The sequence below is a fragment of the Balaenoptera musculus genome, chromosome 8 (assembly GCF_009873245.2).
Source record: "Balaenoptera musculus isolate JJ_BM4_2016_0621 chromosome 8, mBalMus1.pri.v3, whole genome shotgun sequence".
Classification (NCBI taxonomy): domain Eukaryota; kingdom Metazoa; phylum Chordata; class Mammalia; order Artiodactyla; family Balaenopteridae; genus Balaenoptera; species Balaenoptera musculus.
The window spans coordinates 103,301,548-103,435,442 of NC_045792.1; the positions used below are offsets into that span (position 1 = coordinate 103,301,548).

Genomic DNA, 133,895 nt, shown 5'->3' on the forward strand with positions numbered 1-133,895 from the left:
GCAGAAGGGGGGTGAAGTCGTAGTGCTCCAGGCCTCCCCAGAGGCCAGACAAGCCCCGGAGGGGAGATGGGGGCAAGCCTCTGGGCTTGGATGCATGAGACTCTCAGCGGCGCCGACACCCGCATTCTGTGCCTGGCTTCCCCTCAACAGCACCTGGGACCTTCAGGGTTGTATGTAAAAGGCTTTCTCTTACAGAGGAAACGGAGAACCGCGATGCTGGGTCTAGGAGCTAAACCCGGTGTCAGGTTCCCTCCCGTCCCCCAAAGAAGCCTGAACATTTGCGAATGGTGGGTGCTAAGGCTTCCACACACACACACGATACCCCACAGCTTCCTGAAACGAAGAGAAGAGGAGAGGACCTCAAAGTTGCGCACTTAGGCTTACCGGCTGCTCATCCCCATGCCTCCTGGACACAACTCAGCTGACACTCCTGGCAGATCAGACGTCCTGTTCAAACCGAGTATTTATCAAGGACCAGGCTTCTGTCCATTCACAAACCTAGCAGAGCGTTCACACTGGCAGACGGAAGAGGCTGATGTGCTGCTCTATGGCAGTTCTCGTAACTCTGCGCCTGACACCTGCAGCGGCTCATTACCAAGCAGGCAGCCGGGCGGGCTGGCGATAAGGGCTCTAATCTAGGTGTGAACAGAGCGGTTAACGCCCCGGGGGCAGGCATCCCAGGGGAGGGAGAGTAAACACGCACTCTTTCCCGTCCATGATAACGGATTTCGTTTAATAAGACCGGCAAAATCAGCCAGGTTCTACACTAAATGCTTTCCAAGGTTTCATTCTTAATGATGTTGTAAAAGATGGAACTATAATTATCCCTATTTCACTGAGGTAAAAACTGAGGCTCAGAGCGTTAGTACTTTGCCCAAGGTCACACGCTTGTTGGAAGTCATCTGCTTGTGGGATGTTGGGACTACCTTCCCACTTGACAGCTGAAGAGTCAGGTTCTGAAACTGGCAAGTGGGTGCTGCCCACAGGTAGGGCCACCCGGGTTGGCCCCTGACGCTGCTCCTTCCTGCTCTGGTTAATATGTGGGTGGCGGCAGGAGTCTGCCTCTCCCCAGTGTTGAGGCCAGTTGGCTCTGGCTCAGCGCACTGTGATCCTTCACGTTTCTTCTCCTTTCTGGGTCTCTCTTTCCCCAGCCTGTGAAATGGGGCCACCAGTACGTACCTCCCAGGGCTGCGGTCAGGAAGGGAGGCGGCCGGGGCAGCGCTCGCGAGGGCGGCACCAGTTGCTGGTGGCTCCCTGCCCCGGCCCGCGCGCCCCCCACCCGGCCTGCGCCTCCACACCGCCTCGGCGCGCAACAAGCGGGCGCTGCGGTCCAGGCGTCCCCCTCGCCCCTCGCTCTCCCTCCCGCGCGAGGCCCCGGAAGCCGGGCCGCCCCGCCCCCGCGCTCTCGCCCCGGCCCCCGCCCCCCGCCGGAGCCCCGCCCGCCTTCCGACGGGGGTGCGGCTCCAGGAAACGGCGCGCTCGCCGCTCAGCGCTCCAGCGACACGACGCGCCCCAGACGACCCCGCCGACGCAGCCAGACCACCTAACGGGCCCCAGCGGCGGCGGCGGCAAGAGCGGCTCCGGGTCCCGCGCCTCGGACCCCTCCCCACGGACGGGGCGGGCGGCGCCGATAGGAGCCCGGAGGCCATGGGGACCTGGGCCAGGCCAGCGATCGCGGGCCAGCGGGAGCCCCGGGTCTGAGGAACGGGCGGCGGAGGCGGCAGGGCCATGACCTCGGTGTGGAAGCGCTTGCAGCGCGTGGGCAAGCGGGCCGCCAAGTTCCAGTTTGTGGCCTGTTACCACGAGCTGGTGGTGGAGTGCACCAAGAAATGGTGAGTGGGAGGGAGGCCTGGGGGACTCCCCAGACTGGCTGGGACCCCATCCGGCCTTGGGGGCCTGAGAACCCTGCCCCCAGTCCAGTGGCCAAAGAGGCCGCCTACGCCAGCTTAGGCCCTGGTGACCCAGGCACAGAGAAGTGCCATTGCAGCTTGTGGCATCCCCAGAGTTGAGGGTGTGGGCAGCCTTTGGGGAGTGGAGGTCAGGACTTGCAGGCCTGAGAATCTGTCTGGGCCCACACTTGCCTCAGCTGCACTCAGGGCTGGGGGAAGGGAGGCCTCCTGGTTTTGGCCAGAGGGATGGTTCAAGGTGGCATCAGAAAAGGGAGCAAGTTTTGCCGGTCTTCGGGTGGAGGGGCTGGGACAGCAAACACCAGGGCCCTAGTCCAGCTCAGAACAAGGATGCTGCCCCCTCCTCTGCTGCCTATTTGTTGAACCAGAGGAACCACCCGCCCCTTCAGCCAGAGTGGGCGCTGGGAGGCTGGATCCGTCTCCACAATATCCTTAAAAGGGGAAACTGAGCGCTGGGAGGGATGAGGAGGGAGGCGGGGAGCAGCTTAAAAGGGCCTGAGGACTTAGGAGGTTGTGGGTCGTGGAGGAGAGAGCCTCGGGAAGGCAAGGTGGTAGGGTCGGGGGAGATAGGTAAGGGGGTGCAGGACTCCCCAGCCCAGACTGCCAAAGGACCCGGGGCATCTCGTTCACATTCCCCCACCCGCAGCTGCCTGGGCCCCTGCGTCACACCCTAAATATACGTGCTTGCTAGTGTCAGCTTCCCTTGGCTGGATTAGGGCACAGCTGTGGGGGCCTCAGCCGCCAGGCGGGGCTAAATTTAGGCTCCCAAGTGAAAGCACAGGAAGGGACCAGGGGGTCCAAAGGGAGGGGAGTGAGCAGGAGGCCTGGGGTCCTTTGGGCAGCTGTCATATCCCTGATGTTGACTGGGCCAGCCAGAGGGTGGTTCACACCATTCAGCAAGGCCCAGAAAGGACGGGCTGGCTGGGGTAACACAGCACAGGGCTGGGACTTGAACTCTGGCCTATAGCTTCTGCCTTTTGCCCCAGCATCCTGGGTGAAGACGGGGGGGCGGGGGGGGACGCTGGGCACGGTCCCGGAGAGCTGGCTGAGGGTGTGGGCAGTGTCAACGTGTCTGAGTCACAGGCGGTGGGCAGGGCCTCCTGGGCTTTTTCGCCTGGAGCCCTGGCTAGGAAGCTGCCTCTGCCCAGGTCACAGCTCCCCAGGAGGGCGTGCCCAGCCTGAGTCAGGCTGCCTAGCCAGGCCCCGCCCTCCCTAGGCTCTCACTGTCTTCTTCCCCTTTCTGGGAAGTCCCCATGGCTGCCCTTAGCCATTGCCTGCAGTTTGGGGTCCAGGAGAGGCACTTGGTTCCAGGCTGGAGGGCTCTAGGCTCAGCTGTGTGCCCTTGCCTGGTCCCTAACCTCTCTGGGTCTCGGCATCCTCAGGGGCTGACAGGAGAGCCAGTTATCCTGGCTCAGCCTCCAGAGGGGCAGTGAGCTGGGTGAACCTGAGCGTCCTGGCAAGGGACAGGGTACAGGCAAGGAGGGCTCTTATGTTGCCATCTGCCTGATGATCCTCTAACCATCCCCACCCTCCTGGGCAGCAGTTGGCCCCTCCAACGCAAAGGGGCCCTCTCCCTTCCAGGCCCAGCCACGTGTCTAGGACTCGGCCCTGCGCAGCTGACACTCTCCTCTCGCTTTGTCTCTGTCTCCCCACATCTCTGCCTCTCCTCTGAGTCTGCCCTGGCATATGCTGTTTCGGCTTAGATGCCACCTTCTAGAAGTCTTCCCTGGTGCCCCTTGCGGGAATCGGGGGCCCTGCAAAGCAAAGGGCTGGGCATGGAAGGTCCTGGGAGGGTATCGAATGACAAGCTGACCCTATGCCTCTCTGCCTACTTCCCAACCTCTGCCCTCCCCTCCCGACCTTACACCTACCCCCATCCTGGGACCCTGGCACTTGCCATCCTCTCTGCCTGGAGCCTTCCTTCTCCAGATCATCCTCACATGACCCATTCCCTGCCCCAGAAGGGTCTTGCCTCCCCTTTGCTTGGCTCTGCCCCCAAATTGGGCTGGGGTAATAGTATGCACTCTACAAATATTTGTGAGTGAATGGACTTCTTTTACTCTGAGTCTGTCTCTCTGTGACTCTGAGTCTGTCTCTCTGTGTCTCTGAGTCTGTGTTTCTTGCAGGGTACTTGTCGTGTTTCTGTCTATCTCTGTGTGTGCCTGCCTCTCTGTATGACCTTCTTCATACTCCCTGCTGACCCACAGGCCTTTGCCCTCTGGCCCAGGCCTCATCCTGCCTCAGCAGCCCCACCCTGCTCCCTGTGGCCCCAGATAAGGGGCTGTCTGGGCCCTGTGCTGGGGGAGGGGGATGTGGGCAGAAGGAAGACTGGAGGAGATAGAAAGGCCGGGTGGGCCTGACTGAGTAGCCCCCTCTGCCCGCTCCGCCTCCCAGGCAACCGGATAAGCTGGTGGTAGTGTGGACCCGGCGGAACCGACGCATCTGCTCCAAGGTGAGGGAGGATGTCAACTGGGGGTCCAGGTTGGGGGTGGGGCCAATTGGGGGGGGGTGGGGTAAGTGGGTCAGGGCTGATGGGTGAGTGGAGTCAGGTTCAGGTTCAGATCAGAATCCACAGAAGGGAGAGAAAGATGGGGTAAAGGTTGGAGATAAGGGCAAGTGGTGAGGGGGAGAGTTCGGATTGGGGGGAGGACTCAGACTGCTCATTGTAGGCCCACAGCTGGCAGCCGGGCATCCAGAACCCATACCGGGGCACCGTGGTGTGGATGGTACCTGAGAATGTGGACATCTCTGTGACCCTATACAGGGTGAGTCTCTAGCCCTCCTGCACAGATGGGAATGAGCTGGTGATTGCAACCCTGGGCAGCCACAGGAGGCCCCTGGTGCGTTATCCATCCAAATAGAAAAGAACAGAGGGGTGAGACCAAGAATCATGGCAGGGGGCCTATTCAGCGTGAGTGGCCCAGGAGGTCTCCTTGGAGGAGGTGGCATTTAGCTGCCACATGAAGAGAGCTGGGATCAGGAGAAGCTGGGGAGCATACCTGCCAGGAGGGCTCAACATGTGTGAAGGCTCCACACAATCACCTCCTGAGCCAGCACAGGCCTTTCTCCCTGCCCTGTCCCCACCACAGCAGCCTCTGTACTCACCGGTGCCCCCTTTTCCCAGGACCCACACGTGGACCAGTACGAGGCCAAAGAGTGGACGTTTGTTATTGAGAATGTGAGTGGCTGGGGCGGGCTGGAGCCTGGGGTCTCGGGGACTCTGGGGCAGCACTGATGCTCCTTCTTCCGGCCCCCAGGAGTCCAAGGGGCAGCGGAAGGTGCTGGCCATGGCCGAAGTGGACCTGGCCCGCCATGCGGGGCCTGTGCCTGCCCAAGCCCCACTGCGGCTGCGGCTGAAGCCCAAGTCGGTGAAGGTGGTGCAGGCCGAGCTGAGCCTCACTCTCTCTGGGGTGCTGCTGCGGGAGGGCCGCGCCACGTGAGTGTCCAACTGCCCTCCTGGGCCCTAGTCTATAACCTCTGACCGTAGCCCTCACCCCTGATCTCTGACCCCCAGGGACGATGACATGCAGAGTCTTGCGAGCCTCATGAGCATGAAGCCTTGTGACGTGGGCAACTTGGAAGACTTTGCTGAGAGTGATGAGGAGGAGGCTAATGGTCCAGGGGGCCCGGAGGCGCGGGCTCGTGTCCTCCAGCCAGGTGGGCTCACAGCTGTGGATTGAGATCACTAAGACCCAGGGAGGGTGGAGGACGACCCGGGCCAAAATCCACTTGCTGTTTTGGGGCAGGGCCAGCTTGTGCACGCCCAGTGGTCGGAGCGCACTATTGCCAGGTGGTCCCAACCTGCCCAGCAGCCCTGATTGTCCTGCAGAATGGGTTTCCAGTACCTCCCTGTGCCCCTGGTCCTCTCCTCACCCCTGAGTACGTGCCTGCCCACGCACCTGCCCCGAGACAGCTGGGCCAAAAGCGCAGAGAGGGGCTGCAGTCCAGGCTCGCCACCCCTCACTACTCAACCTCGTCCCTCCCTTTTGCCTGTTAAGGCTTTTTTTTCCGTCTGTCCTGTCTCTCTTTTCCTCTGCACCTGTGGGCCTGTCTCTTCTCGTAGGCCCGGGCAGTTCCCTGAGGCTGGGGCGTTTCCCAGGTAGGCCCAGCATTCTAGTTGTGGGGAGGGGGTCAGACCTGCAGGGCCCTTCCCTGGGCTGACCCTGCCCCCCAACGCCCCACCCCCAGATACTTCTCGGGAGCTGAAGACACTCTGTGAGGAGGAGGAAGAGGGCCGATCTCGGCCCCGGCAGGCAGGTGAGGCCCAGGCTGGCGTTGGGACGGTGGGGACTGGACCTCCAGTCACAGGGCCCAGGCCTCAGCATCCCCCTTCCTTCCCCCCAGCTGCCAGCCCTTCTAGCGCCGAGGATACCAGCCCAGCCCCTGTGAGTGCCCCTGCGCCCCCAGCCAGGGCCTGCCGGGGCCAGGGGTCAGAACCAGCTCCTGTAGCAGGGGGCCAGGTGGGGCCCAAGGCCCCAAGGCCCCCCGGAACCCCACCAGAGACAAGGTGAGCTTTGGAGTCAGCCCCAGCCTCCCCTCCCCTGTCTACTCTTAAGAAGTTGCACACCCCTTGCCAACCTGCCTTTCCAGGGTCCCAGCAATCTGAGAGGTGGGGGGGCACTGAGAGAGGGGGGCCAAACGAGCCCCTGCAACGCACCCTCCTGCTCTCTCCTCAGGTCCTCAAGACAGCCAGGCCAGGACGCGGCCCCCAGCCTGGCCCCTCGGCTCCGGAAAGGCTCTGATGCCCCCTGGCCCCCACTCCCCCAAGGGGGAGATGAGGCCCCCAGCGCCTCAGGGGCTCCCCCAGCAGGCGTGAATTCTGCTGTGGAGACCCAGGCCTGGGCAAGCCCTCAGAAAGGGACAGCAGCCCAGGGAACCGGGCTGGGCCCAGGCATTGAGGACAGAGATGCCAGCAACTCTTTGGAAGGGCAGAAACCCAAGGTTGAGGAGGGGGACATTGGCGAGAGGCCAGAGGCTAGTGGGGTGGACACTGAACATGGGTCAGGAGTCAGAGAGGTGAACAGTAGGAGGTCAGAGGTCAGAGCTGGGGAGGCTGAAGAGAGTTTAGAAGTTGGTCAGGTGGATGCTGAGCAGAGATCAAAGGTGAGACATGTGGACACTAAGGGACCAGAGGCTACAGGGGTGACATCTGAGGCAAGATTCAAGGGAACTCCTGAGGCTCCTCCAAGGGGCTCTCAGGGGAGGACAGGGGTCAGGACCAGGGAAGAGGCTCCCGCCATCCTGAGCCCACCCCCAGCAGAGCCGGCAGGGCAATCCAGGCATCTCAGTGACCTCAAGGGGGCCAGGGCTGCTGCGGGCCAGGAGAGAGAGGGTGCAGAGGTGAGGGGTGGAGCCCCTGGTGTTGGGGGGACAGGCCTGGAGCAGGGCCCCTCTGCTGGAGCAGCAAGCGCCAGGCCCCAGGTGAGCCAGTACCAGGGGGCCCCACCAGCAGCTGACCAGGGGGTGATGTCCAGGGATATGAGGGTCTGGGAAGTAGAAACTGGGGATTTGAGGGTCCTGGGAACAGAAACTGGGGTGACAGAGTCAGAGTTATTGGGGACCTGGGAGACAGAAGTGGGTGGGTCAGAGTTCCCCGAGATAGAGACTGAGACAGCAGAAGTGCAGATACTGGGGACCCAGGAGACAGAGGCAGTGAGATCAGGGGTCCTGGAGTCAGAGGCTGCTGAGATGGCAGAGTCTGAGGAACTAGGGACCCAGAAAACAGAAGTAAGGGTTTTAGACGCCCCAGGGGCAGAGGCCGGGATGGCAGAGTGTGAGGTACTGGGGACCCAGAAAACAGAGGCTGTGGGTACAGGAGTTCTGGGGACGAAGACCAGGATGTCAGAGATTGAGATACTAGGCATCCAGGAGATATCTGGGGGTTCACGGGTACTGAAGATAGAAGCTGAGATAGCAGAATCTGAAATATTGGGGGCTCAGGAGACAGAGGTGGGATGTTCAGGGGTCTCAGAGATAAAATCTAAGATAACAGGGATGCAGGAGACAGAGTTAGGGGGTTCTGAGGTCCCAGGGATCGAGACTGAGACAGCAGAAGCTGAGATACTGGAGACCCAGGAGATGGCAGCTGGGGGTTCACGGGTCCCAGGGATGGAGACTGAGACACTGGGGACCCAGAGGACAGAGGTAGGGGGTTCAGGGGCCCCAGGGACAGAGACTGAGACATTGGGGACCCAGGAGACAGAGGTAGGGGGTTCAGGGGCCCCAGGGACAGAGACTGAGACACTGGGGACCCAGGAGACAGAGGTAGGGGGTTCAGGGGCCCCAGGGACAGAGACTGAGACATTGGGGACCCAGGAGACAGAGGTGGAAGATTCACAGTTCTCAGGGCCAGAGGCTAGAATGGCAAAGGCTCAGGGTCTGGGGACTCAACAGACAGAAACTACAGTTTTAGAGGCTGAGAAGGCAAAGGCTAAGACTTCTGGGGTCCAGAAGGCAGAGACTGGACTCTGGGAGACCCTCAAATATGAGGCTTTAGGGGCCCCAGTCATAAATCATGGAATTTTAGGGTCCCAGGGAACAGAGGCAGAAACTACAGTTTTGAGGGGCCAGGAGGTGGAGGCTGGGATTTCGGGGGTTTCAGAGGCCATGTCTTGGGTTTGGGGGGCCGAGGAAGCAGAGATGGAGGTTTCAGGGGCTTCAGAGAACCAATCTGGTATTTTTGAGGCCCAGGAAGCAGAGGCTGGGGTCTCAGGAACCGAGAAGGGAAAAGAAGCTGAGGGAAACCTCCCAGAGGCCAGCCTGATGGAGGCGCAGGTGGCCAGTGGGGCAGGGGCTGGGGTGCCCAGGCCCTCGGGGGCCTCTTCCCCAGAGGAGCCTGAAGAGGACAGGAGGCTGCCGGGCAGCCAGGTAGGGATGGGGGCCGCCGAGGGCCCAGTCTGCTGCTTCCCACTAACCTGGGCTGAGCTAATGGCGGCTCTGCATGGACCCACCTGGCCGACTGGGGTGGGGTGGGACAGGGGCTCAGCTTCAAGGAGCCCCTCACCCTCTCCTCTCTCAGGGTGCCCTGGCTCCCCCGCCCTGTCTTCCCTGGGTTGCATGGAGCGGGACACCCCTAAAGCTGATTTTCTGGGCTGACCTTGAGGTGTGGCTGCTGGTGACCTGTGATATTGCCTGGGGACCACTGACCTTTTAGGTGACCATGGTAGATAACACTGGAGCTGGAAACCCTTTTGCCTGACCCTAAGGCCCTGGCCAGTGGTCCGTGGTGACTCCTGCAAACCCAGAGCCGGAGCTGTTTTGTGCCCAAGGGGCAGAGGGCACAAGTCCCACGTCCACATTCTCTAAGCCCATCCCTGTGTCCCCAGGCACTACCCGCCCCGGTCAGCTTCAGTCAGTCCCTGCTGGAGTGGTGCCAGGAAGTCACCGCCGGCTACCGTGGCGTCCGCATCACCAACTTCACAACATCCTGGCGCAACGGCTTGGCCTTCTGTGCCATCCTGCACCGATTCTACCCGGACAAGATGTGAGCTGCCAGAGGGAGTGGGAATGAATGGAGGAGGCTGCCAGGAGGGGAGGGTGGTGTGAATCCAGCCTCTGATCAGCGCTCTCTCTGCAGCGACTTTGCCTCCCTGGACCCACTCAACATCAAACAGAACAACAAGCAGGTGAGACAGGGTGGGAGTGGTGCCTGGAGGGAAGGAGGATCCAGAGCCAGGCCTAAGCTAAGATTTGGGTTCCTTGTCCGCCAGTGTGTAGGAGAGGAATCTGTGGGCTTCATGGCCCCAGCTGTGGCTTTTGGAAGTTCTGCCACTTAGTACCCTTTTGGTCTTTATATTTTTCGTTTTCCTGAGTTTAGCTTTGTTTTTTTTAAGCATATTTCCACCAGATGGTTTTTCCCAAAACCACCCCATTTGGTGTGCAGTTGCTGGGTAACACAGGGGCGGGCCATGTTGCTAGATTTCCCCCAATAGGAAGGTGAAGGCTTGTTGGCAAACCCAGGCGTGCCAGTTGCAGGGACCCCCTCGTCGTTCCGGGGCGGGGCGGCAGCGTCGCTGGCTGACCCGCCGCAGCTGACCCGAACGAACATACCGTCCCTAGGCCTTTGATGGCTTCGCGGCCCTGGGCGTGTCGCGGCTTCTGGAGCCAGCGGACATGGTGCTGCTGTCGGTGCCCGACAAGCTCATCGTCATGACGTACCTGTGCCAGATCCGCGCCTTCTGCACGGGGCAGGAGCTGCAGCTGGTGCAGCTGGAGGGCGGTGGCGGCGCCGGCACGTACCGCGTGGCCAGCGCCCAGTCGAGCCCGCCCGACGAACTGGACGCCAGCGGCCTGGCGCAGCGGCTGCGCGAGCACCGGGCCGAGGCGTCCCAGGAGCCCCAGGAGGCCGCGACCCGCGCGGACGGGACGGCCCCCCAGGCGGCCTCCAAGGACCGCGGGGCCGAGGCCGTCCAGGAGGCGTGCTCCGCGGAGGCCCCGGCCGACGGCCCCGGAGCCCGGGCGTCCGTGCCCCCGACAGAGGGGCTGGTGAACGGGATGGAGGCGCCGGGCGCCGCGGGCGGCGTGAGGCTGCGGCGGCCGTCGGTCAACGCGGAGGCTGGGCCCGTGCCCCCGCCCCGAGCGCACGGCTCCTTCTCCCACGTGCGCGACGCTGACCTGCTGAAGAAGAGGCGCTCGCGGCTGCGGAACAGCAGCTCCTTCTCGGGGGACGACCCGGACGCGGGAGCTGCCGGAGCGGCGGCGGTGAGTGCCCTCCAGCGGCGCGGGGGTCGGGGGAGCAGGGCAGAGCAGGGGCGGGTCTTGAGGGGCCCCAAGGGCAGGGCTAGCGCGGGGCGGGAGGCGGTGGCTCTAGGGCGGTCGGCCTCTGCGAGATGCGGTAATGCGTCTGATTTGAGGCACTGGTGCTGCGGAAGTCCCTCTCGAGGACGAGGTAGCTCTGCCAACTCCTCAGCGGGGGCGCCGGTGCCCAGGCCGGCGGCCCGGCGCCGCTTTTTTTTTTTTTTTTAATATATTTATCTATTTATTATTTTTGGCTGCGTTGGGTCTTTGTTGCTGCGCGTGGGAACAGTGCGCGGGCTTCTCATTGCGGTGGCTTCTCTTGCTGAGGAGCACGGGCTTCAGTAGTTATGGTTCGCGGGCTCTAGAGCGCAAGCTCAGTAGTTGTGGCGCACGGGCTTAGTTGCTACGCCGCATGTGGGATCTTCCCGGACCTGGGCTCGAACCTGTGTGCCCTATGTTGACAGGCGGATTCTTAACCACTGCGCCACCAGGGAAGACCTGCCGCTGGCTTTTGCTGCCAGCCTTGGGATGCAGGCTAGTGCTTTTTAACACTCGGCAACCAGTTAGTGGAATCAGGCTGTAGCAGGAAGTTCCCAGAAGGCTCTGTGTAGTCAGCGCTCTTTATGGACTGTAAAGTGGGTTGGGGCGTTTCTTTCCCTGCTGGTGGTGCGGGGTCTACCGGCAGCCACCACTTTCCTGTAAGCTGGGAACAGGGTTTCTATACTCAAGGGAGCTCTCCAGGGCCTCCCAATCCCAAGATACTCTGACTTGGGTCCTTAACTCCAGACACTGGAAACCAGTTTCTTCTCTTCTCTGATAATGGCAAGTTGGAGATGGGAGACTCTGCTGGGTGCCCATGTTCCCCCATCCCTTGCAGGTCTCAGGTCAGCCTCCCAGGGTGTCTCATGGTCAATACACTAAAGAGGAGATGGTTCCAGAGAGGGCAGGGATTTGCTCAAGGACTCACAGCCACTGAAGTCCCGGCTATGGGCTTTCCAGCAGCACCGTCCTGGACAGCAGGGGCAGCTCTGTCAGGCTGCTTCAAGCCTTCAGCTGCCCAGGGATGACCCCTAAGTTCTAAAGAAAAGAGGGAATTAACTGGGAGAGGCTTTTTGGAAGAAGCAGCCACTTGAGCCAGGCTGATAAGATGGGCAGCTTTTCCCAGGTGAAGAATCGGAGGGCTGGTTCTCAAGAGGTGGGACCTCACAAGTAAAAATGTGGCAGCAGGAAAGCTCAGGTCTCATTTAGGGAACTGCCAGTCACCTCCCTTAAGGTCCGCAGGCGGTGATGAGGCTGGCCTGGAGAGCAGGCCCACTGAGTGCAGGGTCGGAGGTGCACCATTGAGCCTATGAATGAGAAACAGGAAGGGCATCAGAGGCACCCATAGGAACTGTGCTATCCTGGCCTGTGTTGGCCTCTGGCCAAAGCCGCCTTAACGTGTCTCAATGGCTCTTTATATCTTAAAACAGGAGGCTCCATCTTTCTGGGCCCAAGTCCCAGCGGCTGGTCCTTCCAAGCCAGGCCCCCCTCCAACCCGTGTCCCACAGGAGATGTATGACCCATGGGGCTGGAGGGGATGCTTCCTCATTGGCCACTCCCATCCCCCATCCCCCAAGCATACAGTAGGAGGAGGTAGGGCCTGCCCCTGGCTTTGCGAGCTCCCAGAGTCCTGGATGGGATGAAGTCAGGCACCTTGAAGCTGGGGCAGAGCTGAAGCAATGCCGTGAGGAGGGCAGGGTGCCTCTGATGTGGCCCAGCAAGGCTTCCTGGAGGAGGGGCCACACATGAGGGTGTAGAAAGGGGAATTTGGGTCAGACATGAGGAAGCGTTGGAATTCCCATCAAGGCTGCCATGAGTAAGCTTAGTTGCTGCTGAGGTTGGGGTTTCTCCACTCTCCTGCATCCGCCTGCCCTATTGGTTGAGCACTTGCTTTATGCCTGGTCTGCCCCCTCAACCCCTCAGCAACTGCTCCTTCTGGGAAGGAACAGTTACCCCATTTTGCAAGTGGGAATGTTGAGGCTCAGGGATCTGAAAAGAGAAAGGAGTTGATACTGGTGTGAACCCCGGTTCTGACACTGAACTCTAAAATGGCGCCCTCTACTGGGCCCAGCACTATGAACTGGCTGTGTGACCTTGGACAAGCCACTTAGTCTCTCTGTGCTCTTTTCCTGAGGGTGAGAAGTAAAGACATGAAAGTTTTTTGCAAAGTGGCATTGAGGTACTCCTGCAGGGTGTTGTCAAAAGAGGGGAACTGTGAGGGACTTCCCTGGCAGTCCAGTGGTTAAGAATCCGCACTTCCACTGCAGGGGGCCCGGGTTCGACCCCTGATCGGGGAACTAAGATCCCACATGCCACACGGTGCAGCCAAAACAAACAAACAGACAAACAAACAAGCAAACAACGAAAAAGAGGAGTACCCCAACCTGAGTGTACTCTATTAAAAATTTTTTTTTAAAAAGGGGGGGCTGTGTTTTTCCCCAGATGTCTTTCTGGAGCCCTGCAACCCCCAGGGGCTTGTATGTCCTTTACATACAAGGACACAGGCCCAGTGGGTGTGACTGGGCCAGAGGCAAACAGCAAATTGGTGGCCAAGCTTGGGAACAAACTTTTGGATTAGACAGCCCTAGGCCTGGACTGGGCCCTGTTTGAGTGTCATCTCTGACCCTCTGTTTCCTCATCTGTAAAGTGGGGATGGTAACCTTCCCCACCTCACAGTGTTCTTGGGAAAACTAAATGAGTCGATGCACATACAGCACCCAACACACAAATAGATGCTTAATGCATATCAGCCATTACTGTTAACCGGTGCGCCCTGAGTGCATTCTCTGCACCCCAACCTGTCTGCAGGGGCTGCTGCTTAGGGAGACAGGGGTAACCGACAGCTGTGACGGGAGAGGCCCTGGGGGCTAGAGTGGGAGTCGGGGAGGCTTCAGGAGGCCTCAAAGTTAGGGAGGGAGGAAGAAAGCCCTGTGAAGGGGCCCCTGGAGGAGGTGGGGCTGAGCTGGGTCAGGAAGGTCGAGTTGGCGTCCAGCTGCCCAAGACCGAGGCCACTCCAGGCTGAGGAAACAATTTGGGGAAGCGAAAGTCCACCACTGGGGCCGGACAGTGGCATCTGGGTGGGGCTCGGGGCAGTAGGAGTTGAGGCTGGAGCTGCCACCAGGCCGTGGCGACGAGGCTGGGGGCTGAGAGGGGGTGTGAAGAGAGTGACACCATCGGGGGCGAAGGTTTAGGGAGAGCCTTCAGTTGTGGCTTGAGGGTAAAGTCAGCAGGCAGGGCATGGGGGGCGGCTGGTGAAGAGGCCGCCACCTACCCAGGCCAGAGAGGAGGGCCCCTGAGCAGGGGACGTCCAGGGCTGCCTCTCAGAGTTGCAGGGTGGGGTGGACAGGCGGGTGGCTCAACACTTTCTCCCCACCTTGTGACCTGGAAAGGTGGCCAGAGCAGGAGCCATCAAGGGGGCCTGGCTATCAGCTGAGCTGAAGCTTGGGGGCCCCCAGGGCTGACAGTGCCAGCAAGTTGCCAGGGGCGGGGCACGTGAGGGGCCAGCGCTGCCCTTCCGGGCTGAAATTGGTAGGTCCAGCTGCCTGTTCTGTTCCAAGTGTTGTTCGGCGAGCACAGCATTCTCTAGTTGTGGGGGCTGAGAAGGTGGGAGGGTGCCCCGTTCGGCCAGGAGATGGAGGTACTGGTGGCCACATCAGCTCAGCTCAGTGTCACTGTGTGGGGCCCTGGCCATGATGGAGATGCTAGCTAGGTGACAGTCTGAGGTGGCCTGAGGGAGCTTTGTGGGGGAGGGGGCAGAAGGCGGAAGGAGAGACCCCAGCTGGGCCCCTCACAGCCTTTCACCCCTGACTCACGAAAGTCCTGTGAGGCCCCAGGAACGAGGACTGCGAGGCTCAGCCAGCGGGAGGGGACTGGCCCAGGACCACAGGGCCAGGGGCGGTGAAGGCCTTTGCTCTAGGAGGCGCTTCCCCAGAAGGGACGCGGGTGGAGTTCTGTGCATGCAGGACCGCGAAGCTGCAGGGCCTGGAACTGCGGTCCCCCCTCCCCTGTGTGAGTGGGGCTCCGGCTGGCCCCAGGGTGGGCTGTTGGGGAGCCCCTCCAAGCCCTTACTGGCCTCCTCCTCCACAGGAAGTCGTGAGCCCTGACCCCAGCCCTGCCCCACAGCAGGCCCCTGGTGAGTAGTTTTGAAGGGGTGGCGACTCAGCTGAACTCAGGCTGCTCACAGATCCTGAGCTGGGGACCTTCTGGGGACAGGTGTCAGTTGGGGGTGCCTTAGCCTGGTATCTATCCACAGGAGGGACTCCCCCATCGGAGGAGCTACCCCCAAGCCCAGCGGAGGAGGCCGGGCTGGTAAGGAGGGCTGAGGGGGGAGGAGCGGTGGGTGGGCTTCCTAGGCAGGGCCTGGGCTCAGCCCACCCTGTCCCTTGCCCCCGCTTTCCACCCCAGCAACGGTTCCAGGACACAAGTCAGTATGTGTGCGCAGAGCTACAGGCCCTGGAGCAGGAACAGAGGCAGATAGATGGGCGGGCGGCCGAGGTGGAGACGCAGCTGAGGAGCCTCATGGAATCAGGTGGGGCGGGCATCTGGAGTCCACACCCCAGCACGTGCCACCACGTCTACCCCACCCTGCAGCTCTTTCTGACCCTGGGAGGAGTGGGAGGAGACAAGGCTGGGGTCATCGTCCCCATTTACAGCCGGGCACCCTGAGGCCCCCAGCCGGGAAGCAGCGTGCTGGAGGCACACAGCTCAGGTTTCTGAGATGCCACAGGGAGCAGACACCATCCCCCTGCCCCCAGCCTCCCTGCTGCTGACACGGGGGTCAGTGGCAGGCCTGGTGACTGCCCTGGCCCGATTCAGGTGCCAACAGGCTGCAGGAGGAGGTACTGATCCAGGAGTGGTTCACACTGGTCAACAAGAAGAACGCTCTCATCCGGAGGCAGGACCAGCTGCAGCTGCTGTGAGTGCTGGTCCTTCCCTGCCCAGGCCCCACCCCTGCCCACCCAGGCCTGGCAGAGCACATGGAATCTTAACTACTTTAATTAGAACTGTTCACTGCTTTCTTCTTTCTCTGAATTTTTTTTCTTAAGAAATTGCTCAACCATCTTATTTTTTCCCCTAATTTCCTGTATAAAGTGTATACTTCTTAAATTGGTACTATTTTTATGAATGAGAAAATCGAGGCCCAAAGAAAAATGTGGCAGGTCAGTGCTGAGTGCCCCAATTTGACCCTGTTCCTTTACAGTAAGGAACACTGAGCCTTAGAGACAGCTGAGCTGGTTTCCTGAGTGGGGTCAGAAGCAATTCTCGGGCTTCATTGCCTTTATAGTCCTGCATGGTAGAGGTGGTTTTGCCACCTTTTTACATCTTGGGTCATTTTTCAGAATAATTTTAGTCTAATACTTGCTGTTTATGAATAATATCCATCTAAATAATCCTTCTGGGTTGTTTCTTATTTGTTAAAAAGGGGGTGGGATGAGGGGAGGAGACAATATAAACACCCAGCAGTTGGGGAACAGTTGAAACAAAAGAGGGACTTCCCTAGCGGTCCAGTGGTTAGGACTCCGTGCTTCCACTGCAGCGGGCCGGGGTTTGATCCCTGTTGAGGGAACTAAGATCCCACATGCCGTCCAAAAAACAGAAACAGAAGAGATGATTCCAAGCCGGGACTAGGGTATAGCTCTGACCTCGGTCCAGCCATTTATGGGAACTGGCGGTAAGGTGGGGCGGGGGGGGGGTGCCAGGGAGCGGTCAGAACCCTGGGCGCTCCCTGCCATTCCTCTCTCCCTGACCTGGCACCCCACCCCCAGCATCGAAGAGCAGGACTTGGAGCGGAGGTTCGAGCTGCTGAGCCGGGAGCTACGGGCCATGTTGGCCATTGAAGGTGGGAGATGGGGCCCGGAGGCCAGGGACCAGGACGGGGCAGGGGCTGGCGCCTCCTGACCCGCAGCCTCCTCTGCCCTCAGACTGGCTGAAAACGGCCGCGCAGCAGCACCGGGAGCAGCTCCTGCTGGAGGAGCTGGTGTCGCTGGTGAACCAGCGCGACGAGCTGGTCCGGAACCTGGACCAGAAGGAGCGGACGTGAGTGGGGCCGGGATGCGCTGGGAGGCTCCAGGGGGGCTCTCGGAGGCGTGCTCGGGGGCGGCCTGCCTGTGGGGCCCGACGCTGGGGCTGACTTGAACCCGTTGCCTCCCAGCGCCCTGGAGGAGGACGAGCGCCTGGAGCGCGGCCTGGAGCAGCGGCGCCGCAAGCTGAGCCGGCAGCTGAGCCGGCGCGAACGCTGTGTGCTGAGCTGAGGCCGCGAGGGCCCAGACGTCTTCGCCCCTCCCGGTCCGTCCAGACCGCAGCTTTTCTCCCCGTCGCGCCCGGTCGCCGCTTCGGGCCTGCGCTCCGGAGGACCGGACCCTCCCAGATGCCGCGCGTGGCCAGTAGGGGCCGTCGTCACCCTTTACCAGGAGGGGACGCGCGGCCCTTAAGGCCCCGACGGACAGGGGCGGCTGGGCGGCCGCGCCGCCCGGGCGTATTTATTAGTCCGTGTGAGTGTGTGTGCGTGTGTTCGTGGTGGGCTGGGGGGTCCCAGGCGCGCCCCCCAGAACCCCTCCCCGAGGGCAGGACCCGGCCGGCCAGCCCCGAGGGAGAGGGACGGCTCGTGAACTGCCGCGCCCGCGCCCTCCCCCCTCTTCCGGTTCCTCACGAGCAATAAAGTTAGAAAAGGCCAAGCCAGTGCTCCGGGGCTTTCTCAGGATGACTGGGGCTTTCAATAGAAGGAAGGGGGTGGGGTCTCGGCGGATAAGGTTGTCTGCGATCCTTGCTGGGGCTGTGTGGAGTTGAGGTTCTCAGATGCCGGCGGAGGCCAGACCAGAGGCTTGACCTCTGCCTTCGAAGGATGATGGGGTTTGGGTTGCTGATTGCTGTAGGGAAGTCCCATTTCGAAACGAGACGAAAACAGTCGGCGGTGTTGCCCGTTTTATTTTTTATTAACACATTATTCCCTGAGGTCCTCACATCCATCCCTTCCCCTCCCACCTCCAGAGGCTTCCCCAGCCACTCCCGATGGCTTCCTCCTCAGGCTTCTCCACCTGAAAGGAGCTCAACTGCATCACTGACACCTGTCAGCAAGCTGGGGCCCGTTCTGGGGCTGCTGCTGAGGGTGGCAGGGTGCTCAGAGCCAGTTCATCCTGGCCTAGGATGCCACCTTCGTCCTCAGCGTTCAGAGGGCCCCTGGACCTGAAGAACTTCACCATGGCACGGACCTGGGGCAGCTCCAAGAACATCTCCACGGTCAGCAGCATGGCCAGGAGCCCCAGGAGCAAGTAACCTGGGGAGGAGAGGTTACTGGGGCAGCTCTCAGGGTGCTGACAATGCTCCCCACTCACCTCCCAGCCAGTGACCCGCGCTCACAATTCTCTTAACACTTGGGAGTAAACCTCCCACACCCTGCCCTGGGGCAGGGTCCTTCCAACCTGTGAGGCTCAGCCTCCCCAGTGGCTTATGGGAGTTGTAGTCCAGGCTCCTCTTCCCTCCTCTCCTCCCTGTCACGCTCCTTGGCAGCTGGACTCACCCAGAAGTGCGAACTGGCCGAGGTAGTAAAGCACTGGATGCAGGCCATGGTCACGGCCAGGCAGCAGGTCCCCCAGGCCAATGGTGCTGAGTGAGCTGAAGCAGAAGTAGATGGCCTCCAGCAGGCTGCAGTCGCCCTGCAGACCCCACAGCACCAGTGCTGGCAGCAGCATGAAGATACCAGCCACTAGTAGGCCCTGTCCAGATGCCTGCAGTAGCGCAGCCGTGGCCGGCGTCAGCTGCCAGTGGATGGCTACCCAGGCACCCGGGTGTCTGAGCAGAGGCAGCAGGCAGTGGCACAGTGCAGCCACAAGTGCTAAGGAGGCTGGCAGCCCCAGGGCTGTGTAGACCACACAGAAGGCCTTTCCACCTGCCGATAGTGGGGCCATGTGGCCATAACCTGGAGAGGAGAGAGACATGGGTAATGAACACCTGAGTGGGATGCCTGCCGGGTACCCACTTCCTCCAGCCTCCCTCCGGTAGAAGGCTGCCCTCTGGTGGCCGAGATTGCCGGAACTGTTCAGGCCGGGGCGCGCTCTGGCTCTGCTCCTCATTCACTTGGGGTCTTACTCAAGTCCCTTAACCTCTCCGGGCCGCTCTTTTATTTTCTGGAACAAGAAAGGATTAAAAGAGACAGTCCGCTCAGGCCTCTTGTAGCTGGGACAGTTCTGAGAGCTGCTGTCCTACCCCAAGGCAGCCTGGCTTCCTGAGAGATTCCTCAGCTCTGCCCTTGACCCCCACTTCCAAACCCACCAGGTGAAATGTTACCCCTTCTTTCATTCCCCAAAGGTATATCAAGTTATCCTGGGTGCCAGGCCTTGTGCCGGAATCAGAGTCTGCCCAGGCTCCAGTGGGGAAGGCAGGCAGGAAAACCAGTCAGGACACCTGACACGAAGGGCTGCAAAAGAGGCAGCACACATGAGAGAAGGCATTCAAGGCTGGAAAAGCGTGTGCAAAGGCAGGGAGAGGTGAAAGAGTGGGGCATGCTGGGGGAACAGGGTTGGCTGGTCCAGGGTTGTAAACACAAATACCTAGAGGAGTCAGAAGTAAGACAAAAGGGAGTGGTGGGGACTGGGGTGGGCTGGAGAGCATGTACTCTGCCCCCAGGACAGGCCCTGTTTTACTCCAACAAGGATTCTGGCTCAGTGCAAATAGGTTTCCCAATTTTTCCAAAAGAAGATGGAAAATGGGGCTTCCCTGGTGGCTTAGTGGTCAAGAGTCCTCCTGCCAATGCAGGGGACACAGGTTTGAGCCCTGGTCTGGGAAGATCCCACGTGCTGTGGAGCAACTAAGCCCATGCACCACAACTACTGAGCCTGTGCTCTAGAGCCCGTGAGCCACAGCTACTGAGCCCACGTGCCACAACTACTGAAGCCCACACGCCTAGAGCCCATGCTCTGCAGCAAGAGAAGCCACCGCAATGAGAAGCCTGCGCACCACAATGAAGAGTAGCCCCCGTTTGCCACAGTTAGAGAAAGCCTGCACACAGCAACGAAGATCCAACGCAGCCAAAAATAAATAAATAAATAAAATTTAAAAAAAGAAGATGGAAAATGGCCTTTAAAAAATATTCAGACACTTTCCAGGACAAATCCCCCCAGGGCTGTGGGTCCCATTGCTTTATTTCTCTGGGCCTTCACACATGCTGTTCCCTCTGCCAGGAATTCCTTCGTGTCTATCTCTGTGCCCTCTTGCCTTGGCTAACATCTCATGGGGACTTCCTCCCCCAGGAGCCTTCCCTCACACTCCTTCTGGGATGGTGGTCCTGTACTCCCTGGGTTCACTCCATTTCCCTCCATCCAAGAATCCATCCCATAATTCATGTTCCCGGTCTCGCCTCAGGCCCGCGGGGTCTGGGCACCTCTCCTGGGTCTCAAAGGGTGCCTGGGGGTGGGACTGAGGAGCCCACAGCCCTCCTGGCAGTTGAAGTTGAGGCACTAGTTGGGGTGTGTTGGTGTGGGGAGCCCCAGCTGTGATGACAGGCCTAATAAGGCCTGGGCTCTGTCTAGCACTTTGGGGCTGGGGGGAGGGCTGCACCCCCAGGGACCCCAGGTAGCAATGGCCTCAAGAGCCCCTTCCTGCCCGGCCTTCTGGCGGCCTTACCCGTGGTGGTGAGGAGGCTGGCAGTGAAGAGTAGGGCTGAGGGCAGATCCCAGTTCCTGGTCTCGGAGCCATTGCCCAGGCTGGAAACCCCGTGGGCCTGGGCTGCCAGGGCGGTGCCCAGCAGCTCTTCCAGTGCCCTGGGTGGCAGGCAGGCCCCGTACTCCGCCTGGAAAGTGGCCAGCTCGGCCCTGAGGTTGGCCTGGAGCCGGAGTGCTGGAGGCCCCTCCAGGGCCTGGAGCACTGCAGCCCCAAGCCCCAGGGCTAGCAGGTGGGCCACAACCAGTAGCCCGTATCGGGCCCAGGGCCTCAGAGCCCCCATGGTGTGCCGCCCAGAGTCCATCAGAGGTGCCCTGGGAGCCGACTGCTCCACCACAGGCACCTGGGAGGGGCCGGGCAGGGTGGGGCTGGGAGGAGGTGCTGCGTGGGTGGCTGGAGAGGGAGGGAAGCCTGGGGCATCAGCTGGGGCCAGTGGGACTGGGAGGGGGAGGCGAGGAGGTGAGCTGGATAACTCCTCCCAGTTTCTGGGGCAAGAAGTTTTTTGCCCAGTTCGCCAAAGCTGGGTGGTCAGGTGGTGGGCGGTCCGGGGCGGGATGGAGGAAGGCGAGACCCCGAGAGGTAACTTGACTGGCTCCCAGTCACACTGTGGTGGTTTATTCAAGGATGATCTCACTCAGTCACAGACCCCATTCACCCGCTCAGCAGGTGCCCAGACCCAGAGGACGTTAGGGGAGAGGACAGACCGGGTCCCTGCCCTCCTGGTGTTCCCACAAGAAACCTGTTAGCAAGGACGCAGGACAAGTTCACATCACCATAAGCTCCCTGAAGGAAACGCCCTGGGTAATGGGGGAGAGTTCTGGGGGAGGGGAACATCACCTGGAAAGCTCCTCTGAGGAGCGACATTTCAGCTGGGGAAGAGAAGAGGCCAGGCCAGGTGGGAAAGAGCTAGGGTGGTGAGAAAAGCAGGGGCCTGCTGGGGTGGGGCGGGGATTGGGGGTCAGGACACAGGACCTTGAGGACATATGGCTCAGGGGACTTATGGAGGGGGCTAGTGCAAGCATCCCGGATGGAAAGGTGGCAGCCTGGGCTGTGGAGTGGGAGAGGGCTGGTGGGACCTGGGATGGGCCAGGTGGGGCAGGGTGGTGAGGTGAGGACAGGAGTGGAGGATGCCCGGAGCGCCCTGGACAGATGGTGCTTCCTCCACTCTGAGTGCTTCCTGAGAACCCTTCATGCCCAGCCCTCCTGAGTCCCCACCCTGGTGAACACTGGAGTCACAGTAGGTCTGGCTGCCACGGAATGCGCAGGGGACGGGGAGAGGGAGCCTGGAGCCCGACTCACATAAACCATGGAGGCGCTGAGCCCGGGGTCCCCTGCCCTAGGGCGTGGTGTGGGAGGGGTAGTCTGCAGAACCCCGTGGCATTAAGAGAGGCTTGAGTGGAGCCAGGTGTCAGGGTGGGGGACCCCCTCCTGTGTCCAGACCACGGGATAGAAACACACCCAGGACAAACCACCAAGATGCCACCCAGAGGGCTGTGGGCTCCTGAGTTCAGCGAGCTGCCTGGGGTGGGAGCAGCATGGCCGGGAGGGCATCCCAGGGGAGGTGATGTTGTTGCTGGGCCTTAAGGATAAGCCGGGACCACCCAGCAACAGGAAGAATCAGAGCAAACACAGTTGCTTGAAATGGTGGGAAAGGCTTGGTGAGGGTGGGAGAAGATGGGTGAGGCCCGAGCGTGTGGGTGCCAGGGAGGCTGAGAAGGGCCTTGAATGCCTGATGATCAAGCGGACTTGATCCCAGGAGAGGGATGTGGTGCAGAGCATCCCAGCCTAGGCCCAGGCCAACTGCCATTGTGCTGAGGGCATGAGGTCGCCAGGGTCATGTGACGGTTTGGATCCCCTGGTTACCTCCAAGAAAGTGACAGGCTGTGCTTGGGGAGACAGCTTGGGGAGTTTATTTGGCTTCATTGGATCCCGAGGCCATGGTCCCAACCCTGGCCGGGGCAGCAGGAAGGCACCCAGAGAGCCCCGGCCCCAGATGACCCCCGGGGCAGGGGGGCCTGGGCACGAAGCCCTGGGGCAGGGGCCACAGTAGCAGGACTTGGTCAAAAGTGCTGGTGACAGCTAAGGCCGGCCCCTCTCCCCTGCACCTCCCCTCCTCCCTGCACCACCCCTGGGGGCAATTCCCTGAGTCAGGCTCTGGTCCTCCCAACCAGCTGGGTACAGTGTTGGGCCCCAGTGGGGCGGGTAAGTCGGGGGACCCACACGTTGCAGGTGTGGAGGGGTGCAGGCCCCCCGTCCAGTGTGAAGGCTTCCTGTGCAGTGTAGTGTTCCTGACCCCCCGAGGGGGCGGGGTCCCTGGGCGAAACCAAGGCAGCCACAGAGGCTTGCCCGGCTCCTATTCCAGTGTATGCTGAGGCTCCCAGAGGGCGGTGGGAGCGTGGGGAGCAGCCCGGCCCACTCAGGGCCCTGCCTCTGGCGCCCACGGGGCCTGGGCACCCACGTCTTTGGTCTGCGCCCTGCAGTCCTGAGGGCCCCCTCGGAAGGGGTTGGCGGGTGGAGAGTCCCAGAAGGGGTCTGAGTCTGGGAACAAGGTCCAGGGTGCCCGGCGGGGCGCAGGCTGTGGCGAGGGCAGGGGTGAAGGCCGTGGCCCGGCTGACACAAAGCTCCATGGGTCGATGCGGCTGCGAAGGGGTGAGGGCCGAGGTCGACTGATGAGGCCCAGAGGCGGTGAGCGTGGGGTACCTGGGGTGCCAGGAGCGGAGCGTGATATCCCTGGTAGGGGTGAGACGGCGCTTCCTATGAAGGGAGGGGGAAGGGGCCAAGGTCAGGCAGTCACCAACTCCTGGGTGTCCCCAGGAGGCACTGCCCTGCTCTGGGCCTCAGTTTCCTCATCTGTACAGTGAGTTACGGGACTCCTAGCTTCCATGGCCCTTCATGCTTGGTGGTGCATCTGTTTACTATGTAGCAGTTAAGAGTGAGGAGTCCTCTGGAGCAGAGGGACCTGGGCTTGGATCCCAGCTCGGCCACTTACTAGTGGGAGCCTGGAGTCCCTTGATATTTCATCTAAAAAATAGGTATAACCAGAGTACCTAGTTCACAGCCTTGTTTCGATGACTGAATGAGGCAACCTCTGTAAAGCACTAGGAACAGTGCCTGGCACAAGTAAGCAACCAGTAGGAGTTCGCTAGCGTCATGATCTTCATTATTTCTATTATCTCACAACTGGCCTGGCCTGGCCCCCGCCCCCCCCCCCCCCTCCGTGGATGGCTGAACGGGGAACTCAGTTCCCTACGGCGCATCCTCATCGCCCTGAGGGGGCGGTCTGGGGTCCAGCAGACAGCTGTGGCCCCGGCCGTACTGCCCTGCACGTCCCCACCAGCCCCTCCTCCCTCTGTCACCAGGCAGAGGCCACTCACCGCGCCTCTCCTCTTCGCGCCGGGGACTCTTGGCTGACGGCTGGCCGGCGGGGACACCCAGTTCCAGCAGCAGGGGCGCGGGGGCGGGCGAGCCGGGGGCGTCGGGGCTCAGCGGGGAGGCCTGGGCGTCTGGCATCTCGGGGGAGAAGCGGATGAGCGGGGAGGGAGGCGGCTCGGCGGGGGACGGCGTGGGCAGCGGGGCGCGGGGCGTTGGCGGGGGCTCCCCGCGCTCGCGGCCCGGGCCCCCCGGGGGTTGCAGGTCGCGGCCGAGGCCCAGCGAGGCGAGCAGGGCGGTGCCGCGCAGCAGCGCGCGCTGGATCAGCTTGGGCGTCCCGGAGCCGCTGCCGCGCTCCGCCGGGCCCGGCCGCCGCGGCTCCTCGGGCTCCGGGCTCGGCCGCGGGGGGTTACCTGGTGGCGGGTACACAGGTTAGGCCGACTTCGGGCGGACCCCTCGGCGGCCCTGGAGCAAGGACTGACTTCTGTTCCCCTCCGACAGCTTCCCTGACTCCACTGCTCTGCCAGCCCAACTCCTCCCAGGCCGCCGCGCCTCCCCCAGCAGACACACATTATGGCCTTTCAGAAGGGGCGGGGTTGGGTGGGCATCGCAGTCTCAGGAACCAGCAGGAGCAAAGCGTGGGAGGCAACCAGGGGCCCTGAAGCCCAGAGATGGAGGGTGGGCTGGAGGGAAGGCAGGGGCTCCACCAGCAAGCAAGCTGAGGCCAGATCGGGGCCTCAGTCGCCTCAACGGATATCCGGAGGGGTCCAGGGACAGGCCTGGGACCCGAGCTCTGTGCCCACCTCCTTCCTGGCTGGGCAGCCCTGGTCCTTCCGCTTGCCTGCCCCCCCTCCAGCGGTAGCACACAGGTCGATTCCAGTGTACACAACAGCCCTGAGAGGCACGCATCGCTGTCCCTATTCCAGAAATGAGGAAGTGGAGGCTCAGAGAGGTGGGTTGTCTGAGTCAGGCCTGAGCTGAATGACTTAGGGGCACTGTGTTGTCTGATCCTCATGCCCCAGGCTTGGAGAGGTTAAGGGCTCAGCTAAGCCCGCACTGCCCTGGATTTCAGGACATCTGTGTCCTAACCTGTGGGCCTAGGGTTGGCCCGACTCCATCCTAGACCACCTGGGCTGGGTCTGGGGAACCTGTCATTGAGGATGTAGGGCATTCTGTGATGGCCTCCCACAAACCCCAATTTTGTCAGGTCCTCCTTAGCTCTAGAACCTGCCACGGCTTTCAACTGCCACTAGAAGAAAGTCTAAGCTCCTTGTCTGGGTTTCAAAGCCTTCTCTCTCTTCCTTGGGCCTGCCTGGAGTGGAGCACTGGGCTGGGTGTCCAGAGGAAGAAATGCAAAGCTGGGGAAAGTGAGCTTCTGCTATGAACCAGGACTTTGCTTGGGGTCCCTGTCCTCAGCCACAACCCTTACCCCATCTCTTTTTTTTTTTTGGCCACACCATGCGGTTTGCGGGATCTTAGTTCCCTGACCAGGGACTGAACCTGCGCCCTTGCCAGTGAGAGCACAGGGGTCCTAACCACTGGACCGCCAGGGAATTCCCCCCATCTCTCTGACTCTTATCCCCCCACCCCACCCCACCCCTGCAGTGGCCACTGCCTTCTAAAATGCAAATCTGCTAAAGACAAGTCTCTGCTTAAAAACTCCCCCATCAATTTCCAGGCCCTTCCTGAACTGGCTCCTACCTGCCTTTCCAGCTTCACTCATTCATTCAACAAACATCTGCTGGCCTATGTGCCGGGGCTGCACTGGGCTCCGCAGACCGAGGGGATGCAGGCCTGAACCCCACTTGCTGCTTCAGGCCTGTGAGTCCCTGGCTCTCAACTCTCCCTCTGAGTTCCAACCAGGATTCCTCTTCCTCAGGTGTGGTGGGCCCCACAGCTGTACACACACTATTCCCTCCGCTCAGCACACCTTCCCCACCTCGGCTTTCAGGGATCCCTTATTTACCATTCAAGACCCAGCTGAGATGTCACCTCCTCTGTGAAGCTGTGACATTCTGATTTATAAAAAAGTATACACTTTGTTTTCATCTCATACCTGGTACAGAACTCCCCAAACCCTTGGAATTTCCTAAGTGTTAGAATGATAAAGGTGAAAAGAGCGCCTTTTGTTATTCATAAGGAGCTCTTTTAACCACATCTGAGTTCATATTGATGCAGTCATTTTTGGAAAGCTCCTAAGGATGGGGTCTGGTTGCCAAGGGAACGAACTATGTGATTAGAGCGTTGGAACTTTCAGCCTCCACCTGCACTGGGGAGGGGAGGAGCTGGAGATTGAATCCCATCACCAATGGCCAAGAATTTAATCAATCAATCATGTCCATGTAATGAAGCCTCCATGAAAACCCAGCCAAAGGGTTCCAAGAACTTCTGGGTTGGTGAACCAGTGGAGGTGCTGGGAAAGTAGCGTGCCTGGAGAGGGCGTGGAAACTCTGTGTCCTCCCACATACTCTGCCCTACACATCTCTTCCATCTGGTTGTTCTTGACCTGTATCCTTTTTAATAAACTGGTAATCTAGTAAGTAAATGGCTTTCCTGAGCTTTGTGAGCTGTTCTAGCAAATTATCAGATCTGAGGAGGGGGTTGTGGGGACCTCTGATTTATAGCTGGTTGGTGGGGAGCACAGGTGACAACCCGAACTTACAACTGGTGTCTGAAGTGGGGAGGAGCAGTCCTGTGGGCCTGAACCCTTAACCTGTGGGGTCTGACACAAACTAACTCCAGGTAGGCAGTGTTAGAATTGGATTGGATTGTAGGACGCCCAGCTGGTGTCCCAGAATTGGTCGGTGCGGGGAAAACCCCCAGGCATCTAGTGTCAGAAGTGAAGTGAGTAGAATGGAGAGGAAAACAAGAGGTTTTTCCTCTTTTAGAAGCTTTGCCAGAATCCCCTGTAACCTGTGCAGTTCTTGCTCATGTTATGCCTTGTACAGCCCTCACCCCACCACGTACTACTCCCTACTGTCCTTGTTTATTTCTGAGTCTGCTTTTCCACCAGACTAGGCCCTCCCCAAGGTCAGGGCAGTGTTGATCTCTAGCACACTGATGCCTGGCTCATAATATGTGTCAATACATGTTTGATGTAAGAGTCCATTCTTATAATCCTTGTGACAACCATGTAAGGTGATTGCTGTTACCCTACTTTACAGGTGAAGAAACTGATCATTTACAGTGAGTTTAAACAGAACAGGGGAAAAACATGTTTAAAACAGGCAAGAAAAATGGAACAAAGTTAAGTGAAGCTGGAGGTCAGCACACAAACTAAGAATGGAAAGAAGTTCCTGAGGCCGATATCCTGAGAAACTGAGGGTCCCAGAAGTAAGCGACTTGCCCCAGGTAACTCGGCAAGGATTTTAATTTGCTTCTACGCTCCCTGGTAGTAAGAGCTGGCAACCCTGTTGTTAAGGAGAAAGCAGAAAAACCATTCTTGACCCAGAGATGAAGGTGAAATCGCTTCTGTGGGGCCTCACAGAGAGGACACGGCCACATGGTAGTTAGTGGCTCCAAGGCAACAAGCTTCATGGGGCACTTGCTGTCAGTGCAGGCTGACTGCACCCACCAATCTGCCACTCGTTGCAACCAGTTCCCCAGGGGCCAGAACACCCAGGTGCGGACAAGGGGTGGGAGATGGGGCTCCCCGGTGGTGTGGCTAATGCCTGGGACAATCTCACAGGGTCTTTGATTCTTAGCCAGGTTTTTCACTCTGTGGGTGGTTGGGAGATCAAGGTCATGTACTCGTGGGTGGGCCCAAGATGGCTGGAGGGTGGGCTTGCACGAGGGGAACCAAGTGCTCAGCCAGCAGCTGGGCTGGGACAGGTGATATCCTTTTAGGTAAGAGGGCAAGCCGGAGAGAGATGGGGTCCAGGCCGTTGTGTCCCTGCTCCTGGGAGCTCAGGGAGGGTAAAGCCAAATGGATCTGCAGAATATGGTCAGGGGCTCCTTCAGACTACACACCCAGGTTGACAGGACCTCAAGTTCTCCATTGACCCTTCTGGCCTGGGACGTTCTAGAGCAGGTAACTCCAAGCAGCCCCCTTGGCCTTCCAATTCTCAGTTCAGTGCCTGCAGCACAGCTAGCTTGGGGCAATGCAACTGCTGGAGCAGAAAATGGTGTGGCAGACGGGGCTGCAGGGCCCTGCCTCTGGAGTCAGACCTGGGCTCAAATCCCTGTTCTGCTGTATGCGCTATTTCAAACCACTTAACCTCTCTGTGCCTCAGTTTCCTCCTCTATAAAATGGCACATAGGAAGGACCCAATAAACGTTTGCTATTGTTATTACTGTGAAATGTAGCTCAGGTAATGGCGGACGTGACGCGCTGGGTGGGGTGAGAGGAGTGAGTCTAACTTGTTTGCTGAATAGGACTCTGGTCTGATAACACCTAAGCCAGGTCCTATATTCTGGCTGTGAGAAGCAGGTACAGCTGGGGGCTCTAAAGGGACCCACAGGCAAGGGAGGCTGCAACTTTCTAGTCCCTGCCAATTCTGGGCAGTGCTGAGCTGAGCCCTTGTCCCTCTGACACAGGAGCCCCGGTTTCTGCTAACCCCCTAGCTTCCCAAGTAGTTTGTATGTGAGAAACCCTTTCTTCAAGTGAAAGTTTCTGGGAAAGCTCACTACGAGCATGAGAGTCAAAGTCTCCCTGGGTTCAAATCCTTAGCTGGGGGATTTAGGCAGATTACTTTACCTCGCAGAGCCTCTGTTTTCTCATCTCTCAAATGGGTATAATAATCCCTCATGAGATTGTTGCTTGGATTGAATGCCTGACACACAGTGCTATTGCCATTACGGAAAACAGAAAAGTCCAGAACTGCCCCAGATGCAGTGAGTTGGCCCTAGATCACCACCCGTTCAGATTTCTTATCCTCTTCTCCACCTACAGGCTCCCCAGAAGGGACTCTGAGAAGCACAGTGTGGCAGCCACTTGTCTAGCTCCACCCCACATACACAGTTTCCTTCTCTTCTCTCGGCCCAGCTTCCCCTGGGTCCCAAATGGTGGGGCACCGTTCCTTGTTTTCCTGTCTTCCCTAGAGCTTGCTGAGGGCACAGCAGCTGCCACAGGGCCAGGGGAGAGCCCTCTTGCAGGCCAGCCCTGCATAGGGTCCCTGAGGCCTAGGCTGGATCCAGCTCAGTTGTGGGCTGATGGGTCAGACCTGGGTTCTAGGAATGGCCTGCCTTGAAGGCTGGCTTCTTGTAGCCTCCCCATAGTACCCATAGGAGTGCAGCAACAGTCTGCTGCGGGGAGACAAGGCCACTCACCATTGAGCATGGGGGGTGTGGAAGGAGATCCTAAGGGGGATGAGTCATCTGAATCCAGGTACCACGTGGCTTCGTCCATGCGGGACCTTCTCCTGGTGAGGGGACGAGAGGGGAGTTGTGCTTCGTGAATCTCGGGACTGTTGGGAGGCAGAAGACACTCGGTGGGTGGCACTCAGGCACTCACCTCCCGTTCTGGGCTTCTCCGGGCTTGGGGGAACTGGGACCCCAGGCCCAGCATGCTCGCCGCTCTCCATTGCTTGAGTCCTCTAGACGTCTTGGGGACTGTCGGCCCCATGCCTGGCCTGGTTCTGCAGGCTCCACTGTGGTGGGCAGGGGGAGGGGGGGATGGAAGGAGTCTGAGCTGAGGTCAAAAACCTTGATCCTTGTCCTCCCATCATGAGAATCGAGCTCCAGGGGCAACTTCTTGGAGGATGGGGGTGGGGGGTGGGTCAGGCTGGGCCCCATCCCATTCCCAGGGTGAGCTTTGGGCCACGGAGAATCTGAACAGAACTGGGGCGGGGTAGGTGGTGTGCGGTCCTGGGACTGGCAGTGAGGCATCTCATCTAGTCCTTCTTCACCCGGCATTTGCTGCTTAGTAGTTAGTACAGCCACTGCAGCAAACTGCATGGGTTTGAATTCTGACTCTGCCACTTACTAGCTGTGCAGCATTAGGCAGTTACTCTTCTCACTTTTCTCATCAGTAAAACTTATATAATAACAAGGACATCTACCTCACAGGGTCTTCGTGAGGAATTAAGTTAATATTAGCAAAGTGTTTAGGAAAATGAATGGGACATAGTGTCATACAATTGCTAGACTGAAAAAAGTTGTAAAATGCATGCTGCTTAGGGAACGTAGAGGTACCAGTTTAGACGGATAAGGGAGGGAGCCTGGGAGCAGGGGGGAAGAGGAGGAGACAGTGTGTGGGATCCACTTCCAAGGATAAGGTTTGACTGACAAAAGGATAAGGTCTGGGGGTAAGGGCATGGGCAAGGGAAATCGAAGTTTCTTACACTGGATGGCCCGGAACCGGGGGAAGGTGGGCGAGTCCCCAGCCCCGACCTCGAAGACGTTTCTCCTCCTGTCCAGGCCGGGAGAGGCCTGCACGGTGATGCGGTGTTTGAAGTCTGGGGTTGGGAGGGAAGCAGGGTGCAGGTTTGTGGTGAAAGAGAGACTGGATCCTAACCCGCAGGGCCCCTCGGCAGCTCCCAGGCCACGCAGGCAGTGCTGAAACCGGGCCTGGCACAGTGGCTGGGTGACTGGGGTCGGCCTCACTGCCTTCCTGGGCCCCACGCTCTCGGTAAGGAAAGCAAACCTCTACCCGGGGAAGAGCAGCGGAGTCGGAGATTCCCCGGAGGCGGCCCACCCCACTCCCTCGGCTTTCTCAGAACTTTCATGAGCCCCGCCCCTTCCCGGCCGTAGCCACTCCCAGGCCGACATGCAAATATTCCCGCCAGAACCCGCCCACAAAAGAAAACACACTCCTGGCCCCACCCCTTCCAGCTTCAGCTCACAGGCCCACCCACCAACGCCCGAGACCAATCCCGGTGTGGCCAGCACACCCGCCTGACCCCACCCCTCCGCCCACGAAGCCAATGGCAGGCAGCGTGCTGGGACCCGCCCCTTACCGAGCGGCATGCTGATGCGCTCGCCGCCGTCGCGCGCGCGGAGTTTGCTGCGCTTGAAGGTTCCGCGGCGGCGGCGAACGTGCGGCCGTTCGCGATCAACTTGCTGCAATAGAAGCGTCAACTCGCGCTCGAACACCTCCAGCTCCCACTGAGCCAGCAGGTGCTCGCGCCGCCGCAGCTGTTCTGCCTGTGACCGCTGCTCACGCGCCGCGCGGGTCAGCTCCTCCTCGCGGCTCAGTAGTTCCTGTGCCCGGGACAATGGAGGCGGTGGAGTCAGTCGGGTACGATCTCAGACGCTCACCCCCACCTTCTGCCCCATGGAAACGGGGGAGACATTCCTTCCCCGCGTCCCCTTCCAACCCTGGGACCCCGACTCCTCCCACCTTTTCTTTGGCCCGCAGCTCGTCAAAGAGGCCTTGGATCTCGCGCTTCCAGCCTTCCTGCATGGAATGGAAAGAGTCCCGCGGCATTTCCCGCAGGACCTGCGCCTCTAGTGCCTCCAACTGCTGAAGGATGGAGGCGAAGTCGGGCCTGCGGTGGGGATCCTGCGCCCAGCAATCTGGGGAAACGGAGTGGAGGGGGGACAGGGTAAGAAGGGGTCTGTGAGTGGATATGTCCTGGGCCAAGGAGCTCTGCCCCTCACCCTCCTGCCCCATCCCCTTACCGGCCATGAGTTGTGCGAAGGGCTCGGGGCAGGTGGATGGTATGGGCAGTGTGAGCTTGTTAACGGCCACTCCATAGGCTACAGCAAGGCAGTCGATGCCACGGTAGGGCACCTCCCCAGTCAGCAGTTCCCACAGAAGCACCCCAAAACTGTGGGTGAGACAAAGGGTCTATGTCCCCTCCTCTACTTATTCGTTGCCATTTCATCCCAAGGCAACCAAGAGCTCAGTGGTCTGTGTCCCTCCCTCTGGGCTCTGCTTGTCTGCCCAGCCCTAGATTTTGGCAGCCACCTCTGCCCTCTGCAGCCCCATATCTGTCCAGCCTCCACCCAGTCGCACCTCCAGACATCGCTGCCCTTAGAGAAGGTGGAGGCCTTGATAACCTCGGGAGCCATCCAGGCATAGGTGCCCGCAGCACTCATTTGCGTGGTTTTGTGCCACTCGCGGGCCAGGCCGAAGTCAGTGATCTTCAGGGTCTTGTGCTCCATGTCGTCACCTTCAATGGGCTGCAGCAGCAGAACTGGGGAAGAGAGGAAGGGCTGTGGTGCTCCAGGCTCAGGTGGTGGGGACAAGGGAGGAGCTGGGAGCAAACTGTCATCTGACAGACATCCTGGCTGGGTACTGGGGGCACCGAGGTGAACTGGTCTCAATCTTGCCCTGGAGAGCTCACAGCTGGGGTTGGGGTAGAATCAGACAATAAGCACAATGCTGGGAAACATTTACCAAGGGGTTACTAGAGGCCAGGCATTTTACACTCAGCATTAGCACTCACAAAAAAAAAAAAATCTATGAGGTAGACATCATTATCCCCATTTTGCAGAAGAAGACACTGAGCAATAATTTGAGTTAACCAAGGGCATATGCAAATAAAGCAGATGCCACGACCTGGTCTGTGTGGTTCCAAAGCCAGTGCTCTAACTTTCTCCTAACACTGCACGGAATAGAAATGGGCAATATGGGGACCTTCCTGGTGGTCCAGTGGTTAAGACTCCACGCTTCCACTGCAGGGGGCACGGTTCAATCCCTGGTTGGGGAACTAACATTCCACATGCCACGGTGTGGCCAAAAAAAAAAAAAAAAAAGAAAAGAAAGAAGTGGGCAATATGGCAGCCTCTCAGATTTGTAACTTTGATTTCAAGAGAAACCTGTGTCTTGTCATTTTGCTGAGGCAGGAGTGTGAATCAGAACCTGCCTCGGGGTGGGGCGCAGGAGGGAACCCCCTGGTGAGAAAGGAGGCCCAGCAGGCATTACAGACCCCTGGTGTCCATGTCCCACTGTGGCTAGCGCAGCCGCTCCCAGGGGAAAGATTCCAAAAGATATCCACTGATGCAGCTGGATGTGAAGAGAGAGAAAGGGGTCTAAGAAAGTGGTGGTTCTTGGCTAGAAAGGAGTTTGGGACAAATGTAGTAGTGGATAGACATGGTAAGGGCTCATGGCTTTGTCCCAAATGGGGCCACCATATTCTGTACAGAGAGGAGAAGCAGCAGCTTGCAAATCTCTCACCAGGAAAAGCATGGCTCAAAGGAGAGAAGTTTTAGAGGAATAAAAAGAGGACAAAATCATAGAATTTTCAAGGTTCTGAAGAGGCCTCTCTACTTTTCTGGTTATAGCCAACTGCATTGTAGAGAAGTGACATCCAAGCCAATGACATTTCTGAACACACGTCCTTTCAGGGCACACCTCCCAGCAATCCTGCCCAGAGTGACAGCACCATAGTGGGGGACACGGGCACCTAATACAGCCCGGCGAGTCAGGGAAGACTTCTCAGAGGAGGCGACAGAAGCAGGGTATTCACTTTTCTAGGTCTAAAGCCACAACTCCTGATCCTGCTGCTGGCCGAGCTCTCTGGGCCTCATGGGGGCATCTGGCACTGCTGCTCAACCCCTCCCTGCTGTCCTTGGCTCCCAGGACCTCTGGCTGCTTTTGCTGTTTCCTTCAGGGCCTCCCCACCCTTAGCCTTTTCAATGCTGGCGTTCCTCAGAGCCTGGCCTCCCCTTGACCTTGGCCCACTGCCCCCAGGCTGTCCTGGACTCTCCCAGGTGCCAGCTGCCCACTCCTCATTGGCATCTCCCACATTTGGAGCTCCAGTTCAGAAGTCGATCCAGCTGCCCATCAGCTGCCCTACCTGATGTCCTCAACAACCATCTTCATCCTTCCACCGTGCCTGGCAAATGTTCCCACAATTTCTCAAAATTCAGAGAATGATCCTGCAATCTACCCTCTCCTCTTAGCCAAACTGGGGCTGAGTACTGAACAGTTAAAGCTGAGCATGACGACAAAACCCACCTCAGAGGGTCATCATGAGTATTAAACAAGATCACTTTTTTTTTTTTTTTGGCGGCACCAAGCGGCATGTGGGAACCTAGTTCCCCAACCAGGGATGGAACCCGTGCCACCTGTAGAGAGGTAGCGCAGAGTCTTAACCACTGGACCACCAGGCAAGTCCAGCGAGATCACGCTTTTTAAAGCTTTAGCACAGGATCTGACAGTTGACCTAAAGATTCTGCTGCTAATCTCTCTCAGATTGACTTTCTCCTCCAACCTCTATCACATCTTACTTCCAGCTTCACAACAGCCTCCGGCCCGGCTGCTGAAGACTCAGAACTGGACCATTCAGTAAGCTCTGCGAAAGTTCATTCCAGAGAAGAACCGCAGCAGGCTGGGGCAGGTAGCTGGAGAGGGACCAGGCAAAGGGATCCATGTACTGGGGCTGGAGAGGGACTCCCGCCTCCTCTGGTGCCAGGACCCACCCATCCTCTTGACGGCTGCTTCTCAGCCGGGTCTCTAGCCACTTGTGGTGCCTCACAGACCGGTGAAACACCTTCTGCGCCAGTATCTCAAGCTGGGAGGCCAGCCTCCCTTTTTTGGTCAGGTAATCTGAAGTCCAGAGAGGGGCAGCAACTCACTCAAAGTCTCAGGACTTCTTTCTATTGGTGGCCTTTCTGCCACCTCCTACCCCCCAGCTTGACCTGACACCTGTGAAGCCTTATCCTCACCTCCGTGTCCCCTGCTTTTCTCCAAGTGCCCTGAATTTGTTCCAACCCAAGTTGCTCTTCTGGTGTCTGATGTAGACCTTGGGGATGGGGCGGTCAGGGGTCACTCAGAGGAGAAGGGGCTAGAGATCCCCCTCCCAGCATCCCCTTAGGGCTCCCTGGCCTCTGAAAGGGACCTGGCCCCCAGCCCCCTTCCTGGGCTGCCTCTGTGAAGCTTGGGAGTGGCCTAGGCAGCTTACGCCTCTTCCGCTTCCCTCCCATGGTCCCTACTTCTCCTTTCTGGGAGGCCTGGCTCAGGTCTCCAATGGGGGGGCGGGGGGTCCTTTGGTGGAGAATTGGGGGAGGTCAGGCCCAGGCTGGGCTGGCTGGTCAGTCCTGTGACTCGTGGGCCTAGAGAATTCCCCCTCCTCTCCCTGCCAGGCTTCCTCACAAGGCCCCCATTGTCCAGGAAAATCACGCCATTGTTTCCTGCCTGCGCCCCCCCCATCCCAGGGACTCCCCCCCCCAATGCCGCAGACAGCAGCCTGGGCCTAGGACTGGGGTCTGCGAGGTGGGAGGCCAGGCTCAGCGAGGCTAAGGGCACCCTGCCTGCCCTTCACCACCACCAGACTCTGGGAGGGAACTGGGGGGCAGTAGGGGTGCAATCCCTGGCTCCTTCCTCTCCCACAAACCCCCTACCCCCAGCTCTTTCCTCCCCTGCAGGCAGCTGGGCTGGGGAGAGAGCAGAGGCTGGAGCAGGGGCAGGAAGCTGGCTCAGGGGCAGCAGGAAACGCAGGAAGCGGTGGGGAGGGTGGGGAGCAGGAGCCTGGGCTATTGTTCCATTTTTTCTGGAAAGAAAACTGGAGGAAAAACAGAAGACGGGAGTCCCCTCCCCCCAGGCCTTCGGGGAATCCCCCTCAGGCTGGGGCAGGGAGTGGGGGTCCCTAGATGGCTAGGGCCCAGGAGGGAGGCTGAGAGGTGGGATCTGCCCCCTACTGTGGATGAGAGGAGTGGGTGGGGTGGCCCCTCTGGCCCTGGCAAGGACTTGGATATCACTGGGCCCTGGTGTTCTGCTCCCCACAAGCCTCTTACCCATGCTCAGCCCAGGCCAGGAGGCTCAAAATATCCATGCTCAGCCCTCCAAGAGCCACCCGTGCCTCTCCACTGACCTCACCGGCCTTTCCTTTTGCTCTACAGCTGCACCTCAGGCCCCAGCAGGCCCAGCCCAGGTCCCCACTACCGTGCTGGGTCCTGCCTCCTTGCCTTTGCTCTTGTCAGGCCCTGCATCCAACTGGGTACCTTTCTGAACACTCCCTGCTTTGGGCTTGGTGTGAAGCTCGTCTGCTTCAGAAAGCCCTCCAAACCTGTCACTTGCTTGTCTTGGGCCCATGCTGGGCAGTGTGTAGGACCTGAAATGGCTGGAGATGGAGTGCCTTACCGCTTGAGTCTTTCTTAGCCCCGCCACGCCCACTCCCAAGTGCTGATTCCAGGCAAAGCCCTCTTGTTGATCCAGCCTTCAAACATCCACACCCATGGCTGAGGACCCACTGTGTGCCGGGCATCGGATGCCCAGCCTGTTAAGCCGTTTCACCCTCCCGATCACTCCCTTTTTACAGAGTCTGAAATCGAGGTTCTGAGTTGAAATAACCAGCTAGAGATCATGCAGCCAGGGGGGGGAGGGGTGGGGCCAGAATTCCATCCCTGGCCCCAGCTTTGACCACCACGGGGCAGGGGAAGGGGGTGGTTTTTCCCCCTTTGAGATTTCTGTTCTGGAGGAGCTGCCCACCACAAGTGGAGGGGGGAGGAGGCACCAACAGGACAATGGTGAACTTCAGGGGAGTTCCCTGAAGATGAGGGGGTGCCAGCATCCAGCACTCTCCTTCCTTGAGGTAGTGGCCACGGTTAGGCAAGTTGCTTATGGTCCACGTGAGAGGTTCCAATTTTTTTAACTTGGCAGCTGTGAGCTGGGGTCAAGGACTCCTTCTGGGGATGGGGCATGAAGGACTCTGTTGCGTGCCTGGGACTCCTGCTTTGGGGCTAGTGTGAGCCCATGGGCACCCCTGGTCAACTGAGTTTCCCCTAGGGGAGGAACTCCTGCTTCTAGTAGATCCCCAGGTAGGCTCAGCTGAGAGTTGGCAGTAGGTGTGTGCTTGGGCCATGCCACCCTCCACCCATGCTCCTCAAAACTCACTGTTGTTGGACTTGAGGTCTCGGTGGATGACAGGCACCAGGGCCTCGCAGTGCAGGTAGTGCATCCCACGGGCAATTTGCACGGCCCAGTTGACGAGCACATGGGGGGGCACACGCCGCCCAGCCAGGGCACGGCTGAGGGGCCCACCAGCAGCGTACTCCATCACCAGGCACAGGTTGGGCTCCTCCAGGCACACGGCCTTGAGGGCAATGATGTTGGGGTGTGCCAGCATGGCGAAAAGCCGGGCCTCCTGTCGCACGCTCTCGGCTGTCACGCTGATGTCCTCATCGGGATCCTGGCGAGCTGCCTTCACAGCCACCAGCTCGCCTCGCCAGCTGCCGCGGTAGACCTTGCCGAAGCCACCGATGCCGATCACCTCCTCCAGCCGCAGCTCCTGGAAGCTGGCCATCTCGCAGGGGGGTGGACCACCGCCCCGAGACACATAGTTGGATGGAAAGATGCCCACCTGGCCTCCCACCTGGCCGGCCCACCAGCCCTCATCGCCTGAGATAGCTGCATCCCGGGACAGCACCTCCACACGGTCGCCCTTCCGCAGGGCCAGCTCGTCCTGCCCATTGGGCTCGTAGTCAAACAGGGCTGTCCACACAGGGTTGGCATAAGCTGCCGCCTTCGGGGATCCCTCTGGCCAACCTCCGCCGCCGCCCCCACTGCCCCCACTGCCACCGCTGTTCCATGACCCCAGCGGGCTCTTGAGGAAGAGGTTCTTTAAGGGCTCCATGGCTGGCAGCTGGCGTTGGTGGGTGTGGGGGACCTTCCCTGGGTGCCCCTGGTCCCCACCCTTGCTGACTGCCGAGGCCCTAGTCCCGGAACCTGGGCATCCGGGCCCTGGCCCTCAGCCCCAGACCCACGCCTCTCTGGGGAGCCAGGAGTGTCGCCTCCCGGCCCCCCGCATCTCGGGCTTCCGGAGGAAGGCGACCTAGGGCAGTGTGGTCAGGCTCGGGGGGTGGGCCCCCGGGGCCTCCGGCGTCTCACCATGGCTGGCACAGAGGGGCCCGGGCGTCCCTCAGTCTGGAGCAGTCCTGGGAGTCTAGCTCCGGCACCCGCCAAGTGTAAGGTGGGGCCAGCAAGGGGCAGCGCCTGGACTCCGGTTGGGTCTCTCTGCGCAGCGGGTGGCTGGAGTGTCTCTAGCTGGGCCAAGCTGCCTCTTCCCGGCTGGGCTCTCTCAACCCGATGGCTCCAACCCCGTTCCCTTCTTCCTCCTCCCTTTGTACTTTGGCCCCGGGGGCGGGAGGCAGAGGTGGAGGGTGGAGTTTCACTTTTTTCCGCTGTTCTCCCTCCTGCAGGAAACAGCATCAGATGACGCGGGCGGGTAGCACCGCTCCCCTCCCAGAGGCTGCGGGGCGACTGGGCCTGGGAGTTCCCGGGTAGGCGGGCAATGAGAGGCAGAAGGTGGGGAAGGGTAGCCCCGACCCCCCATGACAGCAGGTTTAGGGTCCAAGTTGGTTTCTACTAAGGACGGGCCATCCCCACTCTCTACATCCGCATCAGCAAAATTGGGGCAAAGAACCGGGCTTGGGAGAGAGGCAAACCCGAGTATGGTCTTGGCTCCGAAGTTGCAGGGCTGTGTGACCCATCCTCTCTGCGCCTCATTCTCTTCGTATCTGAAACTGGGGCCAGAAGCTCAGCTTTGCAGAGCTAGTGGGATGGGGGTGGGTAAGACAAGGAGGACGGAACTGGCTGCACCTCGAGCTCTTGGAACGAGTTGTCTAAGGCTCTCCTCTTTCCTTCACCTGGGAAACAATCCACTTATTCATGCCTCTTCCCCATGAAGGGGCGGACACCTGAAACTGCGGTCAAGAAATTTGCTCAGTGATTGGATTCAGAATAGCTAAACAGCCTTCGTAACCTCTGGATTGACCCCAATTGCCTTGAGCCTGTCACTTTAAGAAAAACGACGCTATCCTACTTCGACTATTCCTGCCTGTTCTTGGAGGGTCGCTCTCTACAATCTTAAGTCTGAGCTCTGACCTGGAAGTAGAGGTAGCGCATGACGTTTCAGGTCCATCGCTAAAAAGGGCGGACCTAGAGGGGCGTGCTCCCGTAGCGAACTGTCGCTTTAGCCAAGGGAGATCCGCGCCTCCATCCTTTTCCCCGCCTCTTGTAACTCACTGGGAGAATTTTGCGCCAGTTAACTCCGCCGTTACTCGATGGCCCCTCAACTATCCCTTGGGTTCCGCGCAGTGGTCTCCGCTCGATTGGCAACATTTAGGTGTGCGCATGCGCCCAAGCGCTTCTGCCTTTCGGACCGTCCCTTCCCTTAGACCTGAACTTTGCGCACGCCCAAAGGACTCTCCCGCTTCTTATCGCTCCACTACTTCCCTGCGCTTGCGCATTCAAGCCGCCAGGTTTTCCTTTTCCGGGTCCCAACTGGGCTCGTTGGGCGCATGCGCCACTGCAGCTTGGCGGCTCGCGGCTCCTTCTTCCGGCCTCCCCCTTGGGCCGGCTCCCGCAGAAGCGGGGCGAGCGCGGAGCCAAAAGCGAGTGACCTGTGACCCCGGAAGTGGACCTCAGGGTACCAGGGCTTTCCCCGGGCCGGAACCGAGGGAGCCGTCGCCTGCACCCCCAGAGCATCCACCCCACGCCCACCTCTGGATGCCGCCGACGGGTGCCCGGCCCGTGCCCTGCGCCTGCCTGCCGGCCCGGCCCTTGGGAGCAGATCTGGGCCGGGGGTGGGGGCCCGGACCCCGCCTCTGATGCGTCTCCACCCCCGCGCCTGGGTCTCGCACCGCTGACTGCCCGGGCCGGCCCCGCCCCCTGCTCGCACCCGAGCCCCACCGACCTCTCTCCTCCGCTGGGGGAGGCCATGGCGTGAGCGCGAGGCCGGGCCCCGGGGCCCTCGGGCGCCACGCGGGGCATGGGCCGGGGGCCGCCCCCATGAGGGTCCCGGGAGGAGGGCGCGCGCAGCAGCGGCGGGGCCATGGGGTCGCAGGTATTGCAGATCCTGCGCCAGGGGGTGTGGGCCTCGCTCACCGGCGGTTGGTTCTTCGATCCGCACCAGAGCACCTTCTCCAACTGCTTCCACCTCTATGTCTGGATCTTCCTGCTCACCTTTCCTTTCTTGCTGTACATGGTGAGACGCTGCCGCCACCTGTAACCCCCGCCGGGGAAAGGGAGGGCAGATGTCACGGAGGGGTGCAACCTGGCAGGGATTCTGGGCTGTGGCTTGGGCACTAGGATGTAGGAAGAGGACTCAGTGCAGAGTTTGGAGTGTGTGAAGGAGAGGCCAAAAAAATTTTCTGGCCTGGGTGACCTTGAGACCCTCACCTGGTTTCTCTCCAATTAGAAAGAAGACAGGGTTCCCCCACAGGGCTTTCTTATTAGTTGTATGCAGGGGTGATGAAGTCCTGTTGTGAATTTGTGAATCCTAGCCTTGACTGTGGCGGTAGGTCCACCCCACGGGGGCAGGGCTGTGTGAAGAGGGACCTGACTTGCTGCCACCTCCAGGTCCTGCCCCCCAGCTTAATGGTGGCTGGTGTGTACTGCCTTGTGGTGGCTGTCATCTTCGCTACCATCAAGACTGTGAACTATCGGCTGCATGCTATGTTCGACCAGGGCGAGATTGTGGAGAAGCGCAACTCTACCATGGGGGAGCCAGAGGAAGAGCCTGCCCAGGGGGACGGCAATCTGCCCAGGTGGGGCGAGGCAGGGCCTGTGTTGGAAATGGAGGGTCCTTGGTGCCTGGGCCTGAGCACTGGAGGATGGAGAAGGGGCTTAGGGAACATTGGGTCCAAGAACGGTTGAATGTTCTATGATTGGTCCTGGATTTATCACGGGGATCTGTGCGGAGAGTAGAGTGATGGGGATGGTGGGAGAAGTACTATGTGAAGAGGGAAGGTTAGCTGAAAGCTACTGTTCATTTCCACTGCTAGGGACCCTGGAGTGGAGATGACAGTATTTCGAAAAGTGAGTTCCACACCCCCGGTACGCTGTAGCTCTCAGCATTCCGTGTTTGGCTTCAACCAGGTCTCGGTGAGTGGTCCTGGCCCTCTCCCTCCCCCACTCCTCTCCTGAGAGCCTTTCCCAACATGGGTATGTCCTGAGCCTACTTTTTGCCCTGTTTGCTCCTTCGTACTTTTTTTTTCTATTGCTCAGGAGTTGCTGCCCCGGATGGAGGACTCTGGGCCCCTCAGAGGTAGGTGGCGGCTGTTCAGAGCTGAAGGTCGTGGTGTGGAGCAGGGGGTGGCATGTGGAGGCCTTGAGGTCCTGCTGACGCCTCTGGGGCTGTGGTTGCAGACATCAAGGAGCTGGTGCGGGAGCAGGGCAGCAACAACGTGATCGTGACCTCTGCCGACCGAGAGATGCTGAAGCTAAGCTCACAGGAGAAGCTGAGTGAGTGGGCATGATGGCAAGGGCCTGGGGAGAAGACTAGCTGTCTTGTCTTTGAGTCACCCCAACTTTTTCTTCCCTGCGGTCTCTGTGTTCTCTCAGATGGGACCTCCTCAGTGTCCTGCCCCACTGGGTTCTCAGAAAGCGGGGCCATAGGACCCCCTCAGCCACCAGTCCCTTTTGTAGAATGCCATTCTGTCGTCTTCTGTCTTCTTCTCTTCTGATAGTTGGAGACCTTCCCCAGACGCCTCCAGGGGCTGCCCCAGACCCATCTCTCCCCAGCACGGACTCTTCAGAACGTTCTCCCCTGGCTGGAGATGGCGCCCCCTGGAGTGGGAGCAGCGTGGCTGACACTCCCATGAGCCCCCTGCTGAAGGGGAGCCTCAGCCAGGAGCTGAGCAAGAGCTTCCTGACGCTGACCCGGCCCGACCGGGCCCTGGTGAGGACCAGCAGTCGACGGGAACAATGCCGGGGAGCGGGCGGCTACCAGCCCCTGGACCGGCGGGGCTCGGGTGAGCCCACACCCCAGAAAGCCGGCTCCTCGGATTCCTGCTTCAGTGGCACCGACAGGGAAACGTTGAGCAGCTTCAAGAGTGAGAAGACCAACTCGACCCACCTGGACAGTCCCCCGGGTGGGCAGGCCCCCGAGGGCAGCGACACAGACCCACCCTCGGAGGCAGAGCTGCCCGCTTCACCAGATGCCGGGGTCCCCTCAGATGACACGCTGCGTTCCTTTGACACAGTCGTAGGAGCAGGGACGCCTCCGGGCCCGGCTGAGCCGCTCCTGGTTGTGCGGCCCAAGGACTTGGCCCTGCTGCGGCCTAGCAAACGGCGGCCGCCTGTGCGAAGACACTCCCCCGCGGGCCGTGCCCCTCGGCGGTCGCTGCTGGAAGGCGGGGGCTTCTTCGAGGACGATGACACCAGCGAGGGCAGTGAACTGAGCCCGGCCTCCAGCCTCCAGTCCCAGCGCCGCTACAGCACCGACAGCTCCTCGTCCACTTCCTGCTATTCCCCTGAGAGTTCTCGGGGTGCGGCGGGGGGGCCCCGGAAACGACGGGCCCCCCACGGGGCTGAGGAGGGGACGGCTGTGCCTCCCAAGCGGCCCTATGGGACCCAGCGGACGCCTAGTACCGCCAGCGCCAAAACGCACGCCCGCGTGCTGAGCATGGACGGGGCAGGGGGTGATGGCCTGAGGGGCCCCCTGGCTGGCTCCAAGGCTGAGCTGGAGGTCCAGGCGGGGGTGGAGCTGGCAGCCGGTGAGCCCGCTGTGCTGCCCGCCGAGGCCCGCCGGGGACCTGCGGCCAACCAGCCTGGCTGGCGGGGGGAGCTGCAGGAGGATGGTGCTGTGGGGGGAGGTGAGTGCCGGCTCCAGAGCTGGGGGGAGGCGAGCTCGGTAGGGACGTGGGTTTGGGCCAGGGGCAGCTGGAACGGACCTGGTCAGCCTCTGTCTCAGGCAGCAGATGGACAAGGACGCAGCGACCTAGTGACGTTGGCTGCCAAGCACCTCAGATAAGCAAGGCTGGAGTGGTGAGGAGACCGAGGCAGAGACCTCAGGCACCTGGCTCCAGGTCCTGCAGGTAGCACCTGAGCCTCTGCTCTTTGAGGACTCTCAGTAGCCACGCTCATCCTCCTGGGTCGCCAGTGGGGCAGAGCAGATCACGTCCTTGTTTCCACATGTGGAAACTGAGGCCCGAGTGGTTAGGTGACCTGGCTGGGCCACAGAGGCGGGATACGGTTGGACTAGGCCTGACCTTTAACTCCATCCATTCAGGGGCACCTGTCTCCCCCCGTCCCGCAACCCTCCCTCAGGCTCTGTCCAAGCCTCTGTCACTTATGCTCGGGGGGCCTCTCTCTCTGATCAGCTGCCGAGGAGACTGGCAAGCGGGACCGCTCAAGCAGCGTGAGGCGGGCGCAGGCCATCCGGAGGCGTCACAATGCCGGCAGCAACCCCACGCCCCCCGCCTCGCTCATGGGCTCGCCGCCCAGGTGAGCACCTGCCGGCTGCTTGGACGGGGGTGGGGGCCGGCTGGCTCTAAGGGGTGCTGACCATGAGCTGACCCCTCCCCAGCAGCCTGCAGGAAGCTCAGCGGGGCCGGGCTGCCTCCCATTCCCGGGCGCTGACGCTGCCCTCTGCCCTGCACTTCGCCTCCTCGCTGCTGCTCACTCGGGCCGGCGCCAACGTGCACGAGGCCTGTACCTTCGACGACACTTCCGAGGGTGCTGTGCACTACTTCTACGACGAGAGCGGTGAGCCCCTCCCCCGGTCCGTGGCCAAGCCTCCTTCCCTCCCGCTGAGGGTCATTGTCCCAGCAGCTGCGCTCTTGGTGCCCCGGGGCTGGGCTGCCATCCAGGGGAACCCAGCAGAGGGTTTTCCTCACTTGATGGCCCTGGTGCCCACGTGGGTTGGGCCTCGGTGCTTCTGTCCCTGACAGGCTGCCTTGTGTCCCACACCTGTGCCCCAGGCGTGCGGCGTTCCTACACCTTTGGCCTGGCTGGAGGCGGCTACGAGAACCCTGTAGGGCAGCAGGGGGAGCAGGCAGCCAATGGAACCTGGTGAGTCTCCAAGCCTGGGCTCTCCCGGCTCAGCAGCCGATGGGCTGCCATTTCTGGGGAGTTTTCTGTCTTCCTTCTTTGGGCTGGGCAGGGGCAGCTCAGACCTCTAGGAGGAGAGGAGGGTGGGCGGCGGTGAAGGGCAGGGAGCGGTGAAGGGTGGGCCTGCAAGGGTCCCTTGGGTCTCTGGCTCCGTGGCACTTCCAAGCAGGAGGCTTCCAGGGCCTTCTAGGAGGCCCAGGACTTGGGAGGGAGGCACTTCTGCCACCTCACTGCTCTGGACAGCCCCGTGCTCCTGGGTATTTGAGCAGCTCCCTTGGGCCCCCAGTCATGGCCTGGCCTTGGCCTCGACCCCATTCCATTCCCAGCCTCACCCACAGCCCCGACCCTCACGGCTGCTCTTCCCACAGGGACCGCCACTCGCATTCCTCTAGCTTCCACTCGGCTGACGTCCCAGAGGCGACAGGTGGCTTGAACCTGCTGCAGCCGCGGCCCGTGGTCCTGCAGGGCATGCAGGTGCGCCGAGTGCCCCTGGAGATCCCAGAGGTAAGGAGCCAGCGTCGGGGAAGGACCTGCGGGGGGAGAGGTGCAGACCACCGAGCATTCACCCAGGCACCAGGAGGGACAGGTCACCCTGAGTGAGGGCTCCAGGGGCCCTGAGGTAGCTGTCTTGACCTTTGATGGCCAGCACAGGGTGCACAGGTCCTGGACCTGAATGGCTCAAGGAGTCGCTTATTTACTCGTTCAACGAACGTGTCTGGAATAGTTTTTTTTACCCTGGAGGGGCCCCCAGTTAGTGGGGACGGTGGGTGTTAGCGGTGGCACCTGCAGAAGGGGCAGTTGAGCTCACCTGGCGGTGGCAGCGCCGCCCCCTGTGCTGGGCGCCTGGCGCGGGGGGTCTTGAGGCGTGCTGTTCGAGCTTGTCCATCCCAGCAGAGCTAGTGAGAGCGCCTCCTTTCATTCCTGAAAGCATCCCGACGTGAGCAATAACTGATGTGGTCGGCCAGGGAATAACAGAAGTACTAGAGATGTATGAAACACAGACTCAGAGTTAAACAGCAGTCGTGAAAGTAGCACCCACACACCCAGGGCCACAGAGGGGCCATGGGCGGCGCCCAGAAGCCCCACGTGCCCCTTCCTGATGCGTTTATTCTCCTGACGGTCACGTGGGGTAGCAGTGGTGTCCTTCCACAGCCGAGGGTCTCCTCCAGAGGCAGGGGCCGTGCTGCTGGGCTCTCCGGAGCCCGGCACAGGGACAGGCTCGTAGTTGTATCCCGTAAACACTTGTTGAATTAAAGACACGAGAAGCCCAAAGAGGTTAAGTAGTTGGTCCAGGGCCTCACAGCGCTGGCACTGGCACCCAGGCCTGTCCTCAGGGCCAGCGCTCCATGTGCTCCAGGGTAGGGGGTCAGAGTGACCTTGAGGGCTCTGTCTGGGAGGAGGGTAGTGTTTGTGCTGGCTCCTGAAGGATAAGGTGGATTTCTCTGAGCCCAGGAAGAGGCGGGAGATGCTTGCTGCCTGAGTGGGGAAGACAGACACAGGAGCTAGTAACCCTGGCGTCCAGCACCCCCGGAAGCCCCCACGGCCACTGAGCCCCGTCCTGGGAAGCTGGAGGAAGGAGTAGGCCCTTGGATGGAGGGTCAGGGCAGGCCGTGGGGCTGCTACATGGTGGGGACTTTCTGTGTTGACCAGCCAGTGTGCGCTGGGGGGTGGCAGTGGACCACGGGGGCGGGGGGTGCGGGGCTGATGGCCGCGGCCATGGGGACCGCAGTTTGACCTGCTGGACCAGGACTCCCTGCACGAATCCCAGGAGCAGACACTGATGGAGGAGGCGCCGCCCCGGGCCCAGCACAGCTACAAGTACTGGCTTCTTCCCGGCCGCTGGACCTCTGTGCGCTACGAGCGGCTCGCCCTGCTGGCCCTGCTGGACCGGTGAGCACCCATCCCCTTAGCCCCCAGTCCTTGATCATCCCTGGCCCCTGGCCTTCCAGACTCTGAATGTGTGGAGACTGTCATGGCAACGGAGAACCTAACTGCTGGGGTCGCTGAGGGTGCGTGGAGAGCTGGAGTCTGCAGTGGGATTTCTTTAGGTTCTTCTGGGTGCAGAGGGGTGGCCAAGGGGGTGGTGCTCTGGTCGCTCCTCTCCCAAAGCTTTGCTGGAGACATTGTTCCTGTTCACTGTGTTGTTCTTTATTTGCTTCTGGGTGAGTGTCAATTAAACTGAATCCTGTACCCTGAAAAAGCTAACGAACCATTTGAGCGTTCCCTTTTTTCGGGAGGAAACTGAGGCCCAGAAAGTGAGAGAGACCAGATGATGTTTGTTGTGTGGGTGAATGATTTGGGCCTGGAACCTGTGTCCTGGCTTCCTGTGCTCTGGATTTCTCCCGGTGCTGTGAGCGGTGTTTTGGGGGCATCGCCTGTGTGCGTAGCATGGCGAGCGGGAGCCGGAGATGGGCAGATCCCAGAGTGGTGGCACCTGAGGCTTCAGGGTCTAGAGGGGGCAGAGACTGGGATCGGATGCAGGGTAGCAGTGCGGTGGCTTCCTGGCGCGGGTGCCACCTGGCCCTGGCCCTGAGAGGGCACAGCTTCGCATACTCAGGATGACGGCTGGCGTGGACACCGGCCTGGACATGGGCCTTTGTGGCTGGGTCCTGTTTCCCCCATCCCCTAACCCCTTGCCCCACTAGCAGGTGAGGAGGTGGGTGTGCTCTGACCCTGCTGTCTCTCCAGGACACGGGGGCTGGTGGAGAACATTCTCGGTGTCGGCCTGAGCAGCCTCGTCGCCTTCCTGGGCTACCTGCTGCTGCTCAAGGGCTTCTTCACCGACATCTGGGTGTTCCAGTTCTGCCTGGTGATCGCCTCCTGCCAGTATTCCCTGCTGAAGGTCAGGCCTGGCTTCCTGAGTCTCTTCCCTCCCATCTCTTCCCAGATGCACCCCCCTTCCCAGGACCCCTATTGAGCGGGTTGAGCTCGAAAGCAGATAAGATGCTTCAGATCCCCTGTAGCCACCCCCCATCTTACAAATGAGAGAACTGAAGCTCAGGACAGTTCAGGGGCCTGCCCTGGTCATTCATAAGGGCCCAGAAGTGGAATCGAACAGATCCTGGGGCCTCTGACCCTCCCGTGGGCGCTGGCTCTCATCACCAGTGTAGCTCTTGTCTCTTGCAGAGCGTCCAGCCTGATGCAGCATCCCCCATGCACGTGAGTACCAGCAGAGCAGCACCTTTCCCCGCGAGGCTCAGGCCTGGGCCCTGGGCGGGGCTGAGACCAGGTGGGGAGGGGGTCGGGTGGGGGAGAGGCAGGCCTCCCTCACCACCCCCGTCACCCCTAGCTCCTTGGTCCTTCTGCCCCCAGCCTGCCAAGCTTTTTATCTTGGACCCAGGGCCAGGCACGGGACACGTGAGCGTGTGTGTGTGCACGTGCAAGTAGGGTGTTCAGTAGGGGAGGCCCGGCTCCTCACAGGCCCCCCTTCCCAGGGCCACAACTGGGTGATCGCATACAGCCGGCCTGTCTACTTCTGTATCTGCTGTCTGCTCATCTGGCTGCTGGACGCCCTGGGCTCAGCTCAGCCTTTCCCGCCTGTCCCCCTCTACGGCCTCACGCTCTTCTCCGCCTCCTTCTTCTTCTGCGCCCGTGATGTAGCCACTGGTAAGGCCGGGCAGGGTTGCGGTTGCCCGGGGAGCGAGGCCCCAAGGGTGGGCCGAGGGGCAGCCTGCAGGCTGACTGGCCTCCGCTTCCCCTCCCTGCCAGTGTTCACCTTGTGCTTCCCGTTCGTCTTCCTCCTGGGCCTCCTGCCCCAGGTGAACACCTGTCTCATGTACCTGCTGGAGCAGATAGATATGCACGGCTTTGGGGGCACAGGTATGGGGCCCACGGGTGGCTCGGGGGTGAGGAGGCAGTGTGGGGCCCAGGAGGGGCTATGGATTATGGCTGCGGCTCTGGCTGTTTGCTGAGCCTTCTCCCGTGGCTACATGGTGGATGCTGAGAGCCCATCTCTTCCCCTCCCCTCCCTTCCCCTCCTGTCCCCTCCGCAGGCAAGTGGTTTAAACCCAAGAATGCCAGGGGTTCCGAAGGCCTCTCTGGGCTGGGGGAAGCAGAGAACAGTGGGCTGGGGACGGGGTCTGGGGGAGTTGAGCGGCAGCGGGGGGCGGTGGGGTGGGCGGCCGGCAGGTAGGAGCTGGGCTTTACTAAAGGCTGCCGCTCACCTCGCAGCCGCCACCAGCCCACTCACTGCGGTCTTCAGCCTCTCCCGCAGCTTGCTGGCCGCTGCTCTGCTCTACGGCTTCTGCCTCGGAGCCATCAAGGTAGGGATGACCTGTCGGTGGCGGGCATACCGAAGCCCAGGGGGTTGTTGAGACAGGGCTGTGAATTGGGCTCAGCAGTGGCTTCTCCCACGGTTGGGGGGGGGCACCCTCACCGCCCCCCGCCGCCATGCTTACCCTCATCCCCTCTGACCAGCATGGGTTCTCTCCCCAGACTCCTTGGCCAGAACAGCACGTCCCCGTCCTTTTCTCTGTCTTCTGTGGCCTCCTGGTGGCGCTGTCCTACCACCTAAGCCGGCAGAGCAGTGACCCCACCGTGCTCTGGTGGGTGCCCGCATGTACCTGTCTATGTGCGCACGTGTATACGTGTTTGCGTGTGTCTGTGCGTGTGTGTCTGTGCATGGCAGGGGTCGGGGGGGTGTCTGTGGGAGGAGGGGCCACCTCGCCAGACCCAGGCCCCTGACTCTTCTCATGCCCCCCCAGGTCTCTGATCCGGAGCAGGCTCTTCCCTGAGCTGGAGGAGCGGAGCTTGGAGACGGCCCGCGCCGAGCCCCCAGACCCACTGCCAGACAAGATGCGTCAGTCAGTGGTGAGGACCGGGAGTGTCAGGGTCTAGTCTTGGGGTGCGGGGGTGTGGTCAGCCACTGGGTGGCGGGGACACCCAAGCTGGTGTTTCCTGACCCTGCAGCGTGAGGTCCTGCACTCTGACCTGGTGATGTGTGTGGTGATTGCTGTGCTCACCTTTGCCATCAGCGCCAGCACCGTCTTCATTGCCCTGAAGGTTCGTGTGGCGCAGACCACCCCTCCCCCTCCCCCCACCTCAGTCTCTGCCAGAGCCCGATTGCCCTGAGGGCCTGGGCAGCCATGGCCTCACGTCCTTCTCCGCCCCTGGCTGACCTGTACCAGGTGGCCCCGTGGCCCTGTGGCCTGTTTCCCTTGGCTGAGCCTCCCACCTCTCCCTCTTGCAGTCCGTGCTGGGTTTTGTGTTGTATGCGCTGGCTGGGGCCGTGGGCTTCTTCACACATTACCTGCTGCCGCAACTCCGCAAACAGCTGCCCTGGTTCTGCCTGTCACAGCCTGTGCTGAAGCCTCTGGAGTACAGCCAGTACGAAGTGCGCGGTGAGTGCCCCCCGCCCTGGGCTGGGACCCCTCCACCCCTCCTGCCCTGATTTCCAAGCGGACCTGCAGCCTGATGGGAGCACAGGCCTCGAAGCTCAGAGTGCCAGCAGGGGGCAGCCTCTGCCCACACCGCCCTGTTCGCGCTGGCGCTGGCCCTGCGGCCCCTTCACTGCCCTCTGTACCCACTCCTGCGCCCGCTTCAGCCCATGCCTCACTTTCACCCTGCCTGCTCTGTCCTTTTCCCACCTGCCTTGCGGTCTCTGAGGAAATGGGAGAAGTAGAACTCCAGGGCCTTAAAGGGACATGTTGTCGATAATTACAAGCTGGCTACCAATGAACTACACCAGCTTGGCATGCATTTTCACTTGGATTCTGCAACACAAACACCCCTGAGCCTATATTTAAGCATCTGGATTTGTTTACTCTTTTTTTTTTCTTTAATATTTACTTGCTTATTATTTTGGCTGCTCCGGGTCTTAGTTGTGGCACACGGGATCTTCATTGTGGCTTGTGGGATCTTTAGTTGCAGCATGTGGACTCTTAGTTGCAGCATGCATGTGGGATCTAGTTCCCCGACCAGGGATCGAAGCCGGGCCCCCTGCATTGGGAGCGCGGAGTCTTACCCACTGGACCAAAAGGGAAGGCCATAAACATCTGGATTTGTTATGCGAAGGTCCACATGCCTTTTTTTCCATAGACAATGAAGGATTTTGCCCACTGGGCCAGCATCTCCGTGTGGCTGCAGTCAGCTCGAGCCAAGTGGCAGGGGCCCCTTCCAAAGGGCCCTGAGGCTGAGGATCACTGTGTACTTGGGCCTCACCCAGCCCGCCCTGGCTCCGGTGGGCACCTGGGGTGTCGTCATCAGCCTTTATTTCACAGGCAGCCATTGAATGGGCAGAGCACCTGCCCTAAGCCCCCAACACACCCGACCTGGGCCTCATCGCCCTCATCTGGGCTGCTAGGGATCAACCCCCGCCCCGCAACCGCTCAGAGTCTCTAGGGACCCAGAATGCCACATTCCCCACGCCCTGGGGTTTGCCGTCTGTCCAGGTTCCCTTGGAGAGCACACCTGTCCTGCCCCGTGGTTGGAGGGGAATGTGGAGGACCCGGTGCTAGGCAGCAGTCCCACCTTCCCACCTTTTGCTGCAGGTGCTGCCCAGGTGATGTGGTTTGAGAAGCTGTACGCCGGCCTGCAGTGTGTGGAGAAGTACCTCATCTACCCTGCGGTGGTGCTCAACGCCCTCACAGTGGACGCCCACACGGTCGTCAGCCACCCGGACAAGTTCTGTCTCTAGTGAGGACCGCCAGCCCCCTGCCATCCCACCGTCTACATCTCCGTGTGACACGGGGGGAAACTGAGGCCCAGAGAGGGAAGGACACCTGCCTCAGTTGCCCAGCAAGCTTAAGTAGGCCCCCAGCTCCTGACACCCTTTCTGGTGAAGCAGCTGCCTCTTCAAGAGCAGATGTGTCTCTCCAATGTGTCTGAAGGGGGTGACCTCTTTAGAGAGCAGAGACGAAGAGTCACTGGCCCAGAAGAGCAGGGCCCTGCCCAACAGAGCCCAGGCCAGGGCCAGCAAGGGATGGGCACCCACACCCACTGTGCCGAGTCTCCGCCCAGTGCCTAACACCCACCCCTCGCCCACAGCTGCCGGGCGCTGCTGATGACCGTAGCTGGGCTGAAGCTGCTGCGCTCGGCTTTCTGCTGCCCACCCCAGCAGTACCTGACCTTGGCCTTCACCGTCCTGCTGTTCCACTTCGACTACCCGCGCCTCTCCCAGGGCTTCCTGCTCGACTACTTCCTCATGTCCCTGCTCTGCAGCAAGGTGAGACTGTGCAGCAAGACTCCAGGCTGTGCAGCGGGAGCAGGCCTCTCGTGCCTTGGTGCGGGAGACCTTCCCCAGTCCACGTTAGCCACACTGGGGGCCTTCGCAGCGGCTCCTGGCGGGGCAGCCAGCATGCTGAGGTTTAAAGCGGGTAAGTGGTTTGCCTCAGGTCTCCTGGAGAATTGGTGGTCAGCTGGGATTTGAACAAAGGACCGTTACCCGGCTCTGCTGGAGGTCTGCAGTGGTGCCTGCAGGGCGACCCCAGCGCAGGCCTGAGCTTTCAGCTCACTCATGTGGGCATTCTAGTCTGGTTTCTGGCCTGGCCCAGGATGGTGGCGATCCAGACTGTGTCCCCCTCTGAGGGCAGGACCTGTGACTGTCTCTTAACTCTTGGTACCACAGTTGAGGCCCAGCCTCATCACTGAGAGTGGTGTGGCCTGAGCAAGTCATTTAACTGCTCTACCTTCTCGAACCTCAGTTTTCTTATCTGAGAAATGGGACAGCAGTAGGAGGCTCCCGGCGTGGTTCTACGAACTAAATGGCTAACGCCCCCTTGGCTGCTCTGTCTGGAGCTGCTGATGGTATCGGGGGGTTTCGAGGCAGGTCCAGAGAGTAAGGGCTGGGAGTGATCTTGAGCTTGACTCCCATGTAGGCAGCAAGTGGCGTAGCCCCAAGGCTCTGAGTGGGTACTTGGTGGACCCTCCCTCTCTGTGAGTGATCTGCGTATCTTTTACCTTCCCCCCTTCCAACCCTGCAGCTGTGGGACCTGCTGTACAAGCTGCGTTTTGTGCTGACCTACATCGCGCCCTGGCAGATCACGTGGGGCTCGGCTTTCCACGCTTTTGCCCAGCCATTCGCCGTGCCACGTACCCAGCCTGCCGCCTGCTGCCTGGGTGTGGGTGTGCAGGGAGGACCGTGGCCTGGATGGGGCTGGGGGCCGCCAGGCGGGTTGGCAGGGGGTGTGGGGCTAGTGAGGGAGGCCGGGGAGGGTCCTGCGTGCCTGCCACCTCCTTGACTCGTGCCCAGACTCGGCCATGCTGTTCGTTCAGGCCCTGCTCTCCGCACTCTTCTCCACGCCGCTCAACCCCCTGCTGGGTAGCGCCGTCTTCATCATGTCCTATGCGCGGCCCCTCAAGTTCTGGGAGCGCGACTACAAGTGAGTCTCGTGGGACACAGAAGCAAGTTCCGGGGGCGTCCCTGAGTGGGACTTGGCAGAGGAGCGGGATGGCTGCACCGGGGGACAGGTTGCTGGGAGACGGGAAGGAGTTTGGAGCCCAGGCTGGGTGGGGCGCTGCGGGCTTCAGGGAGGTGGCTGATCTGAACGGGGCAAAACTCGAGCCAGGCTGAGGCCTCGGGCTCACACCCTGGGCTTCCTGGCTGTGTGGTCCCGGGTGAGTCCCCTCATGTCCCTGAGTCTCAGCCTCCCCCTCTGTCATGGGGCTGTCGTGGTGTCTGCCTCAGAGCGCAGGGGTGCGGGTTCGGAGGGGAGGTGTTTGGGGCTGCCGGGAGCAGTCGTCTGAGCCCTGGGCAGCCTCGCCCTCTTGGCCACCTGTGTTGCCGCCCTCTCTCTGAACAGCACTAAACGTGTGGATCATTCCAACACCCGCCTGGTCACACAGCTGGACCGGAACCCTGGTGTGTACCCGGCCATCGGGGGCTTTAGGGCGGGGCCTTCCTGGAGGGAGCCTTGCTCACTTGTCACGTTGTCCATCTGTCCGTCCATCCTGGGTCCCAGGAGCTGATGACAACAACCTCAACTCGATCTTCTATGAGCACTTGACTCGCTCGCTGCAGCACACGCTGTGTGGGGACCTGGTGCTGGGCCGCTGGGGCAACTACGGCCCCGGCGACTGCTTTGTCCTGGCCTCCGACTACCTCAACGCCCTGGTGCACCTCATCGAGGTCGGCAATGGCCTCGTCACCTTCCAGCTGCGTGGCCTAGAGTTCCGGGGTGAGTCACGGGGCCGAGTTTGACAGTGTGTCGGGACTGGACTCCAGCCCTGCTCTGCCCCGGTGTGCTGGGCGCCTTGAGCAAGGGGCTCTCCCCGCCGGGCCTGGGTCTCCTAGTCCGAGCAGCGAGGCGGCAGGCTGTCTCCGGCCCAGCCCCGTCCCTGTCCTGACTGCGGCAGGTCTGTAGCGACCAGGCTGCTCTGATGAAAGCTCGGACCTGGAGCTCCCGCTGGCCTGCTCTGCGGTCTCAGGCCAGGACCAGGCTGGGGGGCCACACATAAGCCCTGGTGAGTGAGCCGGCTCCTTGCCCTCAGGAAGCTGTACCTGGCAGATGCCAGCTTCAGAAGGGGCTCACAAGTGCAGAGGGGCTCTAGGCACAGCTCGCGAGCAACATGAGCCTGAGCTTCAGTCTTTGCGTCTGTAGATGAGGGACCAGACCCTGTCCCCTCCGCCCAACCCTCAACGCCCCAGTTCCACCCCACCGTGGCCACTGGGAGTCAGGAGGAGAAAGGGGCTTGTTTGTTAAGCGGTTCACTTAGTAATGGTTACTCGCGTCGCATCTCGGGGAGGTGCCTGGGCACTGTCTGGGGAGGAGGTAGGCTGGGGTGTCCCTGTGGCCCCCTGGCTGGAGCCCCCCTTCCCCGCAGGTACATACTGCCAGCAGCGTGAGGTGGAGGCCATCACAGAGGGCGTGGAGGAGGATGAGGGCTGTTGCTGCTGCGAGCCTGGCCACCTGCCGAGGGTCCTGTCCTTCAATGCCGCCTTCGGGCAGCGCTGGCTGGCCTGGGAAGTGACGGCCAGCAAGTACGTGCTGGAGGGCTACAGCATCAGCGACAACAACGCGGCCTCCATGCTGCAGGTCTTCGACCTCCGCAAGATCCTCATCACCTACTACGTCAGGGTATGAGGGGCAGGGGTCCCCGCCGGTGCGTGCTCACTGGCCAGGAGCATCCCGAAGGCCATCCTCTGGATCCTTGGGAGCCTGTTTTGCCCAAGGGAAGCAGAGGCCTCAGAGAGTTTAATCAGCCTCCGAAGTGTCACTGTTGGACAGCGGGCCTCAGAGGCCCATGTGACTCTGATGGTGGGGAGCCCGGGGCGGGGGGGCCTCCTGTCACCCTCCTCCAGGAGGCTCACGTGGGGTGGTGAGTCCTGGGGGCCGGTGGGCAGCACGTGCACAGATCCTCTCTCTGGTCCGAAGGGAGCCGTGGATTGGGTTCTGGGAAGCTTGAGGTATTGCCTTCTTTGCTGTGCCTGTCAACCCCCTTGAGAAGTGGGGATTCTCGCAGTTCTGTGAGGTGGCAGGGATGATGAGGGCGCTACAGGAGTGGGGTGAGTAAGGGTCACAGGTCCCCTCATGCTCTCTTAGCATCTGCCCTGGGGCTTGTCGTGGGCCCAGAAGGGGTGGCCTGTTGGAGTCCAGGTGAGCCTGCCCACCTGAGGTTCTCTCTAGGGCAGTCCTGTGCATCCCCCGGCTGTCCTTCGCTGCCAGTGGGCACCCCATCTGTGTCGCTTGTCAGAGAAACTGTACTTTCTCTACTGTGGATGTTTCCACCCGTCCACTCCTAGGGAAGGGTTTGTGAGCCCGCCCCATCCTTATTGTCACCAAGAAAGAGGCTGTGGTCCAGAAAAAGACATTCCCAGCTGCAGGTCACCCAGGGGTTACAATCCTGTCCACCTTCCTCTCCCCATCTCGGGAGAGGCGCTCCTGCCCAGGTCTCCCCAATTCCTCCCTCTCGGCCAGTGTAGGCTTCTCGTGGTGGTGCAGCAGACCCCAGCCAGGCCCCCAGCTAGCAGGCTGAGATGAGCGCCGCCCCTGCCCAGCTTCTTGAGGGGAAGCCGACTTGCTGCAGCTGCCTCAAAGGCTGGGCAGAATCACGGCCATGTGGAGGCGCCTGGAGGACCCAGGGAAGGCTCTGCCCAGTTTGGAGTGTGGGCTGAAGTTTGGAAGGATGAATGGGGGCTGCTGAGGCGGAGCCTGGGGGGAGGCAGGTGTGCAGGGCAGCCCCACGGGCCTGGGGCAGTTCAGGGATGTGTCCCATCCAGCCCTGGGCTTGGCAGACCAGGCGGAGCCTTCCTGTGCAGATTTAGCCCCCCTTGGCACCTCCCACCCCTATGTCCTTCCGTGAAAGTCACTAAGTGCAGTTGCGTGAGAGATTCAGTGCAACTCTCGTGGCCACGGAGACACTGGCCCTGACATCCACCTGCAGCCAAGCCTTGGGGTGCTCTTAGCATTTCCAAGCCCAGGCACATTCATTCTGCTGTTTGATTCTTTTAGTAACTCTTGGAAGAGGCGAGGTCAGTGTAATCGGCCCCTTTCACAGTTGAGAAAACTGAGGCTCACAGACCCATCCTTGCGGTTAGGTGGGATGAAGGCAGAAAAGATGCCGCAGTTGTGATGCTTATGAAGATTCAGTGAGCTGCCCCACGTGAAACACTGAGCAGAGCCACTGAGCTGCCAGCAAATGCTTGCAGGCGGGCGCTGTTACTCCTGAGAACCACTCTAAAGCCTGGGCCCCAGGATTGCTGGTTCCGTAGAACACCATGTGGTTGTGCAAGTTAATGGAGCACTTCTGTGTGCCAGGCCAGCTCCTCCCCCGGTCCCCAAAGTTTTTTTTTCTGGTTCTTCTTGGGGGCTGTGGCGATGCCCTCTGAGCAAGAAGGTCAGTCTGGAGCCAGTCTGCCTGGAGCCCAAGCTGCCCCACAGCCCTCCTGCCCCATTCACCCCGTTAGGCTCCTGGTGCCCCTTCCTCTTGGTAAGGGGGCACCCAGCCCTCCCCAGACTGCCCACTCACCTGCCACAGCCGAGGCAATGCTGGGGCCAGGCTCCCAGCTACCAGGCAAGCTGCTGTGTGCCGGGAACCGAACTGATGAGGCTCCGCCTATAGCCATGGCCTCCAGGTGTCCCCACCATCACCACCCAGGGAGCTATTTGAGGCCCTTGGCTCTTCCTGGCTTGTACTGTGGCCATTTTGCCCAGGCTCTTAGCCTTCTCATGTCTACCAGAGCCATCCTGCTGGACTCCTACTGCCTAGGTGCCCTCTGTTCATGGCCAGCTGCGTCAGCCTCCCCAGCTCTGGACTTCCCACCCCTTCCCCAGGCAGAAGCCCAACCTGTTGGCTCCATCCCAGGGCAGCACACAGAATCCCAGTAACCTCACTGGCTGCCAGCTGCCGGCCTCACACTGCCCATCCGTGCCGGCTGTGTCAGCTGCCTACTTCCAAGAGCTCCTCTCTATTTGCCCAAACCCCTGCTTAGAAGCCAGCAGAAACTCTTAAAGGGTCCAGGAGCCCCAGACTTTGGGCACAGACGCCGTGCCTCTGGCTTTTTTCTGAGGGGAAGCCCTGTGGCTGTCACACTTCAGCTGCCTCAAGGGGCCCAAGACCTAGGGGCACTTAGGCCCCACTGGCCTGCAGGCAGCCCCACGACCTTAGTCTGACCTTTCGGGGCCTCTGAGGTCTGGATGCCACAGCATCGTGGTATTGTGGTGCTGGCCAGCTCACCCTGCCCTGGTGTGTAACTGCGGGCAAGTCTGTCGTCTGTCTGGGCCTCAGTTCCCCTTACAAACGGCAGGAGGGAAGGGCAAGCGTCCGAGCACTTGCCACAGTGCACCACCGTCCAGGGGATGCTCCGTGAGGAGGGCTACTTCCCGTCAGCTTTCCCCTTCCCCCTCCCTGGCCGAGAGAAGGGCAGCAGACTTGCCTGTGGGGCTTCAGGGAGCTGAGATGGGACACAGGACGGGTGTCCTGGGAAGCCGACTTCAGCTCAGTCTAAGGGAGAAGCCTCTTTTTTTTTTCTGGCCACGCCGCATGCCTTGTGGGGTCCTAATTGCCTGACCCGAGATCGAACCCCGGGCCTTGGCAGCGAAAGCATGGAGCCCTAATCACCGGACCGCCAGGGAGTTCCCACGGAGAAGCCTCTTCACCCCGACGCCGTCTCCTGCAGTGGCCAGGGCGAGGGCACTCCCGCGGTCACTGACCCCAGCCCTCTCCTCCCAGAGCATCATCTACTATGTGAGCCGCTCTCCAAAGCTGGAGGCCTGGCTGAGCCACGAGGGCATCGCGACAGCCCTGCGTCCTGTGCGGGCACCTGGCTATGCTGACTCAGACCCCACCTTCTCGCTGAGCGTGGATGAGGACTACGACCTTCGCCTCTCTGGCCTCTCGCTGCCCTCCTTCTGCGCCGTGCACTTGGAGTGGATCCAGTACTGCGCTTCCCGGCGCGGCCAGGTCCGGCCACCGCTACCCTGGGGCTGCCTTCTCCCCCTCGGCCTCCCCCGTCCCCGTGCAGGTTCTTCTCACCCTCAGCCTCCCTTGGCCTGGGCCCCAGCCCCCACCCCAAGTTCCCTGTCCCAGGTCTGAGCTGGGCTCTGGGGACGGGGGTCCTTGTGCCGCAGCCTGTGGACCAGGATTGGAACTCGCCGCTGGTCACGCTGTGTTTTGGCCTGTGTGTGCTGGGCCGCCGGGCCCTGGGGACAGCTTCACACAGCATGTCGGCCAGGTGAGTGCCCGCAAGTCCAGCCGGGCCTGTCGCTCTCCCCTCCTCTACCTCCATGAAGAGCTCTGGGCCTCTGGCCTCAGCCCCCCAGGGGCCACATCAGTCCTTCCTTCAGTGTGGCTCTTTTACCCATTGTGACCTTGCCTGCTCCTCACCGCCCTGTGAGGGACATGGGCAGAGATTGACCTTGTCAAGATGGCGAAACTGAGGCCCAGCATAAAGAGCGGTCTCCGCTCTGACCCCTGCACGTAGAGTCAGAGCTCAGGAACCCGGGAGCCCCCTGTGCATTCGCCTCCCCTCCTCCTCTTCCCCAGCCTGGAGCCCTTCCTCTACGGCCTGCACGCCCTGTTTAAGGGGGACTTCCGTATCACCTCCCCGCGCGATGAGTGGGTCTTTGCCGACATGGACCTGCTTCACCGCGTGGTGGCACCTGGGGTTCGCATGGCCCTCAAGCTTCACCAGGTAGGGAGAGGTGTGCCCAGGCAGGGTGGGCGGGGGCGAAGTCTCTGCCCAGGCCAGGGGCCGCCGACCTCAGCCCTCCGTCCTCCCCGCAGGACCACTTCACGTCCCCAGATGAGTATGAGGAGCCGGCCGCTCTGTATGACGCCATCGCAGCCAACGAGGAGCGGCTGGTCATCTCTCACGAGGGCGACCCGGCCTGGCGCAGCGCCATCCTCAGCAACACGCCCTCGCTCTTGGCGCTGCGGCACGTCTTGGATGACGCCTCCGACGAGTACAAGATCATCATGCTCAACCGGCGCCACCTCAGCTTCCGTGTCATCAAGGTGGGGACGGCCGCTCGCCCGACCCGGCCCCCTTCCTGGCGCGGCCTCCTGACCCCCGCGTGTGGCCTCCGCAGGTGAACCGCGAGTGCGTGCGCGGCCTGTGGGCCGGGCAGCAGCAGGAGCTGGTGTTCCTGCGCAACCGCAACCCCGAGCGAGGCAGCATCCAGAACGCCAAGCAGGCGCTCCGCAACATGATCAATTCCTCCTGCGACCAGCCGCTGGGCTACCCCATCTACGTGTCGCCCCTCACCACCTCGCTGGCCGGCAGCCATCCCCAGCTGCGGGCACTGTGGGGCGGCCCCGTCAGCCTGGGCGCCATCGCCCGCTGGCTTCTGCGCAGCTGGGAGAGGTGAGCTCCGACCCCCCGCCTCTAGCCCACAAGGCCGGGGTCACGGGGCAGGAAGCCAGGGCTCGGAGAGAGGAAGCAGCTCTCTCCGGGGTCTGACTGAGGAAGTGCTGGAGCCAGGATTGAGCCCCGAGAGCTGACCCCTTCCCCGAGCTGACCCAGCCGCACACGCTGCACCCTCAGCCGGAGCTGAAGGTGGCCTTTAGCCTGAAGCACCGTTGATGACGCTTCCCTTTTTTTTAAGATTTATTTATTATTTATTTTATTTGTTTTTGGCTGTGTCGGGTCTTAGTTGTGGCACGTGGGATCTTCGTTGAGGCATGCCGTGTCTTTTGTTGCAGCGCGTGGGCTTCTCTCTAGTTGTGGCGAGCGGGCTTCCTCTTCTCTAGTTGTGGCGCGCAGGCTCCGGGGCCTGTGGGCTCTGTAGTTTGCGGCACTCGGGCTCTAGTTGAGTCGCCATGCGGCATGTGGGATCTTAGTTCCCTGACCAGGGATCGAACCCGTGTCCCCTGCGTTGTAAGGTGGAATCTTTACTACTGGACCACCAGGGGAGTCCCCGATAAGCCCTCCCTTAAAAGCCCCGTAGGGACTTCCCTGGTGGTTCAGTGGTTAAGATTCCGTGCTTCCACTGCAGGCGGTGCGGGTTCGATCCCTGGTCAGGGAACTAAGATCCCACGTGCCACGCAGTACGGCCTTAAAAAAAAAAAAGAAAAAAGCCCTGTAAAGTAGATGGCAAAAATCTTTTAGAAATAGGACTCTGGGCTCTGAGATGGTAGGTGACCTGTCTTGGGTTGGGGACTTGTGCGTGTGAGGTCTTTGTATCTCCCACCCCCTACCAACCTCTTCTCCGCCTCCCCTCCCCCAGGCTTCATAAGGGCTGTGGTGCCGGCTGCAACAGCGGCGGGAACGTGGATGACTCGGACTGTGGTGGAGGCGGCGGCTTGACCTCCCTCAGCAATAACCCCCCCTTGGCACACCCCACACCTGAGAACACAGCAGGTGAGCAGGCAGGGCCGCGCTGAACCGCTGAGTGGGGAGGGCAGCCTAGCCGACTGAAGTCTCTGCCCTCTTATCTGTCTCCCACAGGCGGTGGTGACCAGCCCCTCCCACCAGGCCCTGCCTGGGGCCCGAGGCCCTCCCTGAGCGGCTCTGGTGATGGGCGCCCCCCTCCTCTGCTTCAGTGGCCACCCCCTCGGCTCCCTGGACCATCGCCCGCTTCTCCTGCCCCCACTGAGGGTCCCAGGCCCTCAAGGCCCCCTGGCCCTGGCCTTCTTAGTTCTGAGGGTCCCAGTGGGAAGTGGAGCCTGGGGGGTCGGAAGGGGCTAGGGGGATCCGAGGGGGAGCCAGCCTCAGGGAGCCCTAAAGGAAGCACCCCCAAATCTCAGGTAAGGTTCTTACGGGAGGATCGGGTCCTGGGCAGCTCAGGTCTGCTCTCCTACCAACCTATCTCCCCTCCCTCAGGCGCCCCTAGACCTCAGTCTCAGCCCGGACATCAGCACCGATGCCTCGCCCTCCAGAGCAGTGCAGGACATTCCTTGCTTGGACAGCAGTGCTCCTGAGAGTGGCACGCCCACTGGGGCCCTGGGCGACTGGCCTGCCCCCGCTGAGGAGCGTGAGAGCCCGGCTGCCCAGCCCCTGCTGGAGCATCAGTACTGAGTGGCCTGGTGCCCTCTGGGTCCCAGCCCAGGATTCAGAAACTTGGACCCCCAGCCTTTGGCCCTTTCTGCTGGACCACAGAACTGAGTGGCTTTGGCTCCCACATGTGAACCCTGACCTCTGGCTGCCTTAGCCAGAGCACCAGAACTGAGTAGCCCAGACCTCTGACCTTGGCCCCTGATCTCTCATCCTAATTCAGGGCCTGGGCTCCCCAAACTGAAGCAGGCAGCATCCCAGCTGGGCCCTAAGAGCCAAACCCATGGGCTGGTCCTGCTTCAAGCCCATGGCCAGGACTGACTTGGCCCCTCGGCCTGCACTGCCTGCTGGGGTAGCCCCTTGGCCTTGGACTTGGGGCTGAAATGTGGGGAGGGGGGTTTCTTTTTCTTTTTTTCTTTTTTTTTTTTTTTTTTCGTGCTTCAGAGACACCAGAATTAATAACACTATTTTTGATTTTGGTTGGTAGTTTCTTCTTCCATCTGGGGGTGTTTGGGTGGCGGGTAAATGAGCACGGAGAGGGGGATGAAAGATGTGGGGCTGGGCTATGATGAAGATCAAGGTTAGACCAGGGTAGGGTTCAAGTAGGACTGGATCCTCTTCCTCACAAGCCTGTTGCCTTTTCAAGCCTTGATCTGCGGTTTGCAGTTGTTCCGTTTCTCACGCCTAAATGTTCAAAGACTTCTAGCTCCAGTGGCAGGTTCCTACAATTGTTAGCCTTGACCTTGGCCAAAGCCTTTCTCTGAACCTCAGTTTCTCCAGTTATAAATAAGAGATAATACCTGTCTAAGGTGTTGTAAGAATACATGAGAGCGTGTGTAGGGCAGGGCCCAGTGCTTACTGCTCGTAAACAGCGGCACTTCCTGAGCACTTGCTCTGTGCCCCGCTGGAGCGGAACACTAGTTGTCCCGGTCTAGCCCTCCCAGTTGGTTTGGAAGGCAGGTACATTTGTTCCGGTTTCTCAGCCAAGGGCTGGAGGCCCGACAGTTTGCTGGGCTGGGCCGGGCCGGGCCTGTCGTGGGGCAGCCGCTCAGACTGCCCGCTGCCCTGACCACCGCCAGGCTTCCAGTCCCCGCCCGCTGCGCTTCCCGCCGCAGAAGACTCCCGGGCCGGCCCCGCCCCCTCCGCTGCAGTCCCGCCCCCGGCATAGCCCCGCCCCCAGGCGGAGCCGGCGCCCGGAGCTGTAGCGGGAGAGCAGGCAGCTGGACCCCAGCGCGGGAGGAGGCGGCAGAGGTACCGGCGGGAGAGGGGGGGAGCGGAGGCACCGCGGTCGGGCGGAACAGGGAAGAAAGTGGCCTGGCGTGGGCCCGGGTGGTGTGTGGGTGGGAGGGGGTCCTCGCCGCGTTCGCCGTCTGCACGCTCCCAACCTCCCGTTGGGCTCCAGTCTCAAGTCAGCACGTCCAGTCCCCTGCCTCTGGCCGGTGCTGCCCCCTACCTCCTTTGCGGGACGGCCTGGCCCGCCCGGTGTGCGGGTGAGCGGATGCGGTGGCTCCCGACTCCTCTCAGCGGCACTGGCGACTGCCCTTCTGCCTGTCGGCTGTGTGCTCCCCCTATTCTGGGGCTCCCCTTCTCCCTGGGCGGCCTCCAACCCAGCCTTTGCACACCGCCCCCTAGTCCCGGGCCTGGCCTGGGAGGAAACATCTGTCGCGCCCCCTGGCAGCAGAAACGGGGTCATGACCTCCAGATGTGCTGGGAAGCGTCCAGCGCCTCCTCCTGGGGCAGCCAGGCCTTCCGGATCTGTGGGAGCGGGCCGGCCCCCTCCTCCCCAGTGACACAGGCCGTGAGGAATGTCCCGGCCTCAATGGACCCTGTGTGAAGCTGCCGGGTGGGGGGCAGAGCCCAAGAACATCCCCCAAGGCAGGCCAGAGCCCGGCACTGGGCCAGAGCAAGAGGCAGCCCATGGGCTGTGCACGCACAGATACACAGAGCTCAACCCACACGAAGCAGGGGTCTGCACAGACCCCCTCCCTCATGTCCCCTGTCACCCCCATCACACACACTTCACACACACCACAGCCGAGGCCCTGGAGCCTGGCACATGGAGCCAGGGCCTGCATCTGACACCACACACTTAACACAAGGCCAGCTTCACTCGCTTCACCTTCCTTTCGGTTTTCCAGCAGTGTTGAGAGGGGACAGGGATGGTTAACCCCATTTTAGAGGTGAGAGAACAGAGACTCAGGGTCAGTGTCACAAACTTGTCCTAGGAGAAACCAAGGGAGGAGGCACTCGGAGCCTTACTTGGTCCTGGAGCTTTAGCTGAGGGGTGCAGAGCCTCTGCCTCCATCCCTTCCTAGCCCAGCCCTACACAGTGTCACTGGATGATGCACAAAGACTCACCAGCAGGTGCCTGCACCTCTAGTGGGTCACCCACATCCCTGTCCCAGCCACCCACTCCATCCTGGGTTCACCTGAGGGTGACTCCCCCTCACGTTCTCATACCACCCTTTGCATCTGCCCCTCGTCTCGACACGTTTTCCGCACTTAAGCAGGTCCCTGGGGCCTTGGGTGTCTCACTCTTATATCCTGTGAGACCTCAAGCCTTAGCCCAACCCCCCACCTGCCCCACACCTACTCACACAGGGTTAGGAGTGGGGAGGTACAGCACTGTTTAGGCCCTGGAGATTGGCAGACCCAGGTTCAAATCCTAGCTGATACGGAATTGCTTCAGTCAGAGCACCCCCTTATCTGGACCTCAGTTTGTTTGTCATATGGGGTTCAGACTCTCAGCATCAGTGAGGCCAGGTAGGCAGAAGTCCCCATGGGTCCCAGTTCCAGCAAAGGGGCCTGGTCAGCATGACTTCCTCCCGTACCCCCAGGTATGGCTACAGAGGCCTGCAAGAGGGTGAGCCCAGGCCTGTCCTTCAGGTTAGGTTGACTTAGGTCCCATGACTGAGCTAATGTGACCCCAGCACCTTCCTCAGGATGTGGGGCCGGGCAGGGGGCTGGGCCCAGAGTTGGGGCCACTTCCTGTGCTGAAGGAAGTCCTCTTGCTGTTCCTGCTGCCCTGCCAGCGCTCCCTGGGAACCCCTGTGTCCTTGAGGTATTGAGGCCGTGAGGGCCAGGGCATTGAGACCCAGCCTCTGGGTGCTCAGCTCCTCTGGGATCCTGGAGGAAGTGGGAGGAGCAGGGAGGAAGGTCTCTGGGGACAGGACGTCCTCCTTTTGTCAAGTGGACAGGACCCAGACACCAGTGGCCCCATGGGTTTCCCGTCCGAGCGGAGACAGATCATCTGTCCGGTTGGGCCAGGTCTTGGTGGGGACCCTCATTCTGGGCCCAGACCAAAGCCAAGGTGTGTGAGTGGTGACTGGGGAGCCCTGGCAGGCCCAGGGCCGCCCAGGCTCCAAGACCCTCAGGGCCAAGGCCCCGACAGCCCTGCCCAGCACTAAGCTGGAGGAGGGGGCTGGAAACCTCAGCCCCAGGCAGACGAGGAAGTGGCCAGGAAAGCGGAAGCGGCTTTGATGGTCGCGGAGGGGGCCGGAAGTCAACCCGCGTGGTGGACCAGGCTGGGGGCCCGGGTTCCTGTTTTCTCCCCAGGCTCCTCTGAGCAGACCCCTCCTCCCTCAGGGCAGGAACCGGCCTGCCGGCTGGGCACCAACCACCCGTGCCTGCCAATGCGGCCCGGCACCCGGAGAGCCAAGTCCCCAGGTCCGAGGCACGCCCATGTGGGCCGGCGGCGTGGGGAGTCCTCGGCGGGGCCCGGCCCCTGCACCCACCGATGACCTCTTCGCCCGCAAGCTGCGCCAGCCGGCGCGGCCCCCGCTGACGCCACACACCTTCGAGCCCAGGCCAGCCCGCGGCCCGCTCCTGCGCAGCGGCAGCGATGCGGGCGAGGCCCGGCCCCCGACACCGGCCAGCCCTCGCGCCCGCGCCCACAGCCACGAGGAGACCGGCCGCCCCGCCGCGCCCCCCACCCGCTTCTTCTCCGACCCGCTGGCGCTGCTGGGGCTGCCGGTCGAGGAGCCGGAGCCCGAGTTCCCGCCCGTGCCCGAGCCCCGCTGGTTCGCCCACTATGACGTGCAGAGCCTGCTCTTTGACTGGGCTCCGAGGCCCTGGGGGACGGGGGGCCACGCAGAGGCGGGCTCTGGGACCCCCGCCTCGGCTCAGGACCAGACTGCCGGCTCCGACCTGCTGCTTGAGGCGCCTGGCTTCGTGAGTGAGCTCGGGGGTGAGGGCGAGCTGGGGCTGGGTGGACTAGTGTCTCCACCTGTGCCCCCCTCGCTGCCCAACGCGGCCGTGTCCGTCCTGGAGGAGCCACAGAACCGAACCTCGGCCTACAGTCTGGAGCATGCAGACCTGGGCGCTGGCTACTACCGCAAGTACTTCTACGGCAAAGGTGAGGGGAGGGCCGCTGGGGAGGGGCCAAGGCCCCTGTCACCTGTGGTGAGCTGCCCTTTCCCTGTCAAGTCCCTGGCCACGTGAAGGCTCAGGCTCTGTCTCTGGGCCGAGGCTGCCCAGCTTTAACCACCTCCCTAAGACCAAGCCCAGCCTCCACCCAGCCAGGCATGCTCCGCTGCCCCCATCTGGTTCACCCTCACGCTCCTCCCAGCTGGGGAGGGATTTCCTATGGACATTTCTGTGAGGTGAAAACTGAACCCCTGCACCCGGGAACCCTGTTCTCATCAGTGCCCACAAGGGAGGGCCCCAGACATCCTGGGGAAGAATATGGGCACGGTGGGCGAGGCCATGCAGGATCTAGGCTTTGGAGCAGGCAGACGTGGCCCGCCTGGGTCTGGGGCAAGATATATCATCGGTGAGGCTGCAGCAGGGGTGAGGCCTAGGGCCAAGTGTATAGGTGCCGACAGGAGTCAGGATCTGGCTTGGTAGAACGTGAGCAGGGCTGACGAGGGGACTGGACTTAATCTAGGATCTGAACTAGTGTTGTGGTGGGACCTGGAGTGGGGACTTAGTGATGGATGTGGTCGAGCGAGGGTGGGACTGCTCAGGGGGCGGAGCTGGTCATCCACCGCCTGCTCCCCCCAGAACACCAGAACTTCTTCGGACTGGACGAGGTGCTGGGCCCGGTGGCAGTGAGCCTGCGGCGGGAGGAGAAGGAGAGCAGCGGAGGGGGCACTCTGCACAGCTACCGCATCATCGTGCGGACCACGCAGGTGGGCCGGGGTCATGGGAATCAGACCGTGGATTGCCTTCTGAATGGCCTGCATGTATCCTGAGCGCCCCTATATCCCCTCCTTAGCTCCGGACCCTCCGCGGCACCATCTCGGAGGACGCGCTGCCGCCAGGGCCCCCAAGAGGCCTGTCCCCGAGGAAGCTTCTAGAGCACGTGGCATCGCGGCTGAGCCCGACCTGCCTGCGCCTGGGCTCAGCTTCACCGAAGGTGCCCCGCACGCTGCTTACGCTGGATGAGCAAGTGGTAAGTGGGTGGGACACCCCTGCCCTACAGCTAGACCTGGTCTGAACCCAGCCTGCCCGGCTCCTAGCCACCTAGCCTTGACCCTGATCCTGGGCTGGACGGGGACCCCAGGAGAGCTGCCTTTTCAAAAGGAGGGCATCAGAGGTCATCTGGAGCCTTGCCTCTCAAAGTAAGGTCTGTAGACCAGCAACGTCCGTATCATCTGGGAGCTTGTTAGAAATGCAGATTCTCGGGCTCTACCCCAGACCTACTGAATCTCAGAGCCCGCACTTTAAGAAGATCCCAAGGTAATTCCTATGTGCATTTCAGCTGAGGAGCGCTGATCTGACTGCCACCCCCTCTTCCTGCAAGTTCCTCTCCTTCCCTGTCAGTTTGCCCGGCAACGCCCTGCTTGGTCTCCTGCCAGTCTGGGGTGCTCACTCCTTCCTGGGGCTGCCCATTCCACTGTGGGACCACTCAAGCCCGCTGAAGGTCCTTCCCTACCCTGTGCTGGAAGCTGCCTATTGGCCCTGATTCTCTTCCTCTGTCATTCAGTCTGTTAGTCATTCAACAAACATTTCCTCAAGCCTTGGTACCAGGCCCCAGACTGGATGCTGGAGACCTGTCTAGACCAGATGCTGTCCTTGAGTAGCTCACAGACAGGTGCGGGAGAGAGACCGCAGAGAATCATGGATAATGATGGAGCAGGGTAACAGTGACAGGGCAATGTTGAGGGCTCTGTGGGGCACCAAGGTAGGGCTGACAGCCCTTCCTTGGTTCAGCATCACGGAGGAAATGCAAGAGCCCAAACCAGGAAGAGCAGGCATTTTCTGGACAGAAGGAACAACTTGGGTGAAGCTTAGAGACTAAAAACTGTCACGTCAGGGTCCTGTGGGCAGTTCAGCGTGACTGGAGTAGGGCTTGGGGGGAAGGGGTGGGAAAGGCTGGCCTTTGGTCCTGAGGGCACTGTGGAGCCGTGGAAGATCTGAGAGGTTGAGTAGCCCTCTGGCTGCAGTGTGGGGGCTAGACTGGAGGCCAGGCTGAAGGCTGTCGCAGTCATCCCAGCCAGACGTGGTGGTGACGATGGCAGAGGTGAAGAGGAGGTGACAGTCCAGGGACAGAGTGGATGGCCTTCATGGCCGACTGGAACGGTGGGGGTGTTGTGAGGCTGCCCTGCTTCTCGGCCGCTGGGAGTGGTAGTTTTTGGAGGCAGGGACCCTGGAGGATGAGTGGGAGGGGGGAGTCACAGTGAGGAGGTGAGGTGCCAGGGGCTGGAAGGACATCTGGGCAGCTGGAGCTCGGGAGAGGGGTCTGGGCTGGAGGCAGAGTTGGGGATATCATTCCATGGAGATGGCTGCTGTGGCCACTGAAGGTGAAGAGCGTGGGTGGAGAATAGGCCCAGACATGAGAGGGTGAGGTCCCTGGGGTCTCAGGCGGAGTGAAGTTCCAGTTGTCCCAAGTGCCAACTAAGGTGAGAGGGTGCCAGGATGAGGCCGTGCCCGTGGCCGTAAGAGGGCCTTGGGGTTTAGGAGCTGGGGTGGAAGTGGGGCTGTAGCGTGAGGAGGGATGAAATGAAAGTGGGGACTGTGGGTGTAGACGTGCTTAGCGTGAAGACGGGAGGCCAGAGCTGGAGGGGCCCTGGGCTTGTTTGCATGGTGGCAGGGCGCCCTGAGCTGTGCTCAGTTAACCCCAGATGCAAAGGAGCCACAGGAGCCGGGAGCAGAGAGTAAGCAGAGGTGGTGCAGGGCTCCAGGCCTCCAGAGGCTGGGCTCAGGGTGCCTGGCATTTGAAGGAGGGGAGGACAGGCTGGCCTTGAGATAAGGAGGATGACATTAATTGGGATCGAGCGCACTCTGTGCAGGGTCCTTTCCGCGAATCATGTCCTCTGTGGTCATATGGCAACCAGCCCCCTCCCGGTTCCTTGTCACCTTGATCTCCTCTGCCCTCCTGAGCACTGGGAGCAGGAGAGACAGAACCCACTTGATAAGCGAGGACACAGAAGTGGCTTAGAGAGGGCAGAGCTCAGGCCACACATGGAGGCAGTTCCGCCCCCAGGCCAGTGTCCCGGTCCATTCCCCAAGGCCCAGGGGCGCTGCTGGGTGACTGAGGCCTGTGCCTTCTGCCTGTGCCCTCCCCCGCAGCTGAGCTTCCAGCGCAAGGTGGGCATCCTGTACTGCCGGGCGGGCCAGGGCTCGGAGGAGGAGATGTATAACAACCAGGACGCAGGACCCTCCTTCATGCAGTTCCTCACCCTGCTGGGTGACGTGGTGCGGCTCAAAGGCTTTGAGAGCTACCGGGCCCAGCTGGACACCAAAAGTGAGGCCCAGGGGGCCCGGGGTGGGGGCAGACCCAGGCTGAGGGGCAGGCTGCCTTGGTGAAAACCAGCTGCCTGCTCACTTTTCTGGCCCATCTTGTCCTGGGTCTGGGGCCGGGGGTGGAGAGTTCTTTGGGTAGGCTGAGGACGTGGGTCCAGGGCTGCAAAGGCCAAGCCACGGCTGGGAGGAGGGGCTGGGACTCTCCCCCAAGGCCCCGGTGCCCTACTGGCTGAGCTGGGCCAAGGGGGTTTGTGGGCACCACTCTCTCCATCAAACACACATATTCCACCAGCCCAGACCCTGCCTCCCTGCTTGGAAAGGTCCCAGGGCCCCTGGAAGGTGTTTTTATCCAGCACCTCCTGCCTGCCTTCCACTCTCTCAGCTGCTCCACACATGCTGGTTCCTGGGCCAACATCTGTCTTCTCCTGGGACATCCGCCCCCGACTCCCTGTTAGCAGGCCATTTCTCATTTCTGTCTTCATTCTATCTCAGCATCCCCCCATCCCAATCCCAGGCTGGAGGCTGGATCCTGTGGGGGGAGGGGAAGGGAAGCAGCCAAGGCTGAGGCCCTTGGAGCTCATGGCCTGGACCTTGGCTGGTGGTGGAAAGGGGTTGTCCACCTGCTGGCTGGGGGTACAGAGGCTCCAGACTGCAAGCAGGATGGCAGGTTCAAGCCGTCCAGATTTCCCTTGCTCTCCCTCGGTGTCCCCAACTTCCTGGCCACAGCGGATTCCACAGGCACGCACTCCCTCTACACCACGTACCAGGACCATGAGATCATGTTCCACGTGTCCACGATGCTGCCTTACACCCCCAATAACCAGCAGCAGGTGTGAGGGGGCCTTGGGGATGGGGGCTGGCTATGGGCTTCTGGGGACCATGGAGGGGTGCTGTGTGGGTGGCAGTGTTTGAACCTTGGTCTGAACTCTGCTGACCCCTAACTACTCTCCAGGCTAGTGTCCCTCCCCAAAGACAAACACCCCAGGCCTTCACCAGGGGCAGGTGGGGGGGAGCCACTGGTGCCCAGGCTCTTAGGTCTCACTCACATCCCCCACCTTCTAACCCCCAGCTCCTGCGGAAGCGCCACATTGGCAACAACATTGTGACCATCGTGTTCCAGGAACCCGGCAGCAAGCCCTTCTGCCCCACCACCATACGCTCGCACTTCCAGCACGTATTCCTAGTCGTGCGGGCCCACGCACCCTGCACTCCGCACACCTCCTACAGGTGGGCGCCCGGGGTTCCAGTTCTGCCAAGGGTAGGTCTTTCTGGGCCCTCCCTTTGCCCCTGACTACCGCCTCCTTCCCCGTAGGGTGGCTGTGAGCCGCACCCAGGACACCCCGGCCTTTGGGCCAGCTCTGCCCCCTGGCGGAGGTCCCTTTGCGGCCAACGCCGACTTCCGGGCCCTCCTGTTGGCCAAGGCGCTCAATGGCGAGCAGGCGGCAGGCCACGCACGCCAGTTCCACGCCATGGCCACGCGCACGCGCCAGCAGTATCTGCAGGACCTGGCCACCAACGAGGTGACCACCACGTCGCTGGACTCGGCTTCCCGCTTCGGCCTGCCTTCCTTGGGCGGGAGGCGGCGGGCGTCCCCCCGGAGCCCGGGCGCTGAGCTGCAGGCGGCAGGGGCGCTGGTGTGGGGCGTGCGCGCGGCGCCCGGGGCGCGGGGCGCGACCGGAGCCGAGGCGGGCGGCCCTGACGGCGCAGAGGTGCCATGTCTGCTGGGCATCTCGGCCGAGGCGCTGGTGCTGGTGGCGCCGCGCGACGGCCGCGTAGTCTTCAACTGCGCCTGTCGCGATGTGCTGGCCTGGACCTTCTCCGAGCAGCAGCTCGACCTGTACCACGGCCGCGGGGAGGCGATCATGCTGCGGTTCGACGGGCCCCCCGGCCAAGCCGTTGGCGAGGTCGTGACGCGCCTGCAGGTGAGGCGCGGGAGTAAGGTTGGGGTGCAAGGTCCCTGCGCGCGCGCGCGCGGCGGGGAAGGAGCCTGCTTTGGAACCCCTCGTTCCCGCCGCCTCTTCTGCGGAAGGGGAAGTCGGGGTCGTGGGGCACACCGGGAGCCTGGCAGGGCTGGAACTGGGGGTCCCCAGGCCCTCTTTTGCGGGGTGGGTGGCTAATACCCTCCTCGGGGGTGTGGGAGTGCCCATGTGACCTGCGACGGTCCCCGGGGCTGGCGCTGGGGCGGCCCTTCCTCCGGCAGCCCCGCTCACGCCCCGCCCCGCCCCGCCCCAGCTGGTGAGCCGCGGCTGCGAGACCCGCGAGCTGGCGCTGCCCCGCGACGGCCAAGGCCGCCTGGGCTTCGAGGTGGACTCCGAGGGCTTCGTCACGCACGTGGAGCGCTTCACGTTTGCGGAGACGACGGGGCTGCGGCCCGGGGCGCGCCTGCTGCGCGTGTGCGGCCAGACGCTGCCCAGTCTCGGCCCCGAGGCCGCTGCCCAGCTGCTGCGCTCGGCGCCCAAAGTCTGCGTCACCGTCCTGACCCCCGACGAGAGCGGCCGACCCCGCAGGTCAGGACATCGGGACGCAGGGAGGTGGGAGGACCGGGCAGCTGGCCACCGCCTAGCCCGTGCCTCCCGTGTGGCCATTAGTGACAGGAATCTCGCGTGGAGGCCTTTACTTCTTGAGAGAATCCCGCGTCTCTTAATCTCTCTGAACTGCACTATCCTTATGGGTAGAATGAAGCCTATTAAGCTCGCGTCTTCACCGCCCAAAAGATCCAAGAGCAGCCCCCGCTATATTTCTCACAGACACCCTCTACACACTATTGGTTACTTACTGCATTAAACCAGGGATATGCAGACTTTTTCTGTAAAGAGCCAGATAGTAAATATTTCAGGTTTTCTGGGCTATCTGGTCTCTGCTGCAGCCACTCGACTCCGTCACGGTAGCACAAAAGCATCCAGAGATGACATTTAAATGATGAGTGTGGCCTCGTGCCATGAAAACTATTTATGGACCCTGAAATGTGAATTTTATGTGACTTTCACATGTCATAAAATATTCTTTTTATTTCTTTCAACTGTTTAAGACTGTAAAAGCCAATCTTAGCTTTCAGTAGTACAAAAACAGGCACATCTGCTAAAAGAGAAAAGAAAAAGGCAGAGGCTGGATTTGCCCCCAGGCAGTACTTTTTGGATCTCTATGCTAAGTGGTTTTCACGTGTAATTTAAATCCTCACAGCAAGCTAGGAGATCAGTACTATTATCCCCATTTCACAGATGGAGAAACTGACATTCAGCGTGATTTGCTTAGGATTCACAAGGGCAGCACTGCGATTTGAACCGAGGTCTGGACAAATGGCCAGTAGCCAGGCAAACATTTTTCAGTGTTGTCAGAGAGTTTGAAGAGCTCTCCTCCTCCTGGAAGCGAGCCTCGGGCACAGCTGGGAGTGGGGCTGGTGATGCTGGTGTTCCTGCCTGACCACCTACTCCTTCCTCCCCCAGGAGCTTTTCGGAGCTGTACATGCTGTCTCTGCAGGAGCCCAGCCGGCGGGGGGCTCCCGAGCCGGTGCAGGATGAGGCCCCAGCAGTGGCCCTACTGCCCACCACGAAGCAGCTGCTGCAAGTGTGCCTGAACGATGGCGGTGGTCCTCCAGGGCCCGGGGACCTGGCCGAGGAGAGGACTGAGTTCCTGCACAGCCAGAACCCTCCATCACCCTGCAGGTGCGCCCTCTCGGCCTTCCCTCTCCTCTAGCCCATGAGGCTGGACGGGAAGGCCTCTGCAAGCAGGGTCCACGGGTGGGGACAGCTTCCAGTGCTGAGCCGTCCCCGCTCTCCCCAGCTCGCTGTCCGACGAGGCCCCAGTCCTGCCCAACACCACCCCGGACCTCCTCCTTGCCACTACGGCCAAGCCGACAGCACCCAGTGCTGGCAGGGAGACACCCCCCACCCAGGTGAGCAGAAGCAATGCTCTGGAGCGCAACGAGCAGGGGTGGGCACCGTGGTGATGGTGGGCGTCACTGCATCTATACCCACTTCTGACCCCCAGGACGGGCCAGGCAGCCCCAGTGGCTGTGAGGACAGGAGTGACCCAGCCCCAGAGCTGAGGGCCTCCTTCTTGCCACGAACCTTGTCTCTGAGGAACTCCATCAGCAAAAGTGAGTCTGGAGCAAGATGGGGGCCTAGGAGCGGGGCGGGAGGAGGCCTGGCCTGCGCTTCCCTAGCTGAGCCCGGCTCCGGTGCCCACAGTCATGTCAGAGGCGGGCAGCGAGACCCTGGAAGACGAGTGGCAGTCCATCTCAGAGATCGCCTCCACCTGCAACACCATCCTGGAGTCGCTCTCCCGCGAGGGTGAGGCCACCAGCGTGCTGCGGGCGGAGCCAGGGTGGGGCTTTCTCCCATTACCTCCCTGCCCAGACGGTCCCTCTGTCCCCACAGGGCCGCCCATCCCAGAGAGCAGAGATGCCAAGGGAACTCCAAAATCTGACGCTGAGTAAGCCTCCCACCCGATCTACCCCTTCACCCCGTGCCCAGTGTTCATGCCCACCCATTGGAATGAAGCTCTGTCCCAGGGCTCTGCTGTCACAACACCCAAGTCAGAAGACAGGGGTTGGGCCCCTCTCAGGCGGGTGGGTCTGGGAACCCAGCCCATGGTGCCGCCCCCTGCCCTGGTCCCACTGAGTCCTGAATCCCATGTCCTCAGGCCAGAACCCGGGAGCCTGTCTGAGAAGGTCTCTCACCTGGAGTCCATGCTCAGGAAGCTTCAGGATGACCTGCAGAAGGTGACATGGTGGCTGCGGGTCGTGGGGAGTCACAGGGCTGCCCCAGGAGAGGGGCCAGGGGCCGGCCACGCTGACTCCTGCCTCGCCCCACCTCCCCCCAGGAGAAGGCAGACAGGGCGGCCCTGGAGGAGGAGGTGCGGAGCCTGCGGCACAACAACCGGCGGCTGCAGGCCGAGTCGGAGAGCGCGGCCACCCGCCTGCTCCTGGCCTCCAAGCAGCTGGGCTCCCCCACCAGCGACCTGGCCTGAAGCCGTCGGGTCCAGCCTCAGCCCGGCTGCGGACCTGCTGGAACTGCCCAGTCTCTCGCTCGGGGCACCTGGGCCACACCGGGCCCCGGGCCCTCCTCAGGGACTCTCCCTGCGCGAGGCGCATCTTAGCACTGCCCCCGCTCCCCGGCCCATTATTTGGTGGCATTTTGGTGGCGAAGTTGCCCCTCTACCCCATCCCCGTTTGTAAATATTCTGTGCAGAAAAGGGGACTTCAGGGAATAAAGAAGCCACCATTATTTGTGTCCACACAGGTGTTCATGACATGATGGGGGAAGGGGCTTTGCCCCCTCAGGCCCCGGCCAAGCTCCTGGGACAGTGGCTCCGGGTTGGGCTGGCACAAACTGAAGGGTTCTCTGAGGCTAGGCCACCCTTGGCTTCTGTGTCACAAACATTGATTTGGTCTGTGGGGAAGCAGGTGGCCACACCCTGTACCTATTCTGCTTAATTGTTGGAGCCAGGCCCCTGCCCTAGAACCAGACCTGCGGGGCTGAGATCAGAGGCAGAGCCCCGCTGGGCAGGAGAGGAAAGGCACTTAGGGGCCAAGGGGCGCGTGCCCATGCCCTCTTTAAAGGCCCTGTCCCCAGTACAGGCCCCGATCTCCTCTCTGTAGACGCTGAGCCCCTAAGCCTGGCACTCCCTCAGTCACCTGGCCAGATCCGGCAGGCCCCAATTCCAGAGGTGGTAGCTTCTCTGCCTTAGTTGCCTGGGAGATGTTTCCATGTCCCAGAGGAAATCAGCCCTTGACCCACTTCTCTCCTCACCAGCCCATGACCCCTTGTTCCTCAGCAGGCTGGGCCCTTTCCCGTGAGTGGCATCAGCAGGTCCAAACTTGAATCGTGTCTAAACTGTTTTCTGGATCTGAGGCCCAGACAGGACACTGACTTGCCCAGCATCACATGCCTAGTTCAGCCCTGCTGAGACTCAGGCCCTGGGGTCCATAAACTGAGACTTTGGCAGGATGAGCTTGGCTCTGAGAAACAGAGCTTCAGGGGCTCAAGCTTCATGGAGGAGGTAATGTGAGGGCTGAGGGTTCTTTTGTTTTTTGTTTTTTATTTATTTGTCTGCGCTGGGTCTTAGTTGCGGCACGCGGGATCTTCACTGTGGTGTGTGGCATCTTTAGTTGCGGCATGCAGGATCTAGTTCCCTGACCAGGGATCGAACCTGGGCCCGCTGCATTGGGAGCGTGGAGTTTTAACCACTGGACCACCAGTGAAGTCCCGGGGCTGAGTTTTAAAGGCTCAGTGTCGGGACATTCGATCCCTGGTCGGGGAACTAAGATCCCACGTGCCGCAAGGTGTGGCCAAAATGTAAAAATAAAGGCTCAGTGTCCTGTTCACCAGGTAGAGAAGGCAAAGGTATCCTGGGTAGGACCAGCCTGGGAGGCCTGTTGGACTGGAGTCAGCCTATGTAGGGACCCAGGGTCAAGGAGGCTGGAGCTGAATCAGAAAGGGCCGTGAATGGGTGCACTAGAGCTCCTGGGCTAGCAGTTCCCAACACTGTGTCCCAGCTTCCACCTGGTGGACTGTAGTGAGGAGCCCTCACAGGGCAGGGTGCAAGGCTCTGGTGTGATAGATGTTCAAAGGGAGGGTGATGTGATTTGGGTGTCAGAGCCCTTTGGCTACAGGGAAGGCAAGGCCAGGGAGGAGGCTGTAGTAGCAGCCCCAGTGGAACAGGCGGTGGCTGAAACTAGGTGACAGCAGTGGAGATGGGGAGAACTGGGCACATTTGCCAGGACCCAGTGACGAGGTGGACTCGAGTTGCTAGGGGAGAAGATGCAGAATCCATGGTGGTGGCCAGGTTTCTGGCTGGAGCCCCTGGAGGATGGTAAGGCCATGGCTGAGACGGGGAGGGGGAAGGGCAGGCTGGGGCTGGCTGGGGTTCTTTGGAACACGGAGAGTTTGAGAGGCCTGAGGGATGTCAGTGTGCGATGTCCAGTGGGCTGGCGCACTGGAGAGAGAAGTCTGGGCTGGAGACAAGGATTTGGGACTGGTGAGCCATGAGCATGATGAGGTCACTCAGGGAGTGTGGGAAGGACCGTGACAGGGCTTCTGGGGGTCACGGGATGTCACTTCAGGACACTGGGAAAGCCAAGAAGAGCGAGGCACAGCCTGGGCTGGAGGACCTGGGCTCACTCATTCCCCTCTGGGCCTCAGGTTGGCCACACTGCGGGCAGCTCTGCCATCAGTTTCCTGTGGTTAGCCCTCTCACCCCGCCAGGTCCCTCCTGGCGCTCGCCCTCGCCCCATTTACAGCGCCGCTGCTCCATCAAGCCCCACCTCCCCAAGCACCCCCGGCAGCTTCGCCGGGGTCCTGACCTGGCCACCACGCTCGGGTTCCGCCCCTCGCGCGTAAGTACAGCTTGGCCTGGTCCCAGAGTGGCCCACCTGCTTCAGACCCTGCCCCCCGACCAAGAGCCTGGAGCGAAGCACGATTCGCTCGATGCTTTCCGGTTCGCCAACATTCCGCCGCCAGCTGGCATCTTCCCTCGTAGACACCGTCCATCGGAGTCTGCACCCTGGGGCCTACTGTGTTCCCAGGGGACTCGCTAGATTTGCAGCACGTCCCACTGAAGCCCGGTTGCTCCTGCCTTCACCCTCCCGCAAAACCCTGCGCCGCCACCGGCCTCAGGATGGGTTTTCCTGAAGCGCATTACCGGGCGCCCCTGTTGTAGACTGCTATCCGTGCGCATGCGCACTAGCGAAGGCAGGCTCTAGCGGGCCACGGCCTCTGGCGACTCTGCTTTACTGCGCGTGCGTCGGGCCAAGCCGGAAGTACGTCCAGTTCTAGTCCCGCTGGAAGTCGATTTGTTTTTGTTCAGGACTCCTGGGCGTGTGCGCGGTGGTGGAACGGCGGCTTCGGATTTAAGATTTCCTCGGTGCTCCCAGGGCAGGGTATCAAAGCATAGACCTTTACCTGGCACCTCCCCTTCCCCAACAGATGCAAACACTCCCTCATCCATTTAAGGGATGAACTCCGAACCTCTTAGCCCCGCGTTCTTGATCTTTCACAGACTGGCCCCATCGACCCTTTCAACGTCTCTCTTACCCCGCTCACCTACAAACGCTGGCTAGTCCCTCTGCGAAATCCACCCTCCTCTGTTGATGTAAGACCTGAAGCTAGTGTGGCCTCTGTGAAACCCTTCCTGAAAATGCTCCATCCCCACAGCTACTGGGCCCTACCGGGTTCTCACTAGGCTGGGACCTCCCCCAACTCCCACCCCCTTAGCTGCCTGCTTTCATCCACCGGCTGGTATCTAGGCGTTTCCACAGGCAACCTCAGACTGCAAGCTCTCGGATAGCAATGTATTCATCCAGCTCTCTGTCACCAACGTCCAGCCTGAAATGACCAGCAAAGAGTGTGCTGAGTGTTTGCTGAAAGAAGGCAAATCTCTGGCCAGCTTGGCAACGAATTTATTAGTTCAGAGTAGAAAAAGCAATAGTCTAAATGCTTTGATTCTTCACTAAAAACTGAGCCTTTTGACTGGAGAGCAGCCAGCCTGCTCTCCCCATGACCCTCCAAACAACTCGCCCTACTACTAAGGCACTTGAGAAAAGGGGGAACAGAGCAGTCTCAGAGAGAACCTCCCTGGATCCTGGAGAGGGCCAGTGCTATCCCACCAGTTCCCTTCAACCACAACCCAGCAAGGAAAGAGCTGGCAGAGCCCTCTGCAGGGTAGGAGGGCCAGCCCCTCAAATGCTGGTGGTTAGGCACAAAGAATGCCAGCACCACACAGTGGCTGGTAACAGGGGCATTATTTTGGCTCAAGGTGTAAATGAACCCACGATTTGAGGAAGACACTTGGTAATAAGGCTTTGTGGCCTCAAAGGCCATAGCTCCCGCCTGTCCCTCTCTCTAGGAGGGTACTAGAAGCTGGAGGGTGGGGTTGAGGGACCCCAGAATTCCCTATAGAGACTGGAGCTGAGTATCAGGATAAGGGAAGGAAGAGTTTGAGTTTTCCCAGCTCTCCCCTTTCCAGAGAAGTTAATGCTTCTGCTTAAGCACCTCCAAAAAGAGAGAGAGAGATAGATACTGCCAATAGAAGAATAAAATGCACCCCCCCTCCCCAGGAAGACATCACCCAAAAAAGTAGGGGGCAGCTGGACAACAGCCCCCCCCCCCACCCCACCCCAGAATCCGTAAGTGCTTGCTTTGGGAGGGCTTCCATCCCTTGCAACCCAGTGCTCTGGGCAGGGCAGGTCCCTGCCCTTTAGGAGCTGATCTGACTCAGAAGGGCTGAGAAGTCCATGTCCGCAATGGAGGAGAAGTCTTCATCCCCTGAGAGGAGGCCGTTGGTGAGGCCAGAGGCTCCCAGGGGAGTGGGAGCTGGGTCAGGGGGCCTCTGGGACCCTGTCACCAGACGAGTTATAGCCTCAGGGTACTCCATCAGCATGGGCTCAGCTGTATGGGGGGCCATGGGTACACCCTGGTTCAGCAGCTGCTGAAACTCAGAGTTGTCGACGGATGCCAGGTCTGTGAACACGGCTGGATCTGTGTTATTGCCGAGCAGGGCCCCCAGGTCTTCATCAGCATCAAACTGCAGCTGCAGCAGGGCCTCTGTCAGTGTCCCTTCCCCAGCTGGGTTGGTCTTGGGGGCAGGTTGGGTCACAGCCTGAGCAAGGCCTGGGGCTAGGACTGGGCCAGGGGCTGGGGCCTGGGCCAGGGCTGATGCCATGGCTGGGGCAGGGGCTGGGGCCTGGGCCAGGGCTGGGGCAGGGGCCGGTGCCAAGGCCGAGGTCTGGCTTGGGATCTGCCCAGAAGGAAAGACCATGGGGGAGAACTCCTCAAAGTTGATGGTGCTGAGAGATGGTGTAAAGGGATAGGGCTGGGGAGCTGGAAAGAGAAACAGAGAGGCAGAGGTCAGAGAAAGCCTCAGAGGCCCACCCCATCCTCTGGACCCCAGCTGCTGTCAAGACTGCTTAGGATCAGTCCTTCTCTGTGGCGTCACGGCCAGCACCCTAGCACCCTCCTCTTAATCCGATCTGACCTCGCCTGTAAGGTCCAGTTCTAGCCTCAACTCCTTGGAGCCTTCCCTGTCTACCCTAGCCCACAAAACTCTCACAGCCTTTCAGAGGAAGGGACGCTTTCAGAGCTGGTGAAACCTTATCTTACAGCTGAAAGACCAAGCCCTAAGCGGGCCTGGGCCCAAGCAACACCCAGTAAGCAGGGGGTCGTCACTCTTCTTTGAGCCACACAGCAGCACATTCAGTTTGCTGCTCTGCTACTTCAGAGGTGATTTTTTGTCGCCCCACTTCAGTGGGGAGCTGAGGGCAGAGACTGTGCACTTTTGAAACTTCTGTATCTCAAGGTCTCCAAAGTGGGGTTTAACTGGCATAGGGGTTCTCATCCCCAAGAGGTTGCTGGCTCCTGGGCCACACCTCCAGAGCCTCTGATTCCACAGGTCTGTTAGGGGCCCAGGAATCTGCATCTTCACCGCTTCCCTGATGGCTGTGACACAGGCAACTAGGCCTCAGGCCCTGAGAAACAGGAGCCCAACAGACAGCAGGCTTTAGACGTCTGCTGCTGAGACTGACTGCTCGTCTCCCTCCCAGAATGGGTCTAAACCACGCGCTGAACAGATCTGAGCCTATAGTTCTGGTGGGGCAACCTTAAGGAAATCCTTACCCGGCTTGGGGACGGAAGCTGAGCTGCGGGAAGGCACAGCGATGCGCCGGGTCGGAGGCCGGTGGTCGGTGGGTCCTGTGAGGCAAAGGCTGGGTCAGTTCTTGGCGCCCAAGGTCCCCCTTCCCCCGCCTCCTCTCTGATTCTCCCACTGCCCCTCTTACCATTGAAAGGACTCTTTTTCATGATGCTCTTAAAGGTCTCATATGTCCTTTTGCGTTTCTCCTCAATCCGGTGACGATCATCTGGGAAAGTAATGGAGAAAAGCGGGTCTTACTCTCCCCAGCTGGACCCCCCAAAGCTCTCAAAGGACCCTTGGGAGGTAGGTGACGGGACAAACTTCTCTAAGGCCCTTTCTCCAAACCTTCTCAGCCAATGAGAAGAGCTGTGTGACTCTGTGACACTCAACAATTATAAGAATGGGGACTTCCCTGGCGGCGCAGTGGTTAAGAATCTGCCTGCCAATGCAGGGAACACGGGTTTGATCCCTGGTCTGGGAAGATCCCACGTGCCGCGGAGCAACTAAGCCCGTGTGCCACAACTACTGAGCCTGCGTTCTAGAGCCCGTGAGCCACAACTACTGAACCCGTGTGCCACAACTACTGAAGCCGGCGTGCCTAGAGCCCGTGCTCCGCAACAAGAGAAGCCACCGCGGTGAGAAGCCCGCGCACCGCAATGAAGAGTAGCCCCTGCTCGCTGCAACTAGAGAAAGCCCGCACACAGCAACGAAGACCCAACACCGCCAAAACAAAACAATTATAAGAATGCCATGGCTTTGTGAGAAGACCTCTGTTAGCTGAATCTGCCCTCTGAAGGCCACACGGGTACTCCCAGGTCAGGGGCACAGCTGACATCCCTGTTCCCCTCCAGCCTTGATCAGGCCTGGCACTGTGCCCTCTGCTCTCTGGGGCAGCCCAGGCACGACAGACCAGCTTCAGACTTCAACAGACTCTTAATCTTCTCTCTGATGGTTTCAGAGTTCAGTCTGGAGCTTTCAGAACTTTCTAACTACTGCTGCACTTGGATATCCCCAAAGGACTCGACGGCAACAGTCCAAAGCCAACCTCACCATCTCACCTCAAACACCTGGTTCTGGCTCTTTCTCCTTCTGTGTTCCCTCCCTACCTCTCTGCCCTGTCCCCAAACCTTGGACACATCCTCAGCATCTTGCTCTTTCTCACTCCCTACCATTCACCCCCTGGACACACATTTACCGAGCACCTACTGCGTGCCAGGCTCCATCTGAGCCACTGGGACATGGCCCTGAGGAAGCGGACAAGGTTCCGGCTCCCAAAAGTTGACATCCTAATGACAGAGGGGCGAAGACACAACCACATACAAGTGATAGGAGCTCTGAGGGAGAGGCACAGGGTGATGTACCACCACCAGAAGATCAAGGAATCTAGTTTAGAGGTGTCCGGGGAAGCACTGGTGTGAGCCCATCACGTGAAGATCTGGGGGCCAAGCATTCCAAGCAGAGGCAACAGCTAGAACACAGGTCCTGAGGGGGACTGGGCTTGGTGTGTGTTGTACACAAAGGGCCCGTGGGGCTGAGGGTCCCCGAGGAGGCCGGCAGTAGGTGAGATCGTCTCGCTTTGCATTCCCTCTGCAAGGTTCATACGGTACCTTCTCTCCCAGGATGACCAAAACATCTTCCAAAATGGCCTCCCCACCCCGAGTCTCCCCATCTCAGATCCTCTGCACGCTGCTGCCAAAGCGAGTTCCAGATATGCTCATGTCACTTCTCTGCTCAGAAACCTTTGGTGGCTTCTCACTGCCTTAGGATGCGACCATGGATGAATGCCTAGAGTCCAACCTTCAAGGCCCTTCTGGGGCTTCCCTGGCGATCCAGTGGTTAAGACTCTGCACCTCCACTGCAGGGGGCGAGGGTTCGATCCCTGGTCGGGGAACTAAGATCCCACATGCCACGTGGCGCAGCCAAAAACAAAACAAAACAAAGCAAACAAAGCAAACCAGCCCTCCTGCCGGGGCCTGCTCACCACCGACATCAGCTCCCACCGCAAAGCTGTCCCCAAACGTGCTGCGCCATGCGCTCTCCAACACCCGTGCCCTTCCAGGTGCTGCTCCACCTGCCTAGAAAATGCACTTCTGGGTCTTTCTCCAACTTAAATGCCAACTCCTCCACGCAGCCGGCTCCAGCTCCCACGGTATTTTGCACACACCTCCATTTCGCACGTTACTCTGTGACTTAAGGCTCTGTTTTGCATGTGTGTCTTCCTCATGTGACTGAGCTTCCAAAGAGCAGGGAACATGTCTTATTCATCTTTGTATTCAGATGACCTGGCACAGGCCCTGGCACCAAGTGGACACTCACTGATTATTTGTGGAATGAACTGATGGCCGTTTTGGGGGTTGCTTTCTACACTCTATTCGACAGTTCCCAGGGCAGGAAACACTCTCAGGCTGGATGACGGACTTTGAATAAAGGATCACTCTGGCTGTTCCTATTTGATCAGATGCCCGAAAGCCTTGACCAAACCATGGCTGTGTGGTAGTCTTAAGAGAGAGCCGGTGTGGCAACAGGACCCTGGAGCCAGATGGCCTGGGTTCAAATGAGGTCTGGGTCTGCCGACTCACTGAGTATGTGACCTCAGGCAGGTTAGATGCTCACTCCCACCTCAAAAGGTTCATTAGAGAATAAAATCAGGTAATTCGCTGATATGCCTGGAATAGGGCCATGCCTGTAATAAGAGCTCAGTAAGTCTTGGGTATCGTTACTATTAAATGAGGCAAGAAAGATAATCTGATTACTGTGTAAATCCCCGCCCGACTCCAGCTTCTGACCCTCACCTACAGCTGCCACATCCAGGCCTGGCCTCACTCCCACTGGCTGGGGCCCAACAGCCCTGCTGCTACCCTCCCCAGCTGGGTACCTGTGTCTGGCAAGTACTGGAATTCCATGGGCTCGCTGAGCTCCCGATCGGAAGGCCGCCGCAGCTGCATGGAGACGCGCACGGGGGCCTGCAGGCCGGGGTCCGCGTAGGGGGGCGTCCGGAACACAATGGCCACTTGCCGGTGCACATCAGCTTGTGAAAAAGAGCCTCGGGCCTCCCAGCCTGGTCCCGTGAAATACACCTCGATATCCTCTGCCAGAGATGGGGCGGCTTCGTGGGTCACTGTGCTCAGCTCACCCAGCCCGCCGCCCCCTACAATTGCTGCTACTTATCTCTGGACATACATCGCCCTACTGTCCCCAGGGTGTTGGGGGAGTGTCTACACCAGTTCCCTGACAACCACCACGTCTGCTCAGCCCTGCCCTTCACCTCCTGATCCAAAGAGTACAGCCCTCCTCCCGGGTATGTACCTTTCTGCACCTTGTCACACAGCAGGAAGATCTCATCCCCCCCAAGGCAGCTCCCAGAGTTCCGATTCACTCGGCAGATCTTGAGCTCGGCAGTGTTGGGGGCGCCTGAGGGTGTGGGAATAAGGAAGGAAGCCCTGAACCACCAGAGGTCTCCTGGGCTGACCTGCAGGAAATGCAAGGCTCCTGCCCAGCCCAGAGTCAAGGCTGTCTATAGAGCTTGCTGACTGTACCTCTGCAGCCAAGGTTCGACCATTCCCATTGGCTCCTCACCCCAACCAATCAGCAACTATTTATCTACTAGCACCTACTCTGTCCCCAGCTCTGTTCTAGGCCTGAAGAATATAACCACGCACAAAACCTAAACATCTCTGCCCTCACGGAGCTTACAGTCCAATGGGAACCAACGTGATCACAACTCCTCTTTCTCCACCTGACCCAAGTAGTCTTCAAGGCCCATTCATACCCGCCTTGGCAATGAACCCTTCCCTCCTGACCCCCCCGGTTCATCCTGGTTTCCGGGCCTCGGGGCTCCAAAGGCCTTTTATTTTCACTCATCCTGCTGGCTACTTAATTAAAGACTGCAGTTGATCAATGTCAGCCCAATCATCTGTGAACTTCCTGTGAGCTTTCATCATTGAATTATTACTCTCTAACATTATCTCATTTCTGGGAGTTCATTTCCTGGAGTCATCAGTACAGTTCTGGGCATACCACCCTCTCATCACGTATTGGAAACGCCTGTCTCCCATCTGACTCCCTGCCAGCCTGGAAGCTGTACCGCAAGGGCAGCTCTGGGTCTTCTTTGCCTCGTCTCCCCGGCCAGCACAGGGCTGGGCACAGAGGGGACGACGAATACGCTGCATGACCGGACGAAGCCTGAGCAACTTCTGCAGAGGCCCCCGTGCCCGCCCCCACTTCCTCCCCACAGGTCCACCCCTCCTCCCTGCCTGCAGCTCCCTGGCCACTCACGGTTGTCAAAGATGGGATGAGAGAGGACAGGCGACAGGCGTAGGGGCCTGCCTGCCGGGTCCCGCACTGTCACCTGGAAGCAGAGCCGGACGGCATTCAGGTCGTAGTCCCCACGCTGCTCTTCTATGGGAACTGCCAGAAAAACAGATGGTCAGGCGCTCCTGGGCGGGGGAGGGAGCAGGACGTGTGTGTGTGTGCAGGGGTGAGCTCTGGGTTGGGAGGGCTGTTTGAGGGCATGTGAAATGGTAGGAGCCCTAGAAGAGGAGGAAGAGAAGGTTCTAGACCCATCACTGTCTCCATCTGTGACCCTGGACGCCACGTTCCCTATGTCCCCTCTCCGGGTCTCTTTTCCCAATGGTAAACAGCAAGATTCCATCTGTACTGTGGGTCTTGGCCAGCGAGGGACAGATGAGGGGAAGGTGGCCTCAGGGGGCGACAGAGGCTGGAGGTGCTCCAGGCAGGCCCAGGCCTTTGCCGCCGCCGCCCTCACCTTGGAAGGGGTTGTTGTTGGTCTGGATGCGCTGACTGATGGCCTGCTCCAGGTCCCGCTTCTTTACACACTGGATCCCCAGGTTCTGGAAGCTGAGGCCCCCCCCGGGCATCAGTCCCACTGTCTCCAGAAGAGCATGGGCCCTCCTGCCTTGCCCACTCTGCCCGTTCTCCCCCACCCACTCGCCAGGTGAGCACTTCGTGCTTAAGCCCCTTGAATGGTCCCCAACCATGCCACCGTGAAAGCCACTCCCTACTCTGGCTGACAAGGCCCTGTGCCCTGGCACCTGGCCCCAGCTGCAGTCCCTGCCGGCTCCCTACCCTCTGCCACAGGGGCTTCTTTCCCTTCTCCAAACACATGAAGCTCATTCCCACTTCAAAGGCTTTTGCACCTGTTCATTCTGCTGGGCGTGTTCCTTCGGTGCTTCTCTGCTTTCCCACAGTTAGGTCTTACCTGCGAGAGGCCCTTCTGACCTCCCAATCCAAAGGAATGAGACCAGCTCCTTCGCCTCCCCCACCTCGGACTCTTCTTCCAAACTATTACTGCTTTATTTTCATCACTGAAATGATGACTCCCTAACAGTATCTTGTTTAGTTATTTGTATATTTATTTATGGCCTGCCTCTGTCAACTAGTATGTAAGCTTCAGGGGAGACCGGTGGTTCAGTGGTTTTCTTTCCCACTACGAGAGATGTGACACTGAGGGACTCGCCCTTCCAGCCACAGGGGTTAGGGGTTCAGAGGTGAGTAGGGACCCATTCCTTTTCCATGGAGCTCATAAGGAGCTCCTCTCCGCTTGAGAGAGGAGACACAGACAATTTCAAGACAAAGGAATCTGCTTGCAGAGCTGGGGACAGAGCAAGGAGTGAGGAATTCTGCCCTCCCTCCAGAAAGGAGTAACACTGTAACAGTTAGCTACACAGCTGCCCCGCCTCTCCGCCCTCCATCTCACCACCACCCCTGCCACCCATGACGAGCTCACCTGTGGATGCAGCGGTCCGGGCAGAGCTCAGCCTCATAGAAGCCATCCCGGCAGTCTTTCCCCACAAGCTCATGGGGGTGAGGCCGGTGAGGGGGGTCCTTGGTCACCAGGGAGATGCGGACTGTCCCTGGCCCCGTGTAGCCATTGATCTGTCCAAAGTACAGAGAGAACCCTAGAGGCTCAGAAATTCCAGACCCACCTCCCACCTCCCAGACACAGACTGTGTGGGCCTGAACGCAACTCCCTCCCATACTGACTCTGCGTCCCCAACCCGGGCGCTGTGCTGACCTTGATGGTGGGGTGGGTCTTGGTGGTATCTGTGCTCCTCTCGCCTGGGATACTGCCTGCTGAGCGGCCCTCGCACTTGTAGCGAAAGCGCATGCCCCGCTGCTTGGGCTGCTCGATGATCTCCACGTAGGGGCCGGAGGCCTGGGCCGGCTCTGTGGGGGACACGCGGGCCAGCCCCCATCAGATGGCTGACCCCATTGCCCCTGACCCTGGGGAGCTCGTCCCAACCCACTGAGAAAGGATGGCCCACTTACCCGTGGGGAAGATGAGGGGGAAGAGGTCTGAAAGGAGAGGGAGACGAGGGTCAGCACAAGCCCACACCCTGCCCTCACCAGGGAAGGCCTGCTTCCCCACAGCGAGGAGATGGAGGCAGGCCCCTTCCCAGGGACACGGAGTCGGGGCCTGCCACCTGGAACCTGCAGGGAAACTAAGGGGCAGGGGTAAAGGAGCCAGAAGCACCTGCTTCCTGAGGGAAGCCGGGGATGGGGGCCTCCCTCCACCAGGGGAAACTGAGTCAGGGTCTTTTCTATTTTCATAAGTTAAATCAAGGGAGGGCACCCTCACCCCCATCCCGAGAGGAAACTGAGTCAGATACAGTCCCCCCTAACGAGGAAACTAAGTCGGAACTGCCCCCCCGGACCCCGGGGGGAAACTGAGTCAACGCCCCCCCCCCACACCCCACACCCAGAGGGGAAACTGAGTCAGACCCTCGAACGCCCGCCCCGCCCCGCGCCACCATCCGGCCGGCCGCTCCCCGCGCAGCGCCCATCGGCGTAGGAAGGGTCGGAGGGCGACGCAGGGGCTCCGGCCGCGGTCCCGGCGGCCACAGCGTCGCCACCCCGCGGGGTCAGAGGTCGCCCTCACCGTCCATGGCCGGGGTCCCGGGGGCGGGGCCGGGGTCGCAGCTGGGCCCGCGGCGCGCGCTACAGCAGAGCCATTCGCCAGAGGCGGAAATGCGCTGCGCGCACCCGCCGCCGCGTCACTGCCGGGAATCCGACCGCGCCTGCGCGCTGGGTCGCCGCCGTCGCCGCCGCCGCCGCTCCTCGCGGGGGTTAGGGGCGAGTGAGCGCCGCGCGGAGGACCGGGAGGCCGTGCGTGCCAGCGCTGTTGGGGACCCGGAGCCAGTGCGCGCTGCGCGGGGCACCGAGAGGCTGCTCGCCTGGGGGCCGCTCCCGGGGCTGGCGGGGCGGCTCGGCTCGTTCCCGAGTTTGGGCCCCGCCTGGAGGGCGGGGCCGGCGATTACTCACAATGTTTTTAGGGGATTTCGGGGCCCCCTTCCTCCGATCCGAGGAGTTTGGTGATGTCACCCTGAGCCGGGTCTGGAGCAAAGCCAGGGCTGCTGGGCTTCGACCGCCCGCCCTGCGCAGGGAAGGGCTCGGGCCTGCTTTGCCCTCAAAGGCCAGGTGGCTGAACTCCTCACGGTTTCCTAGTCGATAAAAGGGCTGGTCGTTCTCGCTGCTTGTTGCCGCAGAAGCACTTTTTAATTTCCCGTCCTCCCCAATCTGGCTGCAACGAGGGGAAAGGGAAGTGCCCGAACCTCTCCACCTGGCAGTGCTTGGATCGTGGGCTTCGCGGAGCCTGCTGCGCACTAGGGTGGTCCGAGGCTCCGCGCCGCGTCCGCTCCCACAGGCGAGCCGGGCCCAGGCTCATCTGTTTAAGATCATCCACACTGCCGGCCCTCGGGGGCAATGGGAGGGCAGGGGGCGCCCAGAGGTAAATCTCTGGAGCCTCGTCTCTGCAACCTGCCGCCTCTGTTTTAGAAGGTCCGGGACCCCCAGGGGCCGCTTGAACCCGCAGGGTCACATCCCCCGCCTGTCTCCCCACGGCTTCCTCCTGGGGTCCAGCCGTCTCCCAAAGCATTTCCACTAATTAAACGTCCTGTAACTCCTCGCCAGGGGTGCAGCGGTCCGGGCAGAGCTCAGCCTCCCCCAAGGCCAAGCCCAAGGCACGTTCGAGCGGGTGAGGGTGGGCCTGGAGCACCGCGGCCCCCCCAACCCCAAGGCAGCTTCCTCATCCCAGAATGAGGCTGCTCCATGGCAGGCGGCAGAGTCTTCCCCAGATGGAGGAAGCCTTTTTATTTTCTCTAAGTTCGTTCTAAATTAGGGAATCATGTGGGAATTGGAAAAGATTGGAAATTCTGACTTTCTTTCCCAGGCTCTAAAAAAACAGGAAGAGAAAAGTGAAAACAGTTACCACCCCTCCCACTCATTTCAGTTTCTCATGTGGCTGCCCGGATTAGAAAAGTCACCTTGCTTTTTATGAGGAGGCAGACGTCAGGACGACAGAATGGATTAATTATTTTATTTATTTATTTATTTATTCATTCATTCATTCATTCATTCATTCATTCATTCATTCATTTATGGCTGCGGTGGGTCTTCCGTTGCTGCGCGGGCTTTCTCTAGTTGCGGCGAGCAGGGACTACTCTTTGTTGCGGTGCTCAGGCTTCTCATTGCAGTGGCTTCTCTTGTTGCAGAGCACAGGCTCTAGGTGCGAGGCTTCAGTAGTTGCAGCACTTGGGCTCAGTAGTTGTGGCTCTTGGGCTCCAGAGCGCAGGCTCAGTAGTTGTGGCACACGGGCTTAGTTGCTCCAGGGCATGTGGGATCTTCCCGGACGAGGGCTCGAACCCTTGTCCCCTGCATTGGCGTGTGGATTCTTAATCACTGTGCCACCAGGGAAGCCCTATAACCTTTGATTAATGACACACAGTGATCATTGATGCTGGCATGATCCTCTTTTAAAAATTTATACATGTATAACTTTTAACTTTTAAATTAATATGTTGAATTCCAGTGTACCCACTGCAAAACTCAAGAGGCTGGATAGAACACCAACAGGACTTAACATCTACCCACGTGCTCCTCACCTGTTCATCCGCTCCTTATCCCCGTGTCTAGGGTGCCATCATCCAGAATTCTGTATTTGTTATTCCTTTGATTTTTCTAAAGAAAAAAATTTTTTAAGAAAATAATTGTACTCACGTATACATGCCTACACAATATCATGTTTGGTTTTGCTTAGTTTTGAACTTCCATGAAGAGAGTATTATGTTATTTGTTGTCCTTTGTTATTTGCATATTTCATTCAACACCTTACTAATATTTGTCTGTTTCATAGTTCAGTTTTTTACTGCTGTATACTATTCTGTAAATGTACCACAGATTTTTATTTATTCATTCTGAGGATGGCCATTTGGGTTTCCAGTTTGTTGCTATTATAAACAGTGTTGTTAAGAACATTCCTGTGAATGTCTCCTGTTACACATGTATCCAGAATTTTCTTGGGTATATACCTAAAAATGATTTTTTTAGAGTATAGAATTTCTCTTTATCAGTTTTCAGAATAATGCCTTGGTTCTTTAACATCCTCTAAAATTGATTAGTAAGCATTTAAAAAATATCTTAATGAATGCATGGATTTAAACATATTTGATGTGCTTTAATCTATTACAATTTTTATTGAACTTCAAATTGTTCCATCTTTGGCCAGAATATATAAATAATTCCTAAAACTCAACAACCAAAAAAACCAAACAACCCAATTTAAAAAATGAGCAATGGGACTTCCCTGGTGACACAGTGGTTAAGAATCCGCCTGCCAATGCAAGGGACACGGGCTTGAGCCCTGGCCCGGGAAGATCCCACATGCCGCGGAGCAACTAAGCCTGTGCACCACAGCTACTGAGTCTGTCTGCACTCTAGAGCCAGCGAGCCACAACTACTGAAGCTCCCACGCCTAGAGCCCCTGGTCTGCAACAAGAGAAGCCACTGCAATGAGAAGCCCGCCCACCACAACGAAGAGTAGCCCCTGCTCGCCGCAACTAGAGAAAGCCCCAGTGCAGCAACGAACACCCAATGCAGCCAAAATAAATAAATAAATAAATAAATTTATAAAAATAAAAAATGAACAATGGACTTGAATGGACATTTCTTCAAAGAAGATATAAAATGGCAATAAGCATGTGAAAAGATGCTCAACATAATAGCTATCAGGGAAATGCAAAGAAAAGTCACGCTGAAATCCTACTTCATGGCTATTATCAGAAAAACAAAACAAGTGTTGGCGACGATGTGGAGAAAGTGGTTTCTTTGTACATCACTGATGGGAATGAAAAATGGTGCAGCTGCTGTGGAAAAGAGTAATCCTCAAGAAATTAAACACAATTATCATGTGATCCAGCAATTCCACTTCTGGGTATACATACAAAACAATTGAAAGGAGGAACTCAATCAGATATCTGTACACCAATGTTCATAGCAGCATTATTCACAATAGCCAAAAGGTAGAAGCAACCCAGATGTCCTTGGACAGATGAACAGATAAACAAAATGTGGTATATACATACAGTGGCATATCATTCAGCCTTAAAAAAGAATGAACAGCAGAAATTAACACAACATTGTTAGTGAATATACTTAGTGCCACTGAACTGTACACTTAATCATGGTTAAAATGGTAAATTTTATATTACGTATATTTTACTACAATAAAAAAAAATCTCATCTCTCAGTGATACCAGACAATTACTCATTTGGTCTGTCTCATACTATACACAAAACACTCAGAATAATGATACCAACTCTACCACCAATAATGTGATTAAATACAGGGTATATTTTTGCAGTTCTTGTGCTTAGGTTACATTCAGTTTTGGTTTTGTTTTTGGTTTCGTTTTGTTTGTTGTTTTTTGTTTGTTTGTTTGTTTTGGTACATATCTATTACCAAGTTAAGGACGCTCCTTTCTAGTTCTAGTTTACTGCATTTATGATAAATGGGTGTTAATTTTTTTTTTTTTTTGGCTGCACCGTGAGGCTTGCGGGATCTTATTTCCACTACCAGGGATTGAACCTGGCCCCAACAGTGGAAGAGCTGAGTCCCATCCACTGACCTGCCAGGGAATTCCCTGGGTGTTGATTTTTTTTTTTTTTTTTTTTTTAGTACAGAACAGCTCCATTCTGTTCCTTTTTTTTTTTTTTTTTTTAAGTTATACAATTTTTATTTATTTATTTATTTATTTATTTATTTATTGGTGTTGATTTTTTATCAAATGCTTTTCCTGTATTTATGGAGAAGATTCTTCTCATTTATCTGTTAATGCCGAGTATGACATAGATTTCCTAATAGTAAATCATCCTGTATTCTTGGGATAAACCTAACTTGGTCACAGTGTGTTACATCGTAGAATTTGATTCACTGATATTTTAGGAGGAAATTTTACAACTGTATTTGTAAATAAAATGGCTGTAGTTTTCCTTTTCTTCCCCCCACCGGCCTTGCCTAATTTTGGTATCAAAGTTGTACCAGCCTCATAGAATGACTTGAGGAAAAATCCCCCCTTTTCTATTCCCCAGAAGAGTCTATGTAAATTTGGAATGATATATTACTTGCAAGATTGGTAAAACTCACCAGTAAAATTGACTGTGGCTGTTGTTTTCTCTGCAGAAAGATTTTATTTTATTTATTTATTTTAACCTTTCATTATGAACATTTTCAGACACACTCAATATTAGAGAGAATGGTGTAATTAACCCCCATATAGCCATCCTTCAGCTTATGTAGGTTATCAGCTTTGCTATTTTTGTTTCATCTCTCTCCCCTTTTTTGGGGGGTGGGAGAGTATTTTAAAACAATCATTATATTGACTCATAAATACAGAATTACGTATATCTCCACATAAGGATTTCTTTAAAAAATAACTTTTTTGTGGGAAAATTTTAAACTACTCTTTCAGTTTCTTTAATATATAGGAATATTTCGTATTTATAGGACTATTCCACTTTTCCGGAGTTAATTTTGAAAAGTTGTGTTTTTCTTGGAATTTATCTTACCTAAGTTTTCAAATCTATTGGCATGAGGTTGATGACAGTTTTCTTATCTTTTTCATATGTGCTGTAACTATAGTTATGTGTCACTTTTCATTCATTATGCTATTTATTTGTACTTGCTATTTCTCTGTAGAAGTCTTACCAGAGGTTTTTCGAGAATCTTTTCATACGCTTATTTACTATCCATATATCTTATCTAGTGAAGCATTATTCAAATGTTTGCCTTTTTAAAAAAATTGGGTTATACATGGTTTTCTATATTGTAAATACAAGTTTTTGAATTACATGTGGTTTTCTATATTCTAAATACAAGTCCTTTGTTGAATGGATGCTTTGCAAATATTTTCTCCCAGTCTGTGTCTTGCCTTTTCATTTTCAAAATAGTATTATTTGCAGAATAAAACATTTTTATTTTGCTGAAGTCCATTTTTTTTTCTTTTGTACTTCTTGCCTTTTGTGTCATGTTTAAGAAATCTTAGCCCATCTAGAGATGAATGGATAAAGAAGATGTGACATATAATGGAATATTACTCAGCCATAAAAAGGAATGAAATCTTACTGTTTGCAACAACATGGAGGGACCTGGAGGGTATTATGCTTAGCGAAATAGGTCAGACAAAGACAAGTACTGTATGTTTTCACTTATATGTAGAATCTAAAAAATAGAACAAATTAATAAATATGACAAAACAGAAACAGATTTATAGATACAGAGAACAAACCCAGTGGCTACTAGAGGGGAGAGGGGTGGGAAGAGGGTCAAAATAGGTGAAGGGGATTAAGAAGTACAAACTGGCAGTTATAAAATAAATAAGACACAAGGATGTAATGTACAGTACAGAAAATAGTCAATATTTTATAATAACTTTGTATAATGTGTATTCTATAAAAATATCAAATCACTATGTTGTACACCTGAAACTAATATAATATTGTATGCAAATACACTTCAATAATTTTTTTTTAAAAAGAAAGAAATCTTTGTCAAACCCAAGGCCACTATGATTTTCTCCAATTTTTTCTTTCTAGAAGCTTTACAATTTTAGCTCTTACATTTAGGTCTATCCATTTCATTTTATTTTTTATTTTTTGGCTACCCTGCACAGCATGTGGCGTCTTAGTTCCACCAACAGGGATGGAACCCACGCCCCCTGTTTTGGAAGTGCAGAGTCTTAACCAATGGACTGCCAGGGAAGTCCCTTTTTTTTTTTTTTTTTATAATCCATTTCGAGTTAACTTCTGTACATGGTATGAAGTATGGGCATGCTTCTTTCTTTTTCTTTTTCTTTTTTTCCCTGTTTTTCATACAGTTATTGAATTGTTTCAACACCATTTGTTGAAAAAATTATCCTTTCTCCATTGAATTACTTTGACACCTTAGTTGAAAACCAACTGACCATATATGCATGGGTATACTTCTGGACTCTATTCTGTTGCATGTATCTATATGTTTATCTTTACGCCAATATCACAAAGTCTCAATTACTGTAACACTAAAATATATCTTGAAATCAGGTACTGTAATCCTTCAACTTTCCTCTTCTTTTTTTTTTCAATCCTTTCCATTTTCTTATAAATGTTAAGATACAGCTTGTTAATTTCTACAATTGAGGGAGCATTGACATCTTAATATCAAGTCTCTCCATCCATGATCTCAGGTATATCTCTACCCTTATTTAGGTTTTCTTTAATTTCTTTATGCATTTTGTTTGTAGTTTTCAGTGTATAGGTCTTGCACATCTTTTGTCAAATTTATCCCTAAGTATTCAATATTTTTGGTATTTTAAATGTTCTTAAATTTTAAATTTATGATTGTTGCTATTATATAGAAATATAATTTATTGTTGAATATTGCATCCTGCAACCTTGCCAAACTCCCGTTTTAGTTCTTGTAGCTTTTTTTTTTTTTTGGAGTGGAGGGTAAATTTCTTAGGATTTTCTACATAGATGATCATGTTGTTTATAATAAAGGCAGCTTTGCTTTTTGCTTTCCAATTCAGATAGCTGGATACCTTTTAACTTCTTTTCTTTTTTCTTTTTTTTTTACTTTATTGCACTGGCTGGAACTTCCAGTACGAGTCTGATTTAAAGTGGTAGCAATGGACATCCTCACCTTTTTTCCAGATCTTAGGAGGAAAGCATTCTCTTTCACTATTAGTATCATGTTTGCTGCAGGTTTTTCTCTAGATGCCTTTAATCAGGTTGAAGAAGTTCCTTTCTATTCCTACTTTTCTGAGAGTTTTTATCACGCTGATCAAATTTTTTAAAATTTATTTTATTTATTTTTGGTTGCGTTGGGTCTTCGTTGCTGCGCGCAGGCTTTCTCTAGTTGCGGCGAGTGGGGGCTACTCCGTTGTGTTGCGTGGGCTTCTCATTGCGGTGGCCTCTCTTGTTGCAGAGCACAGGCTCTAGGTGTGCAGGCTTCAGTAGTTGCGGCAGGTGGGCTCAGTAGTTGTGGCGCACGGACTTAGTTGCTCCATGGCATGTGGGATCTTCCCGGACCAGGGCTCGAACCCGTGTTCCCTGCCTAGGCAGGCGGATTCTTAACCACTGTGCCACCAGGGAAGCCCAGGGGTTCTTTATATATTCTGGATATAAGTAGTTTTTCAGGTATTTGTCTTGCAAGTATTTTTTCCTTGTGGTTTATCTAATCATTTTATTAATAAGTCACAGAAAGAACATATGGAAAGCATGGAGGAGAGGTAATATATTAAGAGATAATGGGGGCTTCCCTGGTGGCGGAAGTAACAGAATCTACACTAGCAGAAGTAACAAAATCTGATTATAATGAGGAGGTAGGATTCTGTTTCATAAGGAGGACAGCGGAAATATATCTGGAAATCAAGAGATTCACTGACAATGCCTATTGATAAGTATGTATGGGCAATTGCAGCAGCCACAGGATGACAAGGCTGAGGACTGGGTTAACCCACTGGGCTAACAACCAGGTTCATGGATTGGATGATTCAATATTGTTAAGACATCAGTTCTCCCCAAATTTCTCTATAGATTCAGTGCATTCTCAGTTAAAATACTGGCAGAATCTACAAAAGATTCTACAAGTTGAATCTATAATCAATATATGGAAATGCAAAGGACCTATAATAGACAAAACATCTTTGGAAAAGAACAAAGTTGGAGGAATTACATTACTTGATTTCAAATTTTATTTTAAAGCTACATATTGGAATTTGATTAAAGAAGGGTTTTTTTTTTTTTTTTTGGACTTCCCTGGTAGCGCAGTGGTTAAGAATCTGCCTGCCAAGGCAGGGGACACGGGCTCAGTCCCTGGTCCGGGAAGATCCTACATGCCGCGGAGCAACTAAGCCCGTGCGTCACAACTACTGAGCCTGCGGGTCACAACTACTGAGCCCGCGTGCCACAACTACTGAAGTTCGCGGACCTAGAGCCCGCATTCCGCAACAAGAGAAGCCACCGCCATAAGAAGCCCGCACACTGCAATGAAGAGTAGCCCCCGCTTGCAGCAACTAGAGAAAGCCCAGGCGCAACAATGAAGACCCAACGCAGCCAAAAATAAAATAAATAAATTTTAAAAATTTTTTTAAAAAGAAGGGTTTTTTTTGAAGGACTTCCTTGATGGTCCAGTGGTTGAGACTCTGAGCTTCCACTGCAGGGGGCGTGGGTTCGATCCCTGGTAGGTGAACTAAGATCCTGTATGCTGCGTGGTTCAGCCAAAAAAAAAAAAAAAAAAAGAAGAACAAGAAGGGTTTTTTTGAAGTAAAAAAAAAAAAAAAAGCTGCAGTAACCAAGAAAGTGGGATATTAGTATAAAAATATAGATAATGATATAAAGATATAGGTAAATGAAGCTAATTAGAGAGACCAGAATGGGATCTACATATACATGGTCAATTGATTTTTGATAAGGGTACCAAGAAAATTCAATGTGGAAAGGTGAATCTTTTCAAAAAATGGTGCTGGAACAATAGGGAGGGAGAAACAAAACTGAATCCTTACCTCACACCATATACCATAAGTGGTTTCTTGTTTCTGCTGATATTCACTCACAGTAGTTTACTTTCATGTGTTTGGTGGTGGTTGTGAGATCAAACAATCCTGGAGGCTTAACTTGGCAAAGCTTCCCTCCATGGAGGGTTTGTTTCTGCTTCTGTTGTTGGTTCAGTGGGGGCGGGAGCCATAGGAGCATTAAGTTCATTTTAGGACTAATTCAGCCTCTCTTGTGGGTTTAGCTCCAAGTGGGAGTCTCAGAATCAGTGTTTTAACCTTGTTCTTGTTCTGAGAATTTTTAAATGTTGGCCTAATGTTAATTATATTTGCTAAATATTTTAAAACTACAACTTTATTGTCATTGTTGATAAAATTTCTGTTTCTACAGATGATTCACTTTGTATTAACACAGATTTTAATAAAAACCATTTAAATATTGTCTACAAAACAATCTAAATATTTCTTTTGTTTGGATCTGGTTGTTCTAACAGAGAATAAAACTAGTGCCTGAAACTCCCTGCTTAGGTGAAGCACTTAGAACCAAGTTATCTGTCAGTTCTCTGACATGTATGAGAAATCTCTGCACGAGTTATGGACTTAGTATCTGTTTCTATAACTCTCCTAAAATGACACCTTCCTTATCTCTGAATATTGTCCTTCCAGTGATAACTTTAGTGTATGTATCAAAATTCTATCAAACTAGAAGAGTGCACTTGGATATTTAATGAAGGCACTGTCGGACACCTTTCTGGCCGCCCACCAGTTGATTTACTTTACATGTGATCTGTCCTAGTTCACTGGGCCCTGGGCACCAGCTCCCCCCCACCCCACCCCGCCATCGCCAGCACAGTAACAATAGCTAATGTTTGCCGAGCATCGGCTGTATGCCAGATGTTGAGCTAAATGCTGTATATGACTGATCCTTTGGATCTAATGCTTACAGCCAGCCTTTGAGGTGAGTGTTGTACCACTAGGATCTCCATATTACAGATTTGGTAATAGGTTCAGAGACATTGGGTAACCTGCCCAAGGTCACACAGCTTAATGGAGGGGCCAGGATTTAAATCCAATTCTGTCTGACTCAAGAGCTGACATCTTGTTGCAAGAACCTACCACAACGTGACTCGGGAGCCAAGTCCTAGATGCAGTGGCTGGAAAGACCCACAGGGGCCCTTCAGTTCTGCCTTGAAGCAAGTCATCTTCCCTTCAGGCCCACCTCTGGCCTCAACGTGGTCATTTCAGGCAACAGTATGCTCACAGCAGCTCTGTTTTTTCAAGGTCCTTTGTGATGTAGGGTCAAAATCCATCTCCCTTTTGTTTCCATGAGATGGTCAGCCATCTGCCCATGAAGCCTTACAGAAGACACCAGGCTGCTCCCCACCCTAGGAAATCCCCTCAGATCTTGACCCAAGCAAGGTATTTACTGTGGACCCACAATGTGCCTGGGGCAGAGCAGTGAGAAAGACAAAGTTCTAGCCCTGGTGGAATTGACATTTTAAAGGGAGAAATAAAAAGTTCCATTTTGACAGTGACACACCCACCCACCCACCCCTTCTAGCCTTTCTGGATCATTGCAGATTTCCAGGTTCGAGACCCTTTGGAAATGTGGTCCTAGATGAGGTAACCACACAAAGGACAGGGCCACGGGGCTAGCTGTGATGATCTAGCATGAGATGCCCTGACTTGGGGCTTGGAGTGGCCATAGGTCCAGGGCAATCCCAGAGCTTCACTCTGTTCAAATCTTGGCAAAGGAGGAAAGAAAATCCTGCTGCTTCACTGCCATTTGCCAAACAAGCAGGCAGCAAGACAGGCTCGATCCACTGCCCTCCCTACCCTCCCCAGACTCCGAGTTCCCCTTTCGCACCCCTGCCAACTGTCTCCTGCACCTGCCCCGCCTTCCCTAGCTAGAGCCCACAGGCACTTGTGACTGAACTCATGTTCTGCCCTTCTCCAGCCCAAAGTGTGCTTGCCTGTTCTCACTGCACTGGCTCCCCCGTCCCCACCCCCAACGTCTCAGTTCCTCCCCCACATTCTGGCCTCTTCTACTTCCAAAATCTCTCTCCAGTCCAGTCATGACCCAAAACCAAGTGTTAGTGCCATTCCCTCGGACTGCACCCTTCCTCCTCATAGCTGTTCGGAATAGGTGAGCACTTAAGAGAGCATCACAGGTCAAACACACACACACCCACACCCACACATACACTTCCTTTTACCCAGTGACACTCCCTCTCTAGTCACTGACTCAGGACACAGTGGAACAGAAGGAGCCATGGTGCTGGTTTCAGGGTCATAAACAATAGATGTGGAAGAACGAATGCTCAGCTATTGAGCCCATCAACTTACCACCCTCCCCAAGGGACATAATGAAAGGAGAGGAGAAGAGAGGAATAGCAGAGGCTTCAGAAAGGAGCGGAAAAGTTGGGGTGTCCCCAGGAAGAGCCTGTGTCCCAGTCCCCACTGGCCTGCACCCTGGCTGAGGTGTAGAAATGAAAAGAGAACCCTGAGAGATTGGGTTGCTCACAGCCCTGACGCCTGTGCTGTGCTTCTGGGCTGGATACAGCCAGGGTCAAGGGTGTTCTCAAGGCTGATGGCCGATGGGAGCCCAAGAGTCAGTCTGAGGGGCTTCACAGAGTCCCTGGGCATCAGCAGGGATTGGGGCACGAGAAATGGGTTCCCCTGGCCACCAAGAGTTGTGTGATCTTGGCATCAAAAGCTGGTCCTACTGGACCAACTGGAGTGATCCTGCTCTCAGGGTAGTGTGGGCCAAGATGCAATTGAAGGGAACTGGGGTTTCCATAGGTGCCAGCAGGGATTGGATGGCTCCCCCCACCAGTAATATTATCTGGCCTTTGTGGAGTGCTCACAACATGACCCTTCATGTGAATGAGTCTCATTTAAATCTCTCAAAACAGCCCCGTGAGATACTATGATTCCCATTTTACAGATGAGCGAATTGAGGTACAGAGAAGGGAAGATACCCATTCGAGGACACAGTACAGAAGTGGCAGGGTAGGTATTTTCACTTGTTTTTTAAAATCAATTTTATTAAGATATATTTGCCTACAATAAATGCATATGTTTTGAGTGTACAGTTCAATGAGTTTTGTTTTTTGGTTTTTTTTTTTTTTTTGGCTGTGCCGCAGGGCTTGAGGGATCTTAGTTCCCTGACCAGGGATCGAACCCAAGCCCTGAGCAGTGAAAGCACTGAGTTCTACTTTAGATTAATGTAGGCTGGTTCTTCAAGTGTGTGGTATGGTGGAGGGCATCCATTTAGTCACTCTAGATTTGTGGTAGTAAGGTCTACTGATAATACTTCTCATTTGGATGTGAATGCTTCTCAGATAATGAAGATTATCAGTATGACTGCTGTTAATGAGATGAATGAACCTATTGACGAAATAGTATTTCATGTTGTGTAGACGTCTGGATAGTCGGAGTCTTGTCGAGGCATGCCAGATAAGCCTAGGAAATGTTGTGGGAAGAAGGTTAGGTTGACACCCACGAATATAATCACAAAGTGAATTTTTGCTCATGTTGAGTTGAGTGTATATCCTGAGAATAGTGGAAATCAGTGTACAAACCCCCCTATAATAGTGAAAACAGCTCCCATTGAGAGCACGTAGTGAAAGTGTGTGACTACATAGTAGATATCATGAAGGACAATGTCTAATGACAAATTGGCTAGGACAATACCTGTCAGTCCACTGACTGTGAAAAGGAAGATGAAACCTAAGGCTCACATCAGGGCTGGTGATCATTTAATATTGCCTCCGTGAAGTGTTGCCAGTCAGCTAAATACTTTTACTCCTGTAGGGATAGCAATAATTATAGCGGCTGATGTAAAGTATGCTCGTGGGTCAACGTCCATACCCACTGTGAATATATGGTGAGCTCACACGATAAACCTAAGAACCCGATTGATACCATAGCTCATACCATACTTATATATCCAAAAGGTTCTTTTTTTCCCGAGTAGTAAGTTACAATGTGTGAAATTATCCCAAACCCAGGTAGGATTCAAATGTATACTTTGGGATGTCCAAAGAATCAAAATAAGTGTTGATATAGGACTGGGTCTCCTCCTCCTGCAGGATCAAAGAAAGTTGTATTCAAGTTTCGGTCGGTTAACAGTATGGTAATCCTGGCTTCTAGGGCAGGTAAGGACAATAGAAGTAATACTGTTGTGACTAGGCCTGATCATACGAAGACTGGTGTTTGGTATTGGGTTATGGCGGGTGGTTTTATGTTGATAATAGTAGTAATAAAATTAATGGCCCTGAGAATTGAGGATACGCCAGCTAGGTGCAGAGAGAAGATGGTGAGGTCAACTGAAGCTCCTGCATGTGCTAGGTTTCCGGCTAAGGGAGGGTACACAGTTCAGCCTGTGCCTGCGCCGGCTTCAACTATTGACGATGCTAGTAGTAATAGGAACGAAAGAGGGAGCAATCAGAAACTTATGTTGTTTATACGGGGGAAAGCTATATCGGGTGCCCCAATTATTAAGGGCACTAGTCAGTTTCCAAATCCGCCAATTATAATGGGTATGACTATAAAGAAAATTATTACAAACGCGTGCGCTGTTACTAGTACGTTATAGATTTGGTCGTCTCCGAGCAGTGTGCCGGGTTGGCCTAGTTCAGCGCGAATTAATAAGCTTAGGCCAGGGGCTTCCCTGGTGGCGCAGTGGTTGAGAGTCTGCCTGCCAATGCGGGGGACACGGGTTCAAGCCCTGGTCTGGGAAGATCCCACATGCCGCGGAGCCACTAAGCCCGTGAGCCACAATTACTGAGCCTGCGCGTCTGGAGCCTGTGCTCCGCAACAAGAGAGGCCGCGATAGTGAGAGGCCCGCGCACCGCGATGAAGAGTGGCCCCCGCTCGCTGCAACTGGAGAAAGCCCTCGCATGGAAACGAAGACGCAACACAGCCATAAATAAATATAAATAAATAAATAAAAATTAAATAAGCTTAGGCCAGTGCCCACTATTCCTGCTCAGGTGCCAAATAGTAGGTATAAGGTGCCAATGTCTTTGTGGTTGGTTGAAAATAATCAGCGATTTATGAACATAGGTAAAATGACTGAGCAGGCATTAGACTGTAAATCTAAAGACAGAGGTTGAGCCCTCTTTTTGCCAAGTCCCGTGGTGAATGATCATTTTGAATTGCAAATTCAAGGCAGCAGCTTCAACCCTTCCGGGACTTCTCCCCCCTTTTTTTTCTCGAGGCGGGAGAAGTAGATTGAAGCCAGTTGATTAGGGTATTTCGCTGTTAATTAAAAATTCGTGGGAAATGTATCCCTCCAATCTAGTGAGGATTTAGCTTAATTAAAGTGTTTGATTTGCATTCAATTGATGTAAGATATAGTCTTGCAGTCCTTATTGGGCAGGAATTAAGTAAATTGTACTTGCTTAGGGCTTCGAAGGTCCTTGGTGTGGTCTAACCTAAATTCCTAGTCTAGGATTGACAGTATTGGTGTGAGAGGTAGAAGTATTGTGGATATTACGATTATAGTTGGTAGAAGGGTTATTTGTTTCGTGGAGTCAAATTGTCATTTTATTTTCATGTTGTTTGTAGAGGGGAATAAAGTTAGTGCTGTGGAGTAAGTGAGCCATATGTAGAAATACAGGTTGAGTAGTGCTGTGACGGCCATGAGTGTTGGTAGAATAATGGTATTTTTTTTTGTTATTTCTTGAATAATCATTCATTTAAGCATGAATACTGATAGTGGTGGGAATCCTCCTATTGAGAGTAGAGTGAGTATGGTGAGGGTTGTGGTAATAGGTGTTTTGTTTCATGTCTGTGATAGTGATAGTGTGGTGGTAGTTGAGTTTTGAATAAATAGCATGAATATAGTGAGGATTGTTATGATGTAGATTAATAAGTTTAGAATGGTTATGGTTGGGTTATACAGTAAGATGGCTGTTATTCACCCCATATGCGCGATTGACAAGTAGGCCATGATTTTTCGGAGCTGTGTTTGGTTTAATCCACCTCAACCTCTGACTAGGATAGAAAGTATGGATATGGTTAATATTAGGTATAGATTAACTGATGGTGAGATTTGATAAAGGATTGACAGGGGTGCAAGTTTTTGTCATGATAGTAGGAATAGACCTGCGGTTAAGGGGATGCCTTGTGTTACTTCGGGCACTCAAAAGTGGAAGGGGGATAGTCCTAGTTTAATAGCTAGTGCTATGTTATTATTATGGATGCTGTTGGGTTGAATAGCTTTGTGATGGTTCATTGGCCGGAGTGCAGTAGATTAATGATGACTGCTATTATAAGTAATATGGACACAGCCACCTGTGTTAGAAACTATTTAGTGGAGGCTTCTATAGCTCACGGGTAAAGTTTTTTATTATGATGGGGATGTTAGCTATTACGTTTATTTTGAACCCAATTCAGGCTAGCAATCAGTGAGAACTAGTAATTACGATTGTAGTCCCTAAAATGATGGTTGTTAAGATAATAATAAAGATAATGGGGTTTATTAGTATGGGTAGGATATAAACCAACATTTTCGGGGTATGGGTCCGATAGGTTGTTTAGCTGACCTTACTGTAGATTGTAGTGTAATGTGGTAGCATGAAGAACTTTGAATTCTTAAGGGTAGGTTCAATTCCTATGATTCTAGAAATAAGAGGACTTAAACCTCTATTATTTACTCTATCAAAGTAACTCTTTTATCAGACATATTTCTTATGTTTGTGGAGGGATACTTGCTGTTATGATGGGTAGTGAGACATGTCATATACACAAGGCTAGTGTCAGAGGTAAGAAGTATTTTCAGAGTAAGTGTATTAGTTGATTGTATCGGAATCGAGGGTAGAATGCTCGAATCCATAGGAAAGATGTTGTTAGTAATAGTGTTTTAACAATGAGATTTGCTGTATATAGTTCTGGTGTGTAGGGGTTGTGGAATGTTCCCAGGAATAGAATAGTTGTGAATATATTCATTATAATGATGTTGGTGTATTCCGCTAAGAAGAATATGGCGAAAGGGCCTGTTGAGTATTCTACATTGAAGCTGGATACGAGTTCTGATCTGATTCTCCTTCTGTTAAATCAAATGGGGCTCGGTTGGTTTCTGCTAGGGTAGAGATGAATCATATCATAGCTAACGGTCGTGATGGGAAGAATAGCCATAGTTGTTCTTGTGTTGTAGTTAGTGTTGATAGGGTAAAGGATCCATTTATTAAGAGTACTGATAGGAGGATGATTGCTAGTGTTACCTCATATGAAATTGTTTGTGCTACTGCTCGTAGAGCTCCAATTAATGCATATTTTGAGTTGGAGGCCCAGCCGGATCCTAGAATGGGATATACGACTAGGCTTGATATTGCTAGTATGAATAATACTCCTAGGTTTATGTTGATGAGGGGGTATGGTATGGGCAGAGAGATTCACACTGTGAGGGTTAGGGTCAGGGCTAGGATAGGTGCAATGATGAGTATAGTGGTGGAGGACGTGGCTGGTCGCAGGGGTTTCTTAGTGAACAGCTTGATTCCATCGGCAAAGGGTTGGAGCAGGCCATGAGGGCCTACAATGTTTGGTCCTTTTCGGAGTTGCATGTAGCCTAGGATCTTACGTTCTACTAGTGTCAGGAATGCTACAGCTAGGAGGAGAGGGATGGGGAGCATTAAAATGTTAATAATAAACATTTTGTTGGGGAGAGGGTTTGAACCTCTGAGTATAAAGCTTTAAGTTTTACGCAATTGCCGGGCTCTGCCACCCCAGCAAAACCCTAGTCTCGGGTAAATTAATTTGTGCTTGCTTATTAAGTTGAGATTAGAATCATTAATTGCTTTGAAGGCGCTTATTTAAAGTGGGCCTTATTTCTCTTGTCCTTTCGTACTGAGAGAAATACGTAATAGATAGAAACCGACCTGGATTGCTCCGGTCTGAACTCAGATCATGTAGGACTTTAATCGTTGAACAAACAAACCCTTAATAGTGGTTACACCATTAGGATGTCCTGATCCAACATCGAGGTTGTAAACCCTATCATTGATATGGACTCTAGAATAGGATTGCGCTGTTATCCCTAGGGTAACTTGTTCCATTGATCAATTTTTTGGATCAATAAGTGATACTATGCTTTGGCTAGTAGGTCTAGGCATTAATCATTCTCACCAGGGAATTCCTGACTCAATGAGTTTTGACACATACAAACAGCCATGTATACATCCCCACAATCAAGATAAAGAACATTTCCACCACCCCAAAATGCTCCGTTGTGCCTTTTCCCAGTCAATCCCACACCCACCCCATGCCCCAGGCAATCAGTGGTCTGCTTTCTGACACTATTTTCCTTATTATTATTTATTTATTTTTTGGCTGCGTCGGGTCTTAGTTGCGGCACATGGGATCTTCATTGAGGCATGCGGGATCTTTTGTTACAGCACACCGTCTCTTCATTGCAGCGCTCGGGCTTCTCTCTTGTTGTGGCACGTGGGCTCCAGGGTGCATGGACTCTGTAGTTTGTGGCACGCGGGTTCTCCAGTTGAGGTCCCCAAGCTCAGTAGCTGTGGCATGCGGGCTTAGTTGCCCCGCAGCATGTGGGATCTTAGTTCCTCGACCAAGGATGGAACCTGCATCCCGTGCACTGGAAGGCGGATTCTTTACCACTGGACCACCAGGGAAGTCCCCGCTGACACTAAGTATAATTGCTTTACAATGGTGTGTTAGTTTCTGCTTTATAACAAAGAGAATCAGCTATACATATACATATATCCCCATATCTCCTCCCTCTTGCGCCCTCTGACACTATTAATTACATTCTTCTTTCCTAGAATTTCATAAAAATGGAATCATACAATATGTACTCTTTTGTGTCTGGCTTCATATATCATCTATTGTGAAGTTTCCATTCAAATGTTTTGCTCTTCTTTTTTGTTTTGTTATTGAGTTTTTAGAGTTTTTTATACATCTGGATACAAGTCTTTGACTTTGCAATATGTGTATTGCAAATATTTTTTCTCAGTTTGTGGCTTGCCTTTTCATTTTGCTAATGATGTCTAAGAGTAGATTTTAATTTATTTCATCACTTTTTTTCTTTTATGGTTCATGCTTGTTCTGTTCTATTAAAGAGATCTTTGCTCATCCTAAAGACAAAAATTTTCTCCTGTGTTTTCTTCTAGGGAGATTTATAGTTTTATAGTTTAATAGTTTTAGTTCCACATTTAGGTCTATGATCTATTTTTAAAATTAATTAATTATTTATTTATTTTTTGTCTGTGTTGGGTCTGCGTTGCGGTGCACGGGCTTCTCATTGCAGTGGCTTCTCTTGTTGTGGAGCACGGGCTCTAGGCGCGAGGGCTTCAGTAGTTGTGGCACACGGGCTTAGTTGCTCCGAGGCATGTGGGATCTTGCCGGATCGAGCCCATGTCCCCTGCACTGGCAGGCGGATTCTTAACCACTGCACCACCAGGGAAGTCCCTATGATCTATTTTGAATTAGTTTTTGTGTGGGGTATGAAGTAAGGATCAAAACCCATTTTTTTCCCAAATGGATGTCCAGCTGTCCCAGCTTCATTTGTCTAAAAGCCTATCCTTTTCTCATTGAATTTTCTTGACCCCTTTGTCACAGCTCAATTGACTATATATGTGTGGATCTCTTTCTGGGCCCTATTCTGTTCCATAGATCTATGTTTTGACATATGTTCCTATTCTAATGCTAATATTATCCTGTCTTGTAAGTCCTCTGATCTCATTTTTCTTTTTCAAAAGTGTATTGGCTATTCCAGGTTGTGTTGGTGAGGATGTGGAGAAATTGGAACACTTGTGCATTGCTGATGGTATCAGGGTAATACCAATCACTTTACAAAGTGAGTTGGGAAGTGTCCCCTCCTCTGTTTTCTCTCACCACATTAAAGATGTTCCTTCACTGTCTTTTTGCTTGCTTTGTTACCAGCAAGAAATCTGTTGTCATCCTTATCTTTATTTCTCTGTATGTAACATATCTATTTTTTTTTTCCTGACTGCTTCTAAGCTTTTTTTTTTTTACCACTGGTTTTGAACAATTTGATAATGATGGGCTTTGATTATTTTTTTCATATTTTTTGTGCTTGAGGTAGGTTGAACTTCTTAGTCTGAGGGTTTATAGTTTTCATCAAATTTAGAAAAGCTTTTTGTTGGTGGTGGTGATGGTGGTGGGTATTTTTTTTTAATAAATTTATTTATTTATTTTTGGCTGCACTGGGTCTTCGTTGCTGTGCGCGGGCTTTTCTCTAGTTGCCGCGAGCAGGGGCTACTCTTCGTTGCGGTGCGCGGGCTTCTCATTGTGGTGGCTTCTCTTGTTGCGGAGCAGGGGCTCGAGAGCACGCGGGCTTCAGTAGTTGTGGCACTCGGGCTCAGTAGTTGTGACACACAGGCTCTAGAGCGCAGGGTCAGTAGTTGTGGCGCATGGGCTTAGTTGCTCCGAGGCATGTAGGATCTTCCCAGACCAGGCCTCGAACCCGTGTTTCTCGCATTGGCAGGCGGATTCTTAACCACTAAGCCACCAGGGAAGCCCCCACTCTTTTTTTTTTTTTTGGCCTCATTGTGCGGCTTGTGGGATCCCCGACCAGGGATCCAACCCATGGCCCCTGCAGTGGAAGCTCGGAGTCCTAACCACTGGACCGCCAGGGAATTCCCAGCATCGTTTTTCTTGACTTCTAAACCACTCTTTCCAGAACCCTCCCAGATTCTCTTGCACACCCTCTTCCAGCCAGGTCTTCCATGCTCTGCCCAGCAAAAATCCCTGCTCTCTCCTCGATCTCTCCATCCGCTGAGGACCTCAGAAGTCCCATGGCTGTCACAAGGAAGAAAATTTGCATCCTGATCTCGGCCCATCCCTTGGGCAGCTCCCTTTCCGGTCCCCATTATCAACTACTCCAAACATTAACCTCCATTTTAAAGCCTCTACATCCATCCGCACCCTCAACAGAGCACCTGGTCTCCTGCTCCCCACAAAAACAGAGACCAAGGAAGAGGTTCTCAAACCTCAGGAGACCTCAGCAGTGCCAAAGCCCCATGACATCGTAAGATAAACTTGCAGTCTTTGATTCAATAAAATGTATTTTAGTGACTATTTATTGTATACTTACTCTGCTGGGCCCTTTATGTTCAGTAGTTATTTATTTCTCACAAACACCAATTGAAAGAGGTGTTGTTATTCACATTTTATAGATCAGGAAATTGAGGTTCAGAGAAGTTAAATTACTTGCCCAATCATATAGCTAATAAGTGGCAGAGTAAGGATTCTTTCCGGAACATTACTTTTATTCAATAGTATGTTAAAACATTTTTAAGACAGACATGATTCCTTTAAACTTAAAAAATAAAGAAAAGTAAAGAAATAACAATGTAAAATAAATTCTACTTATAAAGCAATATTGAAAGAATTGAAAGTATATCATTCGTTACACTAAATGTGAGGGACTGGATACCTGCAATAAAAGGTAAACTGCCAGATAAGGTTAAAAAAAACCAAACCAGCCAAACAATATTATATTATAATCATCAGACTTGCTAAGAGAACTTAATGATTCCAGCCACTAAAAAGAAAGGATAATTATGTAACCTGATAGAGGTACTAACTATTGCTACAATGGCAATCATATTACACTACATAAAATTATCAAATTAACATGTTGTACACCTTAAATTTCCAGTGTTATGTGTCAAATATATTTCTTTTTTGGTAGATTTTTATTTTATTTTATTTTTAAATTTTTATTGGAGTATAATTGATACACAATGTTGTGTTAGTTTCAGGTAAATATATTTCAATTAAAAAAAAAAAAAGACCTGCCAAAAACACTGTGATATTGCCATGGACTAGTGGAATAGAATCGAGACCCCAGAAATAAACCCTTACATTTATGGTTAACGGATTTTAGACAGGAGTGCCAAGACCATTCGATGGGGAAAGGACAGTCTTTCAACAAATGGTACTGGGAAAACTGGATATTCACATGCAAAAGAATGAAGTTGGACCTTTACCTTACACCATACACAAAAATTAACTCAAAATGATCAAAGATAAATCTAAATTTATCAAGAAAAGCACAGATCAATATGAACAATCATATTTTCAACATCATATTGAAAGACATTTTAAAAAATGGAACAAATAGAAAGCTATCCCAGGTTTTGGATGGTTAGATGTAATAGTGTAAAATGGTCACTTGTCCCAAAATTAGTATATACATTTAATGCAATTTAAATTAGCATTCTAATAAGTTTTCTCTTCTAATTGGTTTAAATGATTGTAATGCCTATCTCAAATAATCCAAGTCTAGGAATAGTCAAAATATATGAAAAAGAATAATGAGGGGGGCCTTGCCTTCCAGGAAAGGAGCCATTATAAGCACACTGTAATCATATCAACATGGTATTGGCAAATAATTAGACAAACAGATTCATGAAGCCAAATTAAGAATATAAGGCTGGGTCCCAGTCCATTTTAGGATTTAATATATAACACATGTGGAATGTTGATTTAGCAGAAAAGGGGGGCCGTATTACTTAATGAGAGGTGTCAGCACACAGCTCACTACCCATCCAGAAGAAAATACAATTGGGCCTGTTTCTTACACCAGTCTCCAAAATAAATTCCAGAAGGATCAAATTCTTAAATGTAACAAATAACATAATAACAATCTTGCAAGAAAATTTAAAAGATGAGAAGACCCTCTTAACCAAGATGGGAAACCCAGAAGTTATGACAGGAAGGATAGGCATATTTGACTAAATAAAAAATTTAAATGTATGTATGCCAAAAGATGCTAGAGACAAAGTGGAGAGACAGAGAATAGATTTAGGAAAAAATATTTACAAAGCAGAAGACAATAACAGGTTAATATTTCTCTACAAATCAAGGTGGGACAAAGAACACAACGGAAAAATTAAGTAAGCATATAAAGAGGCAGTTCACAGAAGGAAAATTCCAAATGGCAAACAGAGGAAAAGGTGCTTAAACTGACTGAAAGGTTGGGAAATGCAAATTAAAATTATACTGCTATGCCACTTTACTCACTGGTCTGGCAAAAATTTTAAAGGACTTTAGCATCTTTTGGCATCTTTTGGCTGAAGAAGATACAGGGAAACAGGAATTTCCATGCATTTTTTGTGGAAATGAGATATGTTACTTAAAAAAAGAAACACTCAACTAATATTCAGCAAAATAGAAAATTCTTGTATCTTTCAACACAGCAATCCCACTCATGGGACTCCAACCCTTAGATCCTATAAGAGACTTACTGTAGCATTATTCACGTTGGCATACAACCGAGACCAAAGCAAAGACCCACATGTAGCTGAATTCCACCTGTAGAATATTATAGCCATTAAAAAAGAGTGAATTAAAGCTATAACAGTTGACTTGATGAGAGTCCCACGAGGTATTGCTGAGTGAGAAAAGAAAAGTGCATCTGGTACAGCACTTCTAGTAACTAGAAAACCAAACAAAACCCACATCCTGTGTATGTACATTTGCACATATTTACAATTATATGTAGGTTTATTCTTGATTATAAGAGTATTGGTAAAATACGGGAGATTACATAGCAGGGTGTTAATCTGGGTTATGGGGGGTATTGGTGGTAAACATGGGTGAAGGGAGGGGGAAGTCAAGCAAAAAGGACAAAGGAAAATTAGACTGTATAAAAAACATGTATTATGACCATGTATTCATCAGGTTCTCCAGAACCAATAGGAGATATAGATATATATTTACATTTTTATATTGACATATATTTTATTATATGTATGTCTCTTCCTCTCTTTCTCTCTCTCTGTTATAAGGAATTGGCTCACATGATTAGGGCGGCTGGGATGTCCCGTCATCTGCCATCTGCAAGCTGGAGGCCCAGGGAAGCTGGTGGTGTAGTTCCAGTCCAAATATGAAGGTCTGAGAACCAGAAGAGCGAATGGTGAAAGTTCCAGTCTGAGGCCGAAGACTGATGTTCCAGCTCACACAGTCAGTCAGAGAGCAAATTCTCCTCCTCTGCCTTTTTGTTCTATTCTGGCCCAACAGATTGAATGATGCCCACCCACAGTGGGGAGAGCCATCTTCTTTACTAGGTTTATTGATTCAAATGCTAATCTCATCCAAAAACACCTTCACAGACACACCCAGAAATAATGTTTCATCAAATATCTAGGTGCCCTGGGACTTCCCTGGTGGCGCAGTGGTTAAGAATCTGCCTGCCAATGCAGGGGACACGGGTTCAAGCCCTGGTCTGGGAAGATCCCATGTGCCACAGAGCAACTAAGCCAATGCGCCACAAATACTGAGCCTGCGCTCTAGAGCTCGCGAGCCACAACTACTGAAGCCTGCAGGCCTAGAGCCCGTGCTCCACAGCAAGAGAAGCCACCTCAATGAGAAGCCTGCACACCACAACGAAGAGTAGCCCCCGCTTACCGCAACTAGAGAAAGCCCTCGCGCAGCAACAAAGACCCAACACAGCCAAAAATAAATTAAAAAAAAAAAAAAGACTAGCAAGTATCTGAAAAAGAATTTATTGCTGGCTCTCTGTAAGTGAATCAAGTGGATGTACAGCAGCAAGTAACACAGCATTGAAAATCAGTTATACACCATTATAAAAATAAATTATAACAACAAAAAAAAAGACAGTGAGAGAGAGAGAAATTCTTACAGAATTCCTTCAGGGGCTGTGATGCAACCTGGACTGACCACATCTAGACCCACAGCTGGATGGGGCATAAGGCTGGACACTCTTGGGGCTGAGAGGCTTGGTGAGGACGGGCCAGCAAATGCAGCCCCTTTAGAGTAATACTGCCTGGTCCCCATTCCATGGGTCCCAAATCTCCAGGTGCAGGGGACCCTTCCTACAGCTAAAACATGCATGGGACACCCAGAGGATGGTACACCATCTGATCAGGAAGAGTTTGGAAAAGGCACCTCATCTCCTCATCTCCTGGTCATTGGGTTCCCCCCTCCAGCCTCTTTCCTAACAATCTCTCCACTTGGGGAAGTCAGCACCTTCAACATCCTGTTTTGCACAGTTTGGAATTTGTCCGGATGATGAAGCAGAATGGAGGGAACCAACGAGAGACAAGCCCTAGGTGTTTGGACAGGCACATGCCACTCTAATTTCCAATCAGGAAGAGGAATTGACCGAAGGCTCAGCTTGCCCCCGGAACCAGAATAGGGCTTGAAGCAATCCTGCTGTTCTGTGGCCAGTTCCCAAAAAAACAAGTTGAAAAATGTAGCTCAGGGGCACTGCAATTCACAGACCTGCAGGGCTGTAAATGATACCTATCGTGGAAAAATGTCTTGAGGTAAGTCATCGAAAAGGACTTGTAAGCAAGACAGAATTGCAGGAAAGGGATTTCAAGAGGTAGATTGGATTCACCCTTAAAGCACATGATAAGCGGCTGAGCTTCACCAAGGATGCAGTTGGCCAAAAAGGGCATATGTGTTTTTCCTGAATATATTCGGCCAACCAAACAGGTGGGCAATGCAAATCAACACTACAAAGAGGTATCACTTCACATCAGTCCAAAGGGCCATCCGCACAAAGTGTAAAAACCAGAAATGCAGGACAGGGCGTGGAGAAAAGGGAGCCCTGTTACGCTGATGGTGGGAATGTAAATTGCCAATGGACACTCTGGAGAAGTGCATCGTGTTTCCCAAAAAAATCTAAAAAACAGAGCTACAGAGCATACGGCACTTCCACTCATGGGCATATATCTTGGGGAAACCAAAAATGGACAGGACACAGGCCTCCCAACGTTTAGTGCTGCTCTGTTTACAAGAGCCTCAACTTGGATACAACCTAAATGTCCTTGGAAGGAAAAAATGGATAAAGCAGTTGTGGTACTTATGTACAATGGAATATTACTCAGCCATGAAATCAATGAAATAGGGCCAGTTGCAGGAACTCGGGTGGACTTTGGTACGATCATTCTAAGTGACATAAGTCAGACAGAAAAAGAGACTTATCATAAGATATCACTTATAGGTGGAATCTAAAAATGGCTACACATTAACTAAATTACAAAACAGAAACAGAGTCACACATTTAGGGCTTCCCTGTTGGCACAGTTGTTAAGAAACCGCCAGCCAATGCCGGGGACACAGGTTTGAGCCCTGGTCCGGGAAGATCCCACATGCCGCAGAGCAACTAAGCCCGTGTGCCACAACTACTGAGCCTGCGCTCCAGAGCTCATGAGTCATAACTACTGAGCCTACGTGCCACAACTACTGAAGCCCGTGCGCCTAGAGCCCGTGCTCTGCAACACGAGAAGCCACCACAATGAGAAGCCTGCACAACGCAGCGAAGAGTAGCCCCCACTCGCCGCAACTAGAGAAAGCCCGCACACAGCAACGAAAACCCAAAGCAGTCAAAAACAAATAAATAAATAAAATCTAGGTGCCCTGTGATCCAGTCAAGTTGACACATAAAACTAACCATCACAGACCATATATGCATTTATATAAAATTATGTATAAGGGCTACATCTAAGAAACATTTCAAATTTAAAAATCTGCCCTCAGTTGGAGCAGTCTCACCCCAGGGGCAAGGAGCTGGGTGTTTATCTTCCCACTCCCATCAGGCATTGGTTGAGAGGAGCTTCTGAAGGTGTTCATTTCCCCACCTTCTGGCTTTCCCTGTGCATGGGCTGGATACGTCCCTGTGGTCTGAGGAAGCCTCTGTCAGAGCTGCAGGTATATGCAATGAGAGACCTTCCCTGTGTACAGAAGAACGTGGAGGGCAGAGGGGAGGGGCATGATAGCACCTGCTCCAGATATGTTGCATTTTTGCAACAGCAGGCATAAGTGGGGTATTGAAAACACTTTACCATGCTATTTGTGGTTAAGACCTATTGATTTTTGGATGCTCACCATGTACTGAATATGGTACCTGACCTGCACACACATCATCTGTAGGTGTAACCATTATTGTCCCTGTGATACAGCAACCAGTATCTCTCCACTGCTTCAGCACAGAAGCTCTTCTAAAGAGATGGAATGGAGATGGGGTCCTCTGTGTTGGTGACATGCAGAATCGAAGGCAGGTGCCGCCATGAAGGAGATTGCTCAGCCTGACCAGAGGCCCATTTCCCCTAGCAAACACTTTATTAACACCTTTCGAGCCCAAATCCTTGAAGCTGATGTTGAAGGGTGGACAACGGCTTTTTTCTCTGCTAGCTACTTTGTATGTGGCCGATAAGGATGGTGACACTGCAGGAGACAGGGCTTTATAATGGTTGTGTCTAATCCGAGAATAGACATATTTTTAAGCAAAAAAAAAAAAAAGTATATTTGGGGTGAAATAAAAATTCTGAAAAGCCTTCACGAGCCCTCCATCTTCAGGATGGTTCTAGGTAGAGCTCAAGTTAACCCTACAGCTCACAAGACCACCTGACCTGCGAAGTGTGTTTATTAGGACAAATGGAGCAAACACCAATTAATGCTACCTGATAACAACAATGCAAGTCCACTCTGGTGAAGTAGAATAAGAAAACGTCACATAACCTTTAAGGTGGCACACAGTTCTTACAGGATCTCCTGCTCGGCAGCACTGCTGTAGCCACTCAGACCACGGCCCCAGTCTCTCTGCTGAGGTGAAGCCTGTGCTCCTAGGGTCCCTGCCCCACTGGCTCTTGCTTTCCAGGAGCAGGGCTGGCAGGGGTTTGGATAGTGGATTGGAAGGAAGGGTCTGTGTTTGAATGGTGTCTCTGCTAATGCTTGGCTCCGAGGCTTGGTTAAGTCCTCAGATACCTGAGCTTTTGTGGTTCACCTGTCAAATGGGTACAGCACCTAAGCCATTCACAGGGTGACTGTGGGGTCAGATTCATTCCTCCAGCAAATGTTCACTGAGAGCCTCTTTTGTGCAGGCACCTTTTTGGCACTGGGGAAATTGGGATGGATGGTGCAGAAACAGTCCCTGGCCCCATGGGGCCTGAGTTTGAGGAAGCCGGGGTGGGGGGCGGGGAAGCAGATGTCATTGGTTGACAAGCAACCTGGGCTGTGAGGTCCAGAGGCCTTCCTGGAGGAAGACGCATCTGAACTGAGAAAGCATGTTGGAGAGGCAGACAGGAAGAGCAGTGAGCAGCCTGAGAGAGGGCTTGGTGGGGGAAGGCAACGCCTCCTCTACAAGGTTTGAAAGGCAACAGTCCTTGCCCTCTCCAGCCTCGAGGGGGCGCGTTCTCTCTCTCCCTCTCTCTCCCTCTCTCTCTCTCCCCCCTCCCTCCCTCCCTCCCTCTCTCTCTCTCTCTCTCTCTCTCTCTCTCTCTCTCTCTCTCTCTCTCGCTCCCCCTCCCTCCCTCCCTCTCCCTCCCTCCCTCTCTCTCTCTCTCTCCCCTTCCCTCCCCATGGATGATCCTGCCAAACCCATAAGTTATTTTGTATTTTTCCCAAAAGTTTATATGTTTTTAAATAAAAATGACTGAATATAAACACGGAATAAGCTCGTACTAAAAGTTTCTGAGGTTTCTGTAAAAAAAAAAAAAAGGATATAATAATAATTGAAACATTTATTATTATGAACCAGTATACCACAAGACTATATATGTCCATAAGTAAAAATAATCTCGACCTGATTCAGACATCTGACAATACAAAGGAATAAAAGAAGGGAAATAGGGCTTCCCTGGTGGCGCAGTGGTTAAGAATCCGCCTGCCAATGCAGGGGACACAGGTTTGAGCCTTGGTCCGGAAAGATCCCACATGCCATGGAGCAAATAAGCCCGTGCGCCACAACTACTGAGCCTGTGCTCTAGAGCCCCTGAGCCACAACTACTGAGCTCGAGGGCCTAGAGGCCGTGCTCCGCAACAAGAGAAGCCACCTCAATGAGAAGCCGGCACACTGCAACGAAGAGTACCCCTGCACGCCTCAGCTAGAGAAAGCCCGCGCGCAGCAACGAAGACCCAAAGTAGCCTAAATAAATAAATTTATTTTTTTTAAAAAGTCACCTTTAAAAAAAAAAAAAGAAGGGAAATAAACACATATTAAATGCCAAAGTCAATGACTGAGAAATAATATTAGAAACACTTAATATTTAGAAGTTATCATTCTTAAAATGACAACGTAAAACCTACAAAGCATTCATTGCCCTGATACTCTTGATAATTGTTTCATAACAACTAGACCAGGTGTAAAAACCTTCGTTTCATTTTGCATTTACCTTAGTCAAAAGGGTGCCCACAAGCATCTTCAACAACTTGGGTGTGTATGTTCCTTTGTAAAATCTCATCTCATCTTTTTTTTTTGGGGGGGGGGCCATGCAGTTTGCGGGATCTTAGTTCCCCGACAACCAGGGATCGAACCCCTGCCCCCTGCAGTGGAAACTTGGAGCCCTAACCACTGGACCGCCAGGGAAATCCCTCATCTCCTTTCTTAATGAGGAAAATATTTTATCTGCTAGTCCTGATTTTGGTCTTGCTGTTGAAATCAATACTGTTAATTCAGATTTCAGATCAGTTTCTGGTTTCCTGTTGGAGTATTACATAACTTTCACAACTTTTTTTTTTTCTCCTCTTAAAGCAGTGGTCCCCAACCTTTTTGGCACCAGGCACTGGTTTCGTGGAAGACAGTTTTTCCACAGATGGAGGGGGAGGAGGGTGGTTTCAGGATGATTCAAGCGCATTACATCTATTGTGTACTTTATTTCTATTATTATTACATTGTAATATATAATGAAATAATTATACGACTCACCATAATGCAGAATCAGTGGGAACCCTGAGCTTGTTTTCCTGCAACTAGATGGTCCCATCTGGGGGTGATGGGAGACAGTGACACCCGAAGTGTGTTGCTTATGTCCAATCTACTCTGCAAGATGCAGCTTGTCACTTGCCACTCACTGATAGGGTTTTGATATGAGTCTGCAAGCAATTGATTTATTACGGTCTCTGTGCAGTCAAACCTCTCTGCTAATGGTAATCTGTATTTGCAGCCACTCCCCAGTGCTAGCATCAATGCCTCAGCTCCACTTCAGATCACCAGGCTTTAGATTCTCATAAGGACCGCACAACCTAGATCCCTCGCATGCACAGTTCACCGTAGGGTTCGCGCTCCTATGAGAATCTCATGCCGCAGCTGATCTGACAGGAGGCGGAACTCAGGCGGAAATGCCAGTGATGGGGAGCGGCTGAAATACAGTGAAGCTTTGTTGGCTTGCCCGCCGCTCATCTCCTGCTGTGTGGCCTGGTTCCTAGCAGGCCACGGACTGGTACTGGTCCATGGCCCAGGGGTTGAGGACCCCTGTCTTAAAGTATTCACAAAGAACTGTAGCCTATAGTGAATATTTAAAATACTGGAATACTCCTGTGAACATTATTGGGTAGTATTTGAATAATGTAACATTTAGATCTTCTAGCAAGATTAGCAGTACTACACAGAATCCCTTGGTGAAATGACCAATTAAAGAACTTATTTTACTTCCAAAAGGCGTTATTTCTTGAACACCATTCACAAAATTTGTATAAAGAATACTTGTATATAAATTTATTAATTTATATTTTAGTTGCCAGAATGACTCATTGATGTGGTATATCCATGCAATGGAATATTATTCAACCTTAAAAGGGAATGAAATTCTGATACATTCTACAACATGGACAAATCTTAAAAACATTATTCTAAGTGAAATAAGCCATATGCAAAAAGACAGATATTGTATGATCCCATTTGTATGAGGTATCTAGAGTGGTGACATTCTTAGAGGGAGAAAGTGAAAAGATTTGGAGATGGATAGTGGAGATGATTGCACAACAAAGTGAATGTACTTAATGCCACTAAACTGTACACTCAAAAATGGTTAAAATGGTAAATTTTATGTTATGTATATTTTACCATAACTTAAAAAAAAAAAAAGACTGACTCACTGTTATCAGGGCCACAAACCTACACTTACAAAATGGTAACAGCTACAAGAAGCAAGACTAATTTCATCACGATGACTTCTGGCTTTCATAGTCCTATTTCTGCTTTTGCTTTTAACCCGACATCAGTGAGTTCTTCTGAAGCAGTAACGTCTCCACGTGGATTGCTAAGCCTTAACTGTTGAGGGAGAATTATAATCCTTTTTTTTCTTGATTTTTTTCAGGATCAGGTCCAGCCATGAAATTTGTGGGGCCTGGTGCAAAATGAATATGCGGGGCCCCGTGTTCAAAAATTAAGAATTTTTAAGATGTCAACAATGGAGCATTAAACTAAGTGCAGGATCCTTTTAAGTTCTGGGCCCTGTGCAACTGCACTGGTCTTACACCCATGAAATCAGCCCTGCTCAGGATTCAGCAAAACACAAACTTCCGGAGAAATGCCAAGAAGGCGTTTATGCCTGGAAACAGGAGGTGTGAAAGCAGAAGCGTGTGGCCCAGTGGCTGCAGCGGGCATTGGGCCACCCTAAGGGGAATCCCCTTGAAAACAAAGCCAACCGACTGAGCTGGTGGATAAAGGTGCCATCTTTGAGCCACAGAGTTGACCAGCTTTGGAGCTGCTCCAGCTCCAGGGAGGTAAGAACTCCAGTTTATTTGGAGTTTATTCTTTGTTTTCTGTTATTTACAACCAAGAATGTCCAACTGATGCACGTTTTATAGAAACGTCCTTCCTCATCCTTGCAGCCCCCTCTGGTTCCCCTCCAATCACTCTCCTTAAAAAAAAAAAAAGTAAAAAGCTGGAATTCCCTGGTGGTCCAGTGGTTAGGACATGGCGCTTCCACTGCAGCGGTCTGGGTTCAATCTCTTGTCTGGGAACTAGGATCCCAGAAGCTGCGAGGTGTGGCCCAAAACAAAAAAAGAAAGCTAAAAAAAAATTTTTTTTTTCCTTTTTTAAACATCTTTATTGGAGTATAACTGCTTTACAATGGTGTGTTAGTTTCTACTTTATAACAAAGTGAATCAGTTATACATATACATATATCCCCATATCTCCTCCCTCTTGCGTCTTCCTCCCACCCTCCCTATCCCACCCCTCTAGGTGGTCACAAAGCATCGAGCTGATCTCCCTGTGCTATGCGGCTGCTTCCCACTAGCTATCTATTTTACATTTGGTAGGGTATATATGTCTATGCCACTCTCTCACTTTGTCCCATCTTACCCTTCTCCCTCCCCGTAACCTCAAGTCCATTCTCTAGTAGGTCTGCGTCTTTATTCCCGCCTTGCCCCTTGGTTCTTCATGACCATTTTTTTTGTTTTGTTTTTTAGATTCCATATGTATGTGTTAGGATACGGTATTTGTTTTTCTCTTTCTGACTTACTTCACTCTGCATGACAGACTCTAGGTCCATCCACCTCACTACAAATAACTCAATTTTGTTTCTTTTTATGGCTGAGTAATATTCCATTGTATATATGTGCCACATCTTCTTTATCCATTCATCTGTCGATGGACACTTAGGTTGCTTCCATGTCCTGGCTATTGTAAACAGAGCTGCAATGAACATTGTGGTACGTGACTCTTTTTGAATTATGGTTTTCTCAGGGTATATGCCCAGTAGTGGGATTGCTGGGTCATATGGTAGTTCTATTTCTAGGTTTTTAAGGAACCTCCATACTGTTCTCCATAGTGGCTGTATCAATTTACATTCCCACCAACAGTGCAAGAGGGTTCCCTTTTCTCCACACCCTCTCCAGCATTTATTGTTTGTAGATTTTTTGATGATAGCCATTCTGACCGGTGTGAGATGAGATCTCATTGTAGTTTCGATTTGCATTTCTCTAATGATTAATGATGTTGAGCATTCTTTCATGTGTTTGTTGGCAATCTGTATATCTTCTTTGGAGAAATGTCTATCTAGGTCTTCTGCCCATTTTTGGATTGGGTTGTTTGTTTTTTTGATATTGAGCTGCATGAGCTGTTTGTAAATTTTGGAGATTAATCCTTTATCAGTTGCTTCATTTGCAAATATTTTCTCCCATTCTGAGGGTTGTCTTTTCGTCTTGTTTATGGTTTCCTTTGCTGTGCAAAAGCTTTTAAGTTTCATTAGATTCCATTTGTTTATTTTTGTTTTTATTTCCATTTCTCTAGGAGATGGGTCAAAAAGGATCTTGCTGTGATTTATGTCATAGAGTGTTCTGCCTATGTTTTCCTCTAAGAGTCATTTTAACTTTTCATGCAAACTCAAACTACCCTAAAGAATTGTGTATTTGTGCTGCTTCCAGTTCCTCGACCCCTACAGAGTCTGGCTTTCTCTCACCCCCACCTCTGCGAGAGTGCCCCCTGAAGTCTCGGAGGACCAGCCAACCTAGCCCAGCGGGCATTTTCCTGCCCTTGCTGCCATCCATGCTGAGGATTCCCAGACCTGGGCCTGCAGCCTTGGACTCTCTGCCAAGCAGTCTTTACCCCCACTTGGATTTTTTTGGTTTTTTTTTTAACACAAATAATTTTTTATTTTTAAAGTTACAACCTACCGAGAAATTAACACCTTGTCAATCTAGAACAACACTGGCAACCATTCCTCATGAACTTCTCTTAGAATAAAGAGTATCGGCTGGTAGGATGAGGTTTACGCTATGGAACCTTCTCTCCCACAGCCACGACCCCCTTCTATGACAGGCCCCTGCTGCCCTTGTTCTCCCCCATCCCCACATCAGCATTCACCTGTCCCACCCCAGAAAGTGCAGCTCATAGTAACCGTTTGTAGAAAATGATTTTAATGGGTGTAGCAAATACACTTTTTAAAAAGCCCTCTCTGAAAACTAGAGATGATGAAAATGAATTGTGTTCTTGAATTTTTTTTTTAAGCCTTCACTGGGCCGAAAAGGTGTCATTCTGAATATTTGACTTTTGTCTTGGGTACTTGTTTTCCTTTAGATCCCCTGAGATATAAAGGAGAGCACAAGTCCGTTTTCCCAAATGAGCGAGCTGTTGAGCCCAGTGGGGCTCAGCTTCCGGCCCCTCTCCTGGCTCGGGGTCTTTCCTGGGAACTAGTTATTGCTTCCACGACACTGTGACAGGGAATGTTCCACAAAGGCCATGGGCCTGGTCACAGCCCACCTGCAATGACAACCCTGCGCTGAAAAACACACCAGCCCAAGAGCTCTTACCCAGAAGAAACATCTTCAGCCCTCAAGGTCACGGACACATCATTAGTGCAGTTTAGAGGAAATGCTTGTTTACCCCCACCTTGAATTCAGCCAGCACTTCGATGGATCTGGATCTTTTAGGCACAACCATAGCACATACATTTGGAAAACAGAAGTCCATGTTCCTTCCTTCTTCTTCTTTTCTTTTTTTTAATATTTATTTATTTATTTGGCCACATTGGGTCTTAGTTGCGGCATGCGGGATCTTTCCTTGCGGCGCACAGTCTTCTCTCTAGTTGTGGTGTGCAGGTTTATTTTCTCTTCTCTAGTTGTGGTGCACAGGTTCCAGAGCACATGGACTCTAGTTTGCGGCTCGCAGGCTCTAGTTGAGGCATGCAAACTCAGTAGTTGTGGCATGAGGGCTTAGTTTCCCCATGGCATGTGGGATCTTAGTTCCCTGACCAGGGATCAAACCCACATTCCCTGCATTGTAAGGCGGATTCTTTACCACTGGACCACCAGGTGAGTCCCAGTTATCCATTTTATTTATTTGTTTATTTATGGTTCCGTTGGGTCTTCGTTGCTGCACGCAGACTTTCTCTAGTTGCGGTGAGTGGGGGCTACACGCAGTCTTCTCATTGCGGTGGCTTCTCTTGTTGCAGAGCACAGGCTCTAGGTGTGTGGGCTCTAGAGTGCAGGCTCACTAGTTGCGGCGCATGGGCTTAGTTGTTCCGAGGCACGTGGGACCCTCTTGGACCAGGGCTGGAACCCATGTCCCCTGCATTGGCAGCCGGCTTCTTAACCACTGCACCACCAGGGAAGTTCCAATTATTCAGTTTTAATGTGGATGGAGTCATAGACAAAACGTCAATGAATGGGTGTGGCTATGCTCCAACAAAACATTGTTTACGGACCCTGAAATTTGAATTTCATAATTTTCATGTGTCATGAAATATTCTTTTGATATTTCCCCAAGCTTTAAAAAATATAAAAACCATTCTTAGCCCATTGGCTGTAGGAAAACTAGCAGAGGGTTGGATTTGGCCTGCAGGCCACAGTTTGCCTACCTGCCCATTTCCTTCGCCTTGCAGGTTTGTTTTTTTTTTTTTTGATTTCCCAAAACACTTATCACTCTTTAATAGACTAGATAATTTATTTTTAAAATATATTTACTGTTTGTTATCTATACCCCTCTTTTTTTCTTCCCAACCTCCAAGACTGCAAGCTTCAGGAGGAGGAGATTATTTTATTCACTGATGTATTCCAGGCTCCAAGAATAGTGCCTGGCACATGGTAGGCGGTAACTAAGCACTTGTTGAATGCATAAATGAAAAATATTGTAATTACTCTTATAATTAGCAACCTATTATACAAAACAACAAACCCATAAATCTTCCATGACTCCCAGCCCTAAAGAATGAAGTCCACAACTTAGCGACGCGTTGAGTCCTTCAAGTCCCGGCCACTTCTCCAGACCCGCCCCCCAACTCCCGGCCGAGCACGCGCAGTTCACCCCCCGCGACGCATCGTTACGCCAGTAGGAGACGCCCCAGCCCGGCCACCCTCAAAGCACTAACACCAGTCCCACGTGACCGGCGTCGCACCCAGTGAGCGTCACGTGACGGACTCAGTTTTCCTCCAATCGTTGTGCACGTTGTGGGGATTCCACCCAGGACCTGGCCTGAGACTTAAAACACACCATTCCCCCAGCAGCCAAACGGGCCGGCTCCGTCAGCAAAATGGGCGGCGATGTCTCTCAAGGGTCCTCTCGTAAAGCCGCTTCGGGGAGGCCCAGGCCTACAACGTGTTCAGTCCCGGAAGTGACGTCTCCCAGAGGGGCCGGAAGTGGCAGTGGAGGGAGGGAAGATGGCGGAGGTGGTGAGTCCGGTGCCCGGGGCGGGGCGGAGGGAGCCAGGGGAGGTGGGTAGAGCCCGAGGCCCCCCAGTAGCCGACCCTGGCGCCGCGCTGTCTCCCCAGGGGGAGATAATCGAGGGCTGCCGCCTGCCCGTGCTGCGGCGGAACCAAGACAACGAAGATGAGTGGCGTGAGTGACGTCGGGGGGCGGGGCTAAGGAACCTGAGGGCGAGGGGCGGGGGAGAGTCAACCGAACCCCGGGGAGGGGGTGGGGCCTCTAGAATCCTGGAGCGGGCGGGGCGCAGATACTCCGGAGGGGCGTGGCTTTTAGCCGTTTGTGAGGGACCGGGCAGGGCTTGGAGCGGGCATGGCACTTGGTGACTAACGGGGGCTTGAGCGAGCGGTTCCAAGTGCTGGGGCTTAGGAACCGGGCCTCGTGGTGGAGTTCAGGTCGTAGGAGGGTGGAGCCTCATGGCCTGGTCTGTCTAAGGCCCTTGCCTCTGCTGTTTCCACAGCCCTGGCTGAGATACTGAGCGTGAAGGACATCAGTGGCCGGAAGCTTTTCTACGTCCATTACATTGACTGTGAGTTCTGGGCCGGGATGAGGTGGGGCTGCAGGGTTGCGGGGCAGCCTCTGGCACTCCTTCCTGAGCCATCCCCACTGCTGCAGTCAACAAACGCCTGGATGAATGGGTGACCCACGAGCGGCTGGACCTAAAGAAGATCCAGTTCCCCAAGAAAGAGGCCAAGACCCCCACCAAGAACGGACTTCCTGGGTCCCGCCCCGGCTCTCCAGAGAGAGAGGTGGTGAGTAGGTCCCCTGCTTCACCTCTTCTCTCCTGCCTCCTACTTTTCAAATCTCTTGGCCTTAGTGGCTCCTGGATGGGCTGGAGGCTGTCCCCTCCCACCCTGGTTTCAGCTTGCGAAGGATGGGGGCCAAATTGCAGATGTAGTTTCCAGAGTCCAGTGGCTGTTCCTGTGTCCTTGAAAGGGCAGAGGGTGGGGTTTGATCACTTCATGCTGAGGGGGCCCTACTCCCCTTCTTGCTCCCACCACCAACCCCGCCCCAGAGGAAGACCCTGGACCTATCTCTACAGCCGGCCTCCGCCCAGGCCAGCGGGAAGACCTTGCCAATCCCGGTCCAGATCACACTCCGCTTCAACCTGCCCAAGGAGCGGGAGGCCATTCCCGGTGGCGAGCCCGACCAGCCGCTCTCCTCCAGCTCCTGCCTGCAGCCCAACCACCGCTCAACGGTACCCTCAGCAATTCCAGGGACCTTGCTTTCCTCTCAGGTCCCACCTTCTCTACCTTCTGACCCACCTGTCCTGGTTTCTCTCTGCAGAAACGGAAGGTGGAGGTGGTTTCACCAGCGACTCCAGTGCCCAGCGAGACAGCCCCAGCCTCAGTTTTTCCCCAGGTGAGTCCCCCAAACCGTCTCTTCTTCCCTTCCCTTCTTCTAATCTCTGGTAGCCCCTTTCGGGCTCATTTCACAGCTCTGTTTTCTATTCCTACTTTCTCATCTGCAGAATGGATCAGCCCGTAGGGCAGTGGCAGCTCAGCCAGGGCGGAAACGAAAATCGAATTGCTTGGGCACTGATGAGGTAGGTCTGAGGAAGAGGGAGGCTGGGTGAAAAGGAGGGGACATAGGCAGGGCGGAGACTTTAGCGACTAGTTTAAAAATGAACAAGGGGTGCTGAGCAGAGATGGTGTTGGTGGGATTAGGAGTGAGGCGGAGCTAGTTCAGATCAGGCATTGGGTGATCTTTTCTACATTCCAAATGAAAACTTTCCAAGTCTTGGTTTCTTTAACTGGAAAGTGGGGATTTTAGTACCTCTCCCTATAGGTTTGCTGTTAGGTTTGAACAAGGAAACCTGTGGAAAGGCTGGGAGCTGTAAAGTGCCCTGCTTGAATTGTCTCCTGTAACCTGGTGTCTTCCACCGGCCTTGGGCAGGACTCGCAGGACAGCTCAGATGGAATACCGTCAGCTCCTCGCATGACTGGGAGCCTGGTGTCTGACCGGAGCCACGACGACATCGTCACCCGGATGAAGAACATCGAGTGCATCGAGCTGGGCCGGCACCGCCTCAAGCCCTGGTACTTCTCCCCATACCCACAGGAGCTCACCACGCTGCCCGTCCTCTACCTCTGCGAGTTCTGCCTCAAGTACGGCCGAAGCCTCAAGTGTCTGCAGCGTCACTTGGTATGAGGGGTCCCAGGAGGCCACCCTCCTAGCAACCCCCCACCCCCACCCCTAATTCTTCTCTCTTCCTCAGACCAAGTGTGACCTGCGACATCCTCCAGGCAACGAGATTTACCGAAAGGGCACCATCTCCTTCTTTGAGATCGATGGACGTAAGAACAAGGTCAGTGGCTGAGGGGCAGCGGGGAGTCCTTGTTGCCGGGAGTCTGAGGGAGTCAAGTGAGCAGCTTCTTCCAGCTCAGGAAAACACTGACCATTCTGGCTAACAGATCTGTTCACCCCATTTATTGCATTCCTGCTGTAGGGCAGGTGGTGGGAGATATTGTACAAGGTGAATTAGACAGAATCTCACAGGGGAAAGCAGACGTGCTAATGGCTGCATAGATCCCAGTGTGATACGTGTCATGAAACACGAAGGGTGGGTTATCAGGATCCGGAAGAGGTGGACAGCAGAGCTTCACAGAGGAGGTAACCTTTGAGCCATGACACAAGCAGTGGGTTCTGAAGGGCAGGAACGGATGCTGACCCCAGAGATACTGCGGGTTCAGTTTCAGGCCACCGCAATCAGGTGAACATCGAAATAAAGTGGTCACACCAATTTTTTTGGTTTCCCTGAGCATGTTAAAGTTACATTTACGCTATGCCGTAGTCTGTTAAGCGTGCAGTAGCATTGTGTCTAAAAAAACAATTACAGTGGTAACATTGAGAATCACTGGTCACCATAACAAATATATAATGAAAAAGTTTGTAATATTATTGCAAGAATTATGAAAATGTGACACAGGCATGAAGTGAGCAAATGCTTTTGGAAAAATGGCACCGATAGACTCAATGCAGGGTTTCCACAAACCTTCAATTTGTTAAAAAAAAATGCGTTATCTGTGAAATGCAAAAAAATGTGCAGAGACAGTGTAAAAGGCGAAGATCCTTTCTTCTGGCTGGAGGGCAGACAGGATGAGGCAAGGCTCTCTTACATGGAACAGAGCTCAGGTGGTGGGATTGAGGTCAGCTGGGAAGTGGGGACACTACAGGTTTGGGGCTTCAAACCTGCCTTAGTCTGGCTGTGGGGAGGAAGAAGGGCATAACCTGGAGGGACCTTTAAAACTGAAATGCCTCCATCCTTGGGGCCTGGAGGGCGGGGAGGGAGAGGCAGTCACCTAGACTGGCAGGGGACAGCTCTTGCTTGGGTGGTGGGGGGACTTGAGAGGAAGATGCTGGTTTAACCACTGTTAACTGTATTAAGTGTGGGCTTGGGTATCCACATGGCCATGCCCAGCAGGTGCTTAAAAAGCCAAATCTGAAATGCAGGAAAGTTGTGAGAATAGAAGTAAAGTAGCAAGATTAATAATTTTGCTGGGGCAGCCCTTGAGGCAGTTATTTTGTCACATTCCAGAATTCTTTACCCCTGTTGTAGAAAAGCAGATCAGTTCTCAAGAGGTGTGACTTTGGGTTGCAGAGTGTTGTTTTTTTGACAACCAGTTTCCTAAGACTGTCACACAGGCAGAGCTTTTCTCATAATCCTTGGTCAGTCTTTCTTCGTGGGGACACATCAGTTTGTTGACTGGTAACTGTGGCAGAGGGCAGTGGAGGCTTCCAGGCCAGAGTTAGATGGGGGTATGGGGAGCAGGAACAGACCTGGCCAGCTCACCGGGAGGTGGGTGCTTGAACACCATCACAGAGCTGAAACATGGGCTCCTGGACACTAAGAAGGGCCCATGCACCGGACAGCCTGACCGATGGACTGGGTCAGGCCCCAGGGGGGAAGGCTCCTCACCTATCAGCCTGGGGGACAAAGAAGCTTCAGGCTGACCCTGGCCCAATGGCCATGCTCAAGGCTGGGTACCCAGGGTGGTGACAGACCTTTTCGTTTGTAGAGTTACTCCCAGAACCTGTGTCTTCTGGCTAAGTGTTTCCTCGACCACAAGACACTGTACTATGACACAGACCCTTTCCTCTTCTACGTCATGACGGAGTATGACTGCAAGGGCTTCCACATCGTGGGCTACTTCTCCAAGGTGAGTGCTCGTCCAGGCTGTTCCTCAGTCCTGCCCTGAGCGAGGTCCCTTCCCTCACACTCACCTGCCCCTCTTCCAGGAAAAGGAATCCACGGAAGACTACAACGTGGCCTGCATCCTGACCCTGCCTCCCTACCAGCGCCGCGGCTACGGCAAGCTGCTGATCGAGTTCAGTGAGTACCTGTGCTGCTGGCCGGGGGCTGGGGGCAGGTCCTGGGAGGCCCACGCCCCGTCGCTGTCTCATGCACAGATGCTGCACACAGACATGTCGGGTTGCTGTGTTCCCAGCCCCGGCTGTGCTGTCCAGTCACCAGGGGAACTGGCTAGAAATAAAGATGAGACTCTCCCAAGGTTCTCTCCGTTCTGGGGTGACTGCCCTGTTCATCTGGACTAGGTTTTCAGCCCCTCATAGTTCCTTGGCCAAGGTTCTAAGTACCACTCAACTTTTCCCAAATCTGACTTGTCTGCTCCTGCCCAGGGCATGGGCAGAAGCCAAGTGAGCCGCTCCTGCTCAGCTGTCTGGTCCTGTGCGGTTATGCACGTTCCTGGGCAAGGACCTGTGGTTCATTTCCCCACTTGTTCCCTGAGCCTTGGGGACAGCAGATGTGACGTCAAACGTGACTCACAGGGATCTGGTCTCTGCCCCTCATCAGACATGAACTCTTCATTAGCCCCCAAGGCCCCCTCTTGCTTCCCAGCCTCTTACCCTCATTCCATTCAACTCACCACTCACTACACCCTTGGGATAACCAAGCTCTGACCCGGGAGATAAGGAGGGAGGCTTAGCTGTCTGGTGAAGACTTGGAGGCTTGACTTGATCACCGTCATGTTCTGAGAAATTTTATTGGTATAGAAAGATGCCGAGATGGGGTCACATCCTCAGGAAACCTTCTGCCTGAAGAGCAGAAGGTTGCTGAAAGCCAGTCTAGGCCTTGGAGCTCAGACCTCAGTGGAGATGGGATGTGTGCGGGGCCACCAAGGAAACGTGCTCAGTTGTGCCCGGCAGGAGCAGACAGGACACTAGAAGCACCATTCCAGGCAGCTCCAGAGGGTGGGTCGGTGTTCACTGGGAGGGGCTGGGAGTTCCTGCAGCTGAGGAGGCAAGTGTGGCCTCCAGCTGATCTGTCAAGACTCTGCATGCACTCCCCCAGAAGTTGAGTAAGAACTCAAGTGTGCCCCTTCCCTCTTCATGCTTCCTTCCTCCAAAGCACAAGCCTCTCTGTCCTCCCCACCGGGCTGCTTGGTGGAAGGCACAGGAAGTTGGGCAAGAGGGTCAGACTGGCTGATAAAGATGAATCAAGGGGGAAAGCAGAAAGGGCTACGATCCAACACAAGGCTCGTTATGACTGAGGATAAAGAAGGGCTTCTAGAAGTAGTGGAGACATCTCAGGGCCCTGATGGGGAAATGAATACTGTCCAAGAGATGTGAAACTGCTCAGGGTTTTGCAGGGCCTGAGGGTCTCACCAGGAACTGCCTGCCAGTGCCCAGTGGTCAGCAGGGTAGAGGAGGGCAGAGCAGTCAGAGTGGGAGGGAGAGAGCCACTGGAGAGGTAGCTTACTGCTGAGGAATGGCCTCCCTCTGACTTGGGAAGTGCTTTGGTGCCCCTCTCCTTGCTTCCTCCCAGCCACCCAGTCAGGCCAGCCTGGTCTTAGAGCAGCTGATGCTTCTCAGGTCACAGCCGGGGGACTGATTTGACTGAGAATGCAAGCATCCTCAGGCCTGGACCAGAGGTGGGGTCTGCCCCACTTCTCTCCTCGCATATCCTGGCGCAGAGAGTCTGGTATGACTGAGGAAAGTTGGAGGCACTTACTTTCCACAAACCATTTTCTCTGCACTCCCCGCATCCCACCTGTAAGCCCTCACTGGCTTCTAGTTGATTGTAGCTGCTTCTCTCAGTGCCTTCAGCACACAGGTGAACAGTATGTTAACTAGTCCTTTACAAGGAAACTGAGGCACAGAACTACCACATGGCAGGCCCAAGATGGGAGCCGTGCAGTCTACCTCTGCAACCTGCATTCTTAAACGATGGGTGCATAACGCTGTGATTGCTCACCCACCCCCTCCTGCTCCATTGCTTTAGGCTATGAACTCTCCAAAGTGGAAGGGAAAACGGGGACCCCTGAGAAGCCCCTCTCGGATCTTGGCCTCCTATCCTACCGAAGCTACTGGTCCCAGACCATTCTGGAGATCTTGATGGGGCTGAAGTCAGAGAGCGGGGAGAGGCCGCAGATCACCATCAAGTGAGCCTTGCCCTGCCTACCCGGGGCTGCATGGCATGACGTGTCTGTTCCTGGGCTTTCTCACTCTTCGGGCTGCTGGGGGCCTGGGGCGGAGATGTAGGCCCCCAGGGGACCTGATCTTTGCCCTCCCACAGTGAGATCAGTGAAATTACCAGCATCAAGAAGGAGGATGTCATCTCCACTCTACAGTACCTCAACCTCATCAACTACTACAAGGTAGGGAGGCAGGCAGTGGGAGACAGGTGTGTGTAGGGGTGTGGAGAGCAGGCCCCGCGTGGGCTGACCTGCCTGGCCCCGTCTCCTGTGCAGGGCCAGTATATCCTCACACTGTCGGAGGACATCGTGGATGGGCACGAACGGGCTATGCTCAAGCGGCTTCTTCGGATCGACTCCAAGTGTCTGCACTTCACTCCCAAGGACTGGAGCAAGAGGGGAAAATGGTGACCAGGCACTGCCCGTGGCAGTGCCAGCAAAGCCAGCAGAACTGGGGCTGATAGCCCATCCCTCCCCCACTGGGGTCTCCAAGAGGCGCGCCAAGGGAGACAGGGCTGAGGACAACTCCACAAGGAGAGGACAGGCCTGGTAAAGGCCTGCTGGTGCCTAGCACCAAGGCGAGCTCAGGGCTCAGGTCAACTCCAAGGTCAGCTGGCTGCAGGTCCAGGCCTGCTGTGAACCAGGGACCAGAGGGAGCCAGGCAGCTGTGTACAGTGAGATGGGGGGTGCGGGTGGCTTGTATAGAGGACTGGTGGCTGTACAAATTTCTTTTGTAAAGTAGGAGCTGCGGGTGGGGTGGGGTGGGAACTGGCTGCAGAATTCTGGCCTCTCTTGCCCCACTGCCCCCGGCAATAAATTGTTTCTATAGGTCAGAGCTGTGAAAGGTCCTTGTGGGAGAAGGGGCAGTGCTGGCGCCAAGGTGCTGGCAAACTTACAGGTGTTCTGTGACGAGCTCCTTTATTGGGGTGATGGAATCAGGCTCCAAAGTGAAGAAGGGTTTACTGGGGTGAAGGGATCGGTGGCTTTCAATTTCAAGCTCTGGTTCTCAGTCCTCGGGTACCTGTGCGTGAATCTGCAACGGGAATCACCTCTACTATTGGATTTCTGCAGTATAGTGACTGGGTGGCCTAGATCCTCAGGGGAGAGACCCAGCTGCTCAAAATCATAGCCCTTCTAGAAGGCCAGAGAAGAGTGGTGGGGAAGCCATGCTGCCCCTACCCAGTCTAATCCTCCAGTCAGACCCAGGTTCCATCTGCCCCATTGGTCTCCCCAGCCCCGAAGCCCCCAGATTCACTCACGGGCAAGATTCTGGACAACTTAGGAAACCACCTTGAAGGGGCGGGGGGTGGGGGGTTGGATGGGGCCTGGGAGGGAGGGGGCCCATCCATGTACTCACTGCTGCAGCGAGGCTGGGCCAGGTTAGGGCCCCACGCACTCTGGCATCGGGACCGGGGATAGTCTCCAGGCCCCACAGGGTGAAGCTGCTGAAACTGGCTGTGGCTCCGATAAAGCGGTCCTGGGGAAGGGGCCCCGGCTCAGCATCGGGGCCGCCGCTCCCACCCGCGCTCCCTTGCAACCCTATAGCCCCGTGCTCACGAAGTCGCGCTCCAGCGCCTCCGGGGGCTCCACCAGTTCCTGCTCCTCTTGCTCGTCATCCTGCAAACCCTCCGAGAAGTCCTGCTTCCCCAGCAACACCTCTCCCTTCTCTTCTGTCATCACATATCCCACGAGGCCGGGCGGCACCACCACCTCCTCGCCGCGTAGACTGCGGCCCCGGAACGACACTTCCAGTCCTGGAGGAGGCAGGCGCAGGGCCCCAGTGAAGGTCTGATCCAGGCCTAGCGGAGCAAGCCCGGTAGCCGCCCTCCCGCCACCTTCGGTGGACCACGATCCCCGGGAGCCCTCGCGCCGGCTCCTCGCGGAGGAGAGCGCGGCGCCGGCGCGGGGGCTGCCGGGAGCCGTAGTCCAGCCGAGAGCGCTCACCGTCGGGACCCTGGCGGATGGCCGGGGTGAAGAAGAGCCCCACGGGGGCGGGCCGGTTAACCAGAACTTCGCAGGGCAGAAGGTGCAGCAAGACGGGGGCGGGATCGCGCAGCGTAACAGGGCGCAGGTGGACGCGGCGCTTGTCGATGGCTTCCCCGTCGCTGCTTTCCATTGTCTGTCGCGACCCCGTTGCTCGCGGGCTAAGGCCAAAGCTGGCGCGTAAAGCGCGCGGAGCCTGTCGGGAGGCCGGGGGCAGTCAGCGCAGAGCCTCCTGGGAAGCGTAGGCTTCTCTGACACTCCTCTGCAATCTCGCCTCTCTGTGTTCGAGCCCCAGATTTTTTTCTTGAAATTTTTTTTCCAATAGTATATTTTTATTGTAAAACATTAAAACGATCCCTAAGAGTTCACTTTTTATATATTGACTGGTAGAGAGTGTTTTGTTTTGTCTTGTTTGTGTGTGTGTGTGTGTTTAACTAGGGATTATCAACCCTTCCTCAAATGTGTTGAAGATATTTTACCTGAGTTTGTCTTACAAACTTCTGTATTGGTCATTTTTATTACAGAGAAGACTTTTATTTTTTGTAGTCAAATATATCAGCCTTTTCTTTTTATGTCTAGTTTTCGCAGTACTCTTTCCCTTTTGATTTCTTAACTCTTCCCTAATGTTTATTTGTCCAGATACCCAACTTAAATAGATTTTGGCAAGTACTCTCATAAAACGAACCCATACATAACTGGTAATTAACATTAAAATTGCATTTAATTTATAGATTTGAGAAAGAGAAAAACATCCTCGGACATCCAGGAGCTGGCCTTGGTGTTCTGTTGAACATGAACAATTTCACAGAACATAGACATCAGACAAGGTCACTCTGTGATGTGAAGGATCAAAACAAAAACAAGATCATTCTGTAATCATGTGAACACTGACAAAGACACAAATATTGTCCAACACACAAAAATAATGAAAATCCCTCTATCTTGGATAATATAAGTTTCTGTTGCTACTTTACCAATTGCAGCTTTAGCCTCCGTATAGTTAAGATTTGTTAACATATCCCATCATAGAAATACTCCCACTTGCTGACAGCATCCAATCCAGAGAAAAGTCCTACTTCTTTAAACCCTCCCTCCTATCCCCAACACAAGCCCAAATCCTAGAAATCCTTCCTAATGCCTTCTTACTGAGATACCCCACACTGCAAAACTAATAACTACAGATGCGTGCCTGGTGGTCTTTGGCTGGAGGGTATTGACAGATTAAATAGAGTTTTGCTTTCATTTTCTACCAAGCATGAGATACATAATACCATTTATTTATGTCTCCTTTTATGTCTTATCCATACAGTTGTGGGGTTTTCTTCTTTTATACATATTTTAAAGCTTATTCCTAGATAGCTTATATTGTTTCTATTACAAACAAGATCCGTTTTTTTTTTTTTCATTTTACATTCTGATTATTATTTATCTATAGCAGAGGTTGGCAAACCTCACATTTGGTCTCCGACACAAATACTCAGCTTTGTCATTGTAGCATAAAAACAGCCATAGACAATATGTAAGTAAATAAGCATGGCTGTGTTCCAATAAAACTTTATTTGCAAAAACACAGTGGGCTGGATTTGGCCTGTAGGCCATAGTTTTCAGGAAAGCTGTTGATTCTTTTTTTAAAAAAATTTATTTATTTATTTTTGGCTGTGTTGGGTCTTCGTTGCTTTGCGCGGGCTTTCTCTAGCTGCAGTGAGCTGGGGCTACTCTGCAGTGCACAGGCTTCTCATTGCAGGGGCTTCTCTTGTTGCGGAGCACGGGCTCTAGGCGCATGGGCTTCAGTAGTTGTGGCGTGCAGGCTCAGTAGTTGTGGCGCACAGGCTTAGTTGCTCCGTGGCAGGTGGGATCTTCCCAGACCAGGGCTCGAACCTGTGTCCCCTGCATTGGCAGGCGGATTCTTAACCACTGCACCACCAGGGAAGTCCCAAAGCTGTTGATTCTTACATATTAATTTTTTAAACAGATATCTATTGAAAATTTTCGTTATTCCTAATAGTTTTTGTTTTATTTCCTGGGTCTCCCAGAATTAGTCATCTCACTTTCAAACAATGATAATTTTACCTCCTCATTACATCATGTAATTTGTTTTCTTTTCTAGCACATTCAGAACAATCTCAAATGTTACTGGTATCAACAGACATCCTTTTCCTTTTCCTGAAACTTTCATGGGAATGCTTATGCTATTTCACCAATACTCACGAAGCTGCCTTTCAATTTGCTTATATATATATATCTTGTTAAAGCTGTACTACTAAGGGTTTTTTAACTTGGGAGTAGATGTTTGATTTATTTTTACATTTTTGGTTCTGTAAGTTTCCCATAGTCTGGATTTTAGTGATTGCATTCCTGTAGTGTTGTGTTCATCTGCCCTGTATTTCCTGTAAGTTAGTAATTAGATCTAGAAGCTTTATCAGATTCTTTGTGGGGGACGGGGAAGACTGCTTCAAGGGAGGTGGTGTGTTTTTCCATCAGGAGGGACATAATACCTCATGTTTCCCTTTTTTTGTGATGTTAGCAGCCCTGGATGATCATTGCCCAGATCCTTCAATTCACTAGCGGTTACAAAACTGATATTCTAAGTCCACCACTTCTTCTTCATTTATTAGAATACTCCTAAAAAGAAAATGTCCCCTCATCAACTATTTGGTTGCCCATTGGTACACTGAGTATAAAAAAGGCAAAATAATTGCTTGATACTTTCCTTCTATTTCTCAGTTTTTGAAATAACTTGTTTCCCTGGCATGCTCCAATGGTGACCTTTAAAAAAAAGGTATCATTATTAAATAGGTATCATTATTAAATAATGGATTTTTAACATTATGAATGTTTCAGTTACTTGTATTTGTTATTCTTATTGATCCTGAAATTGTCCCATCTTTTTCCAGTGGGAACCTCTTCAACTGAGCTCCTGAGTCTTTTGATGCGACCCTAGTAGTCTTTTATAGGTTTCCTTGTTTTTCAGAACCACAAGATATTCCTGGGTCATCTTGAACAGTTCCCGCTCCAGACTTGGAATCATCCAAGGATCCTTTCTCCAAGGATCCTTGGTTCTTTTTACTAAGAATTGATATTTACTAATTCGGTTTGACACTAGATGTGCTCATGACTGCTAGATTGTTTCTAGATGTTTTCAGTGGACATGGTTTCTAAATGTTTTCAGTTGGACAAAGCTAGGAAATATGTATTTTTCTCTTTCAAAAAGAGAATACTTCGTGAGTTTATACTATTACATGTAGGACTACAGGGTTTTTACTAACCTGATTGCTCTTACCTTTATATCTTTTCCTCCTACATTCAAACATCCCAGTTCTCAGCAACTTGGTTCCACACTACATACACAACAGTCTCAGAATAAAAATAGCAACACTGCAGCTAACAATATGATTACCAAACAGCTTAAAATTTTATTTTTGTAGTTCTTTTTGTCCTTAAGGTATGTTCCACTAGGATGTACAATCAATTTACTGGTTTTAAGTTCTATGGTTATGCTACCAGTTGGATACAAAGTTAGGATCGTTTGTTTCATTTCTCTTCTGACTTTTCAAGATAGCTTTTAAAAGATTTACTTTTTCTTTATGTGATTATTTACATTTCCAAAATCAAACTACAAAGTAAGATCCATTTAGAGAAACCTAGTGTCTATTCCTGTTCCTTGCAAACTGTTCTCTCCTGCCCTATGTGATCTTTTAAATATTTTAGTTCATCTTTCCATTGTTTACTCTTTTAAAGTGTTAGCATACATTTATGTATATTGAATTCAATTTCTTAATTTTTTTTGTGGAGGATTTTTGCACCTATGTTCATGAGTGATATTGATCTGTAGTTTCCTTTCTCGTGATGTCTTTATCTGGTGTTGGTATTAGGGTAATGCTGGTCTCATAGAATGAATTAGGAAGTGTTCCCTCTGCTTCTATTTTCTGGAAGAGAGTGTAAGGAATTGTTATTCTTTCTGAAATGTTTTTTCACAAGAAGAATTCACCAGGGAACCATCTCGGCCTGTTGCTTTTTTTTTTTTTAGGAGATTTTCACTAATTTTTGTTGTTGTTCATTTTAAGAGATTTTTTTTCAGCTTTACTGAGGTATAATTGACAAATAAAATTGTAAGATATTTAAAGTGTACATCGTGATGATTTGATATGTGTCGCCTCACATATTTATTATTATATGTTAACAATATACAGTATTAACCATTATAACTATTAATTATTATTATTATTTTAATTAATTTATTTTTGGCTGTGTTGGGTCTTCGTTCCTGTGCGAGGGCTTTCTCTAGTTGCGGCGAGCGGGGGCCACTCTTCATCGCGGTGCGCGGGCCTCTCACTGTCGCGGCCTCTCTTGTTGCAGAGCACAAGCTCCAGACGCGCAGGCTCAGTAGTTGTGGCTCACGGGCCTAGTTGCTCCGCGGCATGTGGGATCTTCCCAGACCAGGGCTTGAACCCATGTCCCCTGCATTGGCAGGCAGATTCTCAACCACTGCGCCACCAGGGAAGCCCAACTGTTAATTATTGACTCACTTTCTCGAGATATAGCTCTATTCAGATTATTTTCCTTTGTGTAAGTTTTGTTACTTTGCATCATTCAAGGAATTGGTCCATTTCATTTATCAGACTGTGGGCACAGAATTGTTCATAATACTATCCCTTTAATGTCCATGGGCTCAGTAGTGATGATCCCTCTTTTATTTCTGGTATTAATAATTTGTGTCCTCTCTCTTTTTTCTTAGTTAGCCTGGCTAGAGGCTTATCAATTTTACTGATCTTTTCATAGAACCAGCTTTTGGTTTCATCGATTTTCTCTGTTGAATTCCTCCTTTCAATTTCACTGATTTCTGCTCTAATTTTTATTCATCTTCCTCTACTTGCTGTAGGCTCATATTACTCTTCTTTCTCTAGTATCCTAAAGTAAAAGGTTAGATTATTGATTTTTATATCTTTCTTCTTTTCTAATGTATTCATTTAATGCCACAAACCTCACTCCAAGTATTGCTTTCACTGAATCACACAGATTTTGACAAGTTGTATTTTCATTTTCATTTAGTTCAGGATATTTTAAAATTTCTCATGGGGCTTCCTTGACCCATGTGTTATACAGAAGTATGTTGCTTAATCTCCAAATATTTGGGAATTTTCCAGCTATCATTCTGTCATTGATTTCTACTTTAATTCCATTGTGGTCCAAAAGCAGATTTCTGTTCTTTTAAACTTGCTAAGGTGTGCTTTATGGCCCAAAATGTGGTCTGTCGCAGTGGATGTTCCACGTGCACTTGAGAAGAACATGTATTCTTCTCTTGTTGGATACAATATTCTATCATCTTTTTTTTTTTTAATGAGTAATGTTTATTTATGTATTTATTGGCTGCGTTGGGTCTTTGTTGCTGCGTGGACTTTCTCTAGTTGCGGTGAGCAGGGGCTACTCTTCATTGCGGTGCGTGGGCTTCTCATCGCGGTGGCTTCTCTTGTTGCAGAGAGCGGGCTTCAGTAGTTGTTACATGTGGGCTCGGTAGTTGTGGCTCATGGGCTCTAGAGGAAGGGGACACCAGGCCGCTGCAGCCTCCTCTGTTTCTGCCCATTTGTCCCTCGTCCTATCTAGCCTGAGCTCCCTGTGCAGAGATCCTGCAAACCTCTGGAGTCGAATAGCACTGGCTCACAGGTCAGGAGGCCCAAGTCCAGCTTCACTCGCATTCCTAAATTGCTGGGTGGCTTTGA

At 54.7% G+C, this 133,895-nt stretch overlaps 8 protein-coding genes across 43 annotated transcripts; 4 read left to right on the plus strand and 4 right to left on the minus strand.

The window, feature by feature from the left end:
- The first annotated feature begins 1,490 nt into the window (after positions 1–1,490).
- On the plus strand, positions 1,491–17,356 carry EHBP1L1 (EH domain binding protein 1 like 1). Of its 17 annotated transcripts, none has more exons than XM_036860428.1 (21): positions 1,492–1,832; positions 4,302–4,359; positions 4,577–4,672; positions 5,032–5,085; positions 5,165–5,343; positions 5,422–5,564; positions 5,971–6,006; positions 6,096–6,164; positions 6,252–6,414; positions 6,584–8,171; positions 8,232–8,774; positions 9,233–9,390; positions 9,484–9,532; positions 9,966–10,607; positions 14,769–14,814; positions 14,935–14,990; positions 15,087–15,210; positions 15,498–15,597; positions 16,448–16,521; positions 16,604–16,718; positions 16,834–17,356. In XM_036860428.1, the coding sequence occupies exons 1-21, from the start codon at positions 1,729–1,731 to the stop codon at positions 16,931–16,933; spliced, it is 4,497 nt and encodes a 1,498-aa protein (XP_036716323.1). In that variant the 5' UTR covers positions 1,492–1,728; the 3' UTR covers positions 16,934–17,356. The 17 variants fall into 17 exon arrangements, with proteins under 17 accessions (XP_036716324.1, XP_036716323.1, XP_036716325.1 ...); XM_036860430.1 differs by having other exon boundaries at positions 1,493–1,832; positions 6,584–8,111; XM_036860431.1 differs by having other exon boundaries at positions 1,497–1,832; positions 6,584–7,328; positions 8,592–8,774.
- A 76-nt stretch (positions 17,357–17,432) lies between these two features.
- KCNK7 (potassium two pore domain channel subfamily K member 7) lies at positions 17,433–20,701 on the minus strand. Of its 2 annotated transcripts, none has more exons than XM_036860445.1 (3): positions 20,301–20,400; positions 18,199–18,805; positions 17,433–17,955 (listed from the first exon to the last, which is right to left on the minus strand). In XM_036860445.1, exons 2-3 carry the CDS (start codon positions 18,749–18,751, stop codon positions 17,750–17,752), a joined length of 759 nt encoding a protein of 252 aa, XP_036716340.1. In that variant the 5' UTR covers positions 18,752–18,805; positions 20,301–20,400; the 3' UTR covers positions 17,433–17,749. The 2 variants fall into 2 exon arrangements, with proteins under 2 accessions (XP_036716340.1, XP_036716339.1); XM_036860444.1 differs by having other exon boundaries at positions 17,501–17,955; positions 18,199–18,597; positions 20,301–20,701.
- A 1,522-nt stretch (positions 20,702–22,223) lies between these two features.
- Positions 22,224–38,764, minus strand: MAP3K11 (mitogen-activated protein kinase kinase kinase 11). 3 transcript variants are annotated; one of them, XM_036859766.1, is made up of 11 exons: positions 38,557–38,764; positions 36,427–37,724; positions 31,603–31,783; positions 31,266–31,414; positions 30,985–31,160; positions 30,602–30,845; positions 29,987–30,100; positions 29,158–29,293; positions 28,974–29,065; positions 23,711–24,118; positions 22,224–23,090 (listed from the first exon to the last, which is right to left on the minus strand). In XM_036859766.1, exons 2-11 carry the CDS (start codon positions 37,163–37,165, stop codon positions 22,753–22,755), a joined length of 2,577 nt encoding a protein of 858 aa, XP_036715661.1. In that variant the 5' UTR covers positions 37,166–37,724; positions 38,557–38,764; the 3' UTR covers positions 22,224–22,752. The 3 variants fall into 3 exon arrangements, with proteins under 3 accessions (XP_036715661.1, XP_036715662.1, XP_036715660.1); XM_036859767.1 differs by lacking the exon at positions 38,557–38,764 and adding an exon at positions 37,977–38,093; XM_036859765.1 differs by lacking the exon at positions 38,557–38,764 and having other exon boundaries at positions 36,427–38,092.
- A 63-nt stretch (positions 38,765–38,827) lies between these two features.
- PCNX3 (pecanex 3) lies at positions 38,828–60,213 on the plus strand. Of its 10 annotated transcripts, none has more exons than XM_036859754.1 (35): positions 38,828–39,517; positions 39,892–40,079; positions 40,317–40,416; positions 40,540–40,579; positions 40,681–40,776; positions 41,001–42,128; positions 42,636–42,759; positions 42,842–43,020; positions 43,236–43,326; positions 43,734–43,869; positions 45,095–45,255; positions 46,054–46,207; positions 46,492–46,524; positions 46,800–46,971; positions 47,074–47,184; positions 47,536–47,627; positions 47,800–47,909; positions 48,069–48,174; positions 48,274–48,366; positions 48,554–48,704; positions 49,854–49,998; positions 50,350–50,527; positions 51,285–51,422; positions 51,577–51,683; positions 52,104–52,162; positions 52,263–52,478; positions 53,125–53,378; positions 56,473–56,703; positions 56,871–56,974; positions 57,286–57,433; positions 57,526–57,756; positions 57,831–58,105; positions 58,968–59,101; positions 59,189–59,487; positions 59,564–60,213. In XM_036859754.1, exons 1-35 carry the CDS (start codon positions 39,365–39,367, stop codon positions 59,756–59,758), a joined length of 6,132 nt encoding a protein of 2,043 aa, XP_036715649.1. In that variant the 5' UTR covers positions 38,828–39,364; the 3' UTR covers positions 59,759–60,213. The 10 variants fall into 10 exon arrangements, with proteins under 10 accessions (XP_036715649.1, XP_036715652.1, XP_036715653.1 ...); XM_036859757.1 differs by having other exon boundaries at positions 45,113–45,255; XM_036859758.1 differs by having other exon boundaries at positions 45,134–45,255.
- Positions 60,214–60,928: 715 nt separating this feature from the next.
- SIPA1 (signal-induced proliferation-associated 1) lies at positions 60,929–72,693 on the plus strand. Of its 2 annotated transcripts, XM_036861864.1 has the most exons (16): positions 60,929–60,985; positions 63,320–64,088; positions 64,736–64,863; positions 64,950–65,126; positions 67,247–67,421; positions 68,147–68,250; positions 68,490–68,647; positions 68,733–69,342; positions 69,653–69,927; positions 70,864–71,082; positions 71,201–71,312; positions 71,408–71,516; positions 71,608–71,709; positions 71,797–71,851; positions 72,062–72,140; positions 72,242–72,653. In XM_036861864.1, exons 2-16 carry the CDS (start codon positions 63,416–63,418, stop codon positions 72,386–72,388), a joined length of 3,123 nt encoding a protein of 1,040 aa, XP_036717759.1. In that variant the 5' UTR covers positions 60,929–60,985; positions 63,320–63,415; the 3' UTR covers positions 72,389–72,653. The 2 variants fall into 2 exon arrangements, with proteins under 2 accessions (XP_036717759.1, XP_036717760.1); XM_036861865.1 differs by lacking the exons at positions 60,929–60,985; positions 63,320–64,088 and having other exon boundaries at positions 64,100–64,863; positions 67,913–68,250; positions 72,242–72,693.
- A 3,107-nt stretch (positions 72,694–75,800) lies between these two features.
- RELA (RELA proto-oncogene, NF-kB subunit) lies at positions 75,801–85,421 on the minus strand. 3 transcript variants are annotated; one of them, XM_036861448.1, is made up of 11 exons: positions 84,945–85,279; positions 84,335–84,361; positions 84,081–84,232; positions 83,793–83,941; positions 82,812–82,903; positions 82,322–82,453; positions 81,353–81,457; positions 80,922–81,134; positions 78,192–78,272; positions 78,031–78,105; positions 75,801–77,238 (listed from the first exon to the last, which is right to left on the minus strand). In XM_036861448.1, exons 1-11 carry the CDS (start codon positions 84,949–84,951, stop codon positions 76,616–76,618), a joined length of 1,656 nt encoding a protein of 551 aa, XP_036717343.1. In that variant the 5' UTR covers positions 84,952–85,279; the 3' UTR covers positions 75,801–76,615. The 3 variants fall into 3 exon arrangements, with proteins under 3 accessions (XP_036717343.1, XP_036717345.1, XP_036717344.1); XM_036861450.1 differs by lacking the exon at positions 84,945–85,279 and adding an exon at positions 85,328–85,421 and having other exon boundaries at positions 75,802–77,238; XM_036861449.1 differs by lacking the exon at positions 84,335–84,361 and having other exon boundaries at positions 75,802–77,238.
- A 33,732-nt stretch (positions 85,422–119,153) lies between these two features.
- KAT5 (lysine acetyltransferase 5) lies at positions 119,154–126,643 on the plus strand. 5 transcript variants are annotated; one of them, XM_036861916.1, is made up of 14 exons: positions 119,154–119,730; positions 119,830–119,896; positions 120,222–120,290; positions 120,377–120,513; positions 120,777–120,959; positions 121,049–121,123; positions 121,233–121,307; positions 121,658–121,906; positions 121,980–122,069; positions 123,781–123,921; positions 124,001–124,094; positions 126,003–126,162; positions 126,297–126,378; positions 126,472–126,643. In XM_036861916.1, exons 1-14 carry the CDS (start codon positions 119,719–119,721, stop codon positions 126,604–126,606), a joined length of 1,569 nt encoding a protein of 522 aa, XP_036717811.1. In that variant the 5' UTR covers positions 119,154–119,718; the 3' UTR covers positions 126,607–126,643. The 5 variants fall into 5 exon arrangements, with proteins under 5 accessions (XP_036717811.1, XP_036717812.1, XP_036717814.1 ...); XM_036861917.1 differs by having other exon boundaries at positions 119,155–119,730; positions 120,804–120,959; XM_036861919.1 differs by lacking the exon at positions 120,777–120,959 and having other exon boundaries at positions 119,157–119,730.
- Positions 126,447–128,397, minus strand: RNASEH2C (ribonuclease H2 subunit C). Its single transcript, XM_036861921.1, has 5 exons — positions 128,140–128,397; positions 127,753–127,949; positions 127,553–127,672; positions 127,092–127,228; positions 126,447–126,581 (listed from the first exon to the last, which is right to left on the minus strand). The coding sequence occupies exons 1-4, from the start codon at positions 128,309–128,311 to the stop codon at positions 127,202–127,204; spliced, it is 516 nt and encodes a 171-aa protein (XP_036717816.1). The 5' UTR covers positions 128,312–128,397; the 3' UTR covers positions 126,447–126,581; positions 127,092–127,201.
- Positions 128,398–133,895: the final 5,498 nt, after the last annotated feature.

Bases quoted from the DNA above. Each gene is read 5' to 3' on its own strand.
- EHBP1L1 (XM_036860426.1), top strand. From the start codon at position 1,729: ATGACCTCGGTGTGGAAGCGCTTGCAGCGCGTGGGCAAGCGGGCCGCC. The intron at 6,007-6,095 runs GTAGGCCCAGCA...CCCCACCCCCAG, and splicing joins GAGGCTGGGGCGTTTCCCAG to ATACTTCTCGGGAGCTGAAG. The intron at 6,415-6,583 runs GTGAGCTTTGGA...CTCTCTCCTCAG, and splicing joins GGAACCCCACCAGAGACAAG to GTCCTCAAGACAGCCAGGCC.
- KCNK7 (XM_036860444.1), bottom strand. From the start codon at position 20,640: ATGGACTCTGGGCGGCACACCATGGGGGCTCTGAGGCCCTGGGCCCGA. The intron at 18,598-20,300 runs GTAAGGCCGCCA...TCTCCTCTCCAG, and splicing joins CAGCCTCCTCACCACCACGG to GTTATGGCCACATGGCCCCA. The intron at 17,956-18,198 runs GTGAGTCCAGCT...TCTCCTCCCCAG, and splicing joins CGGCCAGTTCGCACTTCTGG to GTTACTTGCTCCTGGGGCTC.
- MAP3K11 (XM_036859766.1), bottom strand. From the start codon at position 37,165: ATGGAGCCCTTAAAGAACCTCTTCCTCAAGAGCCCGCTGGGGTCATGG. The intron at 31,161-31,265 runs GTAAGGGGATGG...CCGTTTCCCCAG, and splicing joins CTTCGCACAACTCATGGCCG to ATTGCTGGGCGCAGGATCCC. The intron at 30,846-30,984 runs GTGGGAGGAGTC...TCCCGGGCACAG, and splicing joins AGCTGCGGGCCAAAGAAAAG to GAACTACTGAGCCGCGAGGA.
- PCNX3 (XM_036859754.1), top strand. From the start codon at position 39,365: ATGGGGTCGCAGGTATTGCAGATCCTGCGCCAGGGGGTGTGGGCCTCG. The intron at 48,175-48,273 runs GTGAGGACCGGG...CTGACCCTGCAG, and splicing joins ACAAGATGCGTCAGTCAGTG to CGTGAGGTCCTGCACTCTGA. The intron at 57,434-57,525 runs GTAGGGAGAGGT...TCCTCCCCGCAG, and splicing joins TGGCCCTCAAGCTTCACCAG to GACCACTTCACGTCCCCAGA.
- SIPA1 (XM_036861864.1), top strand. From the start codon at position 63,416: ATGTGGGCCGGCGGCGTGGGGAGTCCTCGGCGGGGCCCGGCCCCTGCA. The intron at 67,422-68,146 runs GTGAGGCCCAGG...TCCTGGCCACAG, and splicing joins GGCCCAGCTGGACACCAAAA to CGGATTCCACAGGCACGCAC. The intron at 71,852-72,061 runs GTAAGCCTCCCA...CCATGTCCTCAG, and splicing joins ACTCCAAAATCTGACGCTGA to GCCAGAACCCGGGAGCCTGT.
- RELA (XM_036861448.1), bottom strand. The intron at 81,458-82,321 runs GTGAGTGGCCAG...CCACACCCTCAG, and splicing joins TCATCCCATCTTTGACAACC to GCGCCCCCAACACTGCCGAG. The intron at 77,239-78,030 runs GTAAGGATTTCC...TTCTCTTTCCAG, and splicing joins AGCTTCCGTCCCCAAGCCGG to CTCCCCAGCCCTATCCCTTT.
- KAT5 (XM_036861915.1), top strand. From the start codon at position 119,719: ATGGCGGAGGTGGTGAGTCCGGTGCCCGGGGCGGGGCGGAGGGAGCCA. The intron at 122,070-123,780 runs GTCAGTGGCTGA...TTTCGTTTGTAG, and splicing joins TCGATGGACGTAAGAACAAG to AGTTACTCCCAGAACCTGTG. The intron at 126,163-126,296 runs GTGAGCCTTGCC...GCCCTCCCACAG, and splicing joins AGGCCGCAGATCACCATCAA to TGAGATCAGTGAAATTACCA.
- RNASEH2C (XM_036861921.1), bottom strand. From the start codon at position 128,311: ATGGAAAGCAGCGACGGGGAAGCCATCGACAAGCGCCGCGTCCACCTG. The intron at 127,950-128,139 runs GTGAGCGCTCTC...TGCCTCCTCCAG, and splicing joins CATCCGCCAGGGTCCCGACG to GACTGGAAGTGTCGTTCCGG. The intron at 127,673-127,752 runs GTGAGCACGGGG...CCCCTTCCCCAG, and splicing joins AGGCGCTGGAGCGCGACTTC to GACCGCTTTATCGGAGCCAC.